The 134,306-nt window shown below is 40.2% G+C and overlaps 3 protein-coding genes across 21 annotated transcripts; 2 read left to right on the top strand and 1 right to left on the bottom strand.

Annotated features, from left to right (window-relative positions):
• The first annotated feature begins 20,032 nt into the window (after positions 1-20,032).
• CREB1 (cAMP responsive element binding protein 1) lies at positions 20,033-74,346 on the top strand. Of its 10 annotated transcripts, none has more exons than XM_058439133.1 (9): positions 20,033-20,220; positions 26,143-26,264; positions 30,775-30,921; positions 31,668-31,709; positions 38,256-38,356; positions 40,958-41,100; positions 46,012-46,194; positions 48,249-48,399; positions 65,748-65,959. In XM_058439133.1, exons 2-9 carry the CDS (start codon positions 26,151-26,153, stop codon positions 65,938-65,940), a joined length of 1,074 nt encoding a protein of 357 aa, XP_058295116.1. In that variant the 5' UTR covers positions 20,033-20,220; positions 26,143-26,150; the 3' UTR covers positions 65,941-65,959. The 10 variants fall into 10 exon arrangements, 9 of the variants coding, with proteins under 9 accessions (XP_058295116.1, XP_058295119.1, XP_058295132.1 ...); XM_058439149.1 differs by lacking the exon at positions 65,748-65,959 and adding an exon at positions 70,033-74,346 and having other exon boundaries at positions 20,039-20,220; XM_032754742.2 differs by lacking the exon at positions 65,748-65,959 and adding an exon at positions 67,859-68,092 and having other exon boundaries at positions 20,039-20,220.
• METTL21A (methyltransferase 21A, HSPA lysine) lies at positions 51,367-97,554 on the bottom strand. 10 transcript variants are annotated; one of them, XM_058439170.1, is made up of 5 exons: positions 96,882-97,023; positions 95,852-96,027; positions 92,821-92,932; positions 64,187-64,287; positions 52,532-52,913 (listed from the first exon to the last, which is right to left on the bottom strand). In XM_058439170.1, exons 2-4 carry the CDS (start codon positions 95,996-95,998, stop codon positions 64,199-64,201), a joined length of 348 nt encoding a protein of 115 aa, XP_058295153.1. In that variant the 5' UTR covers positions 95,999-96,027; positions 96,882-97,023; the 3' UTR covers positions 52,532-52,913; positions 64,187-64,198. The 10 variants fall into 10 exon arrangements, 9 of the variants coding, with proteins under 9 accessions (XP_058295164.1, XP_032610644.1, XP_058295162.1 ...); XR_009213608.1 differs by lacking the exons at positions 52,532-52,913; positions 64,187-64,287 and adding exons at positions 83,577-83,640; positions 89,516-89,588; XM_058439181.1 differs by lacking the exons at positions 64,187-64,287; positions 96,882-97,023 and adding an exon at positions 97,294-97,554 and having other exon boundaries at positions 51,367-52,913.
• Positions 97,555-133,667: 36,113 nt separating this feature from the next.
• Positions 133,668-133,838, top strand: LOC116809480 (small ribosomal subunit protein uS14-like). The gene has a single exon (XM_032753349.1). It carries the CDS (start codon positions 133,668-133,670, stop codon positions 133,836-133,838), a length of 171 nt encoding a protein of 56 aa, XP_032609240.1.
• The last annotated feature ends 468 nt before the right edge of the window (positions 133,839-134,306 follow it).

Genomic DNA, 134,306 nt, shown 5'->3' with positions numbered 1-134,306 from the left:
GCCCCCGCCGCCCGCCTCGCCCCCAGCCCGACCCGGCCGGGCCTCCGGGGCAGCCGCCGCCTAGGTGCCGGTGGGGGGTGGAGGAGGAAGAAGGCGACAGTTGAGGGCAGAGGAGGTGAAGGTGCCTGCTGCCTTCCCGGAGGCTTCGGTGTCTGCCATGCCCGCTTCGCAAGGGGAAGAGCTGCAACGTCTGACCTACTCTTTTCTCCACTCTTTGTGCAATAAAGTTCGAAACCCAAGGTTTCCTCTCGTGCTGTATTTTATTCATGCCCTTGCCCCCCGCTCCTACACCGTTGAGGAAATGCTGCTTTCTGCCCTGTGTTGCTTAGTTGAGAGATGAGAGCTTGTGCTTTTGGGGGGAATTTTTGACTCCCTCACCCCTTTGCTTTGTTTTGTTTTTTTTTTAAAAGTCAGTAGTCATGGAAATGCATGCTTTTTGGGAGAAAGGGTGCTAAGAAAAACATTTATAATAACTTTTTAAACTGTTGAGATCTTATAAAAGGGAAGCTGGTGTTTGAAAACAGTTTCGGTTTTAACCCTTTTCGATAAGGTAATCATCACTTGAGGTCTATCATTCTGAAACACTTCGTTGAAACGAGTATCAGCCGATGTACTCTTGTTTTACATCATTCCGTGGGGTGCAACCTTGCCAGCCGCGTTTGGGTCATCTCGATCTCCCCTCACCCTCCGTCCCACTCCCCCTACCATATTAACCACGAATTTCTGTGTGAACTTTAATGAGAGATTGATTTAATACTACTTCTAAAAATAGACTTTAAAGTATCTATTATTTGTCTCTCATGCAGTAGGTAACCCCCGTCTTGAGACTGACAGTTTAAGCCACAAGCTGTATTTTTTCTTCGCCTGTTGGGAAAAGAGGACAGCAGGAAAGTCATTGACACATTAAAAATTAAAAGACAATTTTTAAAGGACGTGCAGTATGACCTATTTAAGTTTGTAGTACCATCTCAAGTTATAATTCTAACCTCAGCTGGCGTCTACCTTCTGAAGGTTTAGTAGAAGACACTTTCGATTGCTGCCTATTGAAATCTTTTACATTTATGGCTCATTTCCTGATTTAAAAGTAAAGCCCCGAACAGTTATTTTAGGTGGTGCAAAAGACGAGCAAGTTTGTTTTAAAAATACTTGTCTGTCACTGTATGATTGCATTGTGATTGATACGTACAAACCTTCTGGTTAGGAACAAATATTGATTGGCAGCAGAAGCACTGTCTTATTTTTCTGTATCCTAGTCACTTTTCCAAAACGTGCTTTGCTGTATTGCTTCTCTTTAAAAGACCCCATTAGCAATTTGTCATTTCCAAGAAAATTAAGAAGAGGCAATAAAGGGAGGTTTTCTATAAAGATTGGGGAAATGATTTTATTTCCAAACACTGAAAAAATTATAGTATTGATAATGGTATGTTACCATTTTTCCTTTATGTTGTTCGCAAGCCACTATCAGTTGAGTAGAATTTTTTTTCTTGTTAAGAATATAAGTCGGGCACGGTGGCTGAGGCCTGTAATCCCAGCACTTGGGGGGCCGAGGCGGGCGGATCACTTGAGGTCAGGAGTGCAAGACCAGCCTGGCCAACATGATGAAACCCCATCTCTACTAAAAATACAAAAATTACCTGGGTGTGGTGGCGCATGCCTGTAATCCCAGCTACTCGGGAGGCTGGGGTTGCAGTAAATTGAGATCGTGCCACTGCACTCCAGCCTGGGCAACAGAGCAAGACTCCGTCTCAAAGAAAAAAAAAAGAATATATGACTCTTCATTTGTGAGATTTTTAAAAAATTGTTTACTGATGGCCGAGTGCGGTGGCTCACATCTGTAATCCCAGCATTTTGGGAGGCCGAGGCAGGCGGCTTAATAGGTGAAGAGATCAAGACCATCCTGGCTAACATGGTGAAAACTCGTCTCTACTAAAACTACAAAAATTAGCTGGATGTCGTGGCGCGTGCTTGTAATCCCAGCTACTAGGGTAGCTGAGGCAGGAGAATCTCTTGAACCCAGGAGGTGGAGATTGCAGTGAGCCGAGATCGCGCCACTGCCCTCCAGCCTGGCGACAGCGAGACCCCATCTCAAAAAAAAAAGTTTACTGATATGTTCTTTCTTTAGTCTTGCCCAAGAGATATTTTAAATTGTATTTTTTATTTTAATTTTTATTTATTTTTTTTTTTGAGACGGAGTTTCACCCTTGTTGCCCAGGCTGGAGTGCAGTGGGGTGGTCTCGGCTCACTGCAAGCTCCGCCTCCCGGGTTCAAGCGATTCTCCTGCCCCAGCCTCCCGAGTAGCTGGGATTACAGGCGCAGGCTGGTCTCGAACTCCTGACCTCGTGATCTGTTCGCCTTGGCCTCCCAAAGTGCTGGGATTACAGGTGTGAGCCACCGCGCCCGGCCATTTTATTATTTATACATTCATAATTTGTGATTTTTAGCAATTCCAGGTGAAACTTCAAACTTATATTCATTAATACTTGAACATTCACCTGGAACATGTTACTAAATTGTACTTCTGCACTGTTCCAGCCATGGGTAAAAATTACAGCTGGATCTGCTTGAATCTTTTTTTTTTTTTCCATGAACACCTACATTTAGAAAGCTAATAAATTATTTGACAGAATTTGCTTGAAGAATGTTAAAAGAACACTTCTTTGGGAATTTAAAACTTAAGTGTTAACCTGTTTTGATGAATTTTTTTTCCCCACATAAAGAGCCTGAAGAAACTTAGACACCTGATCCATAAAAATGGCACCTTTTTCTACTTTCTGAAACTCATATTCTTGATCAGGTCTCATTATTAGAAATTTTGATTTCTTCATAGAGAAGTAGCTTTATTTCTCTCTCATTCTAAGACATTTGGTTTTGTTTGTTTGGGTACAGTATGGTTATGGGGTTATAGTAAAACCAAGTACGTGTCTTCTTCACCTGTTTTTAAATTCTCCTTTTTATAACAAAATTTAACCTAATGCTTACAGTATATTACCGAAATTTATAATTTCATTTATTCCATAAATAGCTTATCAGATATGAGTTATATAAACTTGTTTACAGCCAGCTTGTGACATAGTTTTGCAAATATCTTGATATATGGTGTAACTTTGGCTTCTTTATTGAATAGAGCTCAAATCTAAATTTAGGAATGTAATAAGATGTCAAGATGGAAAAATGCAGGATTTTTTTTTTTCTTACCCATGTGTAAACTCATCTCTACTGCAGTATCACTTGAGACAACAGTTTATGGTAATTCAAATATTTATTTAGCACTCACTGTGACAGAGAATGTAGTTGAAAGAGCATGAGGTTTGGAATCATAGGCCTAGGTCTGAATCCAAGCATTGCCACTACTATCCTGTACCCACCCCAAAGGAATTTTGTGTCCTAAGGAAGTTTCTTAATCTTTCTCAGCCTCAGTTTCCTTATATGTAAAATTAGAATACTACTACTTATTTCATAAGATTGTGAGATAAACATAAAGTACCTTAGGGCTACAACTAATGATAGCTAGTCCCTTAAGCTTTATTTTAACTTGCTACCTGTGGGCCCTTAGGCAAGTTATCTTAACTTCTCAATACCTCACTTTCCTTTCTGATCAATGTAGAATAACTACCTCAGAATTGTGGGGGTTAACTATAAAGTAATACATACTAAGTTCCAGGCATTGTGCAAGTGTCAAGTGCTCAAGTGTTGACAAGCCTTTTTTCTTTTGTTTTAAATTTTTTTTGAGACGGAGTCTCACTCTGTTGCCCAGGCTGGTGTGCAGTGATGCAATCTCAGCTCACGGCAACCTCTGCTTCCTGGATTCAAGTGATTCTCCTGCCTCAGCCTCCCTAGTAGCTGGAACTACAGGCATGCACCACCATGCCCGGCTAATTTTTGTGTTTTTAGTAGAGATGGGGTTTCACCATGTTGGTCAGGCTGGTCTTGAATGCCTGGGATTATAGGCGTGAGCCACCACACCCAGCTGGCCTGTTACTTTTTAAATTATTTATTATTACTGTATGTAATACAGTGGGTCAGAAGCTACAACAAATCCAAAGATGAATTACACTGTCTTATCTCTACCCTCAGGAACTGTTGGGGACACAGTGACTAAGGCAAAATATGTGTCAAACCAGTCAAAGGAAAAAGGGATCACCTTTGGTGAAGTGAGGAGTATATTTTTTATATTTCTAATTTGGTTTTTTGAATAAGTAATTCATTCACGTGATCTGTAATTCAAAACATATATAATACAGCAAAATGCCCTACATTTTCTTGCCCTATTACCTAAGTGTTAGCAATTTTTTATTTGTCCTTTAAGAGGTGTTTTATGCAAACACAAGCAAATATGTATGTACAGTCTCCCCTTTTTGTACAAATGGTAGCATTACTAGGTATACACTCTCCTATATCATGCTTTACCCACACCACTTAATATGGCTTAGCAATTTTGTATCAGCACATAAAGAGCTTCTTCATTTTTTAACATACAATTGGAGGCATTTTATTATGTAAGTAGACTGTATTAACCAGTTAGTGAGCTGCTTTTATTCTTAGGTCTTACATGACCTTTTAAACTAAGGGAAACTGCCATCTTGCCTATTTCTTTAAAGAAAAACTTTTTATTTGAATGCAAAAGAAATAGTTTGTGACAGGAAATTGTTACTTAAAGTCCCTCGTTTCTTGTTTAACTCCAGTTTTTAAAAGTTTAATAAAATGATCAAAATGTACATGAGGAGGCAAGCAAGCCAGGTTAAGAGTTAACTCACAAGGTGAATTTAATTCTTTTGTTGAGGTTCTTACAGTTCTGAACAGACTATTTCTTTCAATTATTATTTTGGCCCAAAAGGTTTTTGTGGCTTGCTTTCTTAATGAGAAAGAACATTTCATATAGTTCAGTGTTTTTTGGGGTTTTTTTTAACAGACAGCCCATGGGATATTATTACCCAGTAAGGCTGATTACCATACTGGATTTCTCCCTGCATTCATTTATTTTTTACATACTTGTTAACTTACTTTGACGATTTTCTAGTATTTCTTAATATAATTATGTGAGTTTTATATTTTGTGCCTAAATTTAAAAATAGTGAGATTCACCTATATGATTGCTGAGATGATAAACTTTACTGCATAGGTGATTTTTTTCCCCTGTGGAAACCTTTGGTCAACCAGTTGGACCAAGTAATACGTATTTCAGCCAAAGCACAAAATATGTTTCACTACCTTTTTTTTTTCTCTAGCTTTTCAAAACAGCATTGAGCTACAGTACTTATTTATTTATTTATTTATTTATTTATTTATTTTTATTTATTTATTTTTTTGAGGCAAGGTTTGGCTCTATCACCCAGGCTGGAGTGCAGCGGCACACACTTGGCTCACTGCAACCTCTGTTTCCTGGCTCAAGCCATCCTCCCATTTCAGCTTCCTGAGTGAGTGAGACAACAGGCGCACACCACCAAGCCCGGCTACTTTTTTGTATTTTTTGTAGAGACAGGGTTTCGCCATGTTGCCCAGGCTGGTCTCGAACTCATGACCTCAAGCAATCCGCCTGCCTCAGCCTCCCAAAGAGCTGGGATTACAAGCGTGAGCCACCATGCTCGAATGGTGTAGTACATTTTAAATATACATGCTGTTTGTATTTATCTTTAAAATGTACACACTGACTTTTTTAAGATGATTAAACTCAGAAAGTGATTAATAATACAGCAGCAAGGACACAGATCTCTTTCCAGAAAACATCATTAAGTAAAGCTGTCATGGGCCAGGCGCGGTGGCTGACGCCTGTGATCCCAGCACTTTGGGAGGCTGAGGTAGGTGGATCACCTGAGGTCAGGAGTTCGAGACCAGCCTGGCCAACATGGTGAAACCCCGTCTCTACTAAAAATACAAAAATTAGCCGGGCATGGGGGCAGGCGCCTGCAATCCCAGCTACTCAGAAGACTGAGGCAGGATAATCACTTGAACCTGGAAGACAGAGGTTGCAGTGAGCTGAGATCGCACCATTACACGCTAGGCTGGGCAACAAGAGTGAAACTCTGTCTTAAAAAAAAAAAAAAGCTGTCATGGTATATTTTGTTTTTTGTATTCCCAAGTTGGTGTTTATGCGTTGATCATATATGCCAGAGTTTTTAATGTAAGAATATTCTTTTGAGGTTTTACTAATACTTGATTTAAACTATTACTATGTGCTATTTGGCCAGACGTGGTGGCTCACGTCTGTAATCTCGGCACTTTGGGAGGTCGAGGTGGCTGGATCACTTGAGGCCAGGAGTTTGAGACCCGCCTGGCCAAGATGATGAAACCCCATCTCTACTAAAAATAGAAGCATTATCTGTGCATAGTTGTATACGCCTGTAGTCCCAGCTGCTTGGGAGGCTGAGGCAGGAGAATTGCTTGAGCCCTGGAAGCGGAGGTTGCAGTGAGCCAGTATCATGCCACTGAACTCCACTCTGGGTGACAGAGCATCTCATAAATAAAATATTACTATGTGCTATTTGTACCTGCTAAGTGACTAAAATGTTTACAAAGTGCTTTGTTGTCGAGACAGAGTCTTTCTCTGTTGCCAGGCTGGAGTGCAGTGGTGTGATCTCAGCTCACTGCAACCTCCGCCTCCCAGGTTAAAGCGATTCCCCTGCCTCAGCCTCCCAAGTAGCTGGGATTACAGGTGCCCGCCACCATGCCCAGCTAAAGAGACAGGGTTTCACCGTGTTGGCCAGGATGGTCTCGATCTCCTTGACCTCGTGATCCACCCGCCTCTGCCTCCCAGTGGTGGGATTACAGGCGTGAGCCACTGCACTTGTCCTACAAAGTGCTTGTCTTTACATATTTGGGGATGGGGGTGGGGTAGATCATTGAAATCTGTAAAGGCAGAACGTTTTTTATCTGGAACATATCTGTAGACTAACAAGAGTTAAATGATTTCCCACAGTGCCATGGAATCGTCAGTGAATTGCCTCTTGGGGTGGAGGCAAAGATTAAAGCAACAAACTGATAATGTGAACCTGGTTGTTTTTTCTCTGCCAATTAAATATATGCTAGTTCAGTCATTATAGAAGAGCCAGATGCTGGTCAGCTTGCTGAAGTTGTAAGTAGAAGGTGTGGTTTTAGCACATCTGTAAATGTAGGTTTTTGAGACAAAAATAAGAATAGACATTAGTTTTTCTTCACATTCAGAATGTCTGACTCCCCTTAATATATACACACTCTTGTCTTATCTACTGGGTTTTTTGTTGTTGTTTTTTGTTTTGCCTTTTCTGTCTCTCTTTTTAAGCTCTGCCAGACAAGGCCCTATGAAGATAGGTTTTACAGGTTGAGAATCTTTTATCTGAAATTCTTGGGACCAGAAGTATTTCCAATTTTGGGTTTTTTCAGATTTTAGAATATTGGCATATACATACATAATGAGCTATCTTGGGGATGGGACCCAAGTCTAAACATGAAATTTGTTTCATATACACATTATACACATAGCCTGAAGGTAATTTGATACAAAATTTTTAATAATTTTATGCATGAAACAGTTTTGACTGTGACCTGTTACATGAGGTCAGGTGTGGGAATTTTTCATGGCATCATGTCAGTGCTCAAAAAGTTTCAGATTTTGGATGTTTTATTAGGGATGCTCACCCTGTATTATATTTTGCCCAGATGTTTGCTTATTTGTCTTCTAGGCTACCAGAAAGAGGGTAGCTTAGAAAAATGTATTCTGGCATTTATTCCAACAGATGAGAAGGCAGTTTCTCCAGTGATGAATAATTACCTATAATTTAATACATGCATTATATATCTCCAGTGATGAAAAATCACTATGTATTAAAAAATTCTTGAAGCTAGGTACATAATCTCAACTTCTAAAAAAAGAAAATAAACAGTAGTACTCCTTGACGAACTTACAGATGCTAAGTTGCCTTTTCTTAGGGTTGAAATAAGGTGATAAAGGAGTTTACCATGAGACTAGCTGTGTGAACAAAGATGAAAAACACCCTTTCAGTTTTCTTCCTCTTGGATGATTCTAGGATCTCTAAAAAATAATCTTAAAAGGGGCGAGGTTTTGAGAGGATGAGGTCTAAGGAATTGATGGTGAGTTTTTTCTGAAAGAAGAGAAGTGACATTTGATTAGATAAGAAAGGGTCAAAAGGGAAGTTATTAATAAAATAGTTTAGGGAGTAGAGTGGATCTGAAAGTTGACTTATGCTGATGGTAGAATGTGTCTTTCCCTAAAGATTACTGCATCTTCTCTGAAACAAAGACGTTTTTTTCATCAATTTTAAGTGAATTTCTAAGGATCTGGTTATCTGCTTGTCAGTTTTTGGTTGTAACCGTATGACAGTACAGATGTAACTAAAAATGTTTGTAATTTACCCAAGGTTAAATAACCATTATTTTTGAGGGCTATTATCCCTGTTGGTGTAAGTAAGTAGTTGGCAGTAGGGGACACAGAAATACCTTGTTTTTCACCACTGAAGTGAAAATTACAGATAATTCTGAATTATTTGTACTCTTTTTTTTTTTTTTTTTTTTTGAGAGTCTCGCTCTGTCTCCCAGCCTGGAACACAGTGGTGTGATCTCGGCTCACTGCAACCTCCGCCTCCTGGGTTCCAGCGATTCTGCCGCCCCAGCCTCCCAAGTAGCTGGGATTACAAGCATGTGCCACCATACCTGGCTAATTTTATTTTATTTTATTTTTTTTGTATTTTTAGTAGAGACAGGATTTCACCATGTTGGCCAGGCTGCTCTCGAACTCCTGACCTTATGTGATCTGCCTGCCTCAGCCTCCGATTACAGGCATGAGCCACCGCCCCCAGCCCTATTTCTACTCTTAAAGGGGAGTAATTTTCTTACATAAGTATCAGTAGTCTCTGTTGTTTGCTGTGATCAATGGTAACATCTTGACTTTATGTATTACCATTTATCAATCATTTATTCAGTGAAGATTTATTGACCATTGACTTTATTATAGTTGGTGAAATAATCACAAGAAAATGTATCCAGTTAGGTATTTATAAAAATACCTAGGTATTAAATGAAGATTGTTCTAGTTGATATAAGCAATAAAGCCTGACTATACGGCTCCTACCCTCAAGAATCTTATGGTATAGTAGGGATGATGAAATAGTATAAGAATGATTTATATGTGTCACAATACATGACAGAATTTTTACTGTCTTGAAGAGCTGTAGAGTTCAGAAGAGAAGGGGCTTAGTGAGGAAAAGTTTTGTGGGAGAAGTAGAATTTAAGTTGAATACTAAAGAACTTAAGTACCGATAAAATGGAGTGTATTCTAGGCAGTGGAATGGACAAAAAAATGAAGACATGGACATATAATGAACTTGACATACTCATAAATTGGTGAAGAAAGTATTAGATTATAGATCTACATTATGAGGAATGCTGAGTATGAGGCAGGGAGCTTTGAGTTTCACATAAGAGAAGGTAAGACATAAACAGGAATACAATGATGAATTGGGCTGAAATGTAGATTTCCTGATTCCCAATCCTTCTCCTTAGTGTAGATAGGGATATACGGTCATGCACTGTATAAGAACGTTTTGGTGAATGACAGATTGCATATACAACAGTGGTCCTGTGCTCGTGTAAACACACCTATGAAGAACTTCAGATAGGTCCTTCAGGAGGTATTCCAGAAGAAGGCATTGTTACCATAAGAGATGACAGCTCCATGCATGTGATTGCCCCTTGAAGACATTCCAGTGGGACAGGTTGTGGAGGTGGAAGGCTGTGATGTTGACAGTCTTGACCCTGTGTAGGCCTAGGCTAACATGTGTGAATGTCTTTTTAACAAAAAATTTTAAAAAGTGGCCGGGGACAGTGGCTCACGCCTGTAATCCTAGTACTTTGGGAGGCTGAGGCAGGAGGGTCGCTTGAGCCCAGGAGTTTCAACCAGCCTGGGCAAAATGGCGAAACCCTGTCTCTACAAAGAATACAAAAATTAATTAGCTGGGCTTGGTGGTGCATGCCTGTAATCCCTGCTACTCATGAGGCCGAAGCAGGAGAACCCAGGAGGCAGAGATTGCAGTGAGCTGATACTGTGCCACTGCACTCCAGTCTGAGTGATATAGTGAGACCCTGTGTCAAAAAAATAAAGTTTAACAAAAAAGTTTAAAAAGTAAAAAAAAAAAAAAAAAAAAGGAAAAACCTTAGATTCTTTTATTGCTTTACTTTATTAATAAATTTGCTTTTACTTAAAAACCCTTTAGAGAAAAAATATTTTTATACAGCTGTACAATGTATTTGTGTTTTAAGCTATGTGTTATTACAAAAGAGTCGACAAGTTAAAAAAATTAAAAAGCATATGAAGTTACAGTAAGCTACGGTTAATGTATTACTGATAAAAGAAAATTTTGTTTATATAAATTTAGTGTAGCCTGGACAGGCACGGTGGCTCACGCCTGTAATCCCAGCACTTTGGGAGGCCAAGGCAGGTGGATTACCTGAGGTTAGGAGTTCAAAACCAGCCTGGCCAACATGGCGAAACCATGTTCCTACTAAAAGTGCAAAAATTAGCCGGGTGTGGTGGCAGGCGCCCGTAATCCCAGCTACTCAGGAGGCTGAGGCAGGAGAATAGCTTGAACCCAGAGGCGGAGCATGCAGTGAGCCGAGATCGTGCCACTGCACTCCAGCCTGGGTGACAAGAGCAAGACTCCGTCACAAAAAAAAAAAAAAATTTAGTATAGCCTAAGTATGCAGTGCCTATGAAGTCTACAATAGTGTACAGTAATGTTGTAGGCCTTCACATTGCTCACACTGATTTTAGCCGGGTGTGGTGGCGGGCGCCCGTAATCGCAGCTACTCAGGAGGCTGAGGCAGGAGAATAGCTTGAACCCAGAGGCAGAGCATGCAGTGAGCCGAGATCATGCCACTGCACTCCAGCCTGGGTGACAAGAGCAAGACTCCATCACCAAAAAAAAAAAAAATTAGTATAGCCTAAGTATACAGTGCCTATGAAGTCTACAGTAGTGTACAGTAATGTTGTAGGCCTTCACATTTCTCACACTGGTTCACCCAGACCAACTTCTAGTCCTGCAAGCTCCATTCGTGATAAGCACCCTGTACAGGTGTACCATTTTTTATCTTTTATATTTTGTATCTTTTATTTTTACTGTACCTTTTCTATGTTTGGATATGTTTCAATAACAAATACTTACCATTGTGTTACATTTCCCCACAGTGTTCAGTACAGTACCATGCTGTATGGGTTTGTAGCCTATACTATGTAGCCTTAGTACATAGTAGGCTATACCATCTAGGTTTTGTTTTCACAACAAAATTAACTAATGATGCATTTCTCAGAACATATTACCATCAAGTGACACATGACTGTATATGTATTACAGTTAAAAATTGGACATCATAGATTCTTTTTTAAACAGCTTTATTGAAATATAATTCACATACTATACAATACACCCATTTGGTGTGTACAGTTCAGTGGTTTTCAGTATATTCACAAAGTTGTGCATCTATTACCACAATCAGTTTAGGACATTTTCATTACCCCTAAAAGAAACCTACACATCTCTCAGCCATCACCTCTTAATCTCCCCATACCTGCAACCCTAGGCAACCACCTATCACCTTTCTGTTTCTATAGGTTTGCCTATTCTGGGACATTGTGTATAAGTGGAATCATATAGCATAATGTCCATTGTGATAAGCTGCCTTTAACCTAATGTTTTCAAGGTTTATTCATGTTGTAGTATGTATCAGTATTAATTTTTATTGCCAAATAATAGTCCATTTTATGGATATACAACATTTTATTTGTGAGTTCACGGACATTGGACTTTTTGACTATTATGAATAATGCTGCCATAACATTCATTTATGTTGACTTGCCTTCATTTCTCTGAGTATATACTCAGGAATGGAATTTTATGGTAACTGTGTTTAACCATTTAAGGAACTGCTGGACTGTTTTCCAATTTGCTGCATCACCAGCAGTGTATTAGGGTTCGAATTTTCCCCCATCCTCACTAACACTTGTTAATATCTGTTTTTTGGGGTTTTGGGTTTTTGTTTTTGTTTTTCTTTTTGTTTTTTTCAATTATAGCCATTCTACTGAGTGCAAAGAGGTAGCTCAGTTTGGTTTTGATTTGTATTTCCCTTATGACTAATGATATCAAGCTTCTTTTCATGTGCTGATTTGGCCATTTGTATATCTTCTTTGGGAAAATTTCTGTTCAGATCTTTTGCACATTTTAAAATTGGGTTGGCTTTTTGTTGTAATAGTTGTTTACTATTCTAGATACAAGTCTCTTGTCAGATACATGATTTACAAAAATTTTCTCCTGTGGGTTGTCTTCACTTTCTTGATGGTGTCTCTTGAAGCACAAAAGTTTTTAATTTTTATGATTTCCAGTTAATCTAATTTTTCTTTTATTGTTTGTGTTTTGGTGTTATATTTTGTACATCATAAATTCTTGTTTATTATAAACATTTAAAAAATATCTCTGTGATCTCTGTAAAGGCCCAGGCAAACAAGATACCATTATTTAATGAAAAATAACTGAAGCTACTAATGTGTATTTGGAGTTATAATCCACCTACCTCAGGTCTTCCCTTTATTCTGTGTCCATATCCTTCAGTTTGTAGTGACAGATGAAAGAAGCAAAGATGAAAATCGAGAAATAATTTTGAGTGAAACATTTTAATTTGAAGCACGGTTGTCTGTTGGTATCGATGGGGAATTGGTTCCAGGACCCCCTCAGGTACCAAATCCACAGATGCTTGAGTCCCTTATATAAAGTGGCATAGTATTTGCATGTAACCGATGAATGTCCTCCCATATACTTTAAATCATGTCTGGATTACTTATAATACCTTATACAGTGCCTGCCCATCACTTGACTCTCATGGGTTCAACAACTTGACTCTCATGGGTTCACCAACTTGACTCTCATGGGTTCAACATAGGAGTCAGCATGCAGCAAATTCAAGCTTTGCTTTTGGGACTTGGGGATTTTTTTTCCCCCAAATATCTTTGATCTGCAGTTGGTTGAATCCACAGGTGCTGAATTTTTGGATACAGAGACCCAATTGTAACTATGATTCAAGAATTTATTATTTATTATGAGATAATTTATTATAATGACTGTGATTGTAGTGTATAACTTATAAACTCTACCATATTTGGGAAATTCACAGTTACAAACATTTAGCTATGAAGGGGGAGTGAGTAGTCATTCCTTCATTTTTTACAAATAAGCTGAGTCCTGTAGAATTTAAGTGATGTATTTACTGTGTAGAAACTCATAGTAAGTAAGGCGTAGTCTTCATCACTGTTGTAGTACTGCATTATCTCTTTGTGAAGTTTTCAGGGTTTTTGCTTTATTAATGGTTATTAATTTTTTTTTTTTTCTTTGAGATGGAGTCTATCACCAGGCTGGAGTGCAGTGGTGCTATCTTGGCTCACTGCAGCCTCCGCCTCCTGAGTTCAAGTGATTCTCCTGCCTCAGCCTCCCGAGCAGCTGGGACTACAGGTGCACGCCACCACACCAGCTAATTTTTTTGTATTTTTAGTAGAGACAGGGTTTCACCATGTTAGCCAGGATGGTATCAATTTATTGACCTTGCAATCTGCCCACCTCAGCCTCCCAGAGTGCTGGGGATTACAGGCGTGAGCCACCGCGCCCAGCCAAAATTTTTTTTTTTTTTTTTTTGAGACGGAGTCTCGCTCTGTCGCGCAGGCTGGAGTGCAGTGGCATGATCTCTGCTCACTGCAAGCTCTGCCTCCTGGGCTCATGCCATTCTCCTGCTTCAGCCTCCCGAATAGCTGGGACTACAGGCGCCCGCCACCATGCCTGGCTAATTTTTTGTATTTTTAGTAGAGACAGAATTTCACTGTGGTCTCGATCTCCTGACCTCGTGATCTGCCCACCTTGGCCTCCCAAAGTGCTGGGATTACAGGCGTGAGCCACTGCCCGGCCAAAATTTTTGTTTTTAAGCAATATTAGTTTAGGCTTGTAAGTAGCTCACTTAGGGTAAATATTCTAGCCAAATCATGAAAAAAATACATTGATTTCATTATGTTCTTAAACAGATCTGCATCAGATTACCATAAATAGGCAGCTATTCTTTCTTTTTTTCCACAATTCATTGTATTCCTACCATTTCCAAATAGAAGTTTATGGTTTTAAATTACTGATGTTAAGTACTTGTTTGGAAGGAATTTATAGTTAAACTAGTTATAATAATTTATACCTGTCAAGCTCTTTCATATATAGTACATATTTTATCTCATTAGTTTCTGTAAGCTCTTGAGAGAAAAGTTCTTTTTTATTTCCACCTTTTAAGTTCAGGGGTACATGTGCGGGATGTGCAGGTTGGTTACATAGGTAATCGTGTGCCATGGTGGTTTGCTGCACACATCATCCCATCACCCAGGTATTAAGCCCAGCATTCACCAGCTGTTCTGCCTGATGCTCTTCCTCGTCCCACCCCCAACCCTCTGACAGGCCCCAGTGTGTGTTGTCCCCCCAACCACCGATGTGTCCATGTGTTCTCATCATGTACCTCCCACTTACAAATGAGAACATGCGGTATTTGGTTTTCTGTTCCTGTGTTAGTTTGTGCTAAGGATAAAGGCCTCCAGCTCCAACTATGTTCATGCAAAGGACATGATCTCGTTCTTTGTGGCTGCATAGTATTTCATGGTGTATATGTACCACATTTTCTTTGTCTAGTCTGTCATTGATGGGCATTTAGGTTGATTGCGTGTCTTTGCTATTGTGAATAGTGCTGCAGTTAACATATGTATGCATGTATTGTTATAATAGAATGATTTATATTCCTTTGGGTATATATCCAGTAAGGGGATTGCTGGGTCAAATGGTATTTCTGCCTCTAGGTTTTTGAGATATTGCCACACTGTCTTCCACAATGGTTGAACTAACACCACCAAGAATGTAGAAGCATTCCAGAGAAAGGTTCTTTTATTTTTGTTTTGTTTTGTTCTAGACAGAGTCTCACTCTATTGCCCAGACTGGAGTGCAGTGGTATGATCTCGGCTCACTGCAACCTCTGTCTCCTGGGTTCAAGTGATTCTCCTGCCTCAGCCTCCTGAGTAGCTGGGACTCTGGGCATGTGCCACCATGCCCGGCTAATTTTTGCATTTTTAGTAGAGATGAGGTTTCACTATGTTGGCCAGCTGGTCACGAACTTCTGACCTGAAGTGATCCACCCGCCTTGGCCTCCCAAAGTGCCGGGATTACAGACATGAGCCACTCCGCCTGGCCTAATTCCAGAGAAAGGTTCTTATATATATTATGCTATAGTCCCATAGTATGGGACTCCTACTATGTAGTAATTTTCAGTTCTGCTGATTCCTATAAAAGGTCATAATTTGAAAGGTAAGGTTAGAATACTTCCTTTTTTGTTCAAAGTAAGTGAACTTTTTTTTTTTTTTTCTTTCTGCCCAGGCTAGAGTGCAATGGCTCAATCTTGGCTCACCACAACCTCCGCCTCCTAGGTTCAAGCGATTCTCCTGCCTCAGCCTCCCAAGTAGCTGGGATTACAGGCATGCACCACCACGCCTGGCTAATTTTGTATTTTTTTTAGTAGAGACAAGGTTTCTCCATGTTGGCCAGGCTGGTCTTGAACTCCCGACCTCAGGTGATCTGCCCGCCTTGGCCTCCCAAAGTGTTGGGATTACAGGCATGAGCCACCACACCTGGCCAAACATATTTTTTTTAACTGAGGAAATTAGATTCATTGTCCAAAGCTTAAAAGGAAGGTTTTCTACTTTGAGTTTTTTTTAACTCTGATACTTTACTATGACAGTACTTCCAGCCTCTGAGACATGAGAAATAGCGTGAGACTGTAGTAATCAAAATGACCTTACCAGAAATCACCACCAGGTTGGTGAAAAACAGTACATCTACATGGAAGGTTGGACTTGATATTAATTCCTTCAAGATTAAAGATGAAGATGCCTGAACTTGAAGCAAGTCTTTCATCAAAATTGTACATAAAGCAGAATACACTGTATGATACTGTAATGGTGGACGCATGTCATTACGCATTTGTCCGTAGAATGTGCAACACCAAGAATGAACCATAAGATTAAAAAAGAAACAACAACAATAGGCTGGGCGCAGTGGCTCATGCCTGTAATCCCAGCACTTTGAGAGGCCGAGGTGGGTGGATCACCTGAGGTCAGGAGTTTGAGACTAGCCTGGCTAACAATGTGAAACCCCATCTCTAGTAAAAATAAAAAAATTAGCCGGGTGTGGTGGCGGGTGCCTGTAATCCCAGCTACTTGGGAGACTGAGGCAAGAGAACCACTTGAACCTGGGAAGCGGAGGTTGCAGTGAGCTGAGATCATGCCACTCACTGCATTCCAGCTTGGACAGAGTGAGACCCTGTATCAAAAAAACAAAAAACAACAAAAGCAAATCAAAGCCTGTGCATAAAGTGTGTACTATTGCCTGCATGCCATTTGTCAGTTTTAAAGATTAACCATGGTCAGTTTTTAAATGTAGTCCAGTATATCCTTGGTACCTTTGAGTTCTTGGGCTTTTTCCTTTGCTGTTTGACTAGTAAGCAAAATGTAATAAAAGTAATTAGCATATTGCATAATAGTCCACATAGTTCCATTCCCAAATATTACAGAGAACCCCTCACTTTTTATAATATTGGAGGCTTTTATAACCCTGAAGTCTTGAACATTCCTTACGAGTCTCTTAACATCTTTTGTTCTCCATCTGTGAAGTTAGCTAACACCAGAATTCCTGTATTATGACTCCTTCCATAACTTGTGCTGTGTCACCTCAAGAAAACTGAATTTTTACTCTTCCATGTCCAATTTGTAAATAATTCACCAAGAATAACATTTCAAAATTTAGTTCGAAATAACAAATGTTACTTCATAAACTTGTTTAAAAAGCACTTGGACATTCATCTCCCATTTGGATGCAGTGATTTTGACGTAATCACTTTGATTTTCTTAAGTAAATGTAAGTAGGCTATACATATTTAACTTCGGGGCATAATAACTTTTGGGTACTTAAAGTTTCAGCATTGAGCTAGTTTACAAAGCAGAACTAACATTTGAAGATAGCTTCATTCTTTAGTCAACATAAAAATTGCTTTTGTCAAAATAACTGTATGTAGGAAGTATATAATCCTCTTTTTCTTAAAAAAATGAGCTCCAAATAGCCATTTAGTAACACTTCATGTATAGAGGTTTCTGTGAGATCAATTCTTTGAAGTGTTCAAAGTGTAAAAAGCTGTGAAACACCCATTAAGTGGGTGTTTGGAATGAAAGGGGAATGGAAAGAGATGAGATAAAAATATTATCTAAAATAATGCATAGTCGTGGCTGCTGCTTTGCTAAGCAGCACTGTCTCTTGGTGGTCACATACATGAAGACTTGTTTCAAATTCGTGAGTATAGTCTTACCTGAAGGAAAACAAGGCAAGTAAACTTTGCAAATACTTAATTTAAAACAAACAAACAAACAGAAAAAATTTTGAGAAAGCACTACAGCTTTCTTGTTGAAAGGCGCTATAGAGTTAGTCACATATTCTGAGATGGCTGTCAAACCATGCAATATGTTTCTATGTATCAGATGACGTTTTTTTTTTTTTTAATTGAGATGGAGTCTCATTCACTGTGTCACCCAGGAAGGAGTGTAGTGGTGCAATCTCAACTCACTACAACCCCCACCTCCTGGATACAAGCATTCTTGTGCTTCAGCCTCCTGAGTAGCTGGGATTACAGGTGCACGCCACCACGCCAGCTAATTTTTGTATTTTTAGTAGAGACGGGGTTTCACCATGTTGGCCAGGCAGATCACAAACTCGTGGCCTCAAGTAATCTGCCCGCCTAGGCCTCCCAAAGCGCAGGGATTACAGGTGTGAGCCACTGCGCCTGGCTGGCATTATTTCTGATACACTTCTGTTAAATACTTCCTTCAAGAACAATATCTTTCTCATAGAATATGCTACATTTTTAAAAAACAAATTTATTTATCAAGGATGGCATTCAAATACCCTGGTAATTACAAAACTGCAATCATAAAATACAAAATGTTGAACTTAAACAGTTTCTCTGAGTTAAATCCAATAAATAAATCAGAGAATTTATTTTCTTAAATAATATTGAAAAGAATCCTGGGGCCAGGCCCAGTGGCTCACACCTGTAATCCCAGCACTTTGGGAGGCCAGTGCGGGTAGATCGCGTAAGGTCAGGAGTTTGAGACCAGCCTGGCCAACATGGTGAAACCCTGTCTCTACTAAAAATACAAAAATTAGCCAGGTGTGGTGGTGCACATCTGTAATCCCAGCTACTTGAGAGGCTGAGGCAGGAGAATCACTTGAACTGGGGAGGCAGATGTTGCAGTGAGCCAAGATCACTCCATTGCACTCCAGCCTGGGCAACAAGAGCAAAACTCCATCCCTGCCCGCCTCCCCTGCCCCCCCAAAAAAAGATTCCTTTTTGCTATATATCGCCCTCTTTTTGGTGATTATAGTGGTGGTTGGGTTATTTTGGTGTTTACTATTAATACAGAGTTTATAAAAGTAAACAAATTTTCAAGCTTGCTTTTATTTTTGTCATATAAGTAATTTAAATCTTATCAAATTCAGATCACAGAGTTAACTTCATGTATAACTTTTCTTGCTTTCTAATATCTAGATTGGAGGCTGAAATAAGGATTTGTTCTCAGGGAAAACTCAGCTTGATAAAGATACCAATTTATTTTCATTTATCACATTGTCTGCTCTGACTTGTTCCCTTAAAATATTTATAAGCTTTGTTACAGTGTGATCAGTCTAATCTAGTCTAAAGTTTATTCAGTTGAGGTTGATCTATGTTGAGGAGTGTGTGTACGTATATACATACATGTATATGCATATGACATTTGAATATGCTTTTTTGCCTGTCTGGTTTCAATGAAGGTGTGCTATATTTAACACCAATAGACTATTATTAGTATCAGAAACCTGGAGCATTGCTAAGTTTCCAGTATTGATTAGATAACATCTCAGTTCTGCCAGGTTGGACATATGGTAAAGATAAATGACAAGTATTTTAAGGTTAACAAACCTTCCCCTGCTAAAAAAAAAAAAAAAAAAAAAAAGTGCAGGAAAAAAAGTAGGGGAAAACAGTAGACAGTGCGCCCTAGTTATTGATTCTTGGAAAGCTAAAGTCTATTGTGTAGCACCTGAACAATATAACACTTTAGAAAATTAAGACATTTGAAGGATGTAAGAGTGTATTAGCAAGGCTTTGGCTGGGCGTGGTGGCTCACACCTGTAGTCCCAACACTTTGGGAGTCCGAGGCGGGCAGATCACAAGATCAGGAGATTGAGACCGTCCTGGCTAACACGGTGAAACCCCATCTCTACTAAAAATACAAAAAAATTAGACGAGCTCACCCCTGTAGTCCCAACGCTTTGGGAGCCTGAGGCGGGCAGATCACAGGGTCAGGAGATCGAGACCGTCCTGGCTAACATGGTGAAACCCCATCTCTACTAAAAATACAAAAAAATTGGCACACGCCTGTAGTCCCAGCTACTCAGGAGGCTGAGGCAGGAGAACTGCTTGAACCCAGGGGGCGGGGGTTGCAGTGAGCTGAAATCTTGCCACTACACTCCAGCCTGGGTGAAAGAGCGAGACTCCTAAAAAAAAAAAAAAAAAAAAAAATGTATTAGCAAGGCTTTCAAACAGTTACCCTGAAAACTAAGTACAGGCACAACATAACTATGTAGAAATAATTATGTATCACATGTAGGTACTTTTAGATATATTTATGCAGAGTATTTTTAGTTAACATATCTGACTGTGACAAGAAAATAGTCATTTAGTTTTAAAATCATGTGCCCAAATATGTGTTTTGCTATGGTTACCCTGGAGACTTTGGAGTTCTGCCATGTGATTTCCTTAAATCCCTGGAATTTTTGATTGCTGAGAATTCAGGAGGAGTTGCCCACTTGTTAGTGTGCAGGGAAATGTGTTTTTCTCATTTCTAGTTGAGGTCATTCTATTTTTTTTTAAATCATAGCATGTGTTCCATTATTTGTGAATGTATTATTTCTTTAGAGTCAAAATTCATGACTCATTTCTTTGAATATTATCTCTGATCCTAAATGGGATCAAAATTGTCCTAGATTTAGGAGTTTTAAAAGTTTACTAAGTTGTGGGGAAGATGGGTTTATTTTTCATAAACTTGAACTAGAATGTTGACGATTATAAGGACTGGGACACTTCCTAAAGGTCAGAATATTTTAAGGTGAAAGTATGTATTCTTTCCTTTTGCTTAATGATTGAAAGAAAAAGTGGTGATATGGGCTTGCTTTCTATTATGAGCTTTAATTTGTAACTTGATGAAGATTTTTGTTAACTTGCTATAGGTAGTCAGGTAAGGAAACAGTGGTGCCAGAATTTGTCCCTGATTCAGTATAGTTCTGTGCAGGTCTTGAGTAGATGAATTTAAATGCTACTTTATTAGTAAGAGTTCGATGGTCAGCCTTATACTGAGAACCTCCAACCTTCTTCCCAGCTTTATTTTTCTACACGCTTCCCATCATCTGACTTACGTGTTTTACTTCTTTACTAGAATGTAAGCTACATACAAGCAGAGTTTTTAAAATTTTTATTCTGTTCATTGCTTTATTCTCAGTGGCTATTATCATTTATCTTTTTTCCTTGTTTTCTGTACAGTCTCTTATCAGCCACTACTTGCTCATTTCCATACAGGGCTATGGCTCATACCATTTTTCTTATAGAAAAAGTTCTTCCAAAACTTATCAATACTGTATTCATCCTTAATGCCTCTTTGGAATTCTTTCATTCTCCTGACTATTGCTGAACATAGTCTCTTCTTTTAAATGCTGAGGAAGCACTCATTTGACACTTTGCTGAGATGTTTACCTAAACTACATTTTAAACTTTTTAATTACTACTGTTTTTACTGTGGAAAGGGGTATGAAAGTGTTACAGCCCTTTACTATTGGGAAATCGAATCAGATAAATTTCTTGAGGCTAGGATGGAAAGGAAAAACTTTACAAGTTAAGCAAAGGGACTGTTAATTAACTGTTTAATAACTGTAACAACAGTTATGACCAGAGCAACATAATAGATAAAAGACAATCTCCACTAAGAATCTTCATTGGGTGATAGTATGGCTTGTAGTTTTTTAAAAAAATACTGCTAATAATCTCAGGTTGTATTACAGTCTCATGATTATACAAATGGATGGGAATATCTCTGCATTTGCCTAGGATCAAGAGATTAGGTGACCTCTTACTCAATGTGTCGTTCTTTGTTATATGTATTAATATATAGTAAAAGGAAATACTTCCTTTACCATAAATGTTATTTTATTATGTGGCCTTGTAATTATGGTCTCAGCTCCTAGGATCAGAGGATTTAAACTTAGAAGACATTCTTCGGCTGGGCGCAGTGACTCAACAACGCCTGTAATCCCAGCACTTTGGGAGGCTGAGGCGGGCGAATCAGGAGGTCAGGAGATCGAGATCATCCTGGCTAACACAGTGAAGCCGCGTCTCTACTAAAAATATAAAAAATTAGCTGGGCCTGGTGGTGGGCACCTGTAGTCCCAGCTACTCGGGAGGCTGAGGCAGGAGAATGGCGTGAACCCAGGAGGTGGAGCTTGCAGTGAGCTGAGATTGTGCCACTGCACTCCAGCCTGGGCGACAGGGCGAGACCCCGTGTCAAAAAAAAGAAAAAGAAGACATCTTTTAATTTTTTTTTAATTCATCCCTCTTGTTTTTACAGATGAGAGACTGAAACACAGAAATTTCAGTTTGTTTAACAACCACTGGAGACAATGCCTGTTGGTGACAAATTCAGCTTGTCATCACGTGTTAGGCTGTGTTTGCCACCTACTTAGAACAACATTCTTTGTTTTTCTCAAGATTGAATGAATAATACTACAGAATCACTTGGCTTTTTACTTTTTATATTAAGGAGTTGAATTCCAGAGACCATTATAGCAAAATGATGTATATCTGTGAATTGGTTAAAAAATTGTTTCTTTTAGACATAGCACTATTTCAAAATTTGTTATATAAGCTCATAGTTTCTAAAGGATTAGTCTTATGTTAATTTTAAGATAAATCCTAAAATCCCCCAAATCTTACACCTTAATGCCAAATAAATTTTAAAAACAGAATCATTGAAAGAACAAGAATTAGAAAACTATCAAGCCAGTAGTATATTTTAAGTGACTTTACGATACATTCTGATGTTTCACTTCACATTCTGAGTTCATATGTATCTGGTCTTTTTCTTATTTTATAGCATTATTCAGTCTTTTATTATTTATTTGTTGCATTTGTTCAGTGAATTAAGAATCTCCTTCATACCACTTGGGAACCCACATATGTGTCTGGATTATGGCACTGCCAGCTAGACTGGTACTGGGTAAATAGGAAAATTAAAAATTCTACACATGATACTATACCATCTCTTCTCTCTACACCTGAGGGTATAAACAAAAAGAGCAAAAACTTTCAAAGTCCAAAATAATTCTCACCAGCACTTTGAGGAAAGGCCTACTTTTTCTGATGAAAGATTATATTTGTACTGTTGCCCAAGTGGTTGATATCTACTTAAGATAAAAATTATAAAAATTAAGAAGGCTATCCTCTACCCTAAAAAGGATTGGTAGGCTGCTTGAATGAAATGATAATAAAACACCAGTTGTTTAAATGGGGCTCCTATACATTGGAAATACCACACTTTGTTTTAAAAAGAAATACCGAGTTGTGGAGGGAAGAGGATGAAAAGCATTTTGAGTATGTCTTTGTAACTAAAATTTACTTGTATTCACTAATGGCTTTGTTCCTTTATTGTAATAGAGTAATATTTTCTAAAACAAAAAGTTGTAATGGTGTTCTATACCTTAAATGTCAAAAAAAATTAAGTAGTCTCAATGTGTTGTAAATAAAAATGAAAAAAATGGTCAATCTGTGCATTAGATTGTGTTTAATCAAATGGTAGGGTAAAACTACACATGCCAGATGACAGCATAGCTTTGAAAACGTGGCTTGGAATAAAGTCTTTCAAAAATGGTTGTGTATACCTTGTCTACAAAGGAGGTATTATGATACATTTGTATTTATCTTCATTCTAGATAAAATGATGGTTTACAGGGGGAGAAAATGAAGAAAAAATTGTGAATTTTTTTTTTTTTTTTTTTTTTTTTTTTTTGGTAAGACAGAGTCTTGCTCTGTCACCCAGGCTGCAGTGCAGTGGCACGATCTCGGCTCACTACAACCTCCGCCTCTGGGGTTCAAGCAATTCTCCTGCCTCAACCTCCCAAGTATCCCAAATAGCTGTGATTACAGGCACTTGCCATTATGCCCGGCTAATTTTTTGTATTTTTAGTAGAGACTGGGTTTCACCACGTTGGCCAAGCTGATCTTGAACTCCTGATCTCAGGTGATCCACCCGCCTCAGCCTCCCAAAGTGCTGGGATTACAGGTGTGAGCCACCGCACCTGGCTGTGAATGTCTGCTCTTAGTACCTTGACTCATTACTGTCATTGAGTGTATTCATTTGTTTATTTTATTGTTATTAGTTTTTTGTTTTTATATGCCATTTTCTTCAAGACAAAAATTATGGATAACTTACAGGTAAGCTCTTTTTTTTTCTGAGACGGAGTGTCACTCTGACACCGAGGCTGGTGTGCGGTGGCACCATGTCTGCTCACTGCAACTTCTGTCTCCTGGGTTCAAGCAATTCTCCTGCCTCAGCCTCCCGAGTATCTGGGATTACAGGCGCCCACTGCCACACCCAGCTAGTTTTTATGTTTTTAGTAGAGATGAGGTTTCACCGTGTTGACCAGGCTGGTCTTGAACTCCTGACCTCAGGTGATCCACCCGCTTTGGCCTCCCAAAGTGCTGGGATTACAGGCGTGAGCCATCGCGCCCGGCCCAGCTAAATTTTTGTTGTTGTGTGTTACATTTGATGTCTTTCTTATTTTTAGTTTAAAAGACCACAGTTTGCAAAATATAATTCAGTGAGTTAATCACCAGTGATAACCAGAGTTATTTGATAATTTTTTAAGTTTTTTTTATAATTTAGAAATATAGGGTAAATAGGCAAAATTTAAACAAAAATGGTAATTTCATATTTAAAAAGTATCTGAGATTTTAAAAACTTTGTATGCATCTCAAAATCACGATTATAGTTTTGGTTTATTATTTTAAAATGTTATATATGTCTTCTGATATTAAAGTTTGTTTTAATTATACAAGTAATCCTGAATCCATGCTCATGGGAAGAAAGATACTTCAGTCAATATTAAAATACTGAAATACGTAAAGAGTTAAAGGTGAAAGTCATTCTGTACAGTTCTACAAAATTCTATTTCTTCAGAGCTACTGCTTATAGTTTAGTGTTTAATCTTGCACACCTTTTGCATGCATAAACCTTTACAACAATTTGTTTTTTTTTTTAAATATAAATGGGGCTCTATTTTACAATGCGTCAATATATTAATATTTTTTTCATTGTTACAATTTTGTAATGGTTCTCTTGATGGATAATTGTTTTCAGGGTTTTTTTTTGCTATGATTAAAAAAATTTTACAGTGAATACTATTGAACTACATCTCTGGATATTACTATCGATTATATGGTCAGTGCACTTGTGGCTTTATGAATATTTTAAATAATGTAGTCAAGTCTGTTGATCTTTTTCCTTGTCATCTGTGTTTTGTGGATTTTGGTATTTCCAAACTATTTATATTCATTTCTACAGAGATATTTTCATTTCCATTGTTTAAACTGTCACTTGTAAAATACTTTCTTTTTATAGAACCTTATGAGTGATAGCAAGATGTATTAGTGTGTAATACATTGTGATGGAGTGTAATGATCACAAGGATCAGTGACAGTTTTGATGATCAATTTCAGAGTTATAAAATAAATGAAATATATTCTGGAAAAGTCGTGGGCTTTTTGTGTTATTTGTGGAATCACTAAAGGTAGTCCCTCACTATTAACAAATTTGTTTTGACACATAATATGTGAGGCACTGAATTATAATAGGCACTAGAAACATTGCCTATTTTCCTGAATCCTTTAGACAGGATTGCTTCCCCAGTTACCAGAGATTTCTCTAACCTTGATTTACAGTAGCTACTGCTGGTAGGAATTGCTCTCTACTCCACTTTTGCTGCCATCCAGTGTTACATTACCCTACAAATATACTAAGCGCTTAGCAAAGCAGAGTCCAAATGTAAGATCAATTTTTGTCTTACCCAGAATTTTAAAATTAAAAAATATAAAAGATATTTCTCTGTGTATGTATATATGTGTACAGTATAGTGTTGCATGCTATACATGGGGTGAGGTATCAGAATGCTTTAACTTTTTCAGTGTTTGGCACCTCTAATTTGGCTCTGTGGCCATTTATTCCAGCTTTCTACCTTGAAATTCCGCAACTTGGGCTCTTGAAATTACCTGGTATGGTGCCATGCACGTGTATTCTTAGCTACTTCAGAGGCTGAGGCGGAAGGATCACTTGAGCCCAGGAGTTTGAGATTGAGATTGAGATGAACTGTGAGAACACACTACTGCACTCCAGTCTGGGCAACAGAGCGAGACCTCATCTCTAAAAAATTTTGGGCTTGAAACGGGCTGATTTTGTCCTACCACTAGTAATCACTTTTGGAAGTAGCTTACAATTCCTGTTTCTTCCTTCTTATGGGGGGAAATACCCTTATAGGAGGTATTATGAAGCCAATATCTAATAGACTCTGTCATCATTAGCTCACTTCCACTCTCTGCTATCTCTCTGTACCTGATTAGTATAGTTTTGAAAAATTATAATTTTGCTACCACTGCACCTCTCCTTGTTAGTAGGGGAGATTTATGTAAGAGAAGAATCTTTTATTTCTAGACAAGGTAATATCCCGTTGGGAAGAAACAGCCAACGGAGAAGAAATGTTTTTTTCTTCTTTGAAGGGACTAGAACTTTTATAGCTCAGCAAATTTAAACAAGTTTGACAGTAATTCAGCTACATTATGTTTTAACTAGATTTCTGAGTTCATTTGGTAACCTAACCACCACATATATACCTATTTATAACTTGAAATTTGCCTTTAAAGTCACGAAAGCACAAAGCACTGTGGTGCTTGTAACACTCTTCCATATTATTATAGGTAACTAAATGACCATGGAATCTGGAGCCGAGAACCAGCAGAGTGGAGATGCAGCTGTAACAGAAGCTGAAAACCAACAAATGACAGTTCAAGCCCAGCCACAGATTGCCACATTAGCCCAGGTATAAAATACATGGAGAGATTCCAGTTTGTGTCTCTTCCTAGAGGAATACGTTTCCAAGAGAATTTAGTTGTTATTACATAGATAATACATAGAATGAGCAGAGATATTCTTACAATATCAAAATTCCTATTTACTTAGTATTAGTGTATACTTAGAAATGATAGTATTAATTCAATAACAGTAAAATGTATTATTAAACAATAATATGGTATTTTTAGTGAAATGATCCAGAAATAATTACATTTTAAACTTATGGGTAAATGGTGCTCTCAGATAAGGGAAGAAAACCTTGGCTATGTATGACAACTGCTTTTTTTTTTTTTTAAATATGACAGATTTATTTTTCAGCAGTGGGAATGCAGATAATATGAAAGCCTAAGTTTATATAACTAAACTAAAAATTAGGATAAGCAAATAAATTGACACGTAAGGAAATTTTAAGGATGATAGCAGTTTTTCGTTTCTTGTATATTTTAAATATAATTTCTGATTCTTTCATTTCATCTTTGTCTTTAACATCCTAAGAGTATTTTCTCTCATTCTTATGTTTTTGTTTGCATGCATTTTCCTCAAATATTTTATTAACAGCTGTTTACATAGATAGGAATGAGAAAAGTGGTTAACTTAAAAAACAAATAGCAAATACAGACCTGCTAGGTAATAGTGTGATACCGTCTCTTTCAGATGAAGGTTCCCAGGAGAATATGACCCTAGCAGAAGCTCTGATATATGTAGCTTCAGTTTCTTCAAGAGTTTAAAAGTTCTTAGAGAAGTCACCTAGCAAGAATGAATCATGGGAAATAGAGGACTCACCACACTTGGGTGTCTGGCTGAGATAGTGTGAGCCAGATACTGGATTTCCAGCAAGAATATAGTCAGAAGGACTGAGCTGTTTTTGTGTTTTCTCCTAAGACCACCAGGGTTTACCTCCAGCCTTCAGGAATAAGACAAAGCCAAATACATTTAAGGTACTCATACGAGGCAGGCTGCAGGATTGAAGGGGAGAGAGCCAGGACTTCCATCAATATAGGGTCAACAGATAAGAATCTGGGCTCATCTGTGCATTTTGCCCTTTAGAAAGAAGAAGACACAATGCTAGGCCGGGCACCATGGCTCACGCCTGTAATCCAAACACTTTAGGAGGCTGAGGCAGGCAAATCACTTGAGGTCAGGAGTTCAAGACCAGCCTGGCCAACATGGTGAAACCCCATCTCTACTAAAAATACACAAATTAACCAGGCGTGGTAGGACACCTGTAAATCCAGCGACCTTAGAAGGCTGAGGGAGGAGAATTGCTTAAGTCCGGGAGGCAGAGGTTGCGGTGAACTGAGATTGCGCCACTGCATTCCAGCCGGGATGACAGAACAAGATTCCCTCTCAAAAAAAAAAGAAAAAAAAAAGGAAGAAGATGCAGTGCCAGCAGGCATCTTTATGATGATAGCCCTTAACATATCTATCTCTGGAGTCACACTGTTTTGTCCAGTCTGGTTGTCCCCAGAGTCGGCTGTATTGTGTCATCCTGGGAATTCCTTTCTCCCTACTTCCATTTTCTCACAGTTTGTGTTTTTGATATGGTAAAGCATGTTTTTCAGTGGTTTTATGAGAAAGAAGGGTTGGCTGAGTAAAGATAGCATGTTATAAAAATTGAATGTACGGGCCGGGTGTGGTGGCTCACATCTGTAATCCCAGCACTTTGGGAGGCTGAGGTGGGCGGATCACGAGGTCAGGAGATTGAGACCATCCTGAATAACACAGTGAAGCCCAAGCCCGTCTCTACTAAAAATACAAAAAAAATTAGCCGAGTGTGGTGGTGAGCTCCTGTAGTCCTGTAGTCCTGTAGTTCCAGCTACTCGGGAGGCTGAGGCAGGAGAATGGCATGAACCCGAGACCACGCCACTGCACTCCAGCCTGGGCGACAGAGCGAGACTCCATCTCAAAAAGTAAATAAATAAAAATAAAAATTGAATGTACATGTGCCTTAACATCTGGAAGATGTACAACAAAAATATTAAAAGTGATTAGCTATGGGTGATAGGAATATAAAGGGTTTTTATTTTATTTTTTATATCTGTATTTTATAAATTTATAATGAGAGAAGCCATTATATAAAATTATTAGTGTAGAAAAGGAATTATTTATTGAGTTAGCTAGGTATATTTTCCCTAGAGAAGACTCAGGAAAGAGAACATAGTAATTGCTTCAAATATTAGAAGAGCATTTATATGGAATTGAGATGAGATACTCTGAATAAGGTTATGGTTCTCAAACTTCAGTGTAGGGGAAAGTATGATTGGGTTCCTGTTAGAGTTGATTTTACAGAGTATCCTGTGTGACTCTAATGAAGCTATTCCATGGACCACATTTTGAGAACCAAATAAAACTAAGCAAGACTTACAGTGGCCAGAGAGAAAGTGATTAATAAGTAAGGACTTTATTACTATCCAGAGATGGAAGCTCCCGGTTTTAACCTATATGCCAAAGACTCTGTATTTATAGGGATCTTTCCCCCAGGCTTCACAGTCAAATATTTCACTGCCTGCTAAAATAAACATCTCTACAAATTCAGATGTCAGATTAGTTTCATCATCTTCCATTACAACCCCAGTCACCCAAAAGCCTATTCTTACTTCTTGCATTCTCTTTTTCAATTAAGGACAGTCTACCAATTCTCTTTCAGACATGAAACGTGGGTCATCTGCAATTCCCCTATCACCTCTTTTAACCATTCATAAAGCCGTTTCTGGACTGCTTCCAAATTTTCGTAAAATCACTTCCCTCATTCCCATCTCTACTACTACTAACTGCCCTCTTTTTGGCCTTCATCATCTTTCCTTAACTACTGCATGGGCTTTCTTCGTTGGTCTCCCCACCACCAGTTTCCCCCCTGAAATATGTGTCTTTCACACTGCCACTAAAGTGATTTTTTTTTTTTGAGATAGAGTTTTGTTCTTACTGCCCAGGCTGGAGTGCAATGGCGCGATCTCGGCTCACTGCAACCTCTGCCCCCTGGGTTTAAGCAGTTCTCCTGCTTCAGCCTCCCAAGTAGCTGAGATTACAGGCGCCTGCCACCACACCCTGCTAATTTTTTGTATTTTTAGTAGAGATGGGGTTTCACCGTGTTGGCCAGGCAGGTCTCGAACTCCAGACCTCAGGTGATCCACCCGCCTTGGCCTCCCAAAGTGCTGGGATTACAGGCATGAGCCACCTTGCCCGCCCTAAAGTGATCTGTCTAAAAGCAAACATCACCATGGTATTCAGGAGTTCAAAAGCCCTTCAGTGGCTTCTGTAATACCCTCAGGATAAAATGCAGTTTCTTTGATGTGACATAATACAGGCTTTTTATGACTAGCACATCTAGCCCCACCTGCCTCTGTTGTCTTCTCTCTCCCTACTTCATACATCATACAGTAACATACTTATGTGCACCATTGGTGCTGAGCTGCTGGTTATCCCACTCTGCCATGTATGCTGTTTCTCTTTTGTTTCTCTTTGCTTTTGCCACTACTACACTCTGTGCTTGAAATTGTATGACTCTTCCCTGTAAGTAATAATAACAAGTCTAATTTTTTTCTTTTGTTTTAAATTCACATTCTTCCCTGATAGCCTCCCCTTCTCTTAGGTTGAGTAGAGTAATTCTCAGTGTGTCCATTTTTCTTTTAGCAAACCTCATTACTAAACTGAATTGTATTGTGTCTCTTTCCCCCATTCCTTCACATACATACCCCCAATAATTTATCTGAGGTCAGAGACCCCTATCTTTCTCACTTTTGTAGTTTCAGTTCTAACATTATTCCTGGAACATAGGTCCCCAATAACTGTTTCCTGAATTAGCAAATAAAATTCCTATCCTTGAATGTGTTCAAGCATAGGAGCAATAAATAAGATCTGATAGACATGTATGATTTAAGGACCCTTTTAATCTGGATATTGACTCATTAAAACTGCCTTAGTTCTAGACTTAGTAGGTCAGGTTTGCTTATGCTTGAGAGCAGTTAGATTTTAGAACGTGACTTATTTAACATGATATTCTTTAGGATTTTATGTTTCTTCAAGGATAGTATATCTGTTGACCTTGGGTGAACACTTAATCTCATTGAGCAGTTATTTCTGTTTTTAAAATGGAGATCCTTATCACCCAGTCTTCATTTTCTTCAAATAGCAAAATCAGAAATTGGAAATGAAAGCAGGTGGGAAAATGTAAAGTGCCATACAAATAAAGTGATATCCCATGCAGAGTGTCTGTATTACATATTTGGTATAACATTGAAATAGTTTTTAATTTTTTTGTCACTTGGGAAGAGCTGAAAAGGGTAGGAGTATAGTTTTTGGTGTTTTTTATAGTGTTTTTTCTTAAAGAATATTAAATTTAGTCATTACTTTCATATCAGTGAAATACATATCTAGCAAAAAGGTCACGTTTTTGCTTCTAAAAAGTTATTTCATATTGAACATGAGTACTGCCAAAGAGTGTCTGGGATGATAATTCTTTTGTGTGTTCAACACCATAGGTATCTATGCCAGCAGCTCATGCAACATCATCTGCTCCCACCGTAACTCTAGTACAGCTGCCCAATGGGCAGACAGTTCAAGTCCATGGAGTCATTCAGGCGGCCCAGCCATCAGTTATTCAGTCTCCACAAGTTCAAACAGTTCAGGTATGTGTATAAAAAGTTCTGCATCTATTTTAATAACTATTGTTTATAGCCATATCTCTCTCCTTTCACTAGTTATGAAAATAAGGACACATCTAGTTCAGTTTATTTTATTCACAATACAGGAATATGCTGCATCTGTATAGTCACCTTAGGTATAGGAACATATATAGAGAAGAACAAACATAAAAGAAAATGACTAATTTCTTAAGCTGCAGAAGAAAAAGAATTGATTGGGGAAAATAATGAAGTACATGAGATAAAGTGGAAGTGTTTGGGAGAAACGGTAGGACTAAAGTACCTCAGTTAAGGAAAATTGAGATGCAAAAATAGTAACTAATTTTCTAAATCTGCAATTGGAGAAAAATAAACCCTTGATCAAAAATTAATAACCTTACCTAAGATATTATTTGAACTTAGAAATTACATAAAGCATTTGTAAAATCAGCTGTGCTTAGGGTTTTCAGTTACAGTGTGTAACTTTGAAATAATATATTCAGAGGGTACATCTTAAGGGTCAGGGATTATACTATGCATGTTATCTAATTCTTTGGAGAGATCTTTCCTTTGGGTTTGATCCACAGGTAATAAAGGCACTGTAGACCTTTGAAGGTGACTACTCTGTTTAACTGTAGGGAACCGAGAGCAGTATAGATCATTGCAATTGAGCTTATTGAAAAAAAAGACTTGAACGTTCATTCAAGTAGGCCATAACCCCAGCCTCCCATTTCATATTTTTTGCTTCACAGTCTTCCTGTAAGGACTTAAAAAGACTTTTCTCCGGAACACAGGTGAGTCCTAGGTCCTAGATTTGGAGAGAACTATTATTAGAAAGGAAGGTGAGAAATTATTCTTTATGTCTTTGTCCTTTTCCTCTATAAACATGGAATTTCAACACTTGAACAGAAACCTCAGAGATCTTCTGGGTCTAGGCCATACTTGTTACCTCCCCAGCCTTAATTCTGTTTAACATTTAACATGTTGCTTAATTCTGTTTAACATTTCTCCCCTCTTCCTAATGGTAGTCCAACATTTACTTGAACACTTTCAGAGAAAGGAAGCTCAATCTCCTGAGGTAACCTGTTTACAATTAGGAGTGATTGCTAAAATATTCTTCCCTGTGATGATCCAAAATATATCTTCCTAAAACTTTTACCTAGTGATCCCGGGTAAACACAGGTTCTATTCTCGGAAACTAGATTAGCAAGTCTAATTCCTGTTCTATTGGACTGCTTCCTCTTCCCCACCCCCCGCACCCTTCCTATTTTTAAGAAAATTTCCAGACTAAACAGACTATTTTTCTTTAGCCATTTATTAGATGGTATAACTTTGTTTCCTCTTCACCATCCTGGTTGTTTTCTTCTGGGTGAGCACTGTTATGTTTTCTTTACATATAGTAACCAGAACTGATTAATATTTGTAGAGGGGAGAAGTGCTGTCTTTGTCCTGGAAGCATTCTATTAATGTCCTCAGTAGAATTTGTCAGTCATTTTATACTATTGAGTCATTGAACTGCTATTACCCACCTCTACTTCATTCTGTCTTTGTGCTTTTGGTTCGCTTTGACACTTAAGTGGGAGTGTGGGGGAGGAGAAGTAATGTTTTTGTGTGAAATCATCAGTTGTATGAATTTCCATAAGACACTGGGAATGGCATTTGTTGACAAGTAAAAGATAGTGTTGTGCATGTAAAGATCTAAGAACTTGATATTTCTGTGAAATCACAATGACTGAGCAATAGTCCTTTGCCTTAGTTTTTATTCCATTGAGTGCTACCTTACCATTGTCCATACTAATTCCCTAACCATATTCTCCTCTTGGTAATAGTGAAAAAACTTGATTTGCTAGTAAGGAGACCTAGATTCCAGACCCAGTTTGGACATTAATAAGTCAAATGGCCTTGGGCACATCTGCCTTTCTCTTTTTCACTTATAGAAGATCTTTCTATAAAGAACACAAAAATTACTTAAGTTACAGCCACAAAATTTGCTAAGATTACTGTTTTTTATTGTAATATGTGTTATTGTTGATTGTATTCTTGATTTTAATCTTTATTCTGGGGCAACATAGTTTGGACATGAAGATTTTATGGCCATTAAGTATAGAAATATTCTTTTTTTTTATTTGCTTGTATTCATCTTTAAGGAACACATTTTTCCATTAAGGTCCGTTAAGGTGAGCTGTACTTCTAATTTAACAGTGTGTATTTATAAAAGAAAAGTTGGACTTATTGAACCCTGGATTCTACAAATAGAGATGCAAATATAATATTTTTTTCTTTAAAAGGCCTAAACTATGGAGTATCTATTTTAATAGTTAGCCAGTTAATAGTAATTAGTGTTAACAGCTAGGAAATAGTTTATATCAGAAGAGATGATCAAGCAAGGAGAGGATCTTCTAGATGGGAGACCTCATTAATATTCCAGAATAAAGTTTCCAAAATATACAAGGTACAGTTCTCTTGATGTGAGAATAGATTATTACTTTAAATTATCATTCATTCCTACAACAAACCTTTATTGGTGACATGCTATGTCACTGTTCTAGTTGCTATAAAAGACAGCAATGAGCAAATAATACTTCTCTGTTCTCAAGAAGATCACATTTTAATGAAAAGAGACAGACTGTGAAAAAATAAATTGTGTCAGGTGAGGAGAATTAACGAGAGAGATGAATAAAGCCAGGAGAAAGGGATGGAGAATGATGTGGAGGGAAGGGTGTTCTACTTTATGTAATGTGCTCAGGGAACACAGCACAGACCAGAAGCCAATGAAGGAGGCTAAGGCATGCAGATCCAAAGATTTGGAAGTGAGGATGTACTTGGGATATCAAGGAATCACAGAAAGGTATGGCCGGAATAGAGTAAGTGAGGAGGGAAGTGATTGGAGATGCAATTTACAGCGTAAGTTTGTCTCCTTTAAAATGTCAAATCTACATACTTTAAAACCCTAGAAATAGAACTTTGTAAATTGTTCAGGAGTCTTCCAGAGTTTCAGCAGGGGAGGTGAAAATAATAAACTAGATAAATCTCATTGAAAGCTTGCATAATTGGTAGATGAAAATGATTATTTAGTAAGCATACCTCAAATGCACCTTGTTTTGTTATCTACATGAGTTTTCTTTTTCAATGCCAGCAGTTGTTAAATCACATTTCAGAAAACCCAAGCTTAGAATCTGACTTCTAAATGACTGTTATAAAGTGTTAAATGAGGTCAGACTCCATGGCTCATGCCTGTAATCCCAGCAGTTGGGGAGGCTGAGGCGGGCGGATCACTTGAGCTCAGGAGTTCGAGACCAGCCTGGCCAACATGGCAAAACTCCATCTGTACTAAAAATGCAAAAATTACTCAGGCGTGGTGGTAGGCGCCTATAGTCCCAGCTACTCAGGAGGCTGAGGCACAAGAATCGCTTGAACCCTAGAGACAGAGGTTGTGGTGAACCAAAATCATGCTGCTGTACTCCAGCCTGAGTGACAGAGTGAGACTCTGTCTCAAAAAATAAAAGTGTTAAATGATTTTTTAATGAAGCATATTAAATCATGTCATTCTCACTATCCTGAAAAATAACATTATTTATCTTTAAGAAATGTATAAATTTTTAATATTTATGCTTATCCTATCTCTTTAAGAACTCTTGTTTTATAATATAAATACTTAAAATTTAGAAATAAGAAAAATGTATACCTATGTAAAATTTTTCTTATTTATAAGAGATACATGCAGATCAAAAGAGTTGGAAGATCATTGATCTAGACTTTCAGTAAGCTTCTTGATCCAATGAGTAAAACACCGTATCTAAGGCCAGGCGCGGTGGCCTATAATCCCAGCCCAGGCAGGAGGATTGCTTAAAGCCAGGAATTCAAGACCAGCCTAGGCAACATAGCAAGACCCTGTCTCTACAAAAAAATTAAAAATTAGCTGGGAGTGGTAGTGCATGCCTGCAATCCCAGCTACTCAGGAGGTCGAGTCTGGAGGATCACTTGAGCTCATGAGTTTGAGGCTGCAGTGGGCTGTGATTGCACCACTGCACTCCAGCCTTGGTGAGTGAGTGAGATCCTGTCTCTTAAAAAAAAAAATCTTAAATTAAAAAAAAAAAAAAAAAGGCCGGGCGCGGTGGCTCACGCTTCTAATCCCAGCACTTTGGGAGGCCGAGGCAGGCGGATCACGAGGTCAGGAGATCGAGACCATCCTGGCTAACACGGTGAAACCCCGTCTCTACTAAAAATACAAAAAATTAGCCGGGCCTGGTGGCGGGCACCTGTAGTCCCAGCTACTCGGAGAGGCTGAGGCAGGAGAATGGCGTGAACCCGGGAGGCGGAGCTTGCAGTGAGCCGAGATCGCGCCACTGTACTCCAGCCTGGGTGACAGAGCCAGACTCGTCTCAAAAAAAAAAAAAAAAAAAACTATACCCAAACCATGAGTCTCAACTCTACCAAGGGATAGTACTTAAGTTTCCAAAGGACCATATATAGGTTTAGGAAACATCAAATATTACCATTGTTTTGATTGGTTCTAGTTACTTTATAGTTTATTTTAAAATTTCAAATAATCAAAACGGAGTCCTCCACCTTTCCAATATAAACAGGTAGTATGGGTTTTAAATAAACCGAAGTTGAGAAATATAGACCTAAAACTTTATATCTACAAGTGGTAGTTTAGCTTTTTGAAAATTTCTTGACTTACAAATGGCCAAAATTAAAGACCTATTTAAGGAATTCAGAAAGAAGTTAATAAGTGATAGGAGATGAGAACAAAAGGAAGAGGTTCCATCATTGGAATGTGATAATGATGTGATGTTTATAATTGGGATATAATTCTTCATATGTATGTTTTTATTCTGTTATTTATAAAATAGATTTTTGACATGATTTTTATTGATCTCAGTTATGTGGGTCCAGTATGATTTTTTTTTTTTTTTAACATCAGTTTTAGGCTCACAGCCAAATTGAGAGGAAGCTACAGAGATTACCTGTATACTCCCTCCCCAACTCCGTGGATAGCGTCCCCTGTTCTTAACATCCCCCCCAGACCAGTACATTTGTGTTATAATTTCATGACCCTACATTAACACATCATAATTACCCAGAGTCCATAGTTTACATTAAACTTCATTCTTGGCTTGGTATATTCTGTGACAGTATTTTTATTATTGATTAAGTGATAGATTAGGGACTCCACAGGAATTAGCTTCATGGCTTACTTCTCTTCGGATGGTATTCCCAAAGAGGAAGTGTTGTGTTTATTTCAGTGGTCTGAATTCTCTTTACATTTACAAAGTTGCAAGCACTAAATAGTGATAAGTTAATTCCTTCTGTGTGAATTGACAAAATCTTACAGGTCAGAGAAAGGCAACCTTTTTTTTTTTTTTCATTAAGCGCCATAGATCCAGAGTTAGAAAAAAAAAAAAAAAGGACACATTAAAAAACAACATTAATTTGTTTCATTTCAAAACTATCCTGTGGGTAGTTTATATGGCATGTTTTAATGTTGTTGTTTTAATGAGTTCCAACTTGGAAGAGGGGTGTTCCTTAATCACTATATGTCCTTAAGAGAAACATGTAAGGATGGGGCATATGAGAGTCAAGCAGTGGACACAGAAAGAGCCACAGAGGAGCTAAGTGAATTCTGAGTGGAGTATTAATGAAGGGAAACAACATTTGTCACAGTACTATCAACTTTGAGTTCAGTCTTGTTATTCCTCAAATTTCTGATCCTTTCCTCAGGCCTTTTCATAGTTCCTGATCTTCTGTATGTGAGAAAGTTTGTGCAGAGACTCTTGTGTGTGCGCTAGTTACAGCAGCTACTGATTAACGTGAAACTTTTCTGTGTGCTTCTTTGGCAGTAATTACAGCATTATTCTGCTGAGAATCACATACTAAATTCATCATTACTCACCTTTTTATCTGTCATTTGTGAATTCATTATATGTTGCCTGTTGTTTTTTAGGTCTTTCAGACTGTACTTAGACTTTAAAGTGTTTGGATGGGGCAAATTACTTCATTATAAATATATTTTACCACAAGTTACTAGCTTTATCTGGTTTCATTTTTAAATGAGCGTGCATATCACAAAGCCCTGTAAAATGAATGCCTACTTGGGAGAACTGTTAGGCTCAGACCACACATAGAGTACGCTTGGAATTTCTCAAGTACTTCTGAATATGTTTTCTTACTGCCATTGCCATACGTTTTGACGTGTAGCTGACCTGCATAGACCCTTTTGTCTTGGTTAAGTATAATTCTTACTCTGACCGCATAATGTGCCCCTAGTTCAGGAAAGAGCATAACGTTTCTGCTGATTAGAGAAACTTGGGCAGTGTAAATTTGACAATCAAGCATACTTAGGTAAGTGAACTCTTCTAGTCTAGAAAAGGTGTGAAAATGCCACTGGTTGCTGCTTCTGACAAACCTGGTTTGAGACTAGAACAGTCTGGTTTGAGACTGGAACCACCAGGATTTTGATGCTGGTAAGGATGTCTAGAATGGAGGTACTAAATATTGACAGTGGCTCCACTACTTCCTAGCTTTGTGACTCAGGTGAGTTACTTCTTTGTGCCTTAGTTCTTCCATCTATGGAATGGACATAATAGTATAGTACCCATCTGGCACCTACATTACTGTGAGTATTAAGTAATGTAGTGTATGTAAATGCATTAGCATAACACCTGGCACATAGTCATCTGTAAATTGTAGTTTCTATCATTAATATTCCATGTAAAATTTTTATTCACTTATCTTATTACTTTTCAGTCTAGGTATTCTTATCAGAAAAACATAGTTCTTTACCTTGAATTTTTACTTAAAAGTGATTATAGAATGCTAACTTTGAAACATGTTAGGAGTTTTTCCTAACTTGCTAGGCACAACTGTCAGGGATGTGATGATGGATCGCCAGTCTTACTGTACAACTGTAAATATATTCATAAGTGTATATACAGTTAAAGAATAATATTTGTATAGTCACTATATAGACTTAGGACCAAATATTTAGCCATCCATTTTATCCCTTATATCAGAAACCTTATTTTAGTTGGTAGTTTTGTTCCAACAGATGTAAGAAAAAACTGATAAGTAATAACTGATGCATTCAGGATTGATTACATGGAGTCCTGAAAAAAAAAATTAAACTGCAGCTATTTTAGGTTCTCTAACTTCATGTTAGTTTATAGGGTAAGTACAGGGAAGGGGAGAGTGATTGGTATGGTTGTCTCCCATAAGAACTGATTTTTTTCTACTGAAGCATGTATAAAGTTTATATATGACTCTTTGTATTTGACTTTAATAAAAATTTTATAGGAACTAAATTTGATTATCAATATAAAGTTTTTCTTTATTTTCAGATTTCAACTATTGCAGAAAGTGAAGATTCACAGGAGTCAGTGGATAGTGTAACTGATTCCCAAAAGCGAAGGGAAATTCTTTCAAGGAGGCCTTCCTACAGGTATGGAATTTAATAGTTAGAATCAAAGATGTGGAGGAAGTCTTAGGTAGTTGCAGATAAAGAGATGTCAGAACACCAGTTAGTTGCTCAAGTCAGTTCCTTATAGATTACTTTTCTTCATCTTATTTGTCTCAAATAAAGTGGAAGCTTATCCTACAGAATAAGAAGAGCACTTGTTACTCTCACCAGTCCTAATTTTTTTTTTTTTCTGTTTCTGTAGACTGTGCTGGCTGTCTTTCCGTTAAAAGTTTGGAATACAGTTGATAAGGTTATAGCATTTTTTAGTTATAAGCCAACTCTGAGGCTCTGTTATTTATCTACGTAGCAACACATTGCAAACCATTTTTTATGCCATGGTACTTAAACAGATGGCTATTAATTCAATAATTGTCTCAGGGAGATGCTTTACTAACATCCCCTAATTTTAGGGGTAGCTTACTGTTATTTTTGTGTTCAGTTATAGATGTTGCTTAGTCCATGCCTTGCCTCCAAGGTGAACCAAAACCATTTTTTAATGTAAAAATTAGCTCCACATTAAATATCTTCAGGAAGGGCAGTTCCATAAATCTTGATAAGTTTACTTCAGCGTTGAAGAACCTTCAGACTCATAATTATCTTCCTTGTTAGTGTAAATTATTTTTTATATATTCCTATTTTTCAAAGGGATGGTTTTTTCCCCCCCGCTTGGCTATTAAGCTAACCCTTTTCTCTGTCCTTACAATTAAATTAAGAATCCTAAGTGACTAGCAATACATTGATTTTGAGGTCTAAGAAATTTTATATTACCAGTATATGTTATATGTATTTATATTCATAATTTATTTTAAGTATAGCTAGTGTTAGATTTTAACTTTGAAGCGTATCTCCTGTTAGTATATAACACATTTGATCCTGAAGCAAATCCAACCAAATACTACTAGCAAAGTAATTACACAGGTAAATATAAAAGCCAGGATTATTATAGTTTTGGTTTGTAACTCCTTTTTTTCCTATATGATCGGAAAGACAAAGGCATAGAACAATAACTATAAATTTATGTGAATAAGAACATGATATATGAAGATGTCATTTTTTATAATAACAGCATAAAGGGACAGAGTTTATAACTAGTTTGTTACAAATTTAAGATATCAAAAATTACTTGGGTTAGAGTTTTTTCCCACCTTTCAGTGTGATTATGTTATTCATTTGAAATATGGTATGGTTCCTTTGTTTTTGGGTTTCATTTTAGAGTTTCTCCACCCATCCTTGTTGATCTTTATTTTTTTTCTAGTAAGTGAAACATTTAACACTGTACCAAAAGTCAGAATTGCACAAAAAAAGTATACTCAGTAGTGCCTCCCCATTCCTTCTGTCGTTTTCATTTCTTTCCTACCCATCCCCAGTAAATAGCTAAAATCATTACTCTCTGGTTTATCCATCCTGATTTTTTTTCTTGAACAAATGAGCAGATACATGTCTGTTTTCTTATTTCCCTTTTTTCCTTACACAGAAGATATGCTATATCCATTATTTGGGTGTACCATAGTTTATTCAACCACTCACCTATATAGGCATATAGATTGTTTCCAGTATTTTTTTTCCTTGTATTTGTTTTTCTGTTTTAGACCTTGGATATATGTCTCCATTATTTTGCAGTTACAAACAGTGCTAATGGGAATAATCTTAAGCGAATTTATTTTCATATTGTTGGAATTGGGGTGAATTCCTGGAAATGGGATTGAGGCACGAACACCTGTATTTCCTTAAATATCACCAATTCCTTATATCGGGGTTGTGCCAATTTTATACTCCCAGCAGCAATGTATGAGAGTGTGGTTTTTTTGTTTTGTTTTGTTTTGTTTGTTTTTTTGTAGCTTTGCTAACAGATTTTGTTACACTTTTTTATGTTTCCCAATCTGAGAAGTGAGAATTTAAAATTCAGGTTTTGATCTTTTTTCCCTTTAGTTGATTGTTGACTTTTTACTTTCCGACTTTGTGTGTGTGTGTTCTTTGAGATGCAAAAGATTTTTTTTAATGTAGTCAGTCTTACTATTACCCTTAATTGCACCCTTCCTTACATTGAGGTTAAAGATAATACATCTTTTTTTTTTTTTGTACACATTTGGGTTCCTTTTGACATCTAGATGAATCCCTGACCCATAAAGAGTTTATTCATGTAATTTATGTATTTTAAACTTCTGCTGGCTGGGTGTGATGGCTCACACCTGTAATCCCAGCACTTCAAGAGGCCAAGGCGGGTGGATCACCTGAGGTCAGGAGTTCGAGACCATCCTGGCCAACATAGTGAAACCCTGTCTACTAAAAATACCAAAAAAATTAACTGGGCATGGTGGCAGGTGCCTGTAGTCTCAGCTACTCTGGAGGCTGTTGCAGGAGAATTGCTTGAACCCAGGAGGTGGAGGTTGCAGTGAACCAAGATCGCGCCACTGCACTCCAGCCTGGGTGACAGAGCAAGACTCCATCTCAAAAAAAAAAAAAAAAACCTTCTGTCCTGAGCACTAGCAGCTTTCTGTCAGTTTTCTCATCTTTAACTATATTTGTATTTAGCCAGTAAATTTTACTTATATTTTTAATTATTCTAGTGTTCTAATTTTGTAGGAAAATTTTGAATGACTTATCTTCTGATGCACCAGGAGTGCCAAGGATTGAAGAAGAGAAGTCTGAAGAGGAGACTTCAGCACCTGCCATCACCACTGTAACGGTGCCAACTCCAATTTACCAAACTAGCAGTGGACAGTATAGTGAGTAATAGACAATTTCTGTTTCAAAAAGTGAGGAGAAAAGCTAATAGTTGCATTCTCTTCAGAGAAACCATATAAGTGCCAAGTCGTCTCAGTTTTGCTGCCATTATTATATTTCCTTTACTCTTCACTATGCAAAGGTCTGTAATGGTAGTATTTTCTTTTCTTCAGAGAGTTTTAGTTAGTATTAGTCAAGTATATAAGCCTTTTAGATGTCCTTTTATTTTTGTGCAGATGCATGAAAAGTCTGAAGTTTTTGAACCGCTAATTGAGACCCTAGGTTTTAGGCCTCGTATGTGTTTAGAGAACATGAGTTTTTTAGATTAAAAAAAAAATCATTCCTTGAATATATCTCGGTATTCATTTTAATAGTTTGTCTTGCCTTCTGAAAGTAGCATTTTAATATCTTCGTATTTAATAATGTTTCAAGTGGGGATAAGCGTGGCTTGGTTGAGTCAGCACATTCAATCATTCCTTTTCATATGAAAGATAGTAATATACTTTTTGGCCCATGTAAAGCAAAAATTGCTCTTACAAAATTATTTAAAAGTTTTCATTTCTATGATGTCTCTGCCTGGCACTTAGGTCTGTCTTCTTCACCAAAATCTGTTATAAGGCACTTTCGAATTTTATTTTGTTTGATCAAAAGCATTTGTGTGAATGGTACTTTTTTCTCTTTTTCCCTTTTTTTTTTTTCTTTTTGCCTCTCAAAGTGCTTTATTCATTCAGTGATTTTTTTCATTTGGATTTGTTTATTAAACCCAGTGCTGCCCATTTATATGCTTTTCCCCATCCACCTTAGTTACAAATTAAATGTACACATTGAAACTTCTTTACTGAGATAGTTTCCTAATCCCTGAGGGAATCTGTATCAGAAATATGCATAAAAGTTTGAGGCCAGGCACAGTGGCTCACACCTGTATTCCCAGCACTTTGAGAAGCCAAAGTGGAAGGATCACTTGAGCCATCCAGGAGTTTAAGACCCCATCCCTATTTATAAAAATAATTTAAAAATTAAGAAATATGCATGAAAGTTTGACCCCCATGTTATTTTTTAGTTCCAGTTCAACCTTGTTTTACATAGCTCTAATTTGCATTCCCAACTGTATTAAAGACAAGTTCTCAAGTAGCAAACTTTTTAACTCTGCCAAGGCTGAAACTTTTGAGACTAAATAGAAGGAAGGCATTTTTGACTAAGCTTTTTATCCACTATGCTCAGTTAGCTTAGTCATCTTTTTTCTTCTTAAGATCTTTGTGGCAGATATGAAGTACAACTCTTTACCTACAACTCTATACGTGTGTGTGTGTATTGTCAGTTGAAGCCTCATACCAGATGCTTTTAGTTATTCAAGATGTGTATTCGAAGACATTGATACATGATCTTTATTTTTCCCCTACTTTAGCATACCTGAGGGATACAACATACTCCTGTCAGTAACAAATTCACTGTTACAGAGATTCTCACTTGAACTAGGAAGCATGCTCTTTAGGAAAGAGGCCTATCAGAATCTAAAAAGGGGAAATGAAGGTTAGAGAAGTACCAGCGCCCCCATAGATGTTTAATTTGGTACACTCGTCTCCTCCAGCAGCTGAAAATTGCTAGTTTTAAGAGATTCAGCCAGGCACGGTGGCTCTTGCCTGTAATCCCAGCATGTTGGGAGGCCAAGGTGGTGGATCACGAGGTCAGGAGTTCAAGACCAGCCTACCCAACATGGTGAAACCCTGTCTTCACTAAAAATACAAAAATTAGCCAGGCATGGTGGCGCACGCCTGTAATCCCAGCTGCTGGGGAGGCTGAGACAGGAGAATTGCTTGAACCCAGGAGGCGGAGCTTGCAGTGAGCTGAGATCATGCCACTGCACTCCAGCCTGGGTGACAGAGCAAGATTCTGTCTCAAAAAAAGAAAGAGATTAATACTTTGAAATTTTTAAAGCTTTGTTCATTATTTTTATCCTGTGTCCTCTCTGTATATGCACACATGGCTTTGATGGAACTGATTTAACATTTTATTCTTGATTTTCATTAAAAGCAATATAATAAATACATATAGCAACATTTATATTTCTTATAAAATGAACATATGACTGTCAGAATTCACCGTAGATGTATAAACACACAGTTATGTATTTTGTTTAATAGCTGCATTGTGTTTCACTGTATAAATACAGCACTTATTTAAACTTTCTCCTGCTGATGAACATTTAGGACATTTCTATTGTTTCAAACAATGCTATATAAATATCCTGAGAGTGGAATTATCAACCATCCTGGCTAACACAGTGAAACCCTGTCTCTACTAAAAATACAAAAAAGTAGCCAGGTGAGGTGGCAGCCTGTAGTCCCAGCTACTCAGGAGGCTGAGGCAGGAGAATGGCGTGAACCCGGGGGGCGGAGCCTGCAGTGAGCCGAGATCGCGCCACTGCACTCCAGCCTGGGCGACAGGGAGACTCCATCTGAAAAAAAAAAAAAAAAGAGTGGAATTTTCAAATTAAAGCATATCCTCCGCAAGTACCCTTCCAGGTGGAGGCATGAATTTCCACTCCTTCCTTAAATTGGTTATTTTATTAAATTCATGCTGTTACTAGATTTATGTTACTTGGTTCAGTGTCCCAGATAGTAAAATCTTATTAGTGATTCTGCTCTTAGGTAGAAAATGTGTATCTGTCATTTTGAACTTGAATTTTTTTGTTTCACTAAATAAAACTACGACTCATGATGTTTCCCTCTTTATTCCGGCCACTCAGATTCTTAGCTAACTTTCTATTTAATTGTATTCTTTTCTTAGTCTGGATTTTCTTCTACAATTGTTTTATATAACTAAGGATACATCCATTACTTCTGTCTTTTTATTTTTGTTTTAATGAATTGTGTTTTATTGAAAGCTGTCTCAAATCTTTTTGGAATAATAAAGGGTATACATAAATATTATAGAGAAAAACTGTGTTCGGTAGGATTAGACTTCAGTTTCCAAAGTATTTTCCTATACAAGACCTCATTTGATATTTAGAACAATTGTACTTAGTGGCTAGAACCCAGATGCTTTTGTTTTTAGAGAAGAGATAACAGAATCAAATAGCAGTTTAGTGATGGCTGGGCACAGTGGCTCACATCTGTGATCCCAACATTTGGGGAGGCCAAAGTGGGAGGACTGCTTGAGGCCAGGAGTTCAAGATCATCCTGGGCAACATAGCAAAACCCTATCTCTACAAAAAAATGTTTTTAGAAAATTAGTAGGGCCTGATGTCCTGTGCTAGCTACTTGGGAGGCTGAGGCAGGAGGATCACTTGAGCCTACCAGTTGGAGGCTACAGTGAGCTGTGATCTTGCCACTGCACTCCAGCCTGGAAGACAGAACAAGACCCTGTCTCATAAGAAAAAAATTAAAACAAAAAACTGTTCAGTGATGAAACTCAAACTACAACCCAGTCTTGTCATATATGGTTTACTATTTTTGCTTTCTTCTTCCCACCTTGAGTTCACTGCTCTGTAGCCAAGAAGAAAGTGGTATGTTAAATACAGTAGAATTCACTCATTAACTCTAAATGAGAAATTGTGATTTGTTTCTGTTAACCTTCTGATTCTTTCAAGTAATCATGCAAAATTAATCTTAGAATAGTTGTTACTCATTTTTCGCCCTGCCTAAGATAAGTAAAACCTCTGGGATTAGCTAAACTAGATCCAGTGTATATGCCAGCATCTTAATTTTCACAAGTGTCATTTTGCTGAACTAATCACACTGTAGCCATTAACTCTTCTTACTTCTTGATTGGGCAGTAATCAATTTTCCATGTACAGATGGCTCAGGATGTTATCATTTCCCATAGCTGGTAGATAACTGATCCCAAACTAATTCCCTTCTAATGGACAGTAACATGCTTAATCAGACATGTTGACTTTCCTGCATTGTTTACTTTTTTCTTACTCAGTTAAAATCAGTTTTGCAGTTTTATATGTGATATTGTGATTTTTGGTCCTTCTCTTTCTGAAAAGCTTGACCCCTACAGGGAGAATTGTCTAGAGAGGATATTGCCACCTATCTAAAAATGCTTCTTCCAAATAAATAATCTAATTTTTAAAATAAATTTTTCTATGTACTGTAGCATAAAGGTGATTTAGTTTTTCATAAAGTGAATATCTACTAGTATGAGCAAAAGTTGACTGATTTATTGTTTAACAAATGAATGGCAGGTGTGGCTAATAAGGGCATAAACAACAAAGGGTTCTATATGAGAATGCTTGGATATGTATTAAATAATTTAGAAATGACAGTAAAAGATTTTTTTTTTCTAAATGATGATCGTGAGCTCTGATTTTAAAATTCCATGAGAGACTGTTGATAATTAAGTTACATAGGATATTTCAGTTGTTTCATTGAGTAGATTAGATACCATTAAAGAATTTCTATAAGAAGGAATAGAATGCACTGATGAACTGCTTTATTAGTTATATGTTAAAACAACCATTTATTGGTTGCCTATTTCATGGCTGCCACTGTGCTAAGTGTATGAAAGTATATAAGAAAATTCCTACTCTCCAGAAATTTATTTACTAGTGGGACAAGTATTAATAACATTATGTAGTTAATGCTAAAAGAAAAGAAAGGATCACAGAGTAGAACCTCTTCAGAACCAAATAACTTCAGAAGGAATTTAACATTTTTCCACTTAAAAAAATTTTTAACAGGCATTATTATTATAAATTAGAATGCAGTTCATAGAGTGCATTTCTATTGTAGAAATTGAATATGGGTTTCCTGAGGAGCAAGTTACTTGAGTATATCAGACCCTTCTTGGTGATGTTATTTGCTGTAACTTCTCCTAGATTATTTTACAAATTATTCTACATTGGATGTAATGTTTTAAAAGTCTTATATGGTATTAAACTTGTAACAATAAAATCCATTGGCTTTTAGTTGCCATTACCCAGGGAGGAGCAATACAACTGGCTAACAATGGTACCGATGGGGTACAGGGCCTGCAAACATTAACCATGACCAATGCAGCTGCCACTCAGCCGGGTACTACCATTCTACAGTATGCACAGACCACTGATGGACAGCAGATCTTAGTGCCCAGCAACCAAGTTGTTGTTCAAGGTAAGGGAATTCAGAATTCACAGGTGTGGTAAATTCTTCAAAATACTAAAATTTTATAAACTCACAGAACAAGTAAGTATCATATTGCAAAGCACCATTCAAATGTAGTTAACATTTCTTCAATATAGATAGTATTTTCCATGAACTCTTCCATTATTCCAATTGGACCAAAATGTCATGGCATAAAAACAACTATTTTCAGTTTTAAAAATATTGCATCTACCTTTAACATCTTTACTATTTGGGGTAGAAGAAACAGGATAGGCTAGAAGGAAAGACAGGAAATCAGGAGTTAGAAAAGATGGATTCTATATCTAACTGCATGGATCTGCTATGAGGCCTTGAGTAAAAGAGCTTCTCTGAGCCTCAGAAAAGTGTTTTGTTTTTTGTTGTTGTTGTTTTTGTTTTGTTTTGTTTTCATCTGTAAAATAAGAGTTGCACTGAATCTCTGAAAACAGTCTTCAGAAGTTCAGGATTCTGTTTCTCTGCCTTTTTTTTTTTTTTTTTCTCAAAAGAAATTTAAATCTTCTGACATCATAAGTTTTTGTTATTATTATTTTTTTATTCTAGAAACATAGTCTCACTGTGTTGCCCAGGCTAGTCTTGAACTCCGGGCCTCAAGCATTCCTCCTTTCTCGGGCTCCCAAAGTGTTGGGATACCTCTGCACTTGACCCAGTTTTTGTTTCAAATGAAAACATTATATTCCACAAGATCTTATACCAATATGCAAATCTGCTGCTCTTTAGAGAAAAAGTAGTTGTTAAATTCTTGACAAATTATAGAAATTGCTTTTTTGTTTTTTGTTTTTTTTTAGTTTAATTGTTTTTTTCTGTTTATTTCAGGAATCTTTATGGATAGCAGTTAACCATTTTTCTTTGGATTCGTTTGAATATTTCAAGAATATAGTTAATGCCAGGTTAGAAATTTGCTGATTGAGGAAATAATAATAAATTTGTTTCTGAAAATATTTTTATAAATAATAATACATTTTGCCTGTGTTAGGTAATGACAGTTGTATCCTTTCACCATGGATAATTGAATAATCCTGAAACACCAACTGGAGAGAGTCATAACTTATTTAAAGAGCCCTAATGTTTACAGAATATATTCTGTTATTAAACGAGTATTTGAAAAAGATACTATTTTGCTTATTGATGAGAGTAAAACAACTTTTCACTTTACATGCAGGTACTCAAAAATTGTAAAGCAGGATGTCAGTGAATTTGAATTCTGAACGTCAGTTTGAAGATGGTAACATGTTTAGTATATAAATCTTTTCCACTCAAACCATACATTTTAATTGATATTAATAATTAATATGAATAATTTTATAAAGACCTTCAAATTTTTTTAAGTAACATTAGGTTCCATATTCTTAGGAGAGCATATTATTACGCTGTTTTTAGAAGCAGTTTGACAAATAGTGATTGTGTTTGTTTTTACAAATGGTGAATCAGAAAAACAAAACTTCAGTTTATTTAGCCATTATCATTTACATTAAAACAATGTTTTCAGATAATACAATTGGCATCAAGTGACACACTTTTTCATACTTTTAGTTTTGTTTTAATTCAAAATTTATAATAGTTGACCATAATGCTTTATTTTCTTTTTCATTTTGCTATTTTATGAAAAATCATGGTCGTTTTTATGTCGTGGCAAGAGTCTACTTGAAATTTTTTAATATGAATTTACCAATATCAAAGGAAGACATTGAGGACTATATCTAGGAAGATCATCCAAGCTGTGCCCCACTTACCTTTTAGACTTAAGGTTGGTAAGCATGTTAACAACAGAATAGAAATGCATTCAAATGAAAAATAAAATATAAGATCCAGCGGACATAGGTTACTGTAATAAATACATTACATTGGGAATTATTTCTCAGTAGTGGCACAAAGAGTGCTGATTCTTTCAACACTTTAGCCAGAACCATCTTTTCTTTTTTGTTTCCCTTTTAGTCCAAAATACATGCTTAGATTGATGATTGATACACATAATTAAATCAAGTTGCAGTGTTTCTGTCTTACACCATGCTCACTGTTTTTTTCAGCTGCCTCTGGAGATGTACAAACATACCAGATTCGCACAGCACCCACTAGCACTATTGCCCCTGGAGTTGTTATGGCATCCTCCCCAGCACTTCCTACACAGCCTGCTGAAGAAGCAGCACGAAAGAGAGAGGTTCGTCTAATGAAGAACAGGTACAAATACTGCATTTACTTAGATTGTTGTGGGTTAAGTGTGTCTTCACATTCTGCTGGATGTGTATCTTTACATCTACTGGTAATAGGATCTTTGCATTGGATTTTTTTTTTCCAGCAGAATTAATGGATCTTGCTAAATTTTCTTTATTTGATAAGCTGAACTTAAAAGATAGCTATATGATTATGGGTCAATCTTTGATCATGGAGTAGTTTTCTTTCATGCAGTTTCCCCACAGGAGATTTAATGCAAACTTTCCTATGTTTGCACTCCAACCAGTTAGCCAGGTTATTTAAAAACGGTTTCTTTTCATGTATAGTATTGTTCAAGAAGATCAAGAGTTTCATATATATATGTTAACTGTGTGTTAAATTTTATCTATATTAAATTTAGTTGATATAAATTAAATGTATGGTGGCCCGTTCATGTTTTAATGAATAATGTCTTTACTCAAAATATAACATTTTAACACCTAAAGATTCTTCAAAAATATGTTAATTCTAAGAATACCATGTTACGGACAAAAATCTTGAAATATAGTCTTCAAAAAATACTACATTCAAAATCCATGAAATGTTAGTAAAGCAATTCTCAGAAAGTAATATTGCTGTAAATGATTTTGCCATCAAAAACAATAAAAATAAGTTACTAAATACTAGTTTAGAACTTTCATATAGAAGTGACTGAGACAAACAGAAGAAAATGAAAATAAGGGTATGTAAAGGTTTAAAAAGTTTGAAATTGGTGAAAGTATCTCACTGTTCATCCCAGGATACTTCAAACACTGATAGAGTGAAAGAAGCAGGGCTTCCAAGTCCTAGTCCTATGCCTCCATTTTGGGAGAAGGTATTAACCTTCTGTACCTCAGTTTTGTAAAATGGGATTCCAGCACACACCCAAAGTATTGTTGTAAAAGTCAAGTAAGAGAATTCCTTTGAAAGCACTTTGTAACTGTAGTGCTCTGTTGAAATGAGTTTGTGTGTGTGTGCAATTTCACTTACAGCCCAGATCAGCTTTTTTGTTCCTAAAATATTCTTAGCTGTCACAATGTTAGTAAATTATATCTAAACTCTTGAGAAATGGCAGAGATTTTTCTGGGATATTAGAAAAAGAGTTGGAAACAAGCCAAGTGACTTTTTTTTTTCTCCCGAGATGAAGTCTTGCTCTGTCGCCCAGGCAGGAGTGCAATGGTGCGATCTCAGCTCACTGCAACCTCCAGCTCCTGGGTTCAAGCGATTCTCCTGCCTCAACCTCCTGAGCAGCTGGGATTACAGGCACCCACCACCACGTCTGGCTAATTTTTGTATTAGTTAGAGACATGATTTCACTGTTTTGGCCAGGCTGGTCTCAAACTCTTGACCTTGTGATCCACCCTCCTCAGCCTTCCAAAGTGCTGGGATTATAGGCATGAGCCATGGTGCCCAGCCCTCAAGTGACTTTTATTTGTGCCCCATCCATCTGTGATTTTGAGTATTTAAGTTTTACTAAAGAGAAGCATAAAAGCTGCATTCATAATTCAAATATATTTTAAAATATAAATTAAAATCTGTAAATAAAAATTAAAATCTTTTCAGTTTTTAAAAATGTTTATAAGGAAACCCTTAACTTAAAATTAGAAGCAAGTCTGATCAAGAAGTCTCAAGCAAAGCCTGAATAGTAATATTTAAGACAACACTGCTTACTAAACAGTTCTAAACAAACATAGGAGCAGAATCAGAGAATAAATCCTTTTGATTATAAAAAACAACAGAAGGACTTCTGTTTATGTCTGTTTATGTCTATGTAGTTTGGCTCTGTGGAACAAAATGTTTCCCCCCATTGACTGGCAGACCAAATTTCCTTTTTCTTCTGTTTATTTTTCTTTCAGATTTATGACCACTGCCACCAACAAGTTAGGAACAGGGCACACATAACTACAGTTCCTACCAGGCTTTGCTTGCCTGAGATCTTCAGGGAAGCTACTTGACTTACCATGGACTCTTTCATAACATTACTTTGCTTAGATACAGTTACGCTACTCTTTAAAAAGGAAACTTCCCATTGATTCTGCCATAGTTCCTTTTCCCTTTCCTTACCAGATTACTGCTGCTTTTACTTTTTCAGCCTCCATTCACTGGAATCTGGCTTCTATGACTAGCATACCGTTCATATGTCTATAAAAAGGTACAAATTCCCTCCCACTTGGCAAATCTAGTATTTTCTTTCATTTAATTTTAACTCTATGGAGTATTTGACACTTTTGACTTCTCATTACTCAACTCTTCCTTGGCTTACTTCACCTGGTTTTCTGACTACTTTTCGAATTTTTCCTTTGAACCCTCATCCATACCCATGTATTTCAGGCATTACTTTATATGCTGATACTTCCTAATTCTGTATATTCTGGCTTTGACCTTTCTGCCGAGTGCTATTTATTAAGCTCCAGTATATATTATTTTATTAATTCTACCTACAGTGAGGTAGAAGCTTATCCTCACTTTACAGGAGGAGAAGGTAAATATCAGAAAATTCAAATATTTTGCCAAAGGTCACACACTTTATGAGATTAGTAGAACTGAAATTTGAACCCATATCTGGCACTAAAGACTGTAAACATGCTACTTCACTGATTCCAGTATGCAGCCATCTTCTGCTGTGCCTCTCAAACCAGAGCACATGGCAGTATGCTAGGGATGTGTAGCCTTAGGAGGTGAATATGGAGTGCTTTCCTTGAATGTTCATTTTGCTAAAATATTTGACAGAAATAAACTTTATTTTTAAGGTAAAATAAGAGGTTTAAAAGAAATTTATACCAGCAGTGGTTTTGCTGCACCCCCAGAATCTCCATATTTGGTTTCCTCTTCTAGTGTGGCTATTTCAGTGGAAAAGTTAAGAGAAGCACACTCCTCCTAAGCATGCTCACTAGGATGAATTTCCCTTATGCACATCAAACACAGCCTATCTTAAACTAAAGTTTGATAGGAAAAGATTGTAATCCAAAAAATTCATCACTATCCAAATTGCCATTTATTTCAAGATGAAGGTAAGTGGTAAACATTCTAAAAGAAAGTGTAGACAGCTCTTCTGTTAATTTGTGTTGCTACAGTAACAACCACGAATCTCAGTGTCTTAAAATTTCTTCCTCACTTCTGTTACATTTTGGCAGCTGCAGGTCAGTTGCTGTGGCTCTCCTTCATATGCCCATCTGGGTCTAGGATCCTGGGCTAGAGCAGCACCTCTTTGAGAAAAGGGCAATGCTTTTGAAAGCATTTGCTTGATTTTGGTGAACATTACGTCTACTCGTGCTCTGTTAGCCACAGCACAGGCAAGGACAAGCCCAAAGTCACTGGAGTGGGAATGAACTCTTCCTACAGGAAGTGAAAAATTGTGAAAGTAATACAATCTATCACCTTTGCCTTTATGTAACTTTACATTGTAGGGGGGTTTTAAAAGCAGATTCCCTAAAGGCAGAAGTAACTAAGGAAAAGGTTAAATGGATTTGACCATATAAAACTGTAAACCCCCTATTTAGCAAAGTAAAAGATAAAGTAGCAAACATTTTAACAAATAATGTCAGAAGACTAATGAGTTGAGGGATATAAATAGGCAGATTCTTAGAAAATGGATAGGGTAAAAAAATTGAAAAATTCTAAAAAAATTAAAGTGTATTTGATATGAATTAAAATATATCCATTCAACTATATACAACTAGCCATTAAGAGTAAATAAAGACGTATTTTTATTAAGATGGGAAGATGTTCTCGGACAAAAGCAGGTTACCAAAGAGTATGTACATTACTATCAGTTTTTTAAAATTTATTATTATTACACAAGTAAAACATGTTCATTATAAGTAAATTAAGAAACATTACCTAAAAATTTAATTACTTCTAATTTCACCATCTAAAATGTTAACATTCTAAAGTCAGTTTTTTTACTCAAACCAGTACAAAGGTAAATATACATTTTTAATGTATTTTTAAGTAATTTTAAACTTAAAAAGGAGTTGTAAAAATAGTACTACAGAGTTCCAGATACCCTTCATCCAGCTTTCTCTAATCTTAGTATATTACATAACCAGGGTACATTTATCAAAAATAAAAGTACATTGGTATAATGCCATTAACTGAATTATACATTTTATTTCCCCAGTTTTTTTACTTACATAATCCAGTTTGGGTACCATATTGCATTTAATTATAGTCTCCTTCAGTCTGTGAAAGTTTCTGTTTCCTTGTCTTTGATGGCCTTGTCACTTTTGAAGAGTAGTGATCTGTTTTCTTTTAGAATATCCCTCAGTTTGTATTTGTCCAGTGTCTTCTATGGATAGATTGAGATAATAGGTTTTGGGGAGGAATTCCACAGAGGTATAGTGTGCCCTTCTCATAACATCACATCCGGGAGCACATACATAACTGGCGATGTTAACTTTGATCACTTGGTTAAAGTGCTGTCCAGGTGTCTCCACTGTTGAGCTACCATTTTTCTCTTTGTCCAGCCCATATTCAAGGAGAGGAGAATTAAATTCCGCCTCCTAAAAGGGAGTATATGAAAGAATTTGTGGTCATATGTTAAAACCACCACAGTAATTAGGTGTATTTTAGAAGAAATACTTGGAGGCTGTGCAGATATATTCTTTTCAAAGTGTTGCCCACCAGTTTTAGAATTCATCAGTAAATCTTGTCTACAGTAATTATTACTATTTGCTATTCTAAGGGGAATTTTGTATATCTCCATCCCTTCTATATATTTAACAACTTAACAACTGAATTCTATAAACAAGATTTGTTTCTGCTCCACATTATTTATTTTATCAATACAAACACATATTTTGGGAGTTATAATCCAATACTATTGTTATTTATTATGTTGTTCATATTGTTCTAGCTTTGGCCACTGGGATCTTTTATAAGTGTCTTCTGTGTCCTTTTGACATGCCCATTTTTTTCTTTTTAAGCACATCTTTACTTTCTGAGACTACAAGATTGTCCAGGTTCTCATCTTGTGTTTTCCCTTCCCTAGCCTTGGAATGAGCCATTTTTCCAATGATCTCTAGTTCCTTTATTAGAAAATGGTGGCCAATATGGTTCCTGTCTCTACTAAAAAGAGAAAATTTAGCCAAGGTGGTGGTGCACGCCTGTAATCCCAGCTACTCAGGAGGCTGAGGCAGAAGAATTGCATGAACCTGGGAGGTGGAGGTTGCAGTGAGCTGAGATGGCACCACTACTCTAGCCTGAGTGACAGAGTAAGACTCTGCCTCAAAAAAAAAAAAAAAAAAAATGTATACACACACACACACACACCTTCATATATGCACACATTCTTATTTCTGTATCTTTATATATGGTTGGATCTGTTTTCCATAGTCCACATTCAAGAAAAAAAAGTAACAATATAACAATTTTTAAAATAATACAAATAAAAAAGTAATCTAGTATAACAGCTATTTACATAGTATTTACATTGTATTAAATATAAGTAATCTAGAGATGATTTTAAGTATATAGGGGGATGCATATACGTTATATGCAAATATAATGCCATTTTATGTAAGGGACTTGAGCATCTGTGGATTTTGATACTCATGAGAGTTCCTGGGACCAATCCCCCACAGATACTGAGGGACAACTACATACTTAAATAGGAATACACACTAACATATCTGACTCTAAGCTTTAACCACATGGCTCATTTTAGACTTTTCTTTGCCTTTTTGTAACTTCTTTCTCCGAAAGAAACTTGGCTTATATGTTTGTTTAAATCTACTATACATACAGAAAACTTGTAAGAATTGATAATATGTACCATTGTGAGAAACAAGTTTACCAGTGACAGTGCAGTATTTATATACACTTCTTTTTGTTTTTGGCCTAATAGTATTTAGCGAAAGTGCTGTTTTCTAAAGTTACTTCACTCTGCTCCTTTTTTCTCCACCCCTTTCAATGAGGTTATATCATATGATTGTAGTACAGTTAGATTTGTCACAGTCTTCAGTCTGGGATTTTCTGACATCCCTAAGTTTTTATCCTTAAATTTGCATATACATAAGTTCACTCTTTGTGCTGTATAGTTTTATGGGTTTTGATAGATGCAGTGTCATGTATCTGTCACCACAATGCCATATGGAACAATTATACTAGTTAACTAACAGTTATATAATACTAAGTATTCTCTTATATCCCTTTGAAGTCAGCTTCCCCCACGCCCTGAAAACCAATGAACTGTTTTCCACCCTTATAGTTTTGTCTATTCCATAATCTCTTGCAAATGGAATCTTAAATTATAATTTGTAGCCTTTTAGATCTGGTTCCTTCATCTAGCAAAATGCATTTAAGATTTATTGATTTTGTTGCATGAATCAGTAGTTGGGACTTATCCCAGATAATTCCATTTTATAGATGTACTGTGCTTTGTTTATTCACTTTGAATTTCATCCCAGTTATTTCCAGTTTTAGAGAAATAAAGTTACTATCAACACATAAAGGTTTTTATATGAACTTTCCATTAACATGAGTAAATATCTAGGAGTAGGCTGGTTGCACGAAATGTAACTAAGTGTATATTTAACTTTTTAAATAAACTGTCCATTTGTTTTCCAAAATGGCTGTACCATTTTGTATTCCCACCAGGAATGTATGAGAGTTCAGTTGCTTTGTATCCTTGCCAAAACTTGACATTGTCAGGTTTATTATTTGTCCCCCAGCTCTAGAACTGGTATAATGGATATCTTACGGTTTTAACTTGCACTTCACTAGTGACTTTTTTTTTTTTGAAACGGAGTCTGCCTCTGTCACCCAGGCTGGAGTGCAGTGGCACCATCTCGGCTCACTGCAACCTCTGCCTCCTGGGTTCAAGAGATTCTCATGCCTCAGCCTCCCTGGGTAGTCAGGATTACAGGCACCTGCCACCATGTCTGACTAATTTTTTGTATTTTTAGTAGAGACAGGATTTTGCCATGTTGGCCAGGCTGGTTTTGAACTCCTGACCTCAGATGATCCACCCGCCTCGGCCTCCCAAAGTGCTGGGATTACAGGTGTGAGCTACTGTGCCCAACCCTCACTAGTGACTTTTATGTGATTTGCTATCTATATGTTTTCTTTGATGAAACGTCTATTTAGATCTTTTACTCATTTCTATTATTTGTTTTCTTTTGTTTTCAGTGACCTTTTTTCCAAATCCTTTGTCAGAACAAGTATTTTCTTTCAGTCTGCAGCTTTTTCTTTAATTTTCTTTTTTTTTTTTTTTGAGACGGAGTCTCGCTCTGTCACCCAGGCTGGAGTGCAGTGGCGCGATCTCGGCTCACTGCAAGCTCCGCCTCCCGGGTTCACGCCATTCTCCTGCCTCAGCCTCTCTGAGTAGCTGGGACTACAGGCGCCCGCCACCACGCCCGGCTGATTTTTTGTATTTTTAGTAGAGACGGGGTTTCACTGTGGTCTCGATCTCCTGACCTCGTGATCCGCCCGCCTTGGCCTCCCAAAGTGCTGGGATTACAAGCGTGAGCCACTGCACCCAGCCTAATTTTCTTAACATTATCTATCTTTTGCAGAGCAAAAGGTTGCCATTTTGATGAGGCCCATTTTATCAGTTTTGTCCTTTTGTACATCATGTTTGTGGTATTGTATTTATGAATTTTCTGCCTGGATAGGCCCAGCCCACTTACACACGTCTAGGAGCCTATGGACAGGCCCATTGGTGTCCACACGCATCATCTGGGGTGCCTGAGGATTGGTTTGTCCTGCCTACCAGCACCCACTGTCTGGAATCATGAAGACCAGCTTGCTCTCACTATCACACGTGCCACCCAGAGGCCTGCAGATAGGCCTGCCCGGCCTGCTGCCACCGTAAAGGCCTTTGTGTCCACATACCAGCCAACCTGATGTCCCCATCCTCAGCAAAGCTTTATCACAGCCTCCACTGACAACCGAAGCCTAAGCCACTGAAGAAATCATAGATGCCATGAGAGAATCATAAATACCACCATTGATGACAGTAAAAGAAATCATACAGAGACAACACATCTGAACCCACCTAGAATCAAATCCAGAGCACCCTACCCAGCTAACACTACAGCTACATCTACAGTAAAAGTCTCTCTCTACAAAAGCCAGTCCATAAAATTGGATAAAGCAGCAGTTGCACAGATAACAAGATAAGGACACAAGAAACATAAAATACTAAGGAAACATGATACCTCCAAAGGAACACAATAATTTTCCACTAACAGATCTCAAAGAACAGGTAATCAATAAAATGCCTGAAAAGGAATTGAAAATAATGATCTTAAGAAAACTCAGCAAGAAACAACAGAACACAGATAGACAATACAAATAAATCAGGAAAACAATTCATGATCTGAATGAGAAATTAAAGAGGTAAATATTTTAAGAAACAAATTCTGGAACTGAAGAATTTAATAAAAAACAGTCGAGCAGAAAGAATTTCTGCTTAAAAACCTTTCAAGCAGAAGAAAGAATTTCTGGACTTTAAGATAGGTCTTTTAAAATAACCCAGTCAAACACACACTAAAAAGGATGAAGAAAGTCTACACAGGACATCATAAAGCAAACAAATATTTCAATTTTGGGAGTGCCACAAGGAGAAAAGATAGGAAAAGGCATAGAGAACCTATTTAACAAAATAATCACTGAAGACCTCCTATGTCTTGAGAGAGAGATATACATCCAGATACAGGAAGCTCATATGTACTAAAACAGTTTATCCAAAAAGGTCTTTCGAAGACACATTATTTTCAAACTCAAAAGTCGAGAAAGAAAAAATTCTTATGGAACCAAAAACAGCCCAAATAGCCAAAGCATTCCTGAACTAAAAGAACAACATGGAAGCTATCACACTACCTGACTTCAAAATATACTACAAAGCTGTAGTAACCAAAACATAGTATTGATATAAAAACACATAGACCAGTGGAACAGAATAAAGAACCCAGAATAAATCTACTTATTTACAGCAAATGTGCCAAGAACATACAATGGGGAAAGGACACTCTCTTCAGTCAATGGTATTGGGGAACCTGGATATCTGTGTGCAGAGCATGAAACTAGATACCTATCACCATATCCAAAAATCCACTCCAAGTAGATTAAATACTTAAACATAAGACCCCAAACTCTTAGACTACTAAAAACATGGGAGAAATGCTTCCTGACATTAGACTAGGCAAAAACTTCATGGCTAAGACTCCAAAAGCACAAGCAACAAAAAGAAAAATAGTGAAGTGCAAATATTAAACTAAAAAGCTTCTGAACAGCAAAGGAAACAACAGAGTGAAGAGACAACCTGCAGAATGGGAGGAATATTTACAAACTGTTGATCTGACAAGGGACTAATAACCAGGATATATAAGGAACTCAACCAAACAGGAAAACAAACAAACAAAAAATCCTACTAAAAAGTGGACAAAAGGTCTGAATAGACATTTCTCAAAAGAAGACATTACAAATGGCCAAGAAATATATTTGAAAAGCTCAACAATTACTAATTGTCAGATTAAAACCACAATGAAATATCATTAGATAGAATGGTTATTATCAAAAAGACAAGAAGTAACAAACACTGATGATACAGAGACAGGTGAACTCTTTCTAATTCTTTGTGTTAGAATTTTCTCAATGTTGATGAGAATGTACATTAATGCAGCCATTACGGAAAACAGGGTGGAAGTTTCTCAAAAAAACTAAAAGGGCCGGGCGTGGTGGCTCACACCTGTAATCCCAGCACTTTGGGAGGTCAAGGCGGGTGGATCACGAGGTCAGGAGATTGAGACCATCCTGGCTAACACGGTGAAACCCCATCTTTACTAAAAATCCAAAAATTTAGCCAGGCATGGTGGCGGGTGCCTGTAGTCCCAGCTACTCGGGAGGCTGAGGCAGGAGAATGGCGTGAACCTGGGAGGCGGAGCTTGCAGTGAGCCGAGATCGCGCCACTGCACTCCAGCCTGGATGATGGAACGAGACTCCATCGCAAAGAAAAAAGAAAAAAAAAACACACACAAAATAAAAGAACCACTATATGATCCAGCAATCCTACTACTGGGTATTTATTCAAAAGAAAGGAAACCAGTATTGCATCACTTCACAGTAGCTAAGATAGGGAATCAACCTAAATATCCATCAACATATGAACGGATAAAGAAAATTGCAGTATATATACATAGTGGCATACTGTCAAGCCACTAAAAAGAATGAAAATTCATAATTTGTGGCCATGTGGATGAACTTGGGGGACATATGGGTTATGCAAAATAACTCAAACATGGAAAGATAAATACCACATGTTCTCACTCGTGTGGGAGCTAAAATTTTTTGAGCTCATGGAAGTAGAGAGTAAAATTGTGGGTATTAGAGCCTGGGAAGGGAAGGTGAGACAGGGAGTATGGGGAGAAGTTGGTTAATGGACACAAACTTAACATCTAGGTTGGTAGAATGAGTTCTGGTGTTCTGTAGCACCGTAGGGTGAATATGGTTAAATACAACTTTTTGTGTTTTTTCACAAAGCTAGAAGTGAGGATTTTGAATGTTCACAACCCAATAAAATGATAAGTTTGAGGTGATGGATATGCTAGTTACCATAATTTGATCGTTACATACTGTATACACATATCAGAGTATTACTGTATCATAAATATCTACAATTTTATGTCAACTAAAAAGGGAAAAAAGAATTCTTTGCCTAAATCATTATCACACAGACTTCTTTGTTTTCCTCTAAAAGTGTTACATTTTATGTTAGAGTTTTATATTTAGATCTGTAATTCCCTCCTGAGTTTACTTTTATATGAGGTGTGAGGATGTGTCGAGATCCATTTTTTTCTATAGGAACATCCATTTGTTCCAGACCATTTGTTGAAAAGACTATTCTTTCTCTATTGAATTGCCCTTGCTCTCTTTTTCAAAAATAATTGACCATATTTGTGTGGGTCTGTTTCCATTGATCTTCGTGTCTGTCCTCTAGCCAATACCATGTTGCCTTGAGTTCTGTATAATAAGTCTTGAATTTGCTAATGTGAGTCCTCCAACTTTGTTCTTAAACTTGTTTGGCTATTCTGGTTCCTTTGCACTTTAATGTATATTTTATAATCTGCTTGTTGATGTCTACGGAAAGTGTGCTAGAATTTTGGTTAGGATTGTGTTGTATCTATAGATCAAATTGTGAAGAAGTCACATCTTAGCAATACTTAGTTTTTGGTTCCATGAACACAATATAATCTTAATTTATTTTTCAGCATATAGATCCTGTACATATCTTACTTGATTTATACCCAAGTATGAATTGTTTTCTGGTTTTTTTTTTGGGGGGGGGGATGGGGGTACATGTGCTATTTGAAATGGTATATTCAATTGTTCATTGCTGATATATGGAAATAAAATTGGCTTCTGTATATTTACCTTTTATCCTATGACCATTCTAAATTTACTTATTAGTTCTACGAGCTTTGTCAGGGGGGTATAGATTCTTTGGGATTCTCTACACAAATAATCATGTCACCTACAAATATGGACAGTTTTAATTATTTCTTTCTAATCTACATGCCTTTTAATTTTTTTTCCTTATTGCAATGTTTAGGACTTGTGCTATGATGTTGAATAGGAGTGGTGAGAGAGGACATCTTTGCCCGATTCTTGATTTTAGGGGGTATATTAGTTTTCTATTGCTGCATGTCACAAACTGCCACAAACTTAGTGGCTTAAACAACACAAATGTATTGTCTTCTAGTTCTATAAGATCAGAGGCCTTCATTGGGTCTCACTGGGCTAAAATGAAGGTGTCAGCAGGGCTGCATTGCTTCCTGGAGGTTCTAGGTGAAAATGTGTTTCTTTGCCCTTTCTAGCTTCTAGAGGCCACCCACATTTTTTGCCTCATGGCCCCCTTTCTCCATCTTCAACATAGTGTATCTCTGTTCCCCTTCTGCAGTCACATTTTCTTTTGCTTTCCTCTTCTACTTTTAAGAATGCTTGTGGTTTAACTGGGCCCACCCAGGTAACCCAAGATAATTTTCCTATTTTAAGGTCAGCTAATTAACAACCTTAATTCCATCTGCAACCTAATTCCCCTTTGCCATATAAGGTAACATACAGACTGCAGAGATTAGTACATGGACACCTTTGGGGGACCTTAAGTAATGTAATAGCTGTAGGGTCTCTGTAAAAAGCTCTTTATTACATTGTTTAAAAAACTCTCTTTGATTTTTAGTTTCTGAGAGTTTTCATCATAAATTGTTGTTTAATCTTGTCAAATGCTTTTCCAGAATCTACTGGGGCGATTGTGTTGTTTCTCTTATTTAGTCTGTTATTAGAGTGAATTACATTCATATTCCAATTTTGAGATACGCATGCATTCCTGGGATGAACCCCCAATTGGTCAAGAAGTATCATTTATACATTGCTGGATTCAATTTGCTAATATTTTGTTGAGGATTTTTATGTCTACGTTTATGGCTAATATGGGATTTTAGTTTCTTTGTCATTAGTTTGTTATTAGGGTAATGCTGACCTTATAAATGATGTGGAAGTCTTCCCTTGCCTTCTCTTTTTCTGGAAGAGATTGTAATATTTGTATCATTTAAGCCTTATATGGTTGGTAGAATTTGCCAGTGAACCCACATAGGCCTGGAGTTTTCTATTTTGAGAAGTTTTTTTGTTTGTTTTTTTTTTTAATACGGGATCATTCAGACTATTTCTTCTTCAGTGAGTTTTGGAAGTTTGTGTTTTTAAGACGTTGGTCCATTTCTTCAAAGTTAGCGAATTCATGACCGTAGAGTTGTTTATAGTGTTAGTTTATTATTCTTTTACTGTATGGGATGTCAGTAGGGATGTCCCCCGCCCTTCATTCCTAATATTGATAATTTTTGTCTTTGCTCTCTCTCTCTATTCACCACCCCTACCCCAGCCACCCTCCTTTTTTTTAGTCTGGCTAAAGGTTTATCAATTTTGTTGATTGTTTTTAAGCAACCAAAATTCTTAGTTGCATTAGTTTTCTCCTTAGAATTGTATTGATTTATACTCTGATCTTTATTATTTTCTCCTGCTTGCTTTGGTTTTTTTAGTTGTTCTCTTTCTAGTTTCTTTTTTCAGTAACTGTAAATTTTTTCCTATTAATATATACCTTTGTCTTATTTCAGTTTCTAAGAAAACATCTGCAGGTATCTAGTTTCTTAAGATAATAGTTGGATCAGTTTGGCAAATCTTTTGTAAAGGGCCAGATAGTAAATATTTCAGGCTTTGCAGACCAAGTGATTTTTCACAACTACTCAACTCTGCTGTTGTAATACCAAAGCAGCGATGGATAATATTGACTGTGTTCCAGTAAACTTTATTTACAAAAACAAGCAGGGAAGCAAAGTTTGGCAACCCTTGATATAAATAATTGATTTAAGCCCTTTTTTTCTAACATAAGTATTTAAGGCTGTAAATTTCCATTTTAGCATTGGTTTAGCTGCGTCCCACAAATTTTGGGTTGTCATTTTTATTTGCATTCAGCTTAAAATTTTTTTTATTTCCTTTGAGACTTCTTTTTTGACCTATAGACTTAGAAATGTTTAATATTCAATTTCCAAATAATCGAGGATCTTCCCAGGTGTTTTATGGCCCAAGAACATACTTTGTGTTATTTTTATTCTCTTAAATTATCAAGTATCATATCAATGTCAAATAGATGTAGTTGATTATGTCATTCAGGTGTACTTATATCATTTTTAATTTTCTACTTATTCTGTCATCTCTGAGACTCTACTTAGTCTGTCATCACTGACAGGAGAGTGTATTAAGGCATTCATCCCTTTGTTCATTTCTCCTTTCAGTTCTATTAGCTTTTGCCTCATACATGAGAATTACATCTTCCATTTAGAATTATGTCTTCTTAGAGGATAGACCTCTTTATTATTATATAATGTCTTTCTTTATCCCTGACAATATTCCTTCTTCAGAAGTCTGCTTTGTCTGATACTAATAAAACTACCCCAGTTGGTTTGGTTTGTTTGTTGAGACAGAATCTTGCTCCGTTGCCCAGGCTGGAGTGCAATGGCAATGGCACAATCTCAGCTAACTGCAACCTCCACCTCCCAGATTCAAGTGATTCTCGTGCCTCAGCTTCCCAAATAGCTGGGATTACAGGTGTGTGCCACCACACCCAGCTAATTTTTGTATTTTTAGTAGAGATGGGGTTTCGCCATGTTGGCCAGGCTGGTCCCAAACTCCTGACCTCAAGTTATCCACCCACCTCAGCCTCCCAAAGTGCTGGGATTACAGGCGTGAACCACCATTCCCAGCCTCCTTTTGATTAGTATTTGTATAATATATCCTTCTCCATCCTTTTTCATCTCTGTTTATATTTGAAGTGGGATTTTTGTAGATGGCATATACTTAGGTCCTGCTTTTTTACTGAGCTACATGTCTTTTAAATGGTTTAGATCAGGGATTGGCAAACTATGGCACAAGTAGAAATTTTTAATTTTACATTTATATATTTAATTTTCAATTGTCTTCATTTCCTTATATAAATCCATGTTTTAATCTATTATATTTCTGCCTCAAAAACTCTTTTTTACATTTCTTAGAAAATAGATCTTCTGGCAATGAATTCCCTCTAGTTTTGTTTGAAAAAGTTTATTTCATCACCATATTTGAAAGATATTTTTGCTGGGTATAGAATTCCGGGTTTATCATTTTTTTCTTTGAAGTGATGGACTTTAAAGATGTCACTTAAGGCCGAGGTGGGAGGATCACGAGGTCTGGAGTTTGAGATTATCCTGGCCAACATGGTGAAACGCTGTCTCTACTAAAAATACAAAAAATGAGCTGGGCATGGTGGCACACACCTGTAGTCCCAGCTACTCGGGAGGCTGAGGCAGGAAAATCGCTTAAACCCAGGAGGCAGAGGTTGCAGTAGCCCAGATCACGCCACTGCACTCCAGCCTGGCAACAGAGCAAGACTCCATCTCAAAAAATAAAAAAAGATGTTACTTTTTTTCTTATGATTTAAATGGTTTCTGACAAGAAATCTGTGTGTATATAATGCTCCTTTTCTTCCTCTGCCTCTGATTTTCAGAAATTCAAATATAATATGGCTAGGGATTTTCCCTCCCTTCCCTCCTTCCTCCCCCTTCCCCACCGTATTTATCTTACTGTTCTTGTGTCTGTGGCTTGGTGTCTGTCATTAATTTTAGAAAATTCTCAACCGGTTGCAGTGGCTCACGCCTGTAATCCCAGCACTTTGGGAGACCAAGGCGGGCGGATCACGAGGTCAGGAGATCGAGAACATCCTGGCCAACATGGTGAAACCCCGTCTCTAGCAAAATACAAAAAATTAGCCAGGCATGGTGGCGCATGCCTGTAGTCCCAGCTGAGGCTCAGGCAAGGGAATTGCTTGACCCTGGGAGGCGGAGGGTTGCAGTGAGTCGAGATCGCACCACTGTACTCCAGCCTGGCGACAGAGCAAGACTCCATCTCAAAAAAAAAAAAGAAGAAAATTCTCACATACACTTTCTTCAAATATTTTTCCGTCCTGTCCTCCCTCTTCTTCTGAGATTACAGTTATAAATATGTTAGGATGTTGGAGACTGTCACACAGCTTTTTGTTGTTCTGTCTTCAGGTTCACTGATTCTTTCCTCAGCTGTGTCAGTTTTACTTATGAGACCATCAAACACATTCTTCATCTCCGTTTCCATTTGATTCCTTTTCATAATTTCCATGCCACTGCTGAAATAACCCATCTGATCTTACATGTTATCCACCATTCCTATTAGAGCCTTTAGCATATTAGTCATACTTTGGCATATTAGTCATACTTACTTAAAATTTCTATCAAGGCCAGGTGCGGTGGCTCATGCCTGTAATCCCAGCACTTTGGGAAGCTGAGGCAGGAGGATAGCTTGAGCCCAGGAATTCAAGACCTGTTTGGAAAACATAGCAAGACACTGTCTCTACAAAAAAAAAAATAAACTAGCTGGGCATGGTGGTGCATGCCTATGGTCCCAGCTACTTGGGAGGTTGAGGCAGGAAGATCATTTGAGCCTGGGAGGTCAAGGCTGCAGTGAGCCCTCATTGTGCCACTGCACTCCAGCCTGGGCAGCAGAGCAAGACCCCATCTCAAAAATGAAAAATAGAAGCAAATGCTACTTTTTTTTCTGAATTGATAGTTACATGAGGATAAAGACATCAATGGAATTACAGTATACTGCCATTTGGAGTTACCTAAAAATAGTAATAGCTAACACATCTTCAACATGCTAGGCACTATATTGTGTGCTTTACATATATTAACTCATTGGATCCTCACAAACTGTTCTTTTTGTTTGTTTGTTTTTTGAGACGGAAATGCCTGTCACCCAGGCTGGAGTGCAGTGGTGCTATCTTGGCTCACTGCAACCTCTGTCTCCTGGATTCAAGCAATTTTCCTACCTCAGCCTCCCAAGAAGCTGGGATTACAGGCACCTGCCACCATCCCCAGCTAATTTTTGTATTTTTAGTAGAGACAGGGTTTCGCCATGTTGGCCAGGCTAGTCTCAAACTCCTGGCCTCAAGTGATCTGCCTGCCTCAGCCTCCCAAGCGCTGGGAGCTGGGATTGCAGGAGTGAGCCACCGCACCAGCCCTCACAAACCTTTTGAGGTAGAAAATATTACCATGTCTTTTTTACAGTCAGGAAATTAAGGTTAAGTAATAAGATTGTGTTCCTTGACCACACAGAGCTAAAAAAAGAATTTACTGGTTTATATTGAGCAGCTTGCTAAAGAATAATTTTTAATTATTTTTAATCTGTGTTAGATTTTTAAAAATAATTTTATTTTTAATCGTGGTAAAAAATATAACAAAATTTACCATCTTAATCAGTTTTAAGTATACAGTTCACTCATGTTAAGTACACTCACATTGTAGTGCAGTAGATTTCCAGAACTTGTTCATCTTGCAAAACTGACACTCTATATACCATGTAAACAACAACTCCCCATTTCCTCGTTCGCCCAGCCCCTGCCAGCCACTAATCTAAGTCCTGTTTCTATGAATTTGATTGACTTTAGATGCCTCATAAGAGAAATTACACAATGTTTGTCTTTTTGAGACTAGCTTGTGTCAGCATAATGCCCTCAAGGTTCATCTACTTTTTAGCATGCAGAGGGCCTTCCTAAGGCTGAATAATATTAATATTACATTGTATATATACCACATTTTGCTTACCACTCATCTGCTGATGGACATTTGGGCTGCTTCCACATCTTGGCTATTGTGAATAATGCTGCAATGAACATGAGTGTTCAGATATCTCTTTGATACCCTGTTTTCAGTTCTTTTGGATCTGTAGCAAAAAGTGGGATTGCCGAATCATATGGTAAATTTTGTTCTTAATTTTTTGAGGAACCTCCATTCCACTTTCCATAGCAGCTGCACCATTTTACAAATTCCTACCAACAGTACACAAGAGTTCCAGTTTCCTCACATCCTCATCAACAACTGGTATTTTCTGCTGGTGGTGGTTTTTGATAGTAGCCATCCTAATGGTTGTGAGGTGAGATCTAGTGGTTTTGATTTGCATTTCCCTAATGATTAGTGATGTTGAGCATCTTTTTTCTGAGATGGAGTCTCGCTCTGTTGCCCAGGCTAGGGTGCCGTGGTGCAATCTCGGCTTACTGCAACCTCTGCCTCCCGGGTTTAAGCGATTCTCCTGCCTCAGCCTCCTGAGTAGCTGGGACTACAGGCACCCGCCACCATACCTGGCTAATTTTTGTATTTTTAGTAGAGATGGGGTTTCACCATGTTGGCCAGGCTGGTCTCGAACTCCTGACCTCGTGTCCACCCACCTCGGCCTCCCAAAGTGCTGGGATTACAGGCATGAGCCACCGCGCCCAGCCTATATTGAGCATCTTTTTATAGGCCATTTATATATCTCTGGAGAAATCTCTGTTCAAGTCCCTATGCCCATATTTTAAATTGGGTTATTTTGCTGTTGAGTTCAAAAGTTCTTTATATATTCTAGATTTTTTTTTTCCCTTTCTTTTGAGACAGCATCTTGCTGTCTCCCAAGCTGTGGTATAGTGGCATGATCATGGCTCACTGCAGCCTTGACCTCCCGGCCTCCAACCTCAGCTTCCTGAGTAGCTGAGACTACAGGCACACACCACCTAACTAATTTTTAATTGAGACAGGGTCTTGGTTTGTCAGCCAGGTTGGAATGCAGGTGGCAGGATCATGGCTCACTGCAACCTAAGACCTCCTGGGCTTAAGCAGTCCTCCCACCTCAGCTTCCTGAGCAGCTGGGACTACAGGCATGTGCCACCACACTTGGCTACATTTAAAAAAAAATTTTTTTTAGAGATAGGGTCTTAATATATTGCCCAGGCTGTTCTTGAACACATGGGTTCAAGAGATTCTCCCACTTCAGCCTCCCAAAGTGCTGGGATTATAGGCGTGAGCCATATACCTTGCCTATTCTAGATCTTAACCCCTCAGCAGATATATGATTTGCAGATATTTCTTCTCATTCTGTAGGTTGCCTTTTCACTATTTATTGTGTCTTTTGATGTGCAGAAGTTTTTTAGTTTGATATAGTCCTATTTGTCTATTTTTGCTTTTGTTACCTCTGCTTTTGGTGTTGTATTTAAGACATCACTGCCAAATCCAATGTCAGAGAGTGTTTTCTTCTAGAGGTTTTATAGTTTTAGGTCTTGCGGTTAGGTCTTTGATCTGTTTTGAGTTAATATTTGTGTATGACATAAGGTGAGGCCCAACCTCATTCTTTTGCATGTGGATATCCAGGTTTCCCAGCACCATTTGTTGAAGAGACTGATTTTTTTAAATGCCCTGAAATGATTAGTTTGTAAGATTTTCTATTTAAAGGATTGTTACACATTGACATTTAGCTTTAATTTTTTCTTAGTTATTGATATGGATAGAATTTCAAGTTTTGCAGGAATTATGCAGAATATTTTAATTAATAGTAAGATGTAATTTTTAAGTGGTCATTTAGGTCTTGTTTATGGAGTTGTTTTTTCGTTTGTTTGTTTTTTTGAGATGGAGTCTCACTCTTGTCACTCAGGCTGGAGTGCAGTGGCGCAATCTCAGCTTACTGCAGCCTCTGCCTCCCAGGTTCAAGCGATGCCCATGGCTCAGCCTTCCAGGTAGCTGGGACTACAGGCACGTGCCGCCACACCCCGCTAATTTTTGTGTTTATAGTAGAGAGGGGTTTTGCTATGTTGGCCAGGCTGATCTTGAACTCCTGACCTCAGGTGATCCCCCTGCCTTGGCCCCCGAAAGTGCTGGGATTACAGGCGTGAGCCGCCACGCCTGGCCAGATTAAAATTTTAATATAAGGTAATTTCCAAGTCATTCTGTGTATCTTTTCCAATGCTTAATATATACTAAAATGTTGGTTGCTGTGAGCTATTTCTTTAAAAAAGGAAAAAAAGGTAATCCAAAATAAATATGTGGAAATCATTTGCATAATTTTTCCCGTCCTCTTTTGCTTGTAGGGAAGCAGCTCGAGAGTGTCGTAGAAAGAAGAAAGAATATGTGAAATGTTTAGAAAACAGAGTGGCAGTGCTTGAAAATCAAAACAAGACATTGATTGAGGAGCTAAAAGCACTTAAGGACCTTTACTGCCACAAATCAGATTAATTTGGGATTTAAATTTTCACCTGTTAAGGTGGAAAATGGACTGGCTTGGCCACAACCTGAAAGACAAAATAAACATTTTATTTTCTAAACATTTCTTTTTTTCTATGCGCAAAACTGCCTGAAAGCAACTACAGAATTTCATTCATTTGTGCTTTTGCATTAAACTGTGAATGTTCCAACACCTGCCTCCACTTCTCCCCTCAAGAAATTTTCAACGCCAGGAATCATGAAGAGACTTCTGCTTTTCAACCCCCACCCTCCTCAAGAAGTAATAATTTGTTTACTTGTAAATTGATGGGAGAAATGAGGAAAAGAAAATCTTTTTAAAAATGATTTCAAGGTTTGTGCTGAGCTCCTTGATTGCCTTAGGGACAGAATTACCCCAGCCTGTTGAGCTGAAGTAATGTGTGGGCCGCATGCATAAAGTAAGTAAGGTGCAATGAAGAAGTGTTGATTGCCAAATTGACATGTTTTCACATTCTCATTGTGAATTATGTAAAATTGTTAAGAGACATACCCTCTAAAAAAGAACTTTAGTATGGTATTGAAGGAATTAGAAATGAATTTGGAGTGCTTTCTATGTATGTTCTCTTCTTCAATACTGAACATTTGTCCTTGGTTCTTAAAAGCATTCTGTACTAATACAGCTCTTCCATAGGGCAGTTGTTGCTTCTTAATTCAGTTCTGTATGTGTTCAGCATTTTTGAATACATTAAAAGAAGTAACCAACTGAACGAAAAAGCATGGTATTTGAATTTTAAATTAAAGCAAAGTAAATAAAAGTACAAAGCATATTTTAGTTAGTACTAAATTCTTAGTAAAATGCTGATCAGTAAACCAGTCCCTTGAGTTATATAACAAGATTTTTAAATAAATGTTATTGTCCTCACCTTCAAAAATATTTATATTGTCACTCATTTACGTAAAAAGATATTTCTAATTTACTGTTGCCCATTGCACTTACATTATACTACCACCAAGAAAGCCTTCAAGATGTCAAATAAAGCAAAGTGATATATATTTGTTTATGAAATGTTACATGTAGAAAAATACTGATTTTAAATCTTTTCCATATTAACAATTTAACAGAGAATCTCTAGTGAATTTTTTAAATGAAAGAAGTTGTAAGGATATAAAAAGTACGGTGTTAGATGTGCACAAGGAAAGTTATTTTCAGACATATTTGAATGACTGCTGTACTGCAATATTTGGATTGTCATTCTTACAAAACATTTTTTTGTTCTCTTATATAAAGAGTAGTTATTCTGCTTTAGCTTTCCAATATGCTGTATAGCCTTTGTCATTTTATAATTTTAATTCCTGATTAAAACAGCCTATATTTGTGTATATCATACATTGTTTTCAATACCACTTTTAATTATTACTCATTTTATTCACTAAGCTCGATAAATCTAAGTTACTCTTAAAAAAAAAAAAAAAAAGACTAAGGTGGATTTTAAAAATTGAAAACTGCCATAATGTTAGATTATAATTTCTCATTTGGGGCCGGGCGCAGTGGCTCATGCCTGTAATCCCAGCACTTTGGGAGGCCAAGGTGGGTGGATCACCTGAGGTCAAGAGTTCAAGACCAGCCTGGCCAACATGGTGAAACTCCATCTCTACTAAAAACACAAAAATTAGCCGGGCGTGGTGGCGGGCGCCTGTAATCCCAGCTGCTTGGGAGGTTGAGGCAGCAGAATTGCTTGAACCCAGGAGGCAGAGGTTGCAGTGAGCCGAGATAGCACCATTGCACTCCAGCCTGGGCGACAAGAGTGAGACTCCGTCTCAAAAAATAAAAATAAAAAATGTCTCATTTGGGAAGGAAATTCCTTTTAAAAAAGTGTTGAGACACTTAGAAAACTAATGTTTTATATTTAGTCAAGAGTTATTTAAGAAACTCAAGCTTGTTTAACAACAGAATATGAAGATTTAAGTGTTAATTGCTGGATCCATTTTAAAAAGTAAGATTTTAATTAACATTTATAAATGGTATATTTTCGTTTGTAACAAACCATTGTCTTTTTTCAAGGATGAACAGAGTTTATGAAGGAGCATCATTCTAAGAATTGAGTGATGTAGTCTTTATGTTTGGACAGTTCACCAGATTCTCAAGAAGGCTTTCAAACAACTATAAAGTTTGATGTTTGTCCTGCTGAGCTAATGGGGAAAGTTATAGCATAAAAATTGTGTAACAGCATAGATAATGTCATTTTTAAAAACTGGTTGAACAGAAATCAAGCAAAGTCACAAATATGTTCACAAGTTGGAATTATTTATTGAGTCAAAATGTCGAATTGAACATTTTGAGTGTCGTGTTATAAATGAAAAATTACCTAATGTTTAGCAGTTTGTATTCTCTAAAGCTTTTTTTCAAAAGTTCAGGCTTTCTACTTACTGGGAAGTTGGTGGTCCTCTTAGTCCCTGATAAATCAAGGCAATCACATTCATGTGAGCTGGATGAACCTTATCCTTCATACCTTGAGGATGATTGCACTGGTTTTGAAGTCAATTACTTAATGGTGAGGTGAGAAATGTATCCTGTTGCTAAATCTGTCTTAGACCCTTGGTGAAACTTGAAGATTTCAGTTTATAAAATCAAGCATCTTTTGTGCAGTTTTCTTTTTTTAATGCAAGAATGGTGGGGAGGTTTGTTTGTAAGCATGAAACTTTGAGAATCTTTATTAAGAAAATGACATAATTTTTAAAAACCTTGTAGCCAAGAACATATGTGGCCACATTACCAGTAATAAATGTTTTTCTCTTTATATTGGCCAAAAGGGAATAAAAATGTCATCATAGGAATTTGTACATATGCTACTGATTTGCCTAGAAAATAGCAAGTTTGGTATTGCTCACTTTGCAAATATAGGGCCATGTGGCACTTTTATCTATAGGACAGATTAACTCTAATAAAAATGAAGTGGGGAGGGGTTTATTTTTGATATATTACTCTTATGAGTTTTCAAGCTTTGATAGTGTTTAACTGAAAAGTGGCTTAGAAAGGGCTAGATCCAATGTGTTCATTATTAAATAATTGCTATCAGATACAATTTTAAGTTCATTCTTTTTCAAACTCAAGTACCATATTGGCAACCATAATATTGTCATAGGTGCTCTCTTCATTTAGATATTCTTGGGGGGGGGTGGCATTTGTATAATATATGTGTACATATATATATATATACATACAGTATATAATCTAAAGCTCTGAGAGCTCTTAAGTCAGGAATGCTGAGTATTATAGTATATTGAGGTCAGATGAAATTTTACATTTTTATGTGTTCTGTTGCATCCCTTCTGGTAGTTTCTATGACTGCATTACTCCAGCACTCATGATTGATTTTATCTTCTAACTTTCTTCCAAGTATTTTATTTTTTATTAGTTTTCTTTGGCTTGATACTTTTAAATATGTTACTAGTCACTTGAAAGCCTCTCCCCCAAAAGTATTTGGTTTTTATGCTTTGTCTGTGGCAGCTATAACAGTGGTAAGAACATTCTGAAGATAGCTTTTTAAAGGAACCACTGATTTTTTCAAAAATCATCCTGGGGGAGGAATTTTGGCATTTCATTTGAGCAGGGATTTTGTCAGAAAATGTGTTTTGACGGTAGGTCAGCAGCAGTGCTAGTCTCTGAAAGCACAATACCAGTCAGGCAGCCTATCCCATCAGATGTCATCTGGCTGAAGTTTATCTCTGTCTCTCAGGACAAATCCCTACTATCTTTTTTACCTTTTGGGGTGACATGTGGAATCATACAAAGGCTTAGGAAGAAATACGTTTGTTTAAACCAGGATGCTTTACTTACTTGAAGTGACTTCAATCTAGATTTCTTTTCATATTTAACAAATTTTTAATTTTATCATCAGCCACAGTCAGCTATTACCATAAATTGGTCTCTGTTTATTTTGAAGATCACGGCTGCTTCATTTTGTAGGATTAAATAGGGCTAATATATCTTAAAGTTAAGATCTTGAATTAAAGTGGGTTTTAGAAATAGTGTTACATACCTTTTCAGTTGTTTTCAAGAGGCTTTATTTTTGTTGCCTTTGTAGCCCTGAAAGCTGTTGGTATATTTTTTCCCTCATGGACCTAATAGAAAAGTTGTATATTTATTTGGATTATATTTACATTCTATCCTTTGTAAATGTTTGGTGTAACTTGCACTTTTTAAAATGACCCAGTTTGGGTATTAGCAACTTAAATTCCCTCATCAAGTAATTCTCAACTTTTTAGTCTTTCTCCTCTCTTCAAATCATGTGACTTTTTAAATGGAAATTTTTCATTGATTAAAATATTTTAGCACCTAAAAGCTAGCCTTAAAAACAGCTGTAAAAAGAAAACATCAGGAAATTAGATATGACTAGCCCAGTTAATTAAAAGACGGGCTCAAACCTTGTTTTATTTTTCATCTTGGATAAAGATTGAAGGGAAAATAACCCAAGTGTATAATATTTATTTTCAATTTTTAATGAGACTTTATCTGCATCACATTAATACTGTACATAGTATGCCAAAATATCCATTAATTTGTCTAGAATAGTACAAGAGTTTTTAAAGCAATTGTCTTCACAGAGACCACATGTAATAATCATTATACTGAAATATGTTCATTTTTAATGGCTTTGTTAACATCAAAGAAATGCTGCCTAAATTTGACTGATTTCAGATGAGGAAGGAGAAAGTAAAGTGTGCATAGTAAGCCTGCAGGTGAAGAGTTGTGAGATAAATAGTTCACTCAGTTGTACAAAGCACAACTAGAACTTTTTGTTGGGTGGCTTACATACATCTTGAATATTCTTAATGTAATAATGTTGACTATTAAGTTGGCTACACAGTCACTGTATGTACTAGGAACTGGTTTCCTTGACATTCTAGAATCAATGGCTAGGAGAGGCATTAATCTTTGAGGGGCTGAACATATCATGAAGCTGAGTCAGTATGGAAAATTTTCAAATAAACAGGGTGCTGAAGTTCCATCTGTCTCATCTGCTTATGATAAGTTCTTATTGATTAGTGAATGTAGCTTAAGCCTTTGTATGTGTCCTCAGGGGGCAGACCGACTTTAAGAGGGACCAGATAACGTTTGAATGGAGGGATTATATTTCAGGTGTTTTAGCTTGAAATTTATTTTTTAAAAAAAGAAAAATTTTAAAAATATATAAATAAAATAGAACAAAGCCGGTGATGCAAGTTGATATTATAAACAGGCAGTTTTAGCACAGAAAGAAAATACTGACCTGTATGCATTCTGGTATGGTGGGTGCAGGTCCCAGCTGGGTATGACATGATACATTTTTAATTATTCTCACCAGCAAGTAAAAGGAAAATGAACAATCTTTTGGAAATGTCTTTGAAAAGGATCAAAGAGTAGGAAATTCACATTTAACCTAACATTACTTGCCTATAGAAGTATGGCATTTCCAAGCTTTTGTCTGAGGAGCATCTCAGAGAAGTGAGAGTAAATCTGAGATAGTTTAAAAATTGGTAGAGAAGGAAGAAAATCTCTGCAAATAATGATTTTATGTTTGTTGGCCAAGTGAAATGATCTATCATTGTGTTTGGGAGGTTTTATTTTCTTATATTTTTAAAATTGAATTGGTAAATGCTTTATAGATGTATTTTTATCCAAGTGCCACTCCAATTTGTGTATGTAATAAAATTATTTATATTAAAAGTGGGAAATAATTGTCAACATTTTTTTTTGAGTATAGATTTATTAGGGGTGGCAAAGAAGAGTGCTAGTTAGCAGTTTTCCATGTAAAGTTGTCCTTGACTGATTTGTCCACATGTCAGTTGTAACTCCCCCACTCCCTGCAAAAGGAATTATTTCTAACCCAGATGTATCACTTGAAAATTTTTAGAAGCAAAATAATCAGGGAAGTTCCTAGAAAGGTGTTTGGCTTTTTGGTTTTTGAGGTTTGGGGTAAAGAAGACTTCCCCCACAACTGTCAGCACAAAACAGGGTATTGATTTTTAACTCTGATGTTTCTATTGGAGTTGAATACTAAATAAATAACTATGAGGGAAATACATTTCTAATAAAATTCCCTACATTCTAGAAACATCCCTGTTTTAATTTTTTTACCTAAATCTTTTTGTGCTTTATGTGTAAAGAAAAAAATGTACTGAGTTACAATGCATTTTATTAACACTATGTACATAATAGCTGCTTTGTGTTCAGAATGGTAGCAGTTGCTTTGTATATTAAAGTGATCCTTGTGAATTTGTGAAATATTGTCATAAAGTGCTTTTTCTTACTGTAATCTTTGTGGTATCAACTGTCATAATGCTCTTTTTACACAAACATTTATGTGCAGTCACATAAACATGCTTTTAAAAACTCTGTAAGTCTCTTTTTTGGGGATGGGATCTCTATATTTTGTTGGGGTTTTTTTTGCTAGTAGCGTGAAGCCATATTTTATTGGACTTAAAGTTACAATATATTACAAGCTTGTGTTGGAATGCAACAAAACTAATTCAGACAACAACATATCTTCAGTTACTGGATCCCTAATTGTCAGGACAAAACCTGTTTTTCAATAAGATTGAACAGTGCCTACTTATGGATTTGGAGATGTTACTGTCGAGATGACTCATGGAGACATACGACCAGCTGTCTCTGATGTCATAAAACACACGTGTTCACTGAAAGGACAATAAGAATATATACCTTCTCAGGTCCCTTTGCAGTTCTAAAACCGTGATCATATAAATTGGAAGGAAAGGGTAGGGGGTATGGTTAATCTTTGCTTAAGATGTAAGAATTTAAAAAATCTCCTATAAACTTCTGAAATAAGTTCTGAGACGAGACATCTGAAAATAAGGAGCTGCGTTATTTGTATGTTTCTTCACTGCCAAGATGTGTTCAAGCCTGCTATACCTGCCATTGTATTGGAAGGCTTAATGAATTTCATTTATTTTCTGCAACAACGATTACATAATTTATTGCACAAAAAGACATTTTTGAGAGTGATATTAATTACATGAGGGACAACAGGCATGAACCAGGACTGTTCTGAGCAAATCGGAATCTGAGGTCACCCTGCCATGTTCAGGTGCTTGGACCTTCAGGAAAAGATTGCCCATCTTGTCATTTGACCAGGCACTGAAGTGACAAGACCATCCTTGAGAAGTCACATCCAAAGATAAAATTCTGATCCATTTCTAGTTTTAGTGCTTCGCCACTGAACACTTAACGTATGTCTTTTACACTCAGGTTGCAAAACACAGGCCCAAGACAAAACTCTTCCCCAAATCTTCCGCTGGTTTTTCCATCTCGTAAGTGGTGCCACTATGCATCTGTTAAATTGTTTAGGGGAAACCTAGAAAAGCACTACCTTAATCAGTGTTATCCTTCCTCTTAACTGTGTGTCCTAATTTCTCCACATCTTAAGCGCAGTGACCAAACCGGATGAGAATTCTAACACGGGCCTGACATCAAATGGAAAGGAAAGATAATGTCCAGGAGTTCGAACGCTATCCTTGTTTTTAATTAAGATGCAATTCACGTAACAAAATTAACTTTTTAAGTGAACAATTAAGTGGTAGTACATCCACAATGGTGTACAACCACTTCTATCTATTCCAAAACATTCTCATCACTCCAAAATAAAGTCCCGTTACTCTCCATTTTCTCCTCCCCCCTTGTCCCTGGCAACCACCAATCTGCTTCCTGTTTCTATGGATTTACATCCGGGTATTTCATGTGAGACTCATACGCTATGTGTATTACTCTTTTGGTCTAGCTTCTTTAACGTGTTGTTGAGGTTGATCCATTGTAACATGTTATCAGTACTTCATTCCTTTTTATAGCTAAGTATACTTTTTATGGTAAGTATGCCATTGTAGATGTATATCACAAGTTTATCAATTCATCCAGTTGAGTTGTTTGTACTGTTTGGCTAATGTTCATAGTGCTGTTATGAATGTTCCTGTACAAGTATTTTAGTCCCTGTTTTCAATTATTTGGGGTATATGCCTCGGAGTGGAGTTGCTGGGTCATACTGAAATCGCACATTTAACTTTTTGAGGAACTGTCAAAGTTTCCCTCAGCAGCTGTACCGTTTTACCTTCCACCATTGATGTATGAGAGTTCCAATTTCTCCACACCTTCACCAACACTTATTTTGACATTTAAAAAATTATAGCCATCCTCATGGGTGTGGTCTCTCATTGTGGTTTTGATTTGCATTTCCCTGATTACTGATGATGTGGAGCATCTTTTGTTGTGTTTGGCCACCTGCGTATCTTCTTTGAAGAAATGTCTGTTCAAGTCCTTTGTTCATTGAAGTTTTGTTGTTGGGTTCTGAGTTCCTTATATATTCTGGGTACTAGGCCCTTATAATATTTTCGCCTATTAGTTTTTGCTTTATAATATCCTCATTGTTTTCAAACTAACTTTATGTAGTATGTACACTTCTCAAAAAAGAAACATGCAAAAGGGCAAACTGTAAGAAGTAGTTTTCTGTGTTACGTTTTTTGTGACAGTCTGTGCATATATACACAAATATAATGTATGTTCTCTCCTCCTCCCTCTCCCTTTTTTACACAAAAGGTAGCTACAAACAGTGGTTTATAAACTGCTGCCATTGTACAGATACAGTTTAACCAGTACCCTCTTTTGGGGACATTTGGCGGTTTGAAATTTTTTACTGTTACAGATATACACAGGTTGGTAACTAGGTCTACACAAGTTGTATCTCCAGGATACTGAGAAGTAAAAGTTATTTCTGAATTATGGTTTTCTTCATATTTGGATATTGTTTCCTAATGATTATTAGGTATCTGTTAAGCAATTTTTATTAACTTATGTTGATTACTATTTTTATGTCAAACTTTACAGTCTAGGCATTTTCTGGAATTAAAATTAGAAGTGGCACAGACTTTCATAAGGCTTTCCTTTTCTCATCTCTGTTAATACTGTTTTCTTTCTAATCTCATCCTCAGAAACTGTTCTCAGCAAAGAAACAAGTTTTCAATATGCCATCTTTTCTAGTGTTACTAAATTTTTAACCCCTCTGGTTGTAGAAGGAAAGGTGTAACGTGATTTTAGAGCAGAAAGAGCTAACCAATCTTCAAGTTGGGCTGGGGTGCGGGTGGCTCACGCCTGTAATCCCAGCACTTTGGGAGGCCGAGGCAGAAGCAGGCAGATCACCTGAAGTCAGGAGTTCGAGACCAGCCTGACCAACATGGTGAAACCTCGTCTCTACTAAAAAATACAAAAATTGGCCAGGCATGGTGGCGGGCGCCTGTAATCCCAGCTACTCGGGAGGCTGAGGCAGGAGAATTGCTTGAACCCAGGAGGCGGAGGTTGAAGTGAGCCGGGAGTGCGCCATTGCACTCTAGCCTGGGCGACAGAGCAAGGCTCCCGTCTCAAAAAAAAACTTCAAGATTTAAGGTAAAACAGAGCTAAGGAATGTCCGGTGTCATGCTGTTTATGTCAGTGCTAAGACAGTACAAGTCTCCAGCTTCCCAGAGCAGGGTTCTCTATACTCACTGTACTTACCACATTCATGTTAAAGACCTTGAGAAAGCTACTTCTCTCTAGGTAGAGGTTCTGGGGAGCAGTGAGGTTGTGACTTCGTCTAACACTAACACAAATTACAAGTCTGTTTTACCAACTATTAAGTGAAGTCCTATATCTAGGGCCACTTAACAGTACTGGGGTACATTATATAGTGATTTTTTAAAGTACTTTAAAATTTTATTTTTGTTCATTTTTAAAGAATTGGCAGTAAATGCTTCCCATAAACAGCAACTAAATGGTATTTTTATTGGAGGTGAATCTTTTACATTATGGTAATTTTGTTATTCAGCATATGCCTTGATACTTTAATATCCCTTAGAATTTATTTCTCCCATACCTTAGGCAAGGAGAAATAAAGCACATAAATTAGGCATATGGTAACTCATCTGTAAAGGAATGTGTATTTTTCATGAGTCAGTGTGAACTCCCTTTATGAACAGGGCACCATGTTACCACTTGAAATACAGAATATAAGGTCAGGCTTGGTGGCTCACACCTGTAATCCCTGCACTTTGGGAGGCCGAGGCAGGTGGATCACGAGGTCAAGAGTTCAAGACCAGCCTGGCCAATATAATTAAAACCCCATCTCTACCTAAAATACAAAAAATTAGCTGGGCATGGTGGCAGGTGCCTGTAATCCCAGCTACTAAGGAGGCTGAGACAGAAGAATCGCCTGAACCCAGGAGGCAGAGGCTGCAGTTTGCCAAGATCACGCCACTGCACTCCACTCCAGCCTGGGTAACAAGCGAAATTCCATCTCAAAAAAAAAAGAAAGAGCTTCCTTCCTTCCTTTCTTCTTTCTTTGTTTTTCTTCCCTCTGTGGCCCAGGCTGGAATCTAGTCAACTCGCTGCACACTCCCCACCTCCGGCTCCCATGATTCTCCTGCCCGGCCTGCGGGCTGCCTGCTTTTTCTCCTTTGGCTGGAGGCGCGGTTTCGCCATGTTGGCCAGGCTGGTCTCCAGCTCCTGACCTCGAGTGCTCTGCCTGCCTCGGCCTCCCGAGGTGCTGGGACTGCAGACGGAGTGTCGCTCACTCAGTGCTCGGTGTTGCCCGAGCTGGAGTGCAGTGGCGTGGTCTTGGCTCGCTGCAGCCTCTGCCTCCCAGCTGCCTGCCTTGGCCTCCCAGGGTGCTGGGATTGCAGCCTCTGCCCGGCCGCCGCCCCGTCTGGGAGGTGCGGAGCATCTCTGCTTGGCCGCCCATCCTCTAGGATGTGAGGAGCGCCTCTGCCCGGCCGCCCCGTCTGGGATGTGAGGAGCACCTCTGCCCGGCCGCCCCGTCTGGGAAGTGAGGAGCGTCTCTGCCCGGCTGCCCATCGTCTGGGATGTGAGGAGCGCCTCTGCCCGGCCGCCCCGTCTGGGATGTGAGGAGCGCCTCTGCCTGGCCGCCCATCGTCTGGGAAGTGAGGAGCGCCTCTGCCCGGCCGCCCCGTCTGGGAAGTGAGGAGCACCTCTGCCCGGCCGCCCTGTCTGGGAAGTGAGGAGCGCCTCTGCCTGGCCGCCCATTGTCTGGGATGTGAGGAGCGCCTCTGCCCGGTCCCCCTGTCTGGGAAGTGAGGAGCGCCTCTGCCCAGCCGCCCCTTCTGGGAAGTGAGGAGCTCCTCTGCCTGGCCACCACCCCGTCTAGGAAGTGAGGAGCGCCTCTGCCTGGCTGCCTCGTCTGGGATGTGGGGAGCGCCTCTGCCCGGCCGCCCCGTCTGGGAGGTCTACCACAGAGGCCAGAAGCAATGTGGGGGCTGGACGTGGTGGCTCACGCCTGTAGTCCCAGCACTCTGGGAGGCCAAGGCGTGTTGATCACTTGGGGCTAGGAGTTCGAGACCAGCCTGGCTAACCTGGCAAAAAACATATGAAAAATACAACAGACAAACCAACCAACCAACCCAGCAACAACAAAACAGGTCTACCCTGGAGTCATACTCTAATTTTTTCTATTTTCCTCCCTTTCTGATCCTTTATCCCACTTTCTTTTTCTTCCTCTTCCTTCTCCTTTGTCAAATAGAGGATTGAGTTATTATCATTGATCCATACAAAGTCCCTCTCTCATTTATTTTCTTTAATTCCCACCCCCCATTTCTATTCCCCGTCTTCCCACGTGCAACCTTCCTAATATGTTTGATATGCATCTTTTTGTTTGTATGTATTTTTAGAAAATGTTTGTTTTGTGTGCAAAAAAATTAATAAAAAAAAAGAAAGAAAGAAAACGATATATGGATATATGCTATCATCCTTGCCTTCTAGGAGCATAAATTGTATTTGCTAAGATAAAACATTCCAAATAATGTTATTCTGCCCTGAGTTTGCAATCTAGTGTTCAGTTAACAGATAAAAACATTTTGATCAACTACTATTTGAAGATGGTATCCAGGCCATCTACCATGAACTAAAGCAAGCTACCCTTAAAGTGATAATCTACTTGGAAAACAGCATTCTTTATAGTGGGGTTCCAAGAACCTAGTATCATACATACATACATTTTAACATAGCATCTTGGCAGCAGTATTTGGTATTAATTGGAGGAAAAATTAGTGGTACCCACTGGATTATTTAACTGCATAACTGTTTAAAGAAATTGGGCAATGTGAGAATCAAGACTTAGTAAAATAGGTTTGGATTAGATTTCTATCTTTAACTTGAGAACAAAACAAGCACACTTAAAATGTACATTTATGGGATAAAATATGTAAGTAAAAAATATGTCCCAACTTCACTGACATTGGTAGTGGACACTGTGATGTGCTGCCCAGATACGCGCATGCTCGCTCGCTCTCTCACACACACACACACACACACACACACACCCCACACCTGAAACACTCATTTCCCCAGCTTCCAGGAATGTTGGTGGCTGATGGCTCCCAACTGACTCCCTCTCCAATATTGTCTTCAGCCTCAGGTTATGACCCTTGTATCCACTAGTCCACGCAGGGTCATAAAGGACCATCACCCTGCCTCAATATGGCCTAACTGCAGGACCATCTCAACTCTAAAGAATTAGCTGAGGACTTTCCCGACTACATCCCAGCCCAATTTCTTCCTCTTTCCCAGTCTGTCTGCTTTCCAAGATCAGAATATTGATCTTGGAAAAAGCATTCCCATATGAACTTTTCACACCCTAATCTCAATCTTTGAGTCTATTTCCCCAAGGAACCTGACCTGCAACAACATTCTAAGCCAAAAGCCAAGAAAATCACTTGATTTTCACTTGGACAACCCAACTATTTCTGATGATTTTTTTTTTCTTGCCTGTGCTTCTAATTTGTAGGGCAAGGGAAAAAAGTTCCCTTCAAATTTTTCTGATTCTTAATGTTTTATGAAAATGGAAAACAACCCAGTAACAGCTTACCTCATTTGGTAGATCACCCAGGCATATTATTGAAGCTCCCCACCTCTAACCCTCCCTGCCCCATCCACGTTAACATCCATCTGCAAAGTTAATGGATCTTAAAGAAACTGAACTCTGCCAGGAGCGGTGGCCCACGCCTGTAATCCCAGCACTTTGGGAGGCCGAGGCAGGTGGATCATGAGGTCAGGCGATCAAGACCATCCTGGCTAAGACGGTGAAACCCCATCTCTATTAAAAATACAAAAAATTAGCCAGGCCGTGGTGGCAGGCACCTGTAGTCCCAGCTACTCGGGAGGCTGAGGCAGGAGAATGGCGTGAACACAGGAGGCGGAGCTTGCAGTGAGCTGAGATCGTGCCCCTGCACTCCAGCCTGGGCAACAGAACGAAACTCCATCTCAAAAAAAAAAAACACAACTGAATTCTAATATATGCATTTCCAATAACATACCTAAGTGGGACTGGCTTGTCATTATGGTGTTGGTGATAACTGCCAGGCTATATTTTGTTTTAAACAATCTTTCATATTCATGGTGCGGTACTGACATTTTATGGATTCAGTAAGCTATGGATATTTCCATTTCATGGGTGTTAGAATTGTGTTGAACTGGTATATCACAGAATGCTCACAAATTTTAATCCATCCATATTAAAGTGAAACTGCTATTTCAATATATGCAGAAAACAACATACTGGATATTTTCACCTCTGGGATAAACGTTCAAAAGGAAGAGAACGTCCTGGTTTTAAGATTTTATAAAAGAAATCTATCTCTAGTACCAAATACCATATTGAGATTATAATATTCTTGCAGTCTAAATTTAAGCTGTTGTGTAAACTTTTGCATTGTAAAAAGAAAAGTTCATGTGTGTGTGTGTGACATCAAAGTGTATCATAGATAATCCTAAAACAATATAACAATCATTTAACCCAAAGTCAGTGCCCTTTAAATGGAATATATCTTTTTCATTATTTGGTTATAAAATATACAGAAGGTACTGGGGAAGCAACAATGGAAGAGGCAGAAGCATTCTTGGCCCTCAAGGAGCTTACACTCTACGGAGCAATACTAACATTGAATGAGCAATTACAAGAACAATACAAAAGGAGCTTATATGTGGGAAGCTAACCTCTGAGGCAGGGATGAAATTTAAAACTTTTAATGTCATCCTATGCATTGTTAAGGAAGCAGGGAAAACTCAGGAAATAACTGCATTAAGACATTTGAGCAAGGGTAAAACAGAAGGAGAAAACCTCAGCTCTTGACTTGAAATAGACAACCTATTCAAGATTTCAGGTGCTTTTTTTTTTTTTTTTTGAGACGGAGTCTCGTTCTTGTCCCCTAGGCTGGAGTACAATGGTGCTATCTCAGCTCACTGCAACCTCCGACTCCCAGGTTCAAGTGATTCTCCTGCCTCAGCCTGTCGAGTAGCTGGGATTACAGGCACCTGACACCATGCCCAGCTAATTTTTTTTCACCACTGGCCAGGTGGTCTTGAATCCTGACCTCAGGTGATCCCCCTGCCTCGGCCTCCAAATATGTGATTACAGGCATGACCACCCACCTTCTTTCAGGTGTTTTAAAAGTAATGAAATTTTTTTTATTAATTCTTTTTTTTTTATATATATATATTTATATATTTTATATATATATTTTTATATATATATATATATAGAGAAATAAAAGGAATAAAAATAAATTTCAATTTATATATAATTAATATAAAAAATAATATAAAAAAAATAAAATTATATTTTATATATATATATTTCAGGTATATATATATATGAAATATATATATATAATATATATAAAAGCATGATATGAGACCCAAAAAAATCTCATACCCTACTCAACCAACTAAAAGTGTTTAGGACCTAAACAGGGCAAAAGATTTCAATAGCACTAACAGCTCAAGGAATGTATAGGTTAAACCTTTTGTTTTACATCCAGAAAATCAGAAAACTCGGCTAAACATTGTATATATCAGAAGGTTTTAAAAATAATTTGTAAGATTTAATCTTACCAAAGAACGCTTACTCATTTAAAGACATCTTTATAGCAGCCCTTCATATCATCACTGGAAACTGTTTATTAAAAGGGAGGAGTATGGGATACAGAAATAGCATAAATCAAAATCTCACACTTAATCCTTTAATGTTAATTGGATTTCAGACTGAGTGAAGTCTGACTAAAAATCACAGCAATGGGACAAAGCACTGCTTTGTTTTAAAACTGCACATGTGCTTTCTCCCCTGAGAACCTTTGGTTTAGACTTTTTGTACAGTAAGACATTTCATTAAATATGGTTAGATTTGCAGTCTAAGACCTTAAGTGACACACTCAATGACAACATTCTTATAAATTATAGGCAATTATAAGTCCTCCTTCTGGTTTCTCTTCTGTGCTTCGTAAATATGTACATCTTTTTCAGGATCATAGTGAACCTTTCTCACAGTAAATTGCCTCTCCAGCATTGCTAAGAAGTTGTTATCCCGTTCATAGCGAATTCGGCATGCTAAAAGAATCACAGAGTGATTGCTACAGAGATGTTCCAGTGTTTGAAGAAGATCTGTGAATGTTTCTTCTAAATATATGATATCAGCTCCAAGTATCAGGTCAAATTCTCCAGGAGAAAAACTCCCCAAATTTTGTCCCCAAGTCAGCTCCTTAACAACAGTTTTGGGTTGGATATGAGGAGGTAAGTTGGCTTGAACGTTTGATTTAAGAAATTCTAATGCTACTTTTCGATCCGTGATAGTCACATGAGCACCTACAATGTGGAACAAAGAAAAAGTGATGTGCACATCAGTACAATTCTGTTAGGTAGAGAGGGGGTCAAGTTAAATGTAGTGTCTCTTAAATATTGCATCTGATATGCAGAATATCAGTCATGCCTTTCATGGACAGCTGCAATAGAAAAATGACTCACTGCTCCTTTTGCATTAACTACTGGTAAAAGTGACTCTTGATTTGCCTCTATGACATACCTGCTACTTGCTAAAATTGTGCCTATAAATTGCAGAATTGGCTGGGTGCGGTGGCTCATGCCTTTAATCCCAGCACTTTGGGAGGCCAAAGCGGGAGGATCACCTGAGGTCAGTAGTTGGAGACCAGCCTGGCCAACATGGCCAACTAAAAATACAAAATTAGCCAGGCGTGGTGGCGGGCACCTGTAATCCCAGCTACTCGGGAGGCTGAGGCAGGGGAATCACTTAAACCTGGGAGGCGGAGGTTGCAGTGAGCTGAGATCTAGCCACTGCACTCCAGCCTGGGTGACAAGAGCCAAACTCCATCTCAAAAAAAAAAAAAAGTAGAATTAACCAGTGACACGGCTGATGCTTCTGAATTCTGCCAACAGAGCTGGCCCATACTTTATTCACTGGGTCATTATCTTTAAGTCAGTTGGCCGCAGGGTAAAATGGAATCCAAGAATGAAAAATCTGGGAGCAGGCCAGGTATGGTGGCTCATGCCTGTAATCCCAGCACTTAGGGAGGCTGAGGCGGGAGAAGCCCTTGAGCCCAGGAGTTCAAGACCAGCCTGGGTAACACAGGGAGACTCCATCTCTACAAATAATTTTTTTTTTTAATTAAGCACAGTGCACACCTGTGGTCCTAGGTACTCAGGAGGCGGAGGTGGGATATCATGTGAGCGTGGGAGATCAAGGCTGCAGTGAACTGTTATTGTGCCTGGGCAACAGAGTAACTAACACCCAGTATCAAAAATATATATATATATTTGGGAGCAGACTATTATTGCAAAGATGACAAGATACCAAAAACAGGGAAAGGCTGTTTTGTAAGGTTACCGTTTAAAAAAGAATCATGGAAGAAATAAATTGGCTACTAAGAAATCCCAGTCCACTTCTCCTTAGGCTGTTATGAAGCAGCCAACTTAACATGTTTTACATATATAATTATTGAAAAATTGTAAGCTTAAAAATTAATTTTATTAATGTAGGTTAAAACACTTGTTCTTAATGCTAAGTTTCTACACAGTGTAGGAAAATGAAACTGTTTCTTATGGGTTGTTGATAAAAAGATCCTTTTTTTGAACCAATGTGGGTAAAAGAAGAACTTAAGGTGGCGCAAGCACATAAGGTCAGGTCGGATACACCTCATCTACGTTGTAGGAAAGATATAATATGTGTAATACTCTTTACTTCTGGCCCCAGAAATTCTGAAATTTAAAATTATGTTTCAATCTTTCTTAAAATTCTTTCCTTTTGCATCCTTCTTCAGTTTGTAATCTTCACAGGTAATCTTCCCACAGGATTCCAGACTAGTTGCAGTAAGCACTATTTCAGTGGCAGCTGATACTCAGTGTTTCTTATCTTGACACATAAGTTAGGGCAGTAATTCAATTTGACATTTACAGTCCTAGTATGAGATACTGATGAAAATGCTCAATTTGTTAGATTTTACAAGCCTGAACCTACCACTTTGACCATTCGTTGCTAGACAGTGTGTTGCTCAATGGACAGATTTCAATGACAGTTTTCATCTTTTCTGAAAATAAAAATTGCAGACAGCCAGGCCGAGTAGCTCAACCTGTAATCCGAGCACTTTGGGAGGCCGAGGCAGGAGCATCACTTGAGCCCAGGAGTTCAAGACCAGCCCTGACAACATAGAGAGATCCCATCTCCACAAAAAATAAAAAAATTAGCCAGGCATGGTGGCACTATTCAAGAGGCTGAGGTGGGAAGATCACTGGAGCCCAGAAGGTCAAGGCTGCACTTAAAGAACAACTTTAGGCCAGGCGCGGTGGCTCCAGCCTGTAATCCCAGCACTTTGGGAGGCCGAGGCAGGTGGATCATGAGGTCAAGAGATCAAGACCATCCTGGCCAACATGGTGAAACCCCGTCTCTACTAAAACTACAAAAATTAGCTGGGCATGGTGGCGCGTGCCTGTAGTCCCAGCTACTCAGGAGGCTGAGGCAGGAAAATTGCTTGAACCTAGGAAGTGGAAGTTGCAGTGAGCCGAGATCGCACCACTGCACTCCAGCCTGGCGACAGAGTGAGACTCCGTCTAAAAAAAAAAAAAGAAAGAACAACTTTAACTTAGCACCTAAAGAACAAGTATTTTCACTTACATTACTGTCATACAATTCAGTAATTTTTCAATGATTATATATGCATTAAACACATATAGATTGGCTGCTTCATAACAGCCTAAGGAGAGGTGGACTGGGATTTCTTAATAGCCAATTTCTCTCCTCTATGATTGTTTGTTTGTTTGTTTGTTTTCCAAATATACAGAGAGGGTTTTGCCATGTTGTCCAGGCTGGCCTCCAACCCCTGGGCTCAAGCAATCCACCCGTCTTGGCCTCCCAAAGTGCTGGGATTACAGGCGTGAGCCACTGTACTCAGCCCTATCATTCTTTTTTAAAATTTTAACCTCACGAAACAGGCTTTCCCTATTTTTGGTATTTTGTCATCTGAGCAATGAGCCATGGTCATGCCACTGCACTCCAGCCTGGGCAACAGAGCGAGACCCTATCTCTTAAAAAAAAAAAAAAAATGCAGACAGCCTTTTCCAAGGTTTGAGTTAGAACTGTATCTCTGAATTTCTTAACAGTACACAGAACACTCTGCAGGCAATACTGGAGTGACTGAGTCATCTGCACATCACCTCAGTATTCCTTTTACCAGCTCATACATAAAGGCCTTCTCTAATGCCTGTCCCAGGCATTTCAAAGGCTACTTCTAACCTGGTAGGTATTCCAGAAGTCTGAATAGGATCTTAATGTCAGTTGACCACTCCCTGTAATTCCACACATATCTGAATGACTACCATCAGCCATGGAACAGATACCTACCTCTCCCCTCATACAACTTACATTCAAGTGAGAGATAGGCAGTAAGACGTTTTAAAAAAAAAAAAAAAAAAAAAAAACAGAATATCCGGCTGGGTGCCGTGACTCACACCTGTAATCTCAGCACTTTGGGAGGCCAAGGCGGGTGGATCACCTGAGGTCAGGAGTTCGAGACCAGCCTGGCCAACATGATGAAACCCTGTCTCTACTAAAAATACAAAAAATTAGCCAGGCATGGTGGCAGGCGCCTGTAATCCCAGCTACTCAGGAGGCTGAGGCAGGAGAATCGCCTGAACCCGAGAGGCAGAGGTTGCAGCGAAGATCACCCCACTGCACTCCAGCCTGGGCAACAAGAGCGAAACTCCCATCTCAAAAAAAAAAAAAAAAAAAAAAAAAACAGTGAAACCCAGCAGCAGCATTTCCTTCAGCCCCACTCACAGAGGCACAGACTGGGGACAGCGGAAGGCTGCAGTTAACCTGGCTTGTTTTGAAGCAAAGAAAGGTAGGCGGTCGGTGTCAACCGTACATGAAGATGGTGATAAAATGACTGCCCGTGAGATTTATGCTGGGTAAGGAGGGTGAGACAGTATTTAGTTCAGAAAAGACTAGTGGAAACTGACCCAATGAGACAACACAGTATGCTGTCAATTAGTAATGGGAAAAGAATGTATAAACATGTGTCATCACTTTTTGTTTTAGTTTTATAACACCTTATTTATGCAAACATTCGAGCACATACTATGTACTAGAGATACAAAGATGAGGAAGAAAGTCCTTACCCACAGCTCAAAGTCTCATGCGGGAGAGACACATAAACACAGTTGTGATGCAGCGTGGGAAGAAAAATAATAGAAACATGAGTGTGCGCAGGAAATCACGAGGACACAAAGGAGAAATTCTTCAAGAGGAGCAGAGGTCAAAGAAAAATTCAAAGGAAGGGAAATCTGAGCTTACGCTTAAAAGATGAGGCATGAACCAAGGGAAAGATGTGAAGAAAGGGCATCCAAGGCAGATGGGACAAGCCACAGCAGGATGTGTGTCCCAGGAACTTCATGCACTCCAATCTTGCTGAGAAAAAGTGAGGCTGAAGAGTCAGGCAGGATGAGATAACAAAGCCTTACTAAGACGCCTGGGATTTAGCCTGCAGGCAGGCAGTGGGAAGGCAAAGAAGTGTTCAAGCACAGGTCATGCCATCGATTTTGCATTTTAGATGGACCACTCTGACAGCTATTGAGAAAATAGGTTTAAAAAGTCGAAACAGAGGCAGATAGGCCAGGTGGAAGAGTGATGTGATCATGCAGGCAGGTGACAGATGATGAGCGCTCAAGCCGGGCAGTGGGAGTGGACAGAGAGAGACAGATCCAGGAAATAGTTAAAAGACAGAATCAGTGGGACTCCAAGGGGTAGGGGAGGTAGACGGGAAGTCAAGGAGTTGGGTGGGGGCAGTGACTACTTGGAAGGCGATGCCAACTCAGAATAAAGGAGGAAGAACAAGTTTAGAAAGAAAAGAGTTTGGGTTTAAACAGATACCATTTGAGGTGCTGGGAAATAGCCAGGTATAGATATCCAGCTTTCAGTTAAACACAGAAGCCATAAGTTCAGCTGAGATTTGCACTCGAATTACAGAAAAATCGAAGACAGCATCTTCCTGAGTATTATATTTCAAGACAGTGGTCCCCAGGCTTGGCTAGGCATCAAATCACATGGGAAGCTTTTAAAATTCAGATTCCCTGACCCCATCCCAATTTACAGAATCCTCCTATCTTCAAGATGGGGTGTTTTTTTCGGCCGGGCACGGTGGCTCACGCCTGTAATCCCAGCACTTTGGGAGGCCAAAGTGGGCGGATCACGAGGTCGGGAGATCAAGACCATCCTGGCTAACACAGTGAAACACCGTCTCTACTAAAAATACAAAAAATTAGCCGGGCATGGTGGCGGGCGCCTGTAGTCCCAGCTACTCGGGAGGCTGAGGCAGGAGAATGGCTTGAACCCGGGAGGCGGAGCTTGCAGTGAGCCGAGATTGCGCCACTGCAATCCAGCCTGGGCGACAGAGCGAGACTCCATCTCAAAAAAAAAAAAAAAAAAAAAGATTGGGTGTTTTTATTCTATGGATACAGCAGTTCCCTCTTATCTGCAAGAGATACGTTCCAAGACCCCCAGTGGATGCCTGAAACCACAGATAGTAACAAACCCTGTATATAAGATGCTTTTTCCGATATGTATATACCTATGGTAAAGTTTAATTTCTACATTAGGCACAGTAAGAGATAAACAATAAATAATAAAACAGCATAATTATAACAATATACCATAATAAAAGTTATGGGTGGATCACAAGGTCAGGAGTTCAAGATCAGCCTGGCCAAGATGGTAAAACCCCATCTCTATTAAAAATACAAAAAAAAATTAGCCTGGTGCAGTGGCAGGTGCCTGTAATCCCAGCTACTCGAGAGGCTGAGGCAGGAGAATTACTTGAACCCGGAGGCGGGGCAGAGATTGAAGTGAGCCAAGATCGCACCACTGCACTCTAGCCTGGGTGACAGAGTGAGACTCTGTCTCAGAAACAACAACAACAACAAAAGGTATTTGAATGTGGTCTCTCTCTCTCTAAAAAATATCTTATCATACTCTAGTCACCTGTTTTCAGACCAAGGCTGACAGTGGGTAACTGAAGCCGGGGAAAGTGATCACAGGTGAGGAGGGACTACTATAGTTCCAAGTAGCATAAAGACCAGGGAGATTTTCCAACTAAGAACGAGGGTTTGAGTGTCAGATTGGATTCAAATTCCAAGCACAATCCATTAGCTTTGTGACCTCAGGCAAGTTACTTACCCTCCAAGAAGCCTCCCTTTCACCACTGGAAGGGCGCTGTAAGTAGGTAAGGCCTACTTACCATGCAGGGTCACTGTGGGAATGAAAGGGTGTACAATGCACAGTCCTCAGAACACAGGAACTACTCAGGAATTAGCAGCTGGTTTTTAACAGCAACTCTCATCACCCTATATTAATATCTACATAGCACCGTTTTTGGTTTTTTTTTAATCTTCTTTCTTTACCTCTACCCACTAAGCTCAGAACGTAAGCTTCCGGAGAAACCTGCCAACCTGTTTACTGCTCCATCCACAGTGGACCTCCAGGCTTGTGGTGGGTTCTCCCCAAATTCAGGAATAAATGACTAAGGTTACAAAAAGGGAATATACTTTAAAAAGAATAATAATTAATCTCTTCCTGACATTTCAAAATCACTACCTGTTTTAGTACTCACTGATTCTATTTTGAAGAGACAAACATTTTCTTACCCTCAGGCTCCAACAGCAAAACTTCTCCAACCTAATACTTTGAAGCGACTACAAATAGTGAGTATGAAAATCATACAGTAGCAGAGAAATGCTTATGACATAATGTGAAAACATCATTTGTATAGGTGTGTGTATACAGATACACAAAACACACACACACATGCAGACATATATATTTACATATATATAATCATAATTACAACTACGATTAAAAATACAGATGGAAACAAAACATACAAAAATGCTAATGGTAACTATGTTGCAGAGTCATGAATAATTAGAATCATTGCTGAGTTTTTTTCCCTCTTCTTTAAGCTTATTTTTGTAATAGTTACATCAGTTTTATAACAAAAGTATTAATTTTCATAACTTTAAAAATTATCTGTCTCTGCTGCTTGAATCAGAATAAATTTCCATGATTTTCAAAAAGTCTTCAATATAGTTTGTTCATCTCTTATTCCAGAATTATTTGAATGCATACTGAGTGGCACGTGCTATCCAAGGGCCAAGGACACACAATGAAACATGGTCCCTTTCCTCAGGAGCCTTGGCCTGCCAGGAGAGACGGACACATGAAACACCTGCCTACAATGAAATGTGACAGACTTGGGATAGAGGTGGGAGTATTCCAAGTGCTATGGGGAAAAGAAGGCAGAAATTAACCCTTTGCAGTGAGGCAGGAAAGGACTCTACAAGGCCACAGTGTAACTTGGGCATGAAGCATGCTTTGCTATGTGGTGGTATCTGAAATATCTTATTCTGACTTTCCCAACCCCAGAGATCCAGATTGCTAGATCAGAAAAAGCAGTACTCAAGAGAGTAATCAACACTCGTGGAGCACTTCCTTTGTGTCACTCAATGAACCAGCAGATGTTATACACACAATCTCATTGGTTCCTCACTGTGGAGTAAATATTACTATTATGCACAATGTGCAGATGGGGTAATCAATGTTTAAAGGTTAATCAACTTGCCCAAGGTCACACGACTAGTAAGAATGAAAAGAAATCTCAAAACCAAGTATAACTAAGCCTATGCACTTTGCTACACTAACATGTCTATACACCAGCCAAGAAAGTTTTCCATGAAGCCCTGGTTCTCAGGAGGAAACAGAGAAACCTCACTTCCCCTTATAGTAACTCTTATATCAGCAGAGAGAGAAGCTGGTGTTACAGAAAAAAAATAAAACAGGCCGGGCATGGTGGCTCACTCCTGTAATCCCAGCACTTTGGGAGGCCAAGGTTGGCAGATCACTTGAGGTCAGGAGTTCGAGACCAGCCTGGCCAACATGGTAAAACCCCATCTCTACCAAAAATAAAAAATTAGCTGGGCGTGGTGACACATGCCTGTAGTCCCAGCTACTTGGGAAGCTAAGGCAGGAGAATTGCTGAAACCCGGGAGGTGGAGGTTGCAATGAGCCGAGATCATGCTACTGCACCCCAGCCTGGGCAACAGAGTGAGACTCCATCTCAAAAAATAATAAAATAAATAAAATAATAAAATAAATAAAATAAAATAAAATAACTGTGTCTAACAAGCCTGGTTTTGAGTCCCAGATCTCCAGTGGTCAAGACTTCAGAAAGTAGCTTAATCTCCCAGAATCCCAGCTTTGTTTGAAAAATGAAAATGAAAAATAATACCTAACATACACGGGAATGTTATAAGGCTCACCTGAAAAGAATAAAAGGCAGTGTACCAGCAAGGGCTTTATCGATGACTTAAGTGCTGTGGTTGAAGATGGATGGAAACCTCTGTCAATTTACACAGACTTTTAACCACCACCCCTGCCCATGCTCCCTATCGAATTTTGGAAAGCAACAGCTAAGCAGAAAAAGGAATAGTGAAAAAGAATTGAGTTTCTGGAAAACAGGCAGAACAAAAGAGAGACTTTAGCTGGTCCTCAAATATCTGTAGACAATGTGATGGGTTTAGAATACTCTGGAATCCTGGATCCTTCCTACCCGAGTGTGGTCTGAGAACCAGTAGTGTCGGCATCACTACTGACATTTCTACTGCTTGTTAGAAATGCAGGTTCCCAGGCCCCCGTCCAGCCCTGCCAAATCAGAATCTGCATTTTAACAAGAGCACCAGGTGACAATACGGAAGTGATAAATATTATACATGGTATCTTGAAAGCTGGTCTACCCTTATGATTAGATAGCTTGAACTATATATGTCAGAAGTTACAGAAATGAGTCAACAGTCAATAATAAAAATAACAATGAAGCCTAAAAATGGTCTAGCTCCAAGCCTCAATTAATGTGTGTATACCAAATTTTAAAATGACAAACCTTGATATCAAGTCAGAACTGTATACTGTTCATACAATTTTAAAAATAAGAAGTCAGCACAAACTATAGTGGGGGCTAGCCCTCCCTACAAGAGAAAAACCAGCAAAGTTTCCTCAGCAATGAAGAAAAGACTATCTGCTCTATCTCCCTCACAGGGTTAAATCAGATAGTGTACGGGAAAGAAAGCCCCTGAATGTGAAAAAAACTCTATACGTGGGTAAGATTATTCTCCTTGAATCAACTCACTTTAAGATCGTATTACTGGCATCACAGAATTGAAGGATGCAGAGCAATCTCCCATGGGAAGTATAAATAACAGAGTGTGTGTGTGTGTGTGAGAGAGAGACAGAAATTAGAGAGAGAGAGAAATTAGCCCGTTAGCCTCACTGGAGTTAAGAGCCCCAGCAGCTGGCCCACAACTCATAAGTATAAGCAAAAGATAATAACCCAGTAAGGGGAAAACCCACAATGGGTTTTGTGCTAAGAAAACAGCAAATGCACCTCTCAATGAGTTCTGCTCACTAAGGAGTCAACGCATGACACTCACCCAGCAGGGCAGCCACTATGCCCACCAGCCCCGTGCCAGCACCCAGCTCCACGGCAGAGCGGCCCCTGAGCTCCACAGCTCCCATCTCCAGATACGTGGAAAGAACGATGGCCTGAGTGAAAACACAGTGTGATGACGATTAAGGTCAACATGTGCTTGAGTAGCTGCAGGGTTTCAGGTCAGCTACACACACCCCTCTCCCACTTCCAGGTTCAATTCCCAGCTTAACAACACACACAGGAACTTAGCTGGTGCAGCAAGGTAACCTCCCCCTTAGAGCAAGCACAGGGTCCCACAGCAGTGCCCAGAGATGATGCCCACACTAAATGGGGTCCTGCTGGATCTGGAAAGCTTAATTTTTTTTTTTTTTTTGAGACAGTCCATCCGTCACCCAGGCTGGAGTGCAGTGGCACAATCTCGGCTCACTGCAACCTCCACCTCCCAAGCTCAAGCGATTCTCCCACCTCAGCACCCCCAGTAACTGGGACACAGGCATGCACCACCACACCCAGCTAATTTTTGTAGTTTTTTTGGTAGAGATGAGGTTTCGCCACGTTGGCCAAGCTGGTCTTGAACTCCTGAGCTCCTGCATCAGCTTCCCAAAGTGCTAGGATTATAGGCGTGAGCTACCACACCCAGCCTGGAAAGCTTAACTTTTTACTGTGTCACGGCACTTTTATGCTTGAAGTTTACACAACTATTCTGCAAGAACTGACATGAACAATTTCTATCATTTTGTTTAAGAGAATGCCCAGTTCCTAAACCAAACTCAAGTCAGCAAAGCCACAACTTCACCCATGGGGAAAAAGCAACATGGCCGGGCGTGGTGGCTTACGCCTGTAATCCCAGCACTCTGGGAGGCCGAGGCGGGTGGATCACGAGGTCAGGAGATCAAGACCTTCCTGGCTAACGCAGTGAAACCCCGTCTCTACTAAAAATACAAAAAATTAGCCAGGCGTGGTGGTGGGCACCTGCAGTCCCAGCTACTCGGGAGGCTGAGGCAGGAGAATGGCATGAACTCAGAAGGCGGAGCTTGCAGTGAGCCGAGATCGTGCCACAGCACTCCAGCCTGGGCGACAGAGCGAGACTCTGTCACAAAAAAAAAAAAAAAAAAAAGCAACACATTGCCCAAGGGTCTCTGAACTGCATTACCCACGGTCATCGCCCCACAGGGGCCCTCACCATACATTTTGGGCATCAGAAGGTAAGTTTTGGCCAAAGTTTTGGATACTTGATGTGTGGTTTTAGCATTTGCTTATGACCCTACAGAAAGAAGTGTATAAAGCTAACATAACTTGTTACTATAATTTATTTCTCACAGCCACATACTGTGAGTATAATTGGCAATTCCTCTTCTGGGTGAGCATTTACGAGTCTTCCCATTTCTCATTATTATTATTATTATTTTTTTTTTTTTGAGATGTAGTCTCACTCTGTCACCCAGGATGTAGCGCAGTGGCGCAATCCCAGCTCCCTGCAACCTCTGCTTCCCAGGTTCAAGCGATTCTCCTGCCTCAGCCTTCCGAGTAGCTAGGACTACAGGTGTGCGCCACCACGACTAATTTTTGTATTTTCAGTAGAGATGGAGTTTCGCCATGTTGGCTAGGCTGGTTTCGAACTTCTGACTTCAAGTGATCCGCCCACCTCAGCCTCCCAAACTGCTGGGATTACAGGTGTGAACCACCACACCAGGCCTATATCTTTATTATTACCAGAGTAATTTTCATGTAGTTACCTGGACTGGATTCCTAGAAGTGGTATTACTACATTAGAATATATTGAGATTTTTATTCCTACGTGTTTAACATCCCTAACAATGTTAAAACTGTCAAACTGGCCGGGCGCGGTGGCTCACGCTTGTAATCCCAGCACTTTGGGAGGCCGAGGCGGGCGGATCACGAGGTCAGGAGATCGAGACCAGAGTGAAACCCCGTCTCTACTAAAAATACAAAAAATTAGCCGGGCGTGGTGGCGGGCGCCTGTAGTCCCAGCTACTCGGAGAGGCTGAGGCAGGAGAATGGCGTGACCCCGGGAGGCGGAGCTTGCAGTGAGCCGAGATTGCGCCACTGCACTCCAGCCTGGGCGACCGAGCAAGACTCCGTCTCAAAAAAAAAAAAAAAAAAAAAAAAAAACTGTCAAACTGTATTTATGCCAATCATGCATTCAACATTGAGTTCCCACTGAGTCCTAGGTGTGGGGCTAGATGCTGAGGGCTCAAGTCAGAACAGGGCTGGGAGAGGAAGAAGTTAAAAAGCAGTTACAATTTTTTAACAATTACAACTATGGAAAACTTAAAGAAAACACATAATCTTCATTTTGGGCTCTGCCACTTTACAATACTCTGTGGAATAAAGAGACTAACTCGGCCGGGCTCGGTGGCTCACGCCTGTAATCCCAGCACTTTGGGAGGCTGAGGCAGGTGGATCACTTGAGGTCAGGAGTTCCTGACCAGCCTGGCCAACATGTCGAAACCCCATCTCTACCAAAAAATACAAAAATTAACCAGGTGTGGTGGCGTGCACCTGTAGCCCCAGCTACTCCAGAGGCTGAGGTGGGAGAATCGCTTGAACCCAGGAAGCGGAGGCTGCAGTGAGCCAGGATCGCACCACTGCACTCCAGCCTGGGCAACAGAACGAGACTATGTCTCAAAAAAAAAAAAAAAAAAGACTAACTCGTGTCCAAAGCAGTTGGGGGCTTTCCTTCCTATCCTCTGCGGCAAGTCATTAACTTTCTTCAGCTTTCATTTACACCTTTAAAATGTAATCTATGTGGAGGGACAAGAGGAGTGACTAAGGGATACGGCTTTGAGAGTGGCAGTGATAGTAAAACTGTTTTAAAATTGAAGCGGTAATAGTTGCACTACTCTGTGAATATACTGTATTTTTAAAACCGCACTGAATTGTGCACTTTAAATAGGTGAAGTGTATGGTATGTGAATTATATCTCAATAAAGCTGTTCTAAAAAAAATAAAAAATAAAAGCCAGTCTTACAAGTGCGGACGTTTTCAGAGGTCCCCCAGGGCTTACTTACCGCATCCCAAACCACCGCTGCGACTCCCAGGTGTCTCCAGTTCTGCCGGATCTGGATCGTGTGGTTTGCAAAGGAAAAAGTTGCAAGAGGCTTGTGGAATTTCTGCAACCCAAATTCCGTTGTCTCCTCATAGGGCACGAGGGCCATCCCGCCTGCACCCCGCCCTCTGCTCAGACCTGCCGTGCAAAAGAATCCTGGGTGACGCCCTGGCCAAAAGATACATTATCTGTTCTTAACTAACTCCAAATGCTTTTACGGTTGTTTACGAGTTCAAAAGAAAAAAACAGGTGGAGGAAGCCTTTGTCCAATTTCTTTTGCATGGCTCTTCCGAATCTGAGTGAGATTTGGCTCGGAACTTGGGTCAACGGATGTGTTTGGGGAAGAAAAAAAAGAAGTCCAGAACATTCCAACTTCCGCAGAATACCCTATACACTGCACTGCTACCACTTGGTGAATTCAGAACTACACAAGCGGCGGAAGCGGCGGTGATCGCCCAGGGCCCCAGGGCAGCGCGGAAAGCACCGCTTCCAACCCAGACCCGGGCGCCCGGACTGCAGCTGCAGCCAGCCGGGCGGGCCGGATTCTTTCGTTACGGTTTCGCTACCCACCTCCCCTCCTCCATCGGCTGCTTCAATAGTGATAACAATGGGACCGAACCTGCCCTTAGACTGGGTGTTAGCGGTTTGATAAACCAGAAATACACGGTCGCCGCAGTTCCGTCTCCCCGACCCTGGAAGTGAGCGACACTGCGGGCCTCCAAGCGGCTCGCGGGGACAGCGGGGACTCGGAGGCCTCCCCGAAGTCCCCCTATAGCTGCCCCCCACTCACCCCTCTGCCGGGACAACCAGTGCGCCCTTCCTGCCCGCGGGCCCCGGAGCTGCGGCAACGCTCCAGGGGTGAGAGGGAGACCAGGCGAGGGGGTCACAGGGCCTCTCAGGATCCCCAGGCCATGAGGGGCGCCGTGAGCTGCCCGGCGGAGCACCCAGGGTTTGCCCAGGCTGGGCTGAGGCGCCGCCACGCCGGTACTTACGGCTCGGGAGGCGGTCCCGCGTGGGGCGCGCGCTCCGCTTTCCCCGCCCCGGGCTGGCTGCGAAAACCGCCGGCCTTAAAGAGCCCGGGGGAGGCGGGCGGGCGGCCACGGCCCGGAGCCACGCATTTCCGGTCTCCCGGCACCCCGCCTCCGGCAAGTGCCCCCGAAGCTCAGGGCGAGGGCGGGGCCAGGCCGTGGCGCGGTGGAGGAGTGACGTTGCGGGAGGGGGGACCGGGGCTTTCCCTCGTGCTTTCCCAAGGTACCCGGAAGACCTAATCCGTTTCCCCGGCCGCCAAGGGAGGCGCTGTGGGGGCAGGAGCAAGAGTGAGATACGGGTGCCCAGCTGCCGCGGGTGCGCCGGGAGAGCATGGGGTGCCCCGGGCTCTCCTAGCGGGAGAGAAAAGCCACCCACCTGGCGCTGAATGTGCCCCTCGACCTTTTCTATCATGTGCTCCGCCGCTCTCTGCCTCTGACTTTCTCGCTTGCGCGTTGTGCCTGTTTTTTAAAGGTGGCGCGTTAGCGGATGATGGAGACAGCGCGCTCCGAAGAATGCGTGGTCACTCTCGTCCCCGCGTCTCCACGGTGGGGTCAGAAGCGGCGTAATAGCCCGCTTGGCGGCAATCGAGTGGAAAAGTCACAAAACCCTTTTCAACTAAAGCGCAGTGGGGGAAGTGAACACATGGCGCCCGAGTCCAAGTTTTTAAAGTGGGTCGGGGGGCGCGGCGGGCTCCGGCTACAGTCGGAAGCGCGGAGCTCTGGGCGCGCGCTTGGCTCCAGCCCGGGCCCCAGGCGGCGCTGCAGACTCCAGTGCCCCAGTCTCCCTCCTCCCGATGCCGAGGCGCACCTGCCCGTGAGAACCCACGCTGGACGTGGAAGGTGCCGAGGGCCTGGCACCCTGGCCGCAGGCCCTAGCAGAGCGCGCGGCTGGAGTGGGTCCCCTTGAGTGGGACCGTGCGGGGACCGGCATCCTCCCGGGGCAGGCTTCCTTTTCCTCCTGGGCTCCCTAGCCTGACGCCGCCCGCTGCGCTCTCAGCGCGGCTGCACGTTAGAACCAGCTGGGGTAAACCTCCCTTACCAGTCCCCGGCCCGGAGAGCCGGCCATGGGAGGGGGCCCGAGCGCTGATTTTTTGTTTGGCTTTTTGCTTTTGTTTTTTTTGAGACGGAGTCTCTCTCTGTCGCCCAGGCTGGAGTGCAGTGGCGTGATCTCGGCTCACTGCAGCCTCCACCTCCCGGGTTCAAGCAGTTCTCCTGCCTCAGCCTCCAAAGTAGCTGGAATTACAGGCGCCCGCCACCACACCCGGCTTTTTTTGTGCTTTTAGTAGAGATGGGGTTTCACCATGTTGGCCAGGCTGGCCTTAAACTCCTGATCTCCGGTGATCCACTCATCTCGGCCTCCCAAAATGCTGGGATTACAGGTGTGAACCACTGCCACCATCCCCACCCCTACCGCCCGAGCGCTGATTTTTTTTTTTATTCAGAGTTTCGCTCTTGTCACCCAGGCTGGAGTGCAATGGCGTGATCTCGGCTCACTGCAACCTCCGCCTCCCAGGTTCAAGCTATTCTCCTGCCTCAGCCTCCCGAGTAGCTTGGATTACAGGCACCTGCCACCACGACTGGCTAATTTTTGTATTTTTTGTAGAGACGGGGGTTTCACCACGTTGGCCAGGCTGGTCTCGAACTCATAACTAAAGGTGATCCACCCGCCGCGGCCGGCTTCCCAGATTTTTTGAGAGAGTCTTTCTGTCGCCAGGTGAACATGGTGATGGCACTCTTCGTTCACCCACGAGTAGCTGGGACTACAGGCGCCCGCCACCACGCCCGGCTAAATTTTTGTATTTTTTAGTAGAGTCGGGGTTTCACCGTGGTCTCGATCTCCTGACCTCATTATCCGCCCGCCTCGGCCTCCCAAGGTGCTGGGATTACAAGCGTGAGCCACCGCGCCCGGCCAGCGCTGATATTTTTAAGAGCTCCAAGACTCCGTCTCAAAAAAAAAAAAAAAAAAAGAGCTCCCGGGGGCCCCCGAGCCTGCTTCCCGCGGCGGGAGCCTGGCGGGGGCCTGAACCTCCCTCTCCTGGCCTCTTCCGTCCTGTAGGCGGCGTCCCCGGCCTCCAGATTAATCTTCCATCGGAAGGCTGGGGCCTGCGGCTTAGAGGGTAACTTCAGGGAACTTGGAAGACCACCAGTGAGGGTCTTTTACCTCCTTTTTCGTTTTCTTTTTTGGTCCTCTCGCTTTCTCTCTTAGTATTTCCTTTCTCTCTTACCTCCTGCACTTGGTGTTGTTTCTGCCTCTCAGCTTTCCCTTTATCGAAGACCTCTCTTTCTTGCCCTTATTTTCTCTCTGTCCCTTTTTGCAGGAAGAACCAGCATTGGGCACAAGAAAGAATATGTATGTGCTTTGGGGCCAGACAAATATGGAAAATTTAAATTCTTCCTCTGACTCTTTAAGTGGGATGACTTTGAGAAATTACTAAACCTCCCTAGATCCCAGACTGCTCATCCCTGAGCCTGGCCTGGAGCCTTGGGCCCCGTCTGTTTTTTCTCCCTGTTCTCCATCCTTTCTGCTGAAATCAAGCATATGACCTCAAAAAACAAAGCAAAACCTTCCCCACCTCTCCAGCACTCTAACATGGAACATGTGCCACATTATATTTACTTATGAGTTTTCTAGGAAGGTGTCATTTACTTTTTCTCAACCATCTTGTCCTCCCAATGTTCTAAGCCATATCAGATGGCTCAGGAAGCACCAAAAGGAATATTGAGGAACATACGCAACTCGTATAGCAGTGTAGCCGTTAAGCAGAGCTCTGTTTTTATCAAAGTAAGCCAGTGGTCCACTGAATATTTGAAAATACATTTTTAATCCTAAAAACAAGTTGATGTGTGGCAGACTACGTATTGTTTAGAATAGTCGGCCAAGTGTGGTGACTCACGCCTGTAATCCTAACACTTTGGGAGGCCAGGGTGGGAGGATCACTTGAGCCCAGGAGTTCAAGATCAGCCTGGCCAACATAGTAAGACCTCATGTCTAAAAAAATTTTTTTTAAAGGCCAGGTGCAGTGGCTCACGCCTGTAATCCCAGCACTTTGGGAGGCTGAGGCAGGTGGATCACGAGGTCAGAAGATCGAGACCATCCTGGCTAACACGGTGAAACCCCATGTCTACTAAAAATACTAAAAATTAGCCAGGCATGGTGGTGGGCGCCTGTAATCCCAGCTACTCAGGAGGCTGAGGCAGAAGAACGGCGTGAACCTGGGAGGCGGAGCTTGCAGTGAGCTGAGATTGCACCACTGCACTCCAGCCTGGGTGACAGAGCGAGACTCCGTCTCAAAAAAAAAAAAATTTTTTTAAATAAAAAATAGCCGAGCGTGGTGGTACACACCTATAGTCCCAGCTACATGGGGGGTTGAGGTGGGAGGATCATGTGAGCCCAGAGGTGGAGGCTTCAGTGAGTCCTGAAGTCACACCACTGCACTGTATCCTGGGTGACACAGCAAGACCCTGTCTCAAAAAAAAAAGAATTTTTGACAGTCTTTTTTTTTTTTTTTTTGACGCAGAGTCTTCTCATTCTGTCACCCAGGCTGGAGTGCAGTGGTGCAATCACGGCTCACTGCAGCCTGGACCTCCTGGGTTCAGGCGATCCTCCCACCTCAGCCTCCTAAGTAGCTGGGACTACAGGTGTGTGCCACCACACTTGGCTAATTTTATTTTTTGTATAGAGAGAGTCTTGACATGATGCCCAGGTTGGACTTGAACTCCTAGCCTCAAGTGATCCCCCCACCTCCTGCTTCAGCCTCCCAAAGCGCTGGGATTACAGGCGGGAGCCACTGAGCCTGGCCTCTCCTGACAGTCTTGTTAGGAATATGCAAAAAGATAGATTTACTTTCTGCATTATTTGTAATTCCGCAGTGCAGTTTAATCGTAACGTTAACAGTGTATAAAATAGTGCTTTGGCTGGGCAAGGTGGCTCACGTCTGTAATCCTAGCACTTTAGGAGGCCAAGGCGGACGGATCACCTGAGGTCAGGAGTTCGAGACCAGCCTGACCAACATGGAGAAACCCCGTCTCTACTAAAAATACAAAATTAATCGGGCATGATGGCACATGCCTGTAATCCCAGCTACTCGGGAGAATGAGGCAGGAGAATCGCTTGAACCCAGTAGGCGGAGGTTGTGGTGAGCCAAGATCACGCCATTGCACTCCAGCCTGGGCAACAAGAGTGAAACTCTGTCTCAAAAAAAAGTGCTTTTTACTTTTATCTGAATGACTGAAATGGCCTTTTCCCAATCCTATGACTCCTGACTGCAAAATAATGGTAGAAGGACACTTAGGCCTTTGTCCCTCCTGTCTTCTGGAACTAGTCCATGTCCAAGGTCATAGTAGAAGCAGTCACCTTGCTACTACCTTGGCACAGCTTGATCCCTGTGTCCCCCCAGGCATGTTCCCTTTTTAGGCCAGGGTGGATACCCAACCCTGTGCTGGGTACATAATTCTCTCTGCAGAAAGAATGCAGAGTGACTATCAGACATCTGTTGTTACTGCCTGCCCAACATCTATTTCTCATTTTCCTGGTAGCAGCAGTTCTCTTCTGCTGATGGTCAGAAGCCCAGCTTCTGGAGTGTAAGTTCTGCATCAACTCAGCTCTGCAATTTATTAGCTGCGAGGGCTTGGGTGAAATGCATTAACCTGTGTCTCAATGTCCTCATCTATAAAATAGGGATAATGTGATTATTGTATGAGTAAATAACAAAGATAACCTGAGATTAAAATGAGTTAACTTATCTACTTAGAACTTCGTCCAACAAACACATTTTACAGAGCATTCGCTTATACTGTTATGTGTTTGGACTGGTCTATCCTCAGCCCTCACTACATGATGGGGCATTTGTCCCAGGCCTGGCCAATATGAACACGTTCCTTCTACCTGGCCACAGGTAGGTGAGACGTGAACATGTAACCAAGGCTGGGCCTAACCAGAGCCCATTCTGAGACTTGAGACTCTCAGAGAACCAGCCTGTTGGGGAAGGATAGAAATTTAGAGGTCCTATTGGTCATCTGATCCCAAGAGAACAAAACTAGCAGTAAATGTGGCCAGTGAAGGCACTGGTGGAGAGAGAGGCTGCCTCCTGTTGATGTTTGACCACCTGGATCCAGCTGTCCTGGAATTTTCAGTTATTTGAGACATTAAATTCCCTAATTAGCTTAAGCTGTCATTTGAGCAGCTTTTTTTTGTTGTTGTTGTTTGTTTTTGGTCTCCTGAAGAAGAAAAACAATCCTAATACATTCAGTCTGGGCTGGTCCCTTGAGCAAAGGAGAGATATAAAGCTATGCCTGTATGGGGCCATCTTCACTGTGCGGTATAGGTGGAGAAACCATTCTACAGAGAGCAGTCACCAGCAGAAACTTGGGGCTGAGCTGCCAGCTGCCAGTTTCCCAATGCCTCTCTTGTCCTGAGCCTTTCCTGGCTGCACCTGGGTTCTCAGGTCCCGTGGGAACCCAGGGTAACCTGACGAGACATTTTCCTTTCTTGATTAAGCTCGCTGGAGTGCCTGTGACATACATACAGCCAGAGTCCCAGTGAAAAGGATGTTTTTTGTTTTTAGGAAGTGATGTAAACAGAATATAAATATTCTATAAGTTCCTCAGACCTGTTTTGATAATGGCTGACTTCCATCCTATTTGCCAAACAACCTGATCCTAACAGATGGCTTGTATTTGAAAGACGTGAGTCCCCTCACCACACTTGCTGTCTGCAAGTGACTTGAGCTAGCACAAACATCAATACATGTTTGTGGAATGGAAGCATGATCTCTGGCTCCATCTTTCTGTCCATTCCAGGATGAAGAGGCAGACCCTGCCTGCCCCTGCCACCACCCCCACCACCACAAATGGCCCTGGGTGTTCTGTCCCCTCTCCAGTCCTGAGGAGGCTTGCCCCTCAATTTGTTCCCACCAGCATCTCCTTTTTGCCTTTACACGTGTATGAGAGTCCCCTGTTATCTGAAGACTCGAACTCTTTTCATTCTCTCCAGCATGCTCTCTTGCTCCTTCCGTCACAATCAGGATTTGAAGAGTGATCCAAGCTTACTGTCTCTGGCTTTGCACTGCTCAGTCAGCTGCCTGGAGTCTGTCTCTGCTCTCTGTACCCTACTGAGATGAGCTACTCCTGGCCAACATCAGGTCTTGCCACTATCTTGAACCCCCCAGACTTCTTTATGGCACTGGACCCAAGAGGCCCTTCTGTCTGCGGGGTTCCTTCCCATGACGTTGGGCCACTAGTTTCCGGTCTCACCCTCTTCCCCTTCTCCCACCACTTCCACTCAACCTCTAGGTTTCACCTAGGCTAGTGCAGCTTCTCAGAGGGCTTGCTTTTCTTTTTTCCCTGCACTTTTGCCTACTTAACCATTTTACTGTGATTTCAGATTCAACATGTTCAAGAGTACCACCTCCACACAAGCCAAGTCCTCTGCTCAGCAGCCACAGCGGTGTAGTGGAAGGAGCGGGGAGGTTGAGATTGCAGGACTTGAACTTGAGTCCCACATCTACTATTCTCCAACTATTCAACCATAGGCAAGGCACTAAAACTCCTTGAGCCTCCATTTCCTCAACTGTAAAATGGAATTGGCAATAATACCAAACTCATGATGTATGCAGAAACTCCTTGAACACTGCAGCACATACCATAGAGTAACACAGTATATAGCACAAGAATGAAGAAAACCAGCCTGGAGTCAAAGGACTAGATGTAACTCCTGGCTGTGTCTTTTCCTAGCTGGACCATCTTGACCAATGAATTAGCATTTCTGTGCCTCATCTTTCTCATCTGCAAAATGGAGATATTACCATGCCCCCCAGGCTTGTTGTGAGAGGAGAAGGTAGTTAAAACATACTCAGTGCTTAGAGCAGTGCCTAGTGGACTATAAGCATTTACTGAATACTTGCTGTTACTTACTTCTTCATTCTTGGGTGTTGCACCAGCTTTTTCCTGGTAAACAGGATTTGTAACCTGAGAGCCACACGTATGTAGCTCCTTCCTCCCATTCAGTGCCCATATATATATATATTTTTTTTTTTTTTTTTTTTTTTTTTGAGACAGAGTTTTGCTCTTGTTGCCCGGGCTGGAGTGCAGTGGTGCGATCTCAGCTCACTGCAACCTCCGCCTCCCAGGCTGAAGCGATTCTCCTGCCTCAGCCTCCTGAGTAGCTGGGATTACAGGCACCCACCACCATGCCCAGCTAGTTTTTTGTATTTTTAGCAGAGACGGGGTTTCACCATGTTGGCCAGGCTGGTCTCGAACTCCTGACCTCAGGTGATCAACGACCTTGGCCTCCTAAAGTGCTGAGATTACAGGTGTGAGCCACCACACCCGGCCCAGTGCCCATAATTTTCATCTGGGTGGTTGATGCTTGTATAATCCCAGGTGGCCAAAGTGGCTCTGCCTTCATGGGAATTTTCAAAGGACTAGCCCTGGGGGATGTGCCCTGGGAAGACGCCCAGGGTTTCCCTCTGCTCTTCCTCCACCAAGCTGTGGGGTCTGCCTCTGACCTTTGGACCCAGAGAAGGACTTGCATCATTTGCCATCTTTCAGGTTATGTCTGAACTTTTTTTGTTTTTTTTAGAGTCAGGGTCTCGCTCTGTCACCCAGGCTAGAGTGCAGTGGTGTGATCAGAGCTCATTGCAGCCTCAAGTGATCTCCCGTCTTGGCATCCCAAAATGCTGGGATTATAGGCATAAGCCCCCACCCCAGGTCTGTCTGAACTTTAGGATACTTAATGTATAGCAGTCTTCTTGTTTCTCCCTGAAACCTTCTTTCCTCCTCTGAGACAAACCCCAGTATTTCCAGAAAGGCCACCTAGTCTCCCGTCCATGTGCCAGCATCAGCACACATTGGGCAGCCACACCGGAGCTTAAAACACTACACCACTCTGCTGTCAGCCTGAGGGCTGCCTCCCAGGTGGGGCGGGAGCGTCTCCAGGCCCCCACTGCCATCCCATTGGTCAGTGCCCAGGCTTTGCAGATGATCACTCTACCACCCTCCCCTAAAAACCTACTGTCATCATCATTATATTCAATTCAAAAGCCTGCTGTATTTTTCTTAATATTCTACCTTGTTCCAGAAACTTTCAGGCAGTCTCATTATTATGGTTTTTACAATTCACAATGATCTCACTAGAAAACTAACCACCAAAATAACCCAAGAATCCAGATTAAATTATGAGCTCAGTGTGCTCAGGTCATCTGTTCATTTGATTGCCATCTCCCTAGGGATACAAAAGTCAAGGTCTCTCTTGGGCTTTAGGTTCATCTGGGACCGCAGCCCAGGAAGTCATTGTATTAGTTCCCATGGCTGCCATAAAAAGGACCACCAATTGGGTGGCTTGGGAAAAATAGAATGATTCTCTCACAGTTCTAGAGGCTGGGAGTCTGAAATCAAGGTGTCAGCAGGGCCATGCTCCCTCCAGAGGTTCCAGTACAGAATCCTTCCTTGCCTTTTGTAGCTTCTGGTGGCCCTAGGTATTCCTTAGCTGGCATCAGCATAACCCCAGTTTGCCTCCGTCTTCACATTGGCAGTACTGTCCCTATGTGTCTGTGTCTCATTCTCCCTCTCCTTAGAAGGACACCAGTCACTGGATTTAGGGTCCACCCTAATCCTGTATGACCTCATCTTTACCTGATTGCATCTGCAAATGTGCATATTTGCAAATAAGGTCACAGTCACAGAGATGGAGTTTAGGACTTCAATGTATCTTTTTGGGGAGCGGGGCAGAGGGCGGAACAATTCAACCCACAATAGTTGGAAACCAAAACAGCAAAGACAAGCAAATGAGGATAAAATTGGAATGAAAATATTTCTATTTCAAAACTCTGAATTTGATCTGGGTATGATGGCACATACTTGTAGTCCCAGCTACTCAGGAGGTTGAGGTGGGAGGATCACTTGAGCCCGAGGAGTTTGAGTCCAATCTGGCAACATAGCAAGACCCCATCTCTAAAAAAAAGAAAAAAAAACCTGTTAGCGATTTGTTTCAAAAGCATAGGATAGGTTGGGCATAGGGGCTCTCGCCTGTAATCCTAGCACTTTGGAAGGCCAAGAGGGGTGGATTGCTTGAGTCCAGGAGTTCGAGACCAACCTGGGCAACATGGCAAAACTCTGTCTCTACAAAAATCAGCCAGGTGTGATGGTGTACACCTGTAGTCCCAGCTACTTGCGGGGCTGAAGCAGGAGGATCGCTTGAACCTGGGAGGTTGAGGAGACTTCAGTGAGCCAAGATCTCCAGCCTGGGTGACAAAGTAAGATACAGTCTTTAAAAAAAAAAAAGCATAGGATAGTGCTTGAGAGCCTGGGTTATTGAGTCATACTGTCTGAGTTTAAATCCTGCAAAGATCAATTTCCTCACTTTTGTAAAAAATTGAATAATAGGGCCGGGTGCAGTGGCTCACACCTGTAATCCCAGCACTTTCGGAGGCCAAGGTGGGTGGATCACGAGGTCAGGAGATCAAGACCATCCTGGCCAACATGGTGAAACCCTGTCTCTACTAAAAATACAAAAATTAGCTGGATATGGTGGCACATGCCTGTAATCCCAGCTACTCAAGAGGCTGAGGCAGGAGAATCACTTGAACCAGGGAGTCGGAGGTTGCAGTGAGCCGAGATCCTGCCACTGCATTCCAGCCTGGTGACAGAGGCAGAGTCCATCTCAAAAAAAAAAAAAAAAAAATTGAATAATAGTAATGCCTACATCTTTGGAGTGTTGGGAAGTGGTGGTGAATGCACTGCAACATACCAATCACCATGTGTACACCTCCACAGAGTTATTACTTCCTCAATAGCACTTAGCCATTATTAACCCATGAGAGTATGGGATAATTTCACCTGGTTTACTGTTTATTATTATTATTATTATTATTATTATTATTATTACTATTATTTTTTGAGATGGAGTTTTGCTCTTGTTGCCGAGGCTGGAGTGCAATGGTGCAATCTCAGCTCACAGCAACCTCTGCTTCCCGGGTTCAAGTGATTCTTCTGCCTCAGCCTCTCGAATAGCTGGGATTACAGGCATGCGCCACCACGCCTGGCTAATTTTGTATTGTTAGTAGAGACGGGGTTTCTCCAAGTTGGTCAGGCTGGTTTCGATCTCCCGACCTCAGGTGATCCACCTGCCTCAGCCTCCCACAGTGCCAGGATTACAGGCGTGAACCACTGCACCTGGCTCTGTTTTTTTAGTTTACTCTTTAGAATCTCAAGTTTTCAAAAAGCTGGAATAATTTAAATGAATCCAATGTTATCCAGCCTTTCATTGTGCATGATAATGGGCTACTTTGTACCACACAGCAATTTTTTTATATAAGGTAACATGAATTATTAATATCAAGTTATTATGACATATAGCTATTGCAGTGAACTGGAAGAAAGTGGCCACTTGATTTTATTTAAACTGAAGTTTACCATAATGACAACAACATAGGACAACACATCCAACCATCAGCCAAGTTTGAGAGCTGTTGGTTCACACAGCAGGCAGTTAGAATGAGTTTTGCCATGGAATTTCACTGTATCCAATTTTCATTAATTGAGTAAATCAATGAAGGTAAATTGATTAGACTACTAATCTCCAATATACAGAAGACCTCAGTGATTGAATGTTGTGCTGATAACAAATTGGACCCATTTTCCTAATATTCTTGAGAAAGAATGTAATTAGGGAAAAGAGAAAATTGAAGACATTTTTGAATTTATTATTAATGCTCCTCTGTTAGTTCTTTAGAGTTCTTGATTCTAATCCAGGTTACTGTGAGATGTTTTAAATTAATCTTTTATTCAATGTTATAATATAGGTAGTATTAAAAGTGTTCTTTAAAAATTTAAAGAAATTGAGGCCGGGCACGGTGGCTCCGCCTGTAATCCCAGCACTTTGGGAGGCTGAGGCTGGCAGATCACAAGGTCAGGAGATCGAGACCATCCTGGCTAACACGGTGAAACCTCATCTCTACTAAAAATACAAAAAATTAGCCGGGCGTGGTGGCAGGCGCCTGTGGTCCCAGCTACTCAGGAGCCTGAGGCAGGAGAATGGCATGAACCCGGGAGGCAGAGCTTGCAGTGAGCCGAGATCGCGCCACTGCAAGCCAGCCTGGGAGACAGAGTGAGACTCCGTCTCAAAAAAAAAAAAAAAGAAAAAGAAAAAAGAAATTGAAGGCCAGGCACTGTGACTCACATCTGTAATCCCAGCACTTTGGGAGACTGAGGCGGTGGATCACCTGAGGTCAGGAGTTCGAGACCAGGCTGGCCAACATGGTGAAACCCCATCTCTACTGAAAATGCAAAGAATAGCCGGGCATGGTGGTGCACCCCTGTAATCCCAGCTACTCGGGATGCTGAGGTAGAAGAATTGCTTGAACCCGGGAGGCAGAGAATGCAGTGAGCCGAGATTGTACCCTTGCACGCCATCCTGGGCAACAGAGCAAGACCCCATCTCAAAAAAATAAAATAAAATAAAAATTGAGACAGAATTTTTAACGATTTTTTTTTCTTTTTAGAGATGGCGTCTCGCTGTGTTGCCCAGGCTGGTCTTGAACTCCTACGCTCAAGCGATCCACCCACCTCGGCCTCCCAAAGCACAAGCATGAGCCACTGTGCCTAGCCTAAAAGATTTTTTTTTTAAACTGAGATCCTTAATTGCTGTACACTAGAGATTAAGCTGATATCAGAAAACACATTTCCTTGCACTGTCTAACCCAGCAGCAGTTCTCACATTTTTTGGTCTCAGGATCTATTACACTCCTTAAAATTATTGAGGACTCCTAAGAACCATTCATATTTATTGTGTTAGAAATGTTGTTTTAAGAAGTTAAAACTTAAAATAATAAACTATTTGTTACTTTATGTAAAGGTAGCAGCCATACCTCCATTATGGATTAACATCACAGCAGTGACATCCTCACATATCAGGGAACCCCTGGAAAACTTCACAGTATACTCATGGGAGAATGAGAACAAAAAGGGCAAATAACATCTTAGTATTATTACGAAAATAGTTGCAATCTCATAGATGCTCTAGAAAGGTGATAGACTTTCCCAGAAGCTGCAGACCATATTTGGAGAACCACTAGTCTACACTGCTTCTTAGCCTTCTTAGCAAAACTATCTTTTGTCTAAGTTACTGTTGTTCAAGGACTAAATAATAGGAATACTTATAACACTGACTTCCTATCACTGACTGTAAATATACAACTGATATGTTATCAATTTTCTTGTTATCTTTAATGTGAAAGCAGTATAAAGAGTGTGTTCAAAGTGGGCTTTGGAGGCTAGTGTCCTGGATTCTAATTTCAGTGCTTAGCTGCGTGACCATGGGTGAGTCACCTAGCTTTCTGAGCCTCAATGTCCTATCTGTAAAATGATCATTATATTACTATTTATCTTTGCTGTGAAAATTAAGTGAATTAATCTATTCTTCAAAAGTGGAGAAAGAAAATAAAGTAAAAATTTTATTAGGAAAAAAAAAAACAAAAACTGGCTGGGTGCAGTGGCTCACGCCTTTAATCCCAGCAATTTGGAAGGTCAAGGTAGCCGGATCACTTGAGCCTAGGAATTCGAGGCTGCAGTGAGCTATGATCGCACCACTGCACTCTAGCCTGGGTGACAGAGCCAGGCCCTATCTCAAAAAAAAAAAAAAAAAATCAATGTAGAAGAAAACTAGTTTTTCACCCCTCCTTCGAAATAACTTGAGGCCGTTTGCCCATATGCCTGGGTCCTGGCCAGTATGATGTGGGACGTAATGCCCCTGCCTAAAAGCCCTTTCTTCCCCATCTGCACGCCCTCAGAGGTGGGCAAACTGGAGAAGCTGGATCCCTGAGTCATTGCTTAGAGGAGAGTTGCTCAACTCACAGTGGATTGTGACATGAGCAAGAAATCAATCTTTTTCATGTTAAGCCACTGACATTTGGAGTTTATTCACTATTGCAGCATATAGCCTATCTCCATTAATACACAAGGGCAGGCCATTTGAGCTGGGGAAAGGAGAGGGCTCTGAAGAGGTGACATTTAAATGGAAATTTAAAAGAGCAGAAGAAAACAGCCACTTGAAGAGCCAAGGGAATGGCATTTCAAGCAAGGGAACAGAAACTGCAAAAGCCCCCAGGCAGAAGAGAGAAACTGTCAACTGACCAGCCAGGAGCAAGGGGGAAGTGGCACAAGATAACCCTTAAGATTAAGTCAAACAGAAGAATGAAAGCTTTGAACTACCCAAACTCCACTAACAACTTACACCCTGCAGGAGAGGCATTTTTGCATCATCACTACCCAACTCTCTGTGTGAGTCACACACCCTGGGTACCCTCAAGGGTGAGGCTGGCTGCCCTGAAGACACTACCATACAGCTATGGAGTTGGCTTAAGGATATTCAAAAAGCCTTAAAGAATAAAGCTCCAGCTGGTGCCAAAGAAAGACAACCCATAGACAGAGTCTTGGTATAACTGTGTTCACCACCATCTTTTTTAAGTTCTTCTCTAGCTTCTCAGTATTTCCGTAAGACCTGACTGCAGAGAGAAAAAACAAGACAACTGCTCAGCACTACCTTGAGGGAATATGCAGCATAAATAGCTACATTTGGATTTTTCGTTTTGCTGATGAAATCACATTTTTGATCACAGCTCCTGGACAACTGCAGCCATGCTTGATGCTCTTGTTCTACAACAAAATAGAAGCAGCAGCTAGGAGAGAAGTTTCCAGACTTGTGTTCTGTTGGGTTTTAGAGTCACATCTGTGGCTTTTAGCTGGAAACGGCTGGACAACTATTTGTTGGATGAATGAATGAATGAATGTTACAATACATCCCATCAAATTATTGCCCACCTCACTCCAAAAGTGTTTAAATGCGAATTCGACTTATTAGATACCTCTGAGTTAATGATGCTGAAGAATTTGTAGTTACTTTCATTATTTGTGTTTCATTAACCTAGGGTTCAATAATATTCACAGGTATAGTACATGTTTGGGCAAGAAGCTATTGACTGTCTTATCTTTTGATGATTCCAAGAAAAGGTATGGAGCCATTTGCCTTTTCATACTTTATAGGTTAATTTGTGTGTAATTAGAAAAGCAGGTACATTTTAACTAAGTCAAACCAAAAGACAACATCAAGGGGAGAATAGTAAATAGTCAAGTGAAAATGCTAGCTTGTAATTCCAAGAGCTCATATATTTACAGCAGTGCCTCTTCCCAGGTGACACAGGGCTTTTGGAGTTCAGGTTTTCCTGGTGGTATGTACAGGAGTGGGAGTGGAGTTACATGCTAATGTGACCAGAGAGGATGCAGTGCTGAGGATCCAGGGCAGGATGGAGGCAGTGTCCCCGACTGGCAGCCTCCAGAAAGCCTTGACCTACAGATGTGTTTTGTGTGTCCCATGCAGACTTGGCTCTCATGGGGTTTTGTTTTTTAGTTTAGTGTCAATATTTGAAAGCAGGGAGATGTATCTTAGTCCATTTTGTGCTGCTATAAAAGAATTATCAGCTGGGCGCGGTGACTCACGCCTGTAATCCCAACACTTTGGGAGGCCAAGGCGGGCAGATCACAAGGTCAAGAGTTCGAGACCAGCCTGACCAACATAGTGAAACCTCGTCACTACTAAAAATACAAAAATTAGCTGGGTGTAGCGGCACACGCCTGTAATCTCAGCTACTTGGGAGGCTGGGGCAGGAGAATCACTTGAACCCGGGAGGCAGAGGTTGCAGTGAGCCGAGATCGCACCACTGCATTCCAGCCTGGGCGACAGGGCGAGACTCCGTCTCAAAAAAAAAAAAAGAATTATCGAAGATTGAGTAATTTATAATGAGCAGAAATTTATTGACTTCTGGTTCTGGAGGCTAGAACGTCCAAGATCAAGGGGCTGGCATCTGGGGAGAACCTTCTTGCTGCGTCATCCCATGAAGGAAAGACAAAAAAGGAGTGAGAGAGAGCAAGAGTTCAAACTTGCACCCTCAAGCCCTTTTATAATCATTATTAATCCATTCATGAGGGTGGAGCCTCATGACCTAAATACCTCCATTAGGCCCCACCTCCCAACACTGTTGCATTACGGATTAAGTTTCCAATGCATGCCTTTTGGGGGAACACATTCAAACTATAGCAAGATGTCAGATAAAAATCAAGATAGTAAAATTGAGATAATTATTTGAAATGGCTTTCTTTGAAAATTTTGAAATATCTGGCAAACATGGGTCCAAATGCCCACAAGATGGCAATGAGCTAGAGCCAAGCTGGCTCTTCCCCTTTGGACATTATGGTCTCCCCTCAGTGTGCCGCGGTTCCCTCCCCTGCTTGTTGTCTTGTCCCCACAAGCTTCATTCATTTACTTACGGTACTGTCAGGATCTGTGAGGGAGCACCAGTAAACAGCCTCTCACTTTATCTTCTCTGGGTTCTAAACAAGCTGAGAAATAAAACAATGACTAAAGCTGAAGGCAAAAACATCCCCTCTATTTACCAAGAGAGAAGTTGGAGGGCGAGGCTTATATCTGCAGGCAGATGGACCTACAAAGAATGCTAAGGTGACTCATCCAGCACTGAATGGGGCAGGCCTCCCACGTAATTCCTATAGCATGAAGGAGCAGAGGAGAGTGCAGGTTCTGCTCACAGGCCTGCTCCTAGAGGCAGAAAGATCTGGACTGAGCCGCACATAGGGAATTTATTGCCAATGCATGCTCCAGGGCAGAGAGGCCTGGAGTGGCATTCACAGAGCTCCCATTGAGGAGAAGCAGCACTCCTCAACTCAGCGGGGCCTCACAGGTCTGGAGTTGATGAAGGCTACAGGAAGATTTCTCTAACATCCCAAGCAAAGAATACCTGATGTCCTCCCCATAGTCATGCTGATTTTTTTTTCAAGGGGTTTTTAGCTCAAGTAAATATGGTAACATTCAGCTACCATGGAAACACAAAAGTTTCTAGGAAGAAAAATGCAGAACTCACCATCTACTGGGGCAAATCAACTAGAACAAAAAGCAAAGGCGAGAGAATTAAAAAAAAAGAAACAAATCAAAAGGGAATCCAAGATGTGCTGTTAAGATAGATGCTAAATTGAGGAAAACAAGAAAGGGCCCAGGCACAGACAGGTGGCCAAGTGGGGTCCAGGGGCCAGTGACTGAGGTATAACCACCATATTCATTGAGCACTAGCTGGTGCCATGCACATTTGTGGCGACGCAAAGTAGGTCATGTGAACCCCACTTTAAAGATAAGGAAATTGAAGCAGAGAGTGATTCCAAAAGGCCAGTGGAGAGATTCCACAGGCAGCCCCACTGACTCCGAAAGGAACCTTTCCCCTCTCCTTGCCTGCTGTTTCAGCCAAATGAATGGGGCTTCATAGAGAGCAGGAGCAGCCTGAAGCCTCTGGGGTGGCTGGAATGGGCTCCTTTAAAGAAGGGCAGGGCAGGTGCTGTGGCTCACACCTGTAATCCCAGCACTTTGGTAGGCAGAGTGGGGATGATTGTTTGAGCTCAGGAGTTTGAGATCAGCCTGGGCAACACAGAGAGACATTTTCTCTACAAAATACAAACAAAATTAGCCAAGCATTGTGGCACACGCCTGTAGTCCCGGCTACTCAGGAGGCTGAGGTGGGAGGATCCCTTGGGCCTAGGAGGTCGAGGCTGCAGTGAGCTATGATCATGCCACTGCACTCCAGCCTGGGCAACAGAGCAAGACCTCATTTCAAAAAAAATAAACAAAATAAAATAAAAAGAAGGGCAGGTCTGGAGCCAAGGCCCTCAGCTGGGGCTGGAAACTCAAGGCTTGCCCTGCCCGGAGAGTCCAAGCATCGGCGCATCTGCCTGCTAACAAGCGCTCATTTTCATCTTCCTGTTCATCCTCTTCCCTGTGGTGCTGTGACCTGACCGACCCCTCCTCTGGCTGTCCAGTCCCCACTCCACACCACAGAGCAGCACCTAGCCAAAGAAGGAAGGTGGGAAAAGGCTAAACACCCAGGGATATGAAATCAGCCTTCACAGACACCGTTTTTGACCCTCTCCAGTCATCAGCAACAAGGTTTCCAGAAAAGCTGGGGAGCTGTGTGGCAGGAGAACCTTCTTCCAGGGACTTCCTTGACTCCTGATTCAGTAGTCACGATGCCACCAGCAGACAAACCTAACACATACCTGTATAGAGTCACGTTCACTCAGCAGTTCTCTAAGAGAACAACTGTGTAAATTTCCTTAATAGGAAATGTTTTTAGAAGGAACATATGGAGAGTCAAAAAGTGGCTAAATATAAATCTATATTTACAGAACTGAATCAGGAGCAAAGAAAATTTGAATAGAAAGAGCTGGATGGATAAGCTTTCTCTCAAGACAGGTTTTTCTGTGTGTATGTTCAGTGTATGTGAATTTCTAGAACACCAGTGTTACCTACAGTTAAAAAAAGAAAAGAAAAAAATCTGATGCCAAAAATAATTTTGATGCCAGTCACATTACAGAAGTACCCAAGGCTCTATCCCTCTATCCACTAACTTTCTTTGTTTTTTTTTTTTTGTTTTTTTTTGCGACAGAGTCTCGCCCTGTCGCCCAGGCTGGAGTGCAGTGGCACTATCTCGGCTCACTGCAACTTCCGCCTCCTGGGTTCAAGCCATTCTCCTGCCTCAGCCTTCCGAGTAGCTGCGACTTACAAGCGCCTGCCACCATGCCCAGCTAATTTTTTGTATTTTAGTAAAGACGGGATTTCACCCCATTGCCCAGGCTGGTCTCAAACTCCTGAGCTCAGGCAATCCGCCTGCCTTGACCTCCCAAAGTGCTGAGATTACAGGTGTGAGCCACCACGCCCGGCCTCTATCCACTAACTTTCATCAGCAGTAAACCCATTTGGTTGCATTATACACGTGGAGATGATCAAATAGAGCATAGATTTTTCTTTTTCTTTTTTTTTTTTTTTTGAGACGGAGTCTTGCTCTGTCCCCCAGGCTGGAGTGCAGTGGTGCGGTCTCGGCTCACTGCAACCTCCGCCTCCTGGGTTCACGCCACTCTCCTGCCTCAGCCTCCCAAGTAGCTGGGACTGCAGGCGCCCGCCACCACGCCCAGCTAATTTTTTTGTATTTTTAGTAGAGATAGGGTTTCACTGTATTAGCCAGGATGGTCTCGATCTCCTGACCCTGTGATCCGCCTGCCTCAGCCTCCCAAAGTGCTGGGATTACAGGCGTGAGCCACCGCGCCCAGCCGAGCATAGATTTTTCTAATAGAAGTTTCAAGCTTAAGATTTTTTTTTAACTAATTAAAGTAACCCTAGGAGAAATGTTTTACATTATCGATGCTGAAAGAAAAAAGAGGCAAACTTTGGGCCGGGCTTGGTGGCTCACGCCTGTAATCCCAGCACTTTGGGAGGCTGAGGTGGGTGGACCACTTTAAGTCAGGAGTTCGAGACCAGCCTGGCCAACGTGGTGAAACTCTGTCTCTACCAAAAATACAAAAAAAATTAGCTGGACGTGGTGATAGGCTCCAGTAGTCCCAGCTACTCTGGAGGCTTAAGCACGAAAATCACTTGAACCTGGGAGGCAGAGGTTGCAGTGAGCAGAGATCACGCCACTGCACTCCAGCCTGGGCAACAGAGCGAGACTCCATCTCAAAAAAAAAAAAAAAAAAAAAGAGTGGCAAAGTTAGCAGGAATGAAGGAAATTCCCATGGCTTAAAAAAGAAAAAAAAAGCGAGAAAGGAATGAACATTTATTGAGCAACTACCACATGCAAGATTGTTGGCGGGCATTCTCTCCTTTGGGTTTCATAATGTAACTTGTATTAGTCTATTCCTGCATTGCTACAAAGAAATACCTAAGACTGGGTAATTTTTTTTTTTTTTTTTTAGACTGAGACTCACTCTGTCGCCCAGGCTGGAGTGCAGGGGCACAATCTTGGCTCACTGCAACCTCCTCCTCCCAGGTTCAAGCAATGCTTCTGCCTCAGCCTCCTGAGTAGCTGGGATTACAGGCACATGCCACCACGCCCAGCTAATTTTTGTATTTTTAATAGAGATGGGGTTTCACCATGTTGATCAGGCTGGTCTGGGTCTCCTGACCTCGTGATGAGACTGGATAATTGACAAAGAAAAGGGATTTAATTGGCTCACAGTTCTGCAGGCTGTACAGGAAGCATAGTGGCTTCTGCTTCTGGAGAGGCCTCAGGAAACTTACAATCATGGCAGAATGCAAAGTGGGAGCAGGCACCTTACATGCCCAGAGCAGAAGGAAGGTGGGTGGCGGGGGGAGGTGCCACACACTTTTAAACAACCAGATCTCACAAGAACTCACTCACTATCACAAGAACAGCCCCGAAAGGGAAATCCTCCAGCATGATGCAATCACTTCCCACCAGGCCCCATCTCCAACACTGGGGATTACAATTTGACATGATATTTGGGTGGGGACGCAGATCCAAACCATATCATAACTCTAAGGTAACAGGATGATTATCCCTTCCTTATAGACCAAAAATCTCAATGCCAAAGGTCACACTGCTAGTACATGGCAGGCTTGGGGTCCAAAGCTAGTTCAAAGCTAACTGTCTGGGGCCAAAGCCCTTTGCCCTGGTAAATACATCCTGGTTATTCAGGATGGCACCAGTGGGCATTGGTCCTGATGTTCTTATTTCCCCTGCTCCCCCCGCTCCCAAGTTTTCAACTAAAATCTGTTGGAGGATTTTCTTTCTTTCTTTTTTTTTTTTCAGAGTCTCGCTCTGTCGCCCAGGCTGGAGTGCAGTGGCGCGATCTCCACTCACCGCAAACTCTGCCCCCCAGGTTCATGCCATTCTCCTGCCTCAGCCTCCCGAGTAGCTGGCGCCCGCCACCACGCCCGGCTAATTTTTTTGTATTTTTAGTAGAGACGGGGTTTCACCGTGTTTGCCAGGATGGTCTCGATCTCCTGACCTCATGATCCAGCTGCCCCGGCCTCCCAAAGTGCTGGGATTACAGGCGTGAGCCACCGCACCCGGCCTCTTTCTTTATTTTCTAAGACATGGGGTCTTGCTATGTGGCTCAAGCTGGTCTCGAACTCCTTGCCTCGAGCAGTTTCCCACCATGGTCTCCCAGAGTGCTGGGATTACAGGGATGAGGCACTGCACCCACCTGATTTTCCTTCTTTCTTCAGGGAAAACTACTTCCATGAAAACATTTGATAGTAAATTTTTCTGTGAAGAAATTCTGGGCCAAGTGCAGTGGCCCATGCCTGTAATCCCAAAACTTTGGGAGGGTGAAAAATTCCCTCATAACTTTTATTTGTATGTTGTTACTTTTATTATGATTATTTTATTTATTTATTTATTTATTTATTTTGAGACTGGGTCTCACTCTCTTACCCAGGCTGGAGTGCAGTGGCACCATCTCGGTTCACAGCAACTTCCACCTCCCAGGTTCAAGTGATTCTCCTGCCTTAGCCTCCCGAATAGCTGGGATTACAGGTGCCTGCCACCATGCCTGGCTAATTTTTGTATTTTTAATACAGACAGGGTTTCACCATGTTGGCCAGGCTGGTCTCGAACTCCTGACCTCAAGTAATCCACCCGCCTCAGCCTCCCAAAGTGCGGAGATTATAGGCATGAGCCACCGCACCTGGCCATATTACTATTATTATTTTAGAGCTTCACTGGCCACATCAATTTCCAAGCCGTGAAGAGAAAGTCCCCAGTGTCAAATAAAGGTGCTCCCTCTTAAAAGGACAGGTTAGGTTTTATGACTCACAGGGCCAGTATCATACATATTGAGCAAGTTTGAGTGAAAAGCTATACATATTTATGAGAGGAGCCTGGCACATATGCAGTGGGTAATTTTTGTATTTTTAGTAGAAACGAGGTTTCACCATTTAGCCAGGCTGGTCTTGAACTCCTGACCTCAGGTGATCCTCCTGCCTCGGCCTCCCAAAGTGCTGGAATTACAGGTGTGAGCCACCAAGCCCAGCCCATAAGGGTGGATTTCTAATGAATAGCTAAGCATTATCCCTTTAGTGCTGTCCTCTCAATAGTGAGTTATTACAAGAACTGGTTGTTTTAAAGTGTGGCAACTGCCTGCCCCCCTCTCTTGTTCCTGCTTTTGCAATGTGAAATGCCTGTTCCCACTTCACCTTCTGCTGTGAATAAAAGCTCTTCAGAAGCCAAGCAATGTCTGTGCCATGCTTGTACAGCCTGCAGAACCATGAGCCAGTTAAACCTGTTTTCTTTGTAAATTACCCAGTCTCAGGTATTTCTTGTTAGCAATGCAAGAATGGTCTAATACATATAGAGACCTTACATGTTTACACAGTATATTAGTCCAGTCTCACACTGCTATAAATTGCCCAAGACTGGGTAATTTATAAAAGAAAGAGGTTTAATTGAGTCAGTTCCACAGGGCTGGAGAGACATTAGGAAACTTACAATCATAGCGGAAGGGGAAGCAAACATGTCCTTCTTCACAGGCAGCAGGAAGGAGAAGTGCCAAGCAAAAGCAGGAAAAGCCCCTTATAAAACCATCAGATCTCATGAGAACTCACTCACTATCATGAAAACAGTATGGAGGTAATCACCCTCATGATTTAATTACCCCCACTGTGGGGATTCTGGGAACTACAAGTCAAGATGAGATTTGGGTGGGGACACAGCCAAACCATATCACACAGTATGATGTAATATACTACTTTACTCAATTGGATAATTGGAAACAAACTGTAACAGCATAGGGTAGGTCCTGCCAAGTCTCCTGCTGTTGCTTTCCTTTACTCAAATGTCAATGGCAATTTAAAAAAAAATAGAGACAGAGTCTCACTATGCTGCCCAGGCTAATCTCAAACTCCTGGCCTCAAGCAATCCTCCTGCTGGGGCCTCCCAAAGGTCTAGAGTTACAAGCAAGAGCACTATTTCTTTCCAATGGCAATTTTTGAATAAAAAGATTAACTACTAATTCTGAGGCAGTAGAGATTGAGGAGAATGAATAAGAAAGATGGCCAGCACTGCTTGCTTCTCTGGCTGTCCAGCAGATTCTGTGTTAGATGCTGAAACACAAAAAAGAACAAAACAGAACAGATCAGACAAAAAAGTATTGGGAAATATACCCATCATTTCTTCCTCCTTCATGAATGTCTTTGAAGGATGATTGTAGAAGGAACTAGAGGAGTAGGTAACAGCAGCACTGATGGAAGATTCTGAGAGGCAGAAAGTCACATCTAAGGAACTCTAGCCAACTGAAAATAAGTTATTTATCTAGTATTTTAAAAGCGTCTTCAGTGTAATCAATTAAAAATTTCCTAAGAAAAATGGGCTTGCTCATACATTGTTGGTATGAGGATATATTTTTATAAATGTTTGAGATGGCAATTGACAATATGTATCAAAATTCTTTTCTTTTTTTTTTTTTGAGACAGAGTCTCACTCTGTAACACAGGCTGGAGTGCAGTGGTGCAATCTCAGCTCACTGCAACCTCTGCCTCTCAGGTTCAAGCAATTCTTGTGCCTCAGCTTCCTTAGTACCTGGGATTACAGGCATGCCTGGCTAATATTTGTATTTCTGGTAGAGATTGGGTTTTGCCATGTTGGCCAGGCTGTTCTCAAATTCCTGACCTCAAGTGATCCATCTGACTTGGCCTCCCAACATGCTGGGATGACCAACATGAGCCACCGCACCCAACCATATCAAAATTCTTAATGTCACTGCCATAACCTAGCAGTTCCACTTAAAGAGTACACCTATAGGAGTACTTATACCTGTAATAAAAATTTTGAATAAGGCAATCAAATTAACCAACATATGCATAATGGGAATCCCACAGCGGGAGGAGAAAAAAAAAGAGGCAAAAATAATATTTGAAGAAACAATTGCCAAAACCTTTCCAAATTTAATGGAAAATATTAATTTGCACATTCTAGAAACCCAATAAACTCCAAGTGGGATAAACTCAAAGATATCCACACTGAAACACATTATAGTCAAGTTATCAAGTTATCTCAAGACAATGAGAGAATCTTGAGAACAGCAAGAGAAAAATGACACATAATATACAAGGGATCCTCAAATAGATTAACAGCTTACTTTTCATCTGAAACTGTAGGGGCCAGAAGTCAGTAGAATGACACATTCAAAGTGCCGAAACAAAGACCATCACACAACAATTCTACATCCAGCAAAATAGCCTTCAAAAATTGAGACATTAAGACATTCAAATAAACAAAGATACCCAAAAACTGAAAAAATTCATCTCTAGTAGACCTGCCCTGTAAGAAATACTAAAGGGAATCCTTTAGCTACATGAAAGAACACTAGACAGTAATTGAATCCAAGAAATAAAGAATCCAAGAAATAAAGAGCACCAGTAAAGGGAAAAATAAAACTGCAAAGGTAAATATAAATAACATTATAAATGGGTTTCTGTTTGTGTCTGTAACTCTTTTCCCACCTAATTTAAAAGACAAGGGCAGCCAGGCATGGTGGCTCACACCTGTAATCCCAGTACGTTGGGAGGCTGAGGCAGGCAGATCACCTGAGGTCAGGAGTTTGAGACAAGCCTGGCCAACATGGAGAAACCCCATCTCTACTAAAAATATAAAAATTAGCTGGGCACGGTGGCGGGCACCTGTAATCCCAGGTACTCAGGAGGCTGAGGCAGAAAAATTGCTTGAACCTGGGAGGTGGAGGTTGCAGTGAGCGGAGATCACACCATTGCACTCCAGCCTGGGCAACAAGAACGAAACTCCAAAAAAAGGCATAAAGTAGCACCTGTAAAACTGTGTTCACACATATATAAATCATAAAGATGTCATTTGTATGGCATTATAAACAAAAAAAAAGAGATGGGGATGTATACCATTGAAAGAACTAAATTAACAAATAGATTGTTGTAAATTCTAACTAACCCAGACAACACTAAAAAAAAGAAACAAAAATACATATAAAAGGCCGCCAGGGTCATCCTGTAACCACACTTTGGGAGGCTGAGGTGGGTGGATCACCTGAGGTCAGGATTTGAGACCAACTGGCCAACGACCATACAAAAATTAGCCAGACATGGTGGCAGGAGCCTGTAATCCCAGCTACTTGGGAGGCTGAGGCAGAATTACTTGAACCTGGGAGGCAGAGGTTGCCGTGAGTTGAGATCATGCCATTGTACTCTAGCCTGGCAAAAAGAGTGAACGTCTGTCTCAGTTAAAAAAAAAATATATATGGGAATATATATATGTATATATATATACACATATATATGGGAATATATATATGTATATATATGGGAATATATATGTGTGTATATATATGGGAATATATATATGGGAATATATATGTATATATATGGGAATATATATGTGTATATATATGGGAATATATATGTGTGTATATATATGGGAATATATATGTGTGTATATATATGGGAATATATATGTGTGTATATATATGGGAATATATATGTGTGTATATATATGGGAATATATATGAGAATATATGTGTATATATATGGGAATATATATATGAGAATATATATGTGTATACATATATGAGAATATATGTGTGTATACATATGGGAATATATATATGAGAATATATATATGGGAACTATATATGGGAACTATATATATGGGAACAAATATATATATATATGGGAACACACATATATATATATATATATATGTATACGGGAAAAAAAATAATACACCAGAAAATATCTATTCAACACGATGGCAGTAATTAAAGAATGGAGAAACAAACAAAAAAGACGTAAGACATATGAAAAACAAATAGCAGGCCAGGCGCAGTGGCTCACACCTGTAATCCCAGCACTTTGGGAGTCCAAGGTGGGTGGATCACCTGAAGTCGGGAGTTTGAGACCAGCCTGACCAACATGGAGAAACCCTGTCTCTACTAAAAATACAAAAATTAGCCAGGCGTGGTGGCGCATGCCTGTAATCCCAGCTACTAGGGAGGCTGAGGCAGGAGAATCACTTGAACCTGGGAGACAGAAGTTGTGGTGAGCGGTGATTGCATCATTGCACTCCAGGCTGGGCAACAAGAGCAAAACTCTGTCTCAAAAAAAAAAAAGAAAGAAAAGAAAAGAAAAAAGAAAAACAAATAGCAAACTTAGGAAAAAAAAGATAACAAACATAGAAAAAATAAATGAAACAGAATAGAAAACCAACAGAGAAAATCAGTGAAGCAAGAAATTGCTCTTTGAAAAGATCAACAACAATTAACAAACAGTTGGCTAGACTGACCAAGAAAAAAAGAAAGAAGACCCAAATGAAAAAGGGAATATCACCACCAACCTTATAGGAATAAAAATAATTACAAGGGTCCACAAACAGATCTTGAAAGAAAATGATAATAATTACAGGGGAATACTATGAGCAACTGTATGCCGACTAACTTGGTAACTTAGATAAAATGAAGAAATTCCTAGAAAGACACAAACTACTGGCTTAAGCAATAGGAAATCTGAATAGGCCTATAGTAAGTAAACAGATTGCCGGGCACGGTGGCTCACGCCTGTAATCCTAGCACTTTGGGAGGCCAAGGCGGGCGGATCACTTGAGGTCAGGAGTTTGAGACCAGCCTGGCCAACATGGTGAAACCCTGTCTGTACTAAAAATACAAAAATTAGCTGGAAATCGCTTGAACCCGGGAGGCGGAGGTTGCAGTGAGCCGATATTGTGTCACTGCACTCCAATCTGGGCAACAGAGCGAGACTCCGTCCCACACACAAAAAAAAGTAAACAGATTGAATCAGCAATTTTAAAACTTTTCACAAAGAAAAGCCTAGGCCAAGATGACTTCACTGGTGAATTCTGCCAACATTCTTCTTTAAAGAAGAATTAATACCAACGATTCACAAACTTCCAAAAACTAGAACAGGAGGAAATGCTTCCCGATTCATTTTGTGAGGCCAGTATTGCCCTAATACCAAAACCAGACAAAGACATTTTAAGGATTATACACCATGATGAAGTGGGATTTATCACAGGAATGCACGGTTGATTTAACATCCAAAAATCAATCGAAATAATATGCCATATTAATAGAATAAAGGACTGAAACCACATAATTCTCTCAGTACACGTAGAAAAAGCATTTGACAAAATGCAACACCCTTCTGTGATTAAAAAAAATACACAACAAACTAGAAGCAGAAGTGAATTTCTTCACCTAATACGGGGCAGCTATGAAACACCCACAGCTAGCACTATACTTAATAGTCAAAGACTGAATGCATTCCTCCTTAGAGTGAAAGGATGTCTGCTCTCACTACTTCTGTTTCATATTGTAGTAAAGGTTCCAGTCAGGGCAAGAAAAAGAAATAAAAGGCATTCAAATTCAGGAAGAAAAAGTAAAGCTATCTCTATTTTCCAATGACATGATCTTGTAAATAGAATATCCTTAGAAATCCACACCAAACAAAATAAGACAAAATCTACTAGAACTAATAGACAAGTTTAGTAAGGCTGCAGGATAGTAGGTCAATATACAAAAGTCAATTATATTTTTATATACTAGTGACATACAATCCAAAATGAAATTAAGAAAACAATTCTAGTTACAATCGCATCAAAAAGAATAAAACACTTCTGGATAAATTTAATAAAAGAAGTGCAAAATTTGTACACTGAAAGCTAACAAGTATTGTTGAAAGAGATTAAAGACCTAATAAATGGAAAGCTATTCCGTGTTTGTGGATCGCAATACACTATTATTAAGATGATAATACCCTCAAATTGATCTACAGATTCAGTGCAATACCTATCAAAAATTCCAGCTAGACTTTTTGGAGAAATTGGCAAGTTAATTCTAAAATTCAGAAGAAAATGGAAGAGACCTAGAATAGCCAAACCAGTCTTGAAAAAGAAAGTTGGAGGATTCACACTCCTCAATATCAAAACTTACTACAAAGCTCTAGTAACCGAGGCTGTGTGGAACTGACATAAAGGGAGACATGTAGACCAACAGAATAGAATTGGAAGTCCAGAAATAAACCTTTACATTTATGGTAAACTGAGCATCAGCAAGGGTGCTGATATGGTTTGTATCTGTGTCCTCACCAAATCTCATGTTGAAATGGAATCCCCAGTGTTATGGGTGGGGCCTGGTGGGAGATGATTGGATCATGGGAGGAGATTTTTCGTGAATGGTTTAGTGCCATTCCCTTGGTGATGAACGAGTTCACGTGAGATCAGATTGTTTAAAAGTGTGGCATTTCCCATTCTCTCTCTTGCTCCTGCTCTCGCCATGTGATGTGCCTGCTCCCCCTTCACTTTCCACCATGATTGTAAGGCTCCTGAAGCCCTCACCAGAAGTTGAGCAGATGCTGGTGCCCTGCTTGTACAGCCTGCAGAATTGTGTGCCAATGAAACCTCTTCTCTTTGTAAATTACCTAGTCTCAAGCATTTCTTTATAGCAACTCAAAAAGGGCCTAACACAGGTGTCAAGAGAATTCAATGGGGAAATAACAGTCTTTTTAGAAAATGGGGATGGGACAACTGGTATCCACATGCAAAAGAATGAAGTCAGACCCTTACCTCACACTGTACACAAAGATTGACTCAAAATGGATCAAAGACTAAAACATAAGAGCTAAAATTATAAAATTCTTAGAAGGAAACACAGGAGTAAATCTTCATGGCCTTAGACTAGGCAATGCCTTTTAAGATGTAACACCCAAAGCACAAGTGACAAAAGAAAAAATGGAAAATCAGACTTCAGCAAAATTAAAATATTTGTGCTTCAAAGGATAGCATCAAGCAAGTTAAAAGACAATCAGCAAGAGGAAATATTTACAAGTCATTTGTATGATAAGGGAATTGCACCCAGAATACATAAAGAACACTTACAGCTCAACAATTTAAAAAAACACTTAAAAATGGGACAAGGATTTAAATAGACATTTCTCCAAAGATATACAAAAAGCCAATAAGCACATGAAACAATGCTCAACTGTAGTTTTTTTGTTTGTTTATTTTTATTTTATTTATTTATTTTTGAGAGAGAGTCTCACTCTGTCACCCAGGCTGGAGTGCAGTGGCTCGATCTCGGCTCACTGCAACCTCTGCCACCCTGGTTCAAGCAGTCCTCCTGCCTCAGCCTCCCGAGTAGCTGGGATTACAGGCTCCTGCCACCATGCCTGGCTGATTTTTGTATTTTTAGTAGAGTTGGGGTTTCACCATGTTGGGCAGTCTTGAACTCCTGACCTCCTGATCCACCCGCCTCGGCCTCCCAAAGTGCTGGGATTACCGGCATGAGCCACCGTGCCCAGCCAATGCTCAATATTATTAATTCACAGAGATTGCAAATTAAAAACATAGTCTGATGCCACTTCATACCTGCTAGGATGGCTATAATCAAAAAGACAGATAATAATAAGTGTTGGAGAGGATGTAGAGAAACTGGAATCCTAATAATTTGCTAGTGGGAATGTAAATGGTGCAGCCACATTGGAAAATAGTTTGGCAGTTCCTCAAAATGTTATAGATAGAGTTATGATATGACCTACTATTCTATGCCTAGATATATTACCAAGAGAAATGAAAATATATGTCCACACAAAACCACATACAGAAGTTTTATAGTACCATTATCCATAGTAACAAAAGGTAGAAATAACCCAAATGTCCATCAAAGGGTGAATGGATAAACAAAATATGGTATATCCATATAATGAAATATTATTCAGCCATAAAAAGAATGAAGTACTGTATATGTTACAACATGGATAAACCTTGAAAACATTATGCTCAGTGAAAGAAGTCAGTCACAAAAGACCATATTTATGTATGTATGTGTGGCTACATGTATTGTATGATGCTATTTATGTGAAATATCGAGAAGAAGCATATCTATAGAGACAGAAAAAATAATAGTGGTTAATTAGGGTTGTGGGGGTGAAGAATGGAGATTCATTGCTAATGGGTACAGGATTTCTTTTTTGGTTGACGATGTTGTACAACTCTAAGCATACTAAAACTACTCTTTTGTACACTTTAACTGGGTGAATGCTACAGTAAAGCTGTTTTTTTGTTTGTTTGTTTTTGAGAAGGAGTTTGGCTCTGTCGCCCAGGGTGGAGTGCAGTGGCACCATATCGGCTCACTGCAATCTCTGCCTCCCGGGCTCAAGTGATTCTCAAGCCTCAGCCTCCCAAGTAGCTGGGATTACAGGCACTTGCCACTATGCCCAGTTAATTTTTGTATTTTTAGTAGAGACAGGGTTTCACCATATTGGTCAGGCTGGTCTCGACCTCCAGACCTCAGGTGATCCACCCACCTTGGCTTCCCAAAGTGCTGGGATTACAGGCATGAGCCACACCATGCCTGGCCTATAAAGCTATTTTTAAAAAGTAAGCCTTTAAAGCTAATAATTAGTCAAATTAATATGTTAATACAACTTCAGGATAATGTGATAATTTCCTTATAAATTTTATTCTTATTTTAGAAAACGAGCTTCAAAGTTTTTCATTGTAAAAGTGTTTTACAATGAATAAAGTTTATATTCTATGTCTTCACTTTACCTCAAGGAACAATACTAAATATTAACAACTTGACATTTCCCTTCTTATTCCTCCCCAAGAAACCCCAACAATAGATAGTTAATTATTAATTTAATAATAACCAGAAAAATATCTGCTAAATCAATGGATTTTTTTTTACTGCAACCCACACTAAGAAATATTTTATTTTGCCAGGCGTGGTGGCTCATGCCTGTAATCCCAGTACTTTGGGAGGCCGAGGTGGGCGGATCACCTGAGGTCAGGTGTCCAACATGGCAAAACCCTGTCTCTACTAAAAGTACAAAAATTAGCCGGCTGTGGTGGTGTGCGCCTGTAATTCCAGCTGCTCAGGAGGCTGAGGCAGGAGAATCGCTTGAACGGGGGAGGCGGAGGTTGCGGTGAGCCAAGATCATGCCACAGCACTTCAGCCTGGGCAACAAGAGCGAGACTCCGTCTCAAATAAAAAAGAAAAGAAAAGAAAAAAATTTTCTTTTGCCTCATAGCACATAACAACATATAAGTAACATAAATAGGTGTTTTATGAACTGATATTTACCTATTACTATAACACACTTTGATATTTTCTTTTCTTTGGTGTTTTTTTTGTTTTGTTTTGTTTTTGTTTTTTTGGAGATGGAGTTTTGCTCTTGTTTCCCAGGCTGGAGTGCAATGGCATGATCTCAGCTCACCACAATTTTCTTCCTCCCAGGTTCAAGCGATTCTTCTGCCTCAGCCTCCTGAGTAGCTGGGATTACAGGCATGTGCCACCACACCCGGCTAATTTGGTATTTTTAGTAGAGATGGAATTTCACCATGTTGGGAAAGCTGGTCTTGAACTCCTGACCTCAAGTGATCCACCCGCCTCAGCCTCACAAAGTGCTAGAATTACAGGTGTGAGCCACCACACCCGGCCTCAGTAAGTTGATTTTTATGACTACAAATGGGTCCCCCAAAACAGGTCTAAATCATAATTAGTCTTCTTGCTATGAGAAAGTATGTGTTTGGCTTTTTGTTTAAGGAAAAAGCAAAAAAAAAAAAGGAAAAAATTCTCAAAAATGAATTTCATCAGCATTTTTATGGGAAACAATCTGATGGAACAGGAGGCCAGCCAGGTAAATCATACAATCCAAGCAGAGAGAAATCATGGGAACATGTCTCTGAACGGAGAGAGAAACATGGCTCCACAGGAAGCTTGCTTACTGAGATGTAGGACAAATAAAGTGGGTGAAAGAGGTTAAAAAAAAGAAGCACTCTGAAAGGAGATTGAAGTGTAACTTTAATACACAAAACAAAAGCTGTATTCCACACTTCTGATCATCTCCCGTCTCTTACTCCTCAGGCTTTAAATTCTGACTTTCTAATACCTCATTCGATCATATTGAATTAGCCTGAAGTTTGATTTGGAGGGCTGGTGACCCAGCCTCATTTTGGTCTGATGACATTTTGGGCTTGGGACTATCTCCCTTTTTTAGTACTTAGCTCAACTGCAGAAATAATACCAGCAATAATAATATCATCCCCTTACCATGCACCTCTAATTGAAATGTGAATGGATGTGCTATTGGCCAAGGGCCCTGTCCACTAATTATGTATCATCTGAAAATCTGACCTAAGTATCTGACAATCAAAGAGGGATAGCTTTCATCCTGCTGTTACCTGTTCACAGTTATGCCATCTGACTCTTATACCCAGAAGAAAACTTGGCATCCGTATTCAACCAGAATGACCATCAATTCTCAAAATGTCTTATTTTCTCTTTGCCAAGAACCAAGTGACAACTGATCTCAAAGTGTAAGCACTTAACCTATAAAACAAATGACTTGGGGGAAGAGGCATTTTCTCAATGAAAAATAGGGTTGAGAGAGTATTTTTGTGTCATCAGACATCTCAAACTATGTTCTAATAGTATAACCTAATTTATATTTTCTTTGTGTTTGTCTCTGATTTTTCAGTTCATTTTAATAAATACTTTTTGAGCATCTGCCATATGAAATGAAATGAGCCAAGCACTAAAAGGATACCAAGTTGTAATAGTCAGGGAAATGGCTCTAGCTCTGTAGGAATAAGACATCAGATTTCAGGCCAGGCACGGTGGCTCATGCCTGTAATCCCAGCACTTTGGGAGGCCGAGGAGGGCAGATCACCTGAGGTCGGGAGTTTGAGACCAGCCTGACCAACATAGAGAAACCCTGTCACTATTAAAAATACAAAATTAGGCCGGGCGCGGTGGCTCACGCCTGTAATCCCAGCACTTTGGGAGGCCAAGGTGGGCAGATCACGAGTTCAGGAGATTGAGACCATCCTGGCCAACACGGTGAAACCCCGTCTCTACTAAAAATACAAAAAAAAAATTAGCCAGGCATGGTGGCGGGCGCCTGTAGTCCCAGCTACTCGAGAGGCTGAGGCAGGAGAATGGCATGAACCCAGGAGGCGGAGCTTGCAGTGAGCCGAGATAGCACCACTGCACTCCAGCCTGGGCTACAGAGCGAGACTCTGACTCACAAAAAAAAAAAAAAAAAAAACTACAAAATTAGCCGGGCATGGTGGTGCATGCCTGTAATCCCAGCTGAGGCAGGAGAATCACTTGAACCCGGGAGGCAGAGGTTGCAGTGCACCAAAATTGCACCATTGCACTCCAGCCTGGGCAACAAGAACAAAACCCTGTCTCCAAAAAAATAAAAATAAAAAAATCAGATTTCAGCAGCTTAACCCATTGAAAGTTTATTTAACACTCAATAGCTCAATGATGCTATTCTAGATCACAGGACAAATTTCTTCCATGTAGTGATCCAAGGACTCCAGTTCCTTGTATCGTGAGTTCCTGCCATATTCTAGGGCATCAGAATCTTCTGCTTCAAGCTGGTGAAGAGATGAAAGAGTAAAGAAGGCTTGCACACCTAAAAACACCCAGCCCAGAAGCAATATCCATCACTTCCACTTTCTTTTTTTTTTTATTTTTTTTTTTTTTGAGACTGAGTTTTGCTCTTGTTGCCCATGCTGGAGTGAAATGGCGCGATCTTGGCTCACCACAATCTCAGCCTCCCAGGTTCAAGCGATTGTCCTGCTTCAGCCTCCCGAGTAGCTGGGATTACAGGCGTGCGCCACCACGCCAGCTAATTTTGTATTTTTAGTAGAGATGGAGTTTCCCCATGTTGGTCAGGCTGGTCTTGAACTCCCAACCTCAGGTGATCTGCCCGCCTCAGCCTCCCAAGCTGCTGAGATTACAGGAGTGAGGCACCATGCCTGGCCACTTCCACTTTCATTCTACAGGTGAGAACAGTCATGTGGCCACACCTGGATGCAAGGTATTGGCCAATGTAGTCCCTGGCTGGGTAGTCACATCCCTGCAACAACTTCACAGTAGGGAAGGCTGGAAACAAGCTAGAGACCCCTTCATTTATATTGTGTAAGATGTAGCTTCTACCTTCAGAGAACTTTCATCCAGAAAAAGAAGTAGATAAATGGAGAGACATTTCATGTTCCTGGGTAGGAAGACCCAATATTATCAAGATGTCAGTTCTTCCAAACTTGATCTACAGATTTAATGCATTCCCAAAGTCCCAGGAAGTTATTTTGTGGATATCAACAAAATGATTCTAGAGGATGTGAAGAGACAAAAGAACCAGAATAGCCAACACAGTACTGAAGAAGAACAAAGTTGGAAGACTGGCCAGGCGCAGTGGCTTGCGCCCGTAATCCCAGCATTTTGGGAGGCCAAAGTGGGCAGATTGCTTGAGCTCAGGAGTTCAAGACCAGCCTGGGCAACATGACGAAACCCCATCTCTAAAGAAAATACAAAAATTAGTTGTGTGTGGTGGCTTGTACTTGTAGTCTCAGCTACTTAGGAGGTTGAGGCAGGTGAATTGCTTGAGCCCAGGAGGCAGAGGTTGCAGTGAACCAAGATTGCACCACTGCACTCCAGCCTTGGCAACAGAGCAAGGGCCTGTCTAAAAAAAAAATAAAGGCCAGGTGCAGTGGCTCACACCTACAATCCCAGCAATTTGAGAGGCCAAGGTGGGCGGATCACTTGAAGTCAGAAGTTCAAGACCAGCCTGGCCAACATGGTGAAATCCTGTCTCTACTAAAAATACAAAAATTAGCTGGGCATGGTGGCACATGCCTGTAATCTCAGCTACTCGGGAGGCTGAGGCAAGTGAATTGCTTGAACCCAGGAGGCAGAGGTTGCAGTGAGCTGAGATCAAACCACTGTATTCCAGCCTGGGTGACAGAGCAAGACTCTGTCTCAAAACAAGAAAAAAGAAAATTGGAGGACTGACTCTGTGACTTCAAGACTTATTATAAAGCTACAGTAATCAAGACAATGTGGTATTGGAAAAAGGACAAACAAATAGATAAATGGAACAAAGAACCCATAAATAGACCCATACACATATATTCAACTGATCTTTGACAAAGGAGCAAAGACAATACAATGGAGCAAAGGCAGACTTTTCAACAAGTGGTGGCTGGAATAACAGGACATCCACATACAAAACAATGAATCTAGATGTAGACCTTACTCCCTTCACAAAAATTAACTTGAAATGGATTATATACTTAAATGTAAAATGCAAACTATAAAACTCCTAGGCCGGGTGAGGTGGCTCACACCTGTAATCCCAGCACTTTTGGAGGCGGAGGCAGATGGATCACCTGAGGTCAGGAGTTCAAGAGCAGCCTGGCCATCATGGTGAAACCTCATCTCTACTAAAAATGCAAAAAAAACTGGCGGGGCCTGGTGGTGCACACCTGTAATCCCAGCTACTCAGGAGGCTGAGGCAGAAGAATTTGCTTGAACCCAAGAGGTGGAGGTTGTAGTGAGGCAAGATCACACCACTGCACTCCAGCCTGGGTGACAAAGCAAGACTCCATCTCCAAAAACAAACAAACAAACAAACTCCTAGAAGAAAATATAGGAGAAAAACCTAGATACCCTTAGGTATGGTGATGACTTTTTAAATACAACATCAAAGGCATGATCCATGAAAGAAATAATAGATAAGCTGGACTTCATTCAAATTAAAAACTTCTGCTCTGTGAAATAATATGTCAAGAGAATGAGAAGGTAAGCCACAGACTAGGACAAAATATCTTCAAAAGATATATTAAGATTATTACCTAAGATACAAAGAATTTTTTTTTTTGAGACAGAGCCCTGCTCTGTTGCCAAACTGATATGTAGTGGCACGATCTTGGCTCACTACAACCTCTGCCTCCTGGGTTCAAGTGATTCTCCTGCCTCAGCCTCCTGAGTAACTGAGATTACAGGCACACGTCACCATGCCTGGCTAATTTTTGTATTTTTAGTAAAGATGCAGTTTCACCATGTTGACCAGGCTGGTCTTGAACTCTTGATGTCAGGTGATCCACCCACCTCGGCCTCCCAAAGTGCTGGGATTACAAGCATGAGTCACCGCATCCAGACCAAAGAATTCTTAAAACTTGCCAATAAGAAAAAAAAAAACTTGATTTAAAAATGGGCCAACAACCTTAACAGACACCTCACCAAACAGGATGTAGATGGCAAATAAGCATATGAAGAAATACTCCACATCATATGTCATCAAGGGAAAGCAAATTAAAACAGTGAGACACCACCTCACACCTATTAGAGTGACCGGAATTCAGGACACTGACAACAACAAATGCTGGTGAGGACATAGAGCAACAGGAACTGTTGCTGGTGGGAATGCAAAAATGGTGCAACTAGTTTGGAAGACCGTTTGGGAGTTTCTTACAAAACTAAACATACTTTTACGATATGATCCAGCAATCATGCTCCTTGGTGTCTACCCAAAGGAGTTAAAAACTTATGTCCAGGGTGGGGAATGGTGGCTCACACCTGTAATCCTGGCACTTTCAGAGGCTGAGGTAGGACAATCACTTGAGCTCAGGAGTTTAAGACTAGTCTGGGCAACATAGTGAGATCTCATCTCTAAAAAAATTTAAAAATTAGCTAGGCATGGTGGCGCACACCTGTAGTCTCAGCTACTTGGGAGGCTGAGATGGGAGGATAACTTGACTCCAGGAAGTTGAGGCTGCAGTGAGCCATGACCACACCACTGCACTCCAGCCTGGGTGACAGAGCAAGACCCTGCCTCAAAAAACAAGAAAAGAAGGAGGGAAAGGAAGGGGAGGGGAGGCGAGGGGAGGGGAGGGGAGGGGAGTAGGGAGGGAGGATGGAGGCAAGGAGGAGCTGGGAGAGGAGGCAGAGAGGGAGGGAGAAGGGAGGCAGGGAGGGAAGGGAAGGAAAAGAAAAAAGAAAGAGCTCTCAAGCCATAAAAAGTTATGAAGAGGCCAGGAACAGTGGCTCACGCTTGTAATCTCAACACTTTGGAAGGCCGAGGCGGGTGGATCACTTGAGGCCAGGTATTGGAGACCAGGGGCAACATGGTGAAACTCTATCTCTACTAAAAATACAAAAATTAGCCAGGTTTGGTGGCATATGCCTGTAAACCCAGCTACTCAGGAGGCTGAGGCAAAGAATTGCTGGAAAACGGGAGGCAGAGGTTGCAGTGAGCCGAGATCGCACCACTGCACTGCAGTCTGGGCGACAAAGTGAGGCTGTCTCAAAAAAGTTATGAAGAAAACTTAAATGCATATTACTAAGTGAAAGAATCCGATCCCAAAAAGGCTGCTTACTGCATGACATTTTGGAAAGGGCAAAACTATGGAGACAGTAAAAATATCAGTGGTTGCTAAGGGTTGGAGCCTGGGGTTAGCGCAGTGAAAATACTCTGTATGATACTGTCATGGTGGATACATTTCACTATACATTTGTGCAAACCCATAGGATGAATAACACCAAGAGCACTAATGTAAACTATGGGCTTTGGGGGATATGATGTGTCAGTATGGCATCATCAGTTGTAATGAGTGCACCCCTCTGGTGCAGGGTGTTGATAATGGTAAAGGTTATGCATCTGTGGGGACAAGTGTATGAGGTATCTGTTTACCTTCCTCTCCATGTTGCTATGAACCTAAAACTGATCTTAAAAAAAAAAAAATTCTTGGCCAGGCGCAGTGGCTCATGCCTGTAATCCCAGCAGTTTGGGAGGCCGAGGCGGGCGGATCACCTGAGGTTGGGAGTTCGAGACCAGCCTGACCAACATGGAGAAACCCTGTCTCAACTAAAAATACCAAATTAGCCAGGTGTGGTGGCGCATGCCTGTAATCCCAGCTACTCGGGAGGCTGAGGCAGGAGAATGGCTTGAACCTGGGAGGCAGAGGTTATGGTGAGCCGAGATCACGCTACTGCACTCCAGCCTGGGTGACAAGAGCAAAACTCCGCCTCAAAAAAAAAAAATTTTTACTTTTACCTCGTTAAACTCCTGAGAGCAAGATGGGTCACCAACAGCTGTACCGGAGCCACCTGCGAAAATTTGGCCAGGGTTCTCGCTCTTGTCGCGTCTGCTCAAACCAGCACGGTCTGATCCGGAAATACGGCCTCAATATGTGCCACCAGTGTTTCAGTCAGTATGCGAAGGATATCTGTTTCATTAAGTTGAACTAAATGATCTTCCTTCAAAGGATTATCCAAGGCATCTACCCAATGAAAAACCATGATACTTTTTTGTACATAAAATAAACATTTATTTTTTAAAAACCTTTAATTAAAAAAAAAAGAGAAAAGAAACTTCATCAGAGTAGAAAAGAGTTCGTAGAAGAGGTGCATCATGGAGGAAGTAGCATTTGAAATGATCCTTGACAGAACTGCCAGACAGCCTTAGTAAGAGCGGCATTCCGGAAGGAGCGATGATCACTAATAAAGCAATAGTGGTGGAGACAGAATGTTGAGTAACTAGTTTTCCTCACAAAGTTTTGCATAGGGGAGAGATTAAGCTTTAAACATGGGTTAGATCCCTGCTATCTAAGGCCTCGAATGTCAGGGAAAGAGGTTTTTTTGTTTTGTTTTGTTTTGTGTTTTGTTTTTTGTTTTTTTGACACGGAGTCTTGCTCTATCACCCAGGCTGGAGTGCAG

Source organism: Hylobates moloch, unplaced genomic scaffold (assembly GCF_009828535.3).
Source record: "Hylobates moloch isolate HMO894 unplaced genomic scaffold, HMol_V3 SCAFFOLD_1, whole genome shotgun sequence".
NCBI classification, from domain to species: Eukaryota; Metazoa; Chordata; class Mammalia; order Primates; family Hylobatidae; genus Hylobates; species Hylobates moloch.
Note: the sequence above shows the minus strand (reverse complement) of the source record. Positions and strands in the feature narration are given on the sequence as shown.

What these genes read in the sequence shown, in the direction of transcription:
- CREB1 (XM_058439133.1), top strand. Translation starts at nt 26,151, where the DNA reads ATGACCATGGAATCTGGAGCCGAGAACCAGCAGAGTGGAGATGCAGCT. An exon ending in GACTTTTCTCCGGAACACAG is followed by an intron (nt 31,710 to 38,255) that starts GTGAGTCCTAGG and finishes CTTTATTTTCAG; the next exon opens with ATTTCAACTATTGCAGAAAG. An exon ending in TCAAGGAGGCCTTCCTACAG is followed by an intron (nt 38,357 to 40,957) that starts GTATGGAATTTA and finishes CTAATTTTGTAG; the next exon opens with GAAAATTTTGAATGACTTAT.
- METTL21A (XM_032754751.2), bottom strand. Translation starts at nt 95,998, where the DNA reads ATGGCCCTCGTGCCCTATGAGGAGACAACGGAATTTGGGTTGCAGAAA. An exon ending in CAGCGGTGGTTTGGGATGCG is followed by an intron (nt 92,933 to 95,851) that starts GTAAGTAAGCCC and finishes GTTTTCACTCAG; the next exon opens with GCCATCGTTCTTTCCACGTA. An exon ending in CATAGTGGCTGCCCTGCTGG is followed by an intron (nt 83,641 to 92,820) that starts GTGAGTGTCATG and finishes TCCACATTGTAG; the next exon opens with GTGCTCATGTGACTATCACG.
- LOC116809480 (XM_032753349.1), top strand. Translation starts at nt 133,668, where the DNA reads ATGGGTCACCAACAGCTGTACCGGAGCCACCTGCGAAAATTTGGCCAG.